Source organism: Rhopilema esculentum, chromosome 12 (genome assembly GCF_057945365.1).
Source record: "Rhopilema esculentum isolate cy_ngs chromosome 12, ASM5794536v1, whole genome shotgun sequence".
Lineage (NCBI taxonomy): Eukaryota > Metazoa > Cnidaria > Scyphozoa > Rhizostomeae > Rhizostomatidae > Rhopilema > Rhopilema esculentum.
This window is the reverse complement of record NC_142826.1, coordinates 9,397,345-9,541,523: the sequence shown is the minus strand read 5'-3', so window position 1 is coordinate 9,541,523 and position 144,179 is coordinate 9,397,345. Positions and strand designations below refer to the sequence as shown.

At 36.5% G+C, this 144,179-nt stretch overlaps 5 protein-coding genes and 1 long non-coding RNA gene across 8 annotated transcripts in view; 4 read left to right on the top strand and 2 right to left on the bottom strand.

The window, feature by feature from the left end:
- The window catches only part of LOC135681457 (uncharacterized), a 62,814-nt gene extending 13,578 nt beyond the window's left edge, over nt 1–49,236 (bottom strand). The window contains exons 1-16 of one of the 2 annotated variants that reach the window (XM_065195946.2): nt 48,791–49,235; nt 46,641–46,697; nt 46,172–46,262; nt 44,751–44,852; nt 42,849–42,871; nt 41,727–41,768; nt 41,350–41,440; nt 40,753–40,814; nt 37,613–37,673; nt 35,906–35,942; nt 34,873–34,925; nt 14,129–14,173; nt 6,701–6,755; nt 3,925–4,028; nt 2,942–3,013; nt 1,253–1,342 (exon numbers count right to left, since the gene is read on the bottom strand). In XM_065195946.2, coding sequence (XP_065052018.2) covers nt 1,253–1,342; nt 2,942–3,013; nt 3,925–4,028; nt 6,701–6,755; nt 14,129–14,173; nt 34,873–34,925; nt 35,906–35,942; nt 37,613–37,673; nt 40,753–40,814; nt 41,350–41,440; nt 41,727–41,768; nt 42,849–42,871; nt 44,751–44,852; nt 46,172–46,262; nt 46,641–46,697; nt 48,791–48,978 — 1,173 coding nt within the window. In that variant the 5' untranslated portion in view covers nt 48,979–49,235. Of the gene's footprint in view, nt 1–1,252; nt 1,343–2,941; nt 3,014–3,924; nt 4,029–6,700; nt 6,756–14,128; nt 14,174–34,872; nt 34,926–35,905; nt 35,943–37,612; nt 37,674–40,752; nt 40,815–41,349; nt 41,441–41,726; nt 41,769–42,848; nt 42,872–44,750; nt 44,853–46,171; nt 46,263–46,640; nt 46,698–48,790 lie in introns of both variants that reach the window. The other variant, XM_089111681.1, reaches the window with a different exon arrangement.
- Nucleotides 49,237–59,972: 10,736 nt separating this feature from the next.
- LOC135681217 (uncharacterized) lies at nt 59,973–78,548 on the top strand. Its single transcript, XM_065195555.2, has 8 exons — nt 59,973–60,104; nt 63,373–64,933; nt 65,535–72,909; nt 73,268–73,593; nt 74,165–74,489; nt 75,751–75,915; nt 76,313–76,610; nt 77,894–78,548. Exons 1-8 carry the CDS (start codon nt 60,067–60,069, stop codon nt 78,546–78,548), a joined length of 10,743 nt encoding a protein of 3,580 aa, XP_065051627.2. The 5' UTR covers nt 59,973–60,066.
- Nucleotides 78,549–82,694: 4,146 nt separating this feature from the next.
- Nucleotides 82,695–92,900, top strand: LOC135681218 (uncharacterized). The gene is made up of 2 exons (XM_065195556.2): nt 82,695–82,835; nt 89,427–92,900. Exon 2 carries the CDS (start codon nt 89,469–89,471, stop codon nt 90,891–90,893), a length of 1,425 nt encoding a protein of 474 aa, XP_065051628.2. The 5' UTR covers nt 82,695–82,835; nt 89,427–89,468; the 3' UTR covers nt 90,894–92,900.
- A 4,435-nt stretch (nt 92,901–97,335) lies between these two features.
- Nucleotides 97,336–110,893, top strand: LOC135681219 (uncharacterized). 2 transcript variants are annotated; one of them, XM_065195558.2, is made up of 3 exons: nt 97,336–97,522; nt 108,230–108,711; nt 110,241–110,893. In XM_065195558.2, the coding sequence occupies exons 2-3, from the start codon at nt 108,238–108,240 to the stop codon at nt 110,754–110,756; spliced, it is 990 nt and encodes a 329-aa protein (XP_065051630.2). In that variant the 5' UTR covers nt 97,336–97,522; nt 108,230–108,237; the 3' UTR covers nt 110,757–110,893. The 2 variants fall into 2 exon arrangements, with proteins under 2 accessions (XP_065051630.2, XP_065051629.2); XM_065195557.2 differs by lacking the exon at nt 97,336–97,522 and having other exon boundaries at nt 108,097–108,711.
- Nucleotides 110,894–123,615: 12,722 nt separating this feature from the next.
- Nucleotides 123,616–126,760, bottom strand: LOC148958749 (uncharacterized). Its single transcript, XR_016144462.1, has 4 exons — nt 126,657–126,760; nt 126,426–126,530; nt 126,038–126,074; nt 123,616–125,580 (listed from the first exon to the last, which is right to left on the bottom strand). It is a non-coding gene; the product is annotated as an uncharacterized LOC148958749 (long non-coding RNA).
- A 5,361-nt stretch (nt 126,761–132,121) lies between these two features.
- Nucleotides 132,122–141,011, top strand: LOC135681435 (uncharacterized). Its single transcript, XM_065195916.2, has 2 exons — nt 132,122–133,905; nt 138,984–141,011. Exon 1 carries the CDS (start codon nt 132,401–132,403, stop codon nt 133,889–133,891), a length of 1,491 nt encoding a protein of 496 aa, XP_065051988.1. The 5' UTR covers nt 132,122–132,400; the 3' UTR covers nt 133,892–133,905; nt 138,984–141,011.
- Nucleotides 141,012–144,179: the final 3,168 nt, after the last annotated feature.

Genomic DNA, 144,179 nt, shown 5'->3' with positions numbered 1-144,179 from the left:
TAGCCATTAGATCGCGATACCAGCTTGGAACTTGGTAGTAAAAGGCAGTTTGATACGCCAAAAAGTTAGGAAGCGAATAGACGCTGAAAAATACCACTTATGCTATTTATAGACTGGGGTACCAGGTCCCAGACCTCTAAGGAGTGATTGTCATAATTTAACTTTTAGATCGCGACATCAGCATGGAACTTTGTAGAGATGAGCAGTTTGATACGCTGAAAAGGATAGGATGCGAATAGACGCCGAAAAATTTCCCTTGTGCTATTTATAGACTGGGATACTAGATTCCAAACCTCTTGGCAGTAATTGTCACAATTTAACCATTAGATTGTGATACCAGCATGAAACTTGATGGAGATAGGCAGTTTGATACGCCAAAAAGATGGGGTGTGAATAGACGCTTAAAAATATCCCACCGTGCTACTTATGGACTTTTAATCAATTTCATTTAAAACGAACTTCTTTACTTTTTGAGGTCCCCTGACCACGAGGTTCTGGGGCAACTTATCCCATCTTGACGGCCCTGGCAATAACTGATGCTTTGACAGTGGCAACGCAAGTTGGAAAGTGGGAAAAGCGCCGAAAAATGTGCAATTTGTGTGGTTCTATAATAGATCAACTTTTCCCTTGATCAGTTTGCTCACTTGTATTCATAATTTATAAAGCTGTTCGTAAAAGCATTCTTATTCGATACGCTCAATAATTCACAAAAGGTAAATGATCGGCATGAAGTCTTGGTAAAAACTGCACGCAAAAAGTTTGCTCATTTCGTATGGGCTCGAAATTTTCGCAAGAAAATACCTTGCACGTGTCTTGTAGTTAGATAGCTAGTGATATTTAGAGCACAAGTATCGCACTATTTCCATCCACTTCACGTTTTTTTTGTTTTTTTATCGCACTCGAAATACAGTCTTCAGTACTGAAGCCCGCATCACTTCCGCGACTTATAAACGTTAATGCGTCACACATTCCTGAAATTCCTCACAGACCGCGCACAAACTTTCGCACAAAAAGTCTTGAAAATCGCAACTTTGAAGCGTTGTAGCTTCAAAACACTTCAAATTCCGAAAAGCGAACTTCAGCATCGGATTCAGGAGCACCGACTTGACTTAGAACATCAATAAAAAAAATTTTGATTTTTCCAGTTCAGTGGCACTTTAAGACCTAACTTAACTACACATCTTCTATGCATTCTGTATACAAAACTTATTTTGACGTGGTTAATTAAAAGAAAATGGTAATCAGCTCATACCACATCATGGAGCTCATTTGTTGCGGATCGGTGAAATTTTCTTGATTTTTCGAGGTCTCCCTTCATTTGCTCATTCTCTGATTTCACTTGCTAAAAAGCGAACATAAGAATTTCTTAAACTTATGACAATATAGATTTATGTTCAAACGTGTTTGAAGACATTCACTTTGACGCTTTCAACCGTCAAACTTTCAACTTTCAACTTTAACGATTATCAAAGCCATGTATCCTATGCAGAAAGTTTAGACGAGAAAACAATACAGTAACTCTGTTGAAATTAACAGAATCTTCTTCGTGCATTAAAAATAAATTAAGTAATGGTTAGGGCTAACGTGTATCTGGTGTCTAAAATGTAACGAATCTAAAAACATTGAAGGAAACAGTACATCAAGCTGTAAGAAAACAAGCTACGAATTGGTCACCAGAAAATGGTTGGGTTGTCAGGATGAAGGTCTTTTATAACATTTTGGCCATTCAACATGTTTCAATTTCATTTTATAGTCATTTTACAGTCATTTTACAGAAATATCTAACAGATAGATTTCTACCGAGGCTTATTCCAAATAATTTGGCAACTATTAATGGCAAGTTTATCTCTTCCAATGATAAAAATTTCGAAATATCTTCAATGAAACGCAATTTTGAACTGAAACTTTATAATTCATGACTTGCCTATATATGGCAATTTGCACAATATGCTGAATCAATGAAAAAACACTGTACTTATACAGTTCATCTACTGAAGCACCTGCTGTAGCTCAAATTCTATTCTTAATCGTTTCTACAAAAAATTCAGCAATGGTCTTTTCAACTTACTATGTGCTCACGATAAAAAGGTTTTAGATATCTTTTTTTCGCACGAGGGCTTTGAGCAATATTGGAAAAAAGGCCTATTCCATAACTTTTCGAGAATTATTGCTCATGCCAAAAGCAAGGTTCTAGAATGAAATTCTATGTGAATGTATGAGAGCTATTTACGCTCCAAAGTCTTATGCAATGTCGATTTTAGATAGGACCGTGATTCTGACAGCATGGGAACTTTAGACAAGCAGTCACTGATCAAAGTTTTTTTACGATCATAATGAACAAAATAATACGTAAAAAAAGCATGTGAAGCCCATTCTGAATGGCAGATCTAAAATTTCATGCGAGGAAATATCAAATAACCAAAACAAAGAACAAGAAAGTGAGTCATATTTAAAAATAGGTCTCTGAGTCTAAATTAATATTCACAAACTAAAAGAAATTATGAAGCACCTGTTAGGAAGAAGATCTTATCCACTTACTCAATATAACTACGTAATATTCATTGAAGAGCATACTTGATCAAATATCTAACGTTAATCCTATGTTTAGGCCAAAGAGATTGTTTTTTAAAGGAAGTAATCTATCACTAATGTAACAGCAGATTCTTTAATATTAAAAATGTAATAACTCTATGGAAACAAAACAAAAGTTTGCTTCGACAAAATCAAACCAGTGATTGTTCCCATTACCTGCTTTACTGCTAGGCAGATAAAAATGCATTTGTTGCTAATGCGGTTAGCTTGAACGGGTTGAAAGGCAGGCAATGTATTCAACTGGGTGCATCAGAATGTCATCCTAATTTTGACTGTGTAATGAACTAACATCATTGCATTATTAAGGAAAGAATGTCAACATTGAATAAAAACGATTAATGACACAAACCTCAAGTTCTGCCATGATTATCTTCAATCTTTCGGCATCAGCTACAGTTGCAGTAAACTTTCTAAGAAGAACCTGCGAAATGGCATCATCGTTAAAATTAATACATAATATACACTTGAATAATATATAAATATTTATAGAAAAAACACATATTGATATTATAAAAATAAACTTGCATTTTTCAAAACATGCACGAAATGAATTAGCAAAATTTCATATAAAGCTTGATTGAAAATACTTATTAACAATGCAACGATCGCTAGAATAACTACTTACTTGATAGACAACATGCTTTGGTGCCTAACAATTTGGGCAACCTTTGATTTTTTTTTAAAAAATTTCTTAGGAAACCCGTGTTTTTATAGAATTTGCAGAATTTTTGAAAACATTCAGCGCAATATATTACTACTTGGTAGCTTTTATCTTGCTTAAGTATTTGGTTCACAGATGATGGAAAAACAACAAGAATAAATTCTTTCACGTCACATTTTAATGGGAATGATTCCTTCCTGAGCTAAAACGGCACTGGGTCCCCAGTTCCTAACATGTTGATGCTGTCCAGACAGGCTTAGAGATTTGGTACGAGTCTACCGTGTTAGTCTCGTTGATTTTGTCGTTGCGGTAACATGGCCGCCTCACAAGCGTAAACTGTAAATTGTTGATTTGTCGACGTTAAGTATAAAACTTTTGAAAAAATAGAGTAAGGAAAATCACAAAAGGGTTTTAATGTGGGCATACAGGATAGGAAATTATGACGTCAATTGGAATCTAAAAACTGTTCTGTTCAAAAGTGTCAACTGGGATTAACGCGTCACATATAAATTAAGGCGTAACGGTGGTACGCTATCTAAAAGGCTTAATTGAGACAAAAAACTTTTGGCGTATAAACGCAAAGAAATAGTTTGGATACCTACAACTGCAAGCACTATTTTCTATGTAGATTAAAAGACAGTGCCAATACAAAATGAAAAAATAAAACCTACGTCCATTTCCTTTTTGTTTGACTCGACTATCAACGCTATTTGTCGCCGATGCTCTTTCGTCACCACATCCAGTTCCTTGTTTTTGTCAGCAATCAAGTCATTCCCTGCAATGGCAAAATGATAAAACCAAAATTCAAGAACATATGATTGTTATAAAGCTTTTTTCTCAGTATGTAAAGTTGTAAACCGATAATGGATATGTTTTAGCAAAATTTTTCAAGCAATGTTATTGAAACAGCAAACAAAGACACAGCATTGCTAACATCAAAAGATATCGCTAAGTTAAAAATAGGGTGAACTAAAATAGGAGATTCAGGATCTTTAGTTAGACATCAATGTTGATAGTATGTGAAGTATCATATGATAGCCATGCGTACTGGGCTTCAAAATATATAATCGATTAAAGTTTCAAAGATAATAATGGTATCACTTTTTCAGAACTTATTTCTGAAAATTTTTGAAGAGATTTGTTATTGCGATTTTGGCAAAAAAAAGTTTAACGTTGAGATTGGAGGTTGGTCAAATGGAACCAAAATAAAAATTAACCTTATTTTAATAAAAAGAAAATAACACTGCTACATTTGAAATTCCTAAAGAAAAATGTTTGCTTCAAAGGTGGAATAAACTTCGGGTAGATAAAAAAGCCAAAAGCAGCATAGCATAAGACGAAGTGATTTAATAATATTTCTGGCTTTATTTAATACGCATAGACGAACAAGCTGATATCTGGCTGTCTTACTAATACTATTCGCAGCGGAGGTTTAACATGTGCAATATTGCTTGCATGAAAGATTCCACAGAATAGCATCCGCAAGAATCTTATTCAACGGATATATAAACTCTACGCCGCAGTTTTGTTTGATCTAAAGTTTCCGCGCGGCAACCGTCTAGCGGTCTGGAGTGACAACTGTGCGGCATCAGCCCATAGGTTGCTACAGATTGTAGAATATCGCTTGTGAACAGATCCTGCTTGAAATAAACAATTGAGAATTTAGAATAATCTTAGCTGTGCTAAGCATATGCAACAAGGTGGTCTTTTCGGAAATAGTCTTGGGTTCGGCATCTTAGATTCGCTGGAGGCAAACAGGTTTCCTTAGCTAAGATGGGAACAAATCTTTTTCGCCGCAGAGAGATAAAAACAAGTTGTTTACCAAATGGTCATTCAAGAGCGTAGGAGTGAAACATGAGCATTTTCATGACCTTTGAGTATTTTAGAACTACAACGAACAAACAACCAGAAGGACTGCACAACATTTCTCCATCAAAAGGTGTGATGGGCGAAAATCTATTTATTCATCTTAAATATCTTCCATGACGTCAAAGACTGTGAAGTGCCCACAAAGCTATTCATAAACAACTAGAAAAACAGTGAGCAAACCTATCCTAAAAAGGACGTTTTTACAGCATGTATTTGTAAATCTTACAACAAGCTCCTTTTAGAAGTGTAAATAACAGTGTAGTAGATAGCTAGATATGAGCAAGCACGCGAAGTCACGCTAAAATGAGGCTCATCTATCTGAAATCTAAGTAAAGGCAGGGTTTCATGTTACGATGAATTAAAGGGTGTGGCAGGCTATTCGGAAGTCAGGATCGGGTTCTCAGCTTGAAATGACTAATCAATGCTTAACGCTCTAACCATGATGAAAGATGCATATAATAGCACGAATTTCATAAACTTTACATCGAAACTATCGCACCCAGGTCCAAAGCAAATGATTCACTTTGCAGAATCGCAAAACTGAAACATGGATTTTGGAATAACCATTTTTTTTCTTTTCAGCTGACTAACAACATTCAACCCCATCTGGCACCTTAACAAAGTATGGTATATTTTTGCATTAAATTGTTAAACAAGATTGCGATTTTGGCTAAAAATAGTTTAACGTTGAGATTGACATATGAGAAACATTAAAAAATTAAAGATTTCTTAGACAAGATATTTTGACTATGCACATTTCCATTTGGTAGATGTTTAATTTATCTTCACAGTTATTGGATATTTGAGGTATTCATGATAAAATCGGGTTTTTTCCATACGTCTTGCAGCATAGTATCGTTCGAAATGATGTTCCAGTTGATCTACGAATTTTACCGATGTGGATATTTTGACAGCAAAATGCAACAAGGAGAGGAAGAAGAACAAGAAGAAGAGAAAGGAAGGAAAGAAACATGATATTGTGTCTATTAAAGATTTCTAACTCCGACTAACACCGACAGCATAGATCGAAGATATGCAATGGCGTGACAGGAATAAAATGCAAGCAAGCTTTTCAAATTAACTGTTATTTCAACATCTTCCAGTTAATTTCAATAAATTTCAATAACAATGAAAGGAATATGACGAAACAATTTTAAGATTTAAGATTGCTGAAGATGAAAACATGGACAGACACGTCTCCAAAGGGACACTTCAAAACAATTTTAGGGCCTTGGAAAGTTAACTCTCGATTACTAATTAGTCTCTACAATGGGCTGCAGTTTTAACTTCAAAGGTTTGGTTTCATCAAGACTTTTTCTTAAAAGGAAACTGTATATGATCACAGAATTACGTATCGCAAAATTTCACACGAACCCAGTATGCTATTGACAAAACCAATCCACACCCAAAGAAAAGAAAACAAACCCTGCAGTTTTAGATATTTTAGAAGAATACAAACACATGAACCACTTTAACTACTGCTTTTGGCAGCTTTATCAAAGTGTATCTTAGAAATTAATCCATCTTTAGTTCTTGGAACAGGAAGAGCATGATTATAAGAGACAGGAAGATACTTACTTTGATCTAGCAACATCTTCTCGGTTTTACGCTCGTGCTCAATTTTCATTTCCAACTGAAAGAAAATAACTAGGATAAGAATCATCGTTCGAGAAATTGTAACTATTTTCAGAGGAGTTGAGGGGCAAATTGTATATTAACAAAAGCAATGCTAAAAAAGACAACACAACAAAAGAAAATGATTGTTTGCCTAACGGTATCTATAGTATTCTCTCCAATTAGCGGACACCGTCGGGGCACGAGCAAGGTGTCCGCTAATTGGAAATGTCCGCTATTTGGAAAGTTTTGCAACATTAGTCTCAAATTTGAAAATAGACCCGAGTTTTGTATTTAAAAGTTGTAAACAGTGGTGGCGCCAGGGGAGGGCTACAGCCCCCCATCGGAGGAAGTTATTGGAAAGAGTTTGAATCGTGGAGGTGGCTATGGTCTGGAGATTCCAGTAATTTACCACTTTCATGGACAAGAAAAATTAGTAAACTGGGCTGTAAAGAAGCTCAAAAATGTAAAAAATCAACTAGATTGTCAGAAGTCAAAGTGTTTGAAATAGATATTTGAACAAATATTCATTCATCTAAGTTTTGTTTGCTAGCTCTTAACTTTTTTGTAATGTCCGCTAATTGGAAAGAAAAAAAGCCAAATTGACTATTTTGTGCAAGAAATATTGTCCGTTAATTAGAGTGTCCGCTAATTAAGGGTCCGCTTTTTAGAAAGTTTTTTATGAGACTTTGATCAGAAAACGATCGGGGAAAAAAATTTGTCCGCTAATCAGAGGTGTCCGCTTTTTAGAGTGTCCGTTAATTGGAGTTGAATACTGTATCATTATGAGCTCATTAGCAATGTATAGTCCAAAAAGATTATTATTGCAGCTGTTTGTATCGCGATAAAATTTGAATTTGAAACAAAATTGTACTGAGAAAGAGCAAATTGTATTGATGACGTTTCGAGCATAGCCCGGTATCAAGATACATTACATTGTACGGCACGCATCTAGCATATTTATTGTTATTATCACGAAACTCCGAAGTAATGTGTCTCGGTTCCACCACAGTGAATGAAATAACGTACTTTCTATTCTTAAAAATAAAAAAGAACCCTCGAGACATTAAGTTTTCTAACTTAAAAAATCCGCGAATATGGCTGAGTAATATTCGCGGACAGGCTACTAAATTTTGTGTTAAGTTTTTCATTTGAAAAAAGCCTATTTTTTAATTCAAGATAAAGAAGAGGGCAACTTCAGCGTTATTTGAACTTGGCAAGCGAACAATGACGAGCTAAGCATCACCATTTGGACCCTGAAAACGGCGTGACTGATAACTTTTGATACAGCGCCCTTTAGAACGCCGGAAAACGCCCCTTTTAGAAAATAATTGCTTCTTTCTACTTATTTCTTATAAAAAGTCTGTTTCAGGGAAGATATCAATTGATATAAAAACAATATAAGTTAAAAGAAAACGAACAAAAAAGGTTTCAGTCAACTGCTACTACTTAAGATTAGCCTAGGGGTCTGGAACACAGTCTATTTAGGATCTGTTTGAGTAAACTTTAAAAAGTTGCGTTAGAGTGAGCTTCCTAGAAATTTTCTAACTTATTATTGCAAAAAATGAGGGGGGAGCTATAGCCCCTGCTAGCCCAATGGCTGCGCGTTGCCTGAATGAAAAATGAAACTTGAAGATGCAAAATGAAAGAAATTAAACGAAGTTCGCTTTGAAAGTTTTTACTTATGAGCAGAAAGAAGAAAGGAATCGTTTCTGCGAAGCTATTCAAAAATACGTGCCCTTTGCATTAAACCTCTAGCCAATTAACTGTCGAGAATGCACATCAAAAAATCTGCGAACTATGCTATCTTCCTTCAGATAACAGAAGACACGAAATTTCTTTCAACAGAAACTCTATTTTTATACAGAAACTGCAGGAAGCAGACATCTGTCTGCAAAAGGCTTGCATTCATTATCAACGATTACTTCAGTTGAAAAGCAAATATTTCTAAAATGCAAGTTTCAAAGTATTTCGGATAACAGCAGGAGTTTCGACGATAAGAGATGTTGGGCTAGAAATCATGTGTGGAATTGCAGAGCTTGAATAATTTTGGTTGAACAACGTAAAAGAAATAAATCAGTATAGAGACACCCTTCCCCGGACACTGTTTACACAAAACCTTCAACTCTCAACCAAGACGGAGAGAAGCGCCTTGTCTTAATTTGGTGTACAACTTCCAAATTTGGTGCACTCTTTTCAAAACTTTTAATTTTGATATATCCAAAAATGCATAAGTTTACCTGCTTTGCAAAATATTCAACAGAAATTCATTTATTTTTTATAAGTAATGGCCTTTTTCTGACAATAAAGAAACTCATCAGTATGGAATCAGAGATCAGTTTTGCTTCTTTAACATTATATTTCAAATGTGGTTTTAAAATATTTTCAAACAAAAATTCATTGAACAAATATGCAAAAAGTTCTACATGCAAAATATTCAAGATGATAACACTATATTCATTTTACATGAAGTACTACTGGGCAGACTTACAAATCTCTGCAAGAACGTTTAATACACCATTGTGCAAAAGTATAGGAAGGCTTCTAACCAATTTCAGACATATTCAAGGAAAATGAGTGTGAAAATTTTGTCTTGCTAAAAAGATTGTAGCCTTGCTAATTGAATTGACTGGCTTAAGTTGAGTACATTTCCAGCTTAATTTGCACTTAATCCGATATGTTTGGCAACGAAACAACACTACCAGAACCAACAGAACTGCAACCATAAAACCACTCTTTTCTCAGTATCTGAAAGTTTAAATACACCGCCTCTGGCCTTGAAGTTTTCTATAAAACCAAGGTAAAAATTGAGCGACATTGCAATACCACATAATCGCAGTATTCTACAGTTCACGCCTCAAAAAGCCATCTGCATTTAAATTGTAATATCATTACGTTCTAAATATTTCAACAAGTTTAGTTTTAGGTGCATTGAACAAGAAATCAGGGGCAAAATCACCTTTGCTTGGTATTAACCACGTGATTAAATATGTCAAGGCCGAGATAAAAGAACGTCTGGAACAGTAAGGAGATTTTTAGGGTTTGTCTAGTGATGTTCAATAGATATACTAGGTTGTGTATTGCACAATATCATGTAACAACATAGCTTCGAGCTAATAAATTAAGAGCTAAGTTTATTAACGACGTTTCGAGCATAGCCTGTTATCAAGTCAATTATGGCATGTATATATTCTCTGATATACAGAAAATGTCTCATTAAATTCGCTACCCTGGGTACCAGAGCCGCAAAAATAATGAGAGCTGCGGAGGCGAAGCAGAGAGAAAAGGGAAGAAGAAAAGCTTTTCTTTTGCGGCTCTGGTACGCCGGTATAAAAGTGCCAGCCGCTCCAATTTACTTCTCGAACTAAGTAGACCTAAATGAGATAGCCATGAACAAGTTAAGCATCCTTTTCGATAAACAATCCAAGGGTGATTTAACTGTAAAATATATGACACAATAATTAAAAAGCGGCGAGGGAAGCATTAACGTAGAGGTATACTAAATCATTTCCTTTTCCCCCGTATATTCCTACGAAAAGCAGATGATTCCACTTTCTGATAAAAATGTAAACCATCAAAAACCATCTTCTTACTGCCAGCCTCAATTAAAATAAGTTTCTGCCTAGGTTCTTTCACTGCAAGGACGGCAGAGGCGGTCAAGGGGACTGGGGAAAATCGGCAGTAATCACACGATAGACCAAAATGGTGCCGTGATCATGATCTGAATCATCCAACATCCAAGTAGCTTGTTTGTTCGGTTGCCTTAAATGAATTCGGATGCCTAAATTAATTCATCGTTAAGTTCGTAATAAGATTCAATATGAACACGAAGACCGTCAAGATAGTTTTCTTATGCAAAGGCTTTGCTGTTCTGTATGTATTCATGGGCTCCGACGCAGGTTGGAAAGTAGGTGGGCCAAATTTCACAATCACAATATTCACAACAATTGAAAAAACTCTTGTGTACAAAAGACTATTGTTTTGCAAAAAAACATGCTGCGACCCCTTCCCCCTCGTTGGAGGCCCTGGTATTAACTGCTCCACTCTTAGGTCCTTCTCGTCTGGTTAAGGGCAAGAAACGAAGCTAAGCCTGCTTTGCTTCATGTTACTTTATTCTGTTTTTGCAATGATCATCATAGTATCTACAAAGATATCTTTATTAAGGGAATTCAGAAAAAGGTGTACAATTCCAACCAAACTTGTTGAGTCCTGTGAACGTCCCTCAGTATAGGTACTCTCTAATGAGCGCTAAATCAATTTTTTATCAATTTTCAAACCACATAAGCTCCTATTTAACATACCTAATCTTATGGTTTGCCTGGCCAGTCGGTGTCTTTTGCACGCCATGCTGGTATACAGAGTTTCTTGCAATCTACAAAACACATTCCCAGCAAGGCAGTTGGATCAAGAATCGTCCCAGTTGGACACAAAGCTTCTGAATGCGCTCACCGCCAGCGCCAAGCTGCATGTTGATTTCAAACCAGTCTGTTTCTAAGAAATATCGACCTCCAAATATTCCTTGGTAAAAGCCAGTGCAGAGAAGAAAGGGGGGGGGTCAGAGGGGTCACTGACCCGGGGGCCTATGGAATTAGGGGCCTATAAATAATAACTCAATTAAAAAAACTTAATAAATGAATAAATAAATGTAAATAAATGAGCCTCTTCATTATCACAACCTGTCATTAATAGTAACAATAACAAAGTCTATAAAGGAATAAAGTAAAACAAAAACAGTAATAATCCGAATATATTATCTCACTGAAACAGAGCCTGTAGTTTTAGGTAATTTTTTAGGAAATTAAAAAAAGTTTTTAACAAAACTAGAAATCGCTATGTGCCTTTTCTTGGAGTTCCTTCTCAGATATTGATAAATTTTGATAATTTATCTTGGTCTTTGATTTTCTTAGGAAAGTTGTATTTCATCTAATAGGTTCTCAAGGTTTGGCTACTTAGCATTGATTTTTGTTGGTCTTAGATGCAATACTTTTATTCTAATGTCAATTTGCTTCAAAAATTCAAATCATTTTTTAATCAAAATCATTTCTTTGAACGACTTTAAGTATTTTGACAAGCTCTCAATTTTTGACTTTGGAAAGATATCAAGCTTTCTGTACTCGATCTGCTGCATTTAAGAACAGAAGGTTAAGGTGACTTAACTTCACACAAAAACTGTAGCACGCACATCTGGATCTGACTTGCTTGAATTTAGTAAATGAAAGTAAATTAGAATAAAAAGAATTGCCAAAAAAACTGATTGGTACCGAAAAACCATTATGGCATTAATATACTACATTTGTTAAAATTATATCAAAATAGCCAACAGAAGTAAAAGCCACCAGCGTAATTTTGCCACGATAACAATTTTCACAAGAATTGTCTTCAAACACTTTTGGGGGAGCACTTCCCGTAAACCCGGTGACCATAAATCCTCTCCTGGTAAGAGCTTCTAATTGCAAAAGGTCAGAGAGAATTGCATGGTCAAGAAGAAGGGGGTGTGGTATAGGTACTGCCAACATTATGAAAGCAGCGTGGGATTTTACTTCTAGGCAAGGCCCATCATGTGACACCTCTTTGAACAAATTCAGTTTCAAAAAGTGTCTTCTATGTAAGGATTTTTCATCGGCAAAATTTTAAACTTGTCGGCAAATAAAGGAGGGCCCTAACGGGGGCTTGAAAACCTTAGATGAGCAAAATATCTAGCGACAGCCCCGCTTCCAGGCACAAATGCATCAGAAGTGCCGTCCCTATCAGGAACGGGAACGTTTGGAATTGTTCTCTGGTTACCTTTTGGTTGCTCTCAACAACACGGGATATTTGGGACACAGCCTTCATCGTTTGGACGTTTGGTTGGTCTAGGCCGGCATCGGACACGGCACTCTAGAAGAAAAGACCTTTTGGTTCCCTAGCCTCTTTTGGTTCCATAGCCTCTTTTGGTTCCCTAGCCTCTTTTGGATTTGCATATAGTGTCTTTCTAGATGTTTTTCTCTTCGACCTTAGCATAAAGCGTATTTTAAAACCGACATTTCACGATTTTAGAAAGCTTGATAAAAATTATTTTATAACAGTTAAAGTTTGGAGAAATATCAATTGCCTCCAGTTGTTTTTACTGTTGAGATTGGCAATTAGTAGTTTAAAGCAATTTATTGCTCTTCATTTGGTACCTAATTAGCAAGACAGTTTCCTGTAAATATTATGTTTACAGGAAACAAGATGTTTGCGACAATGTTGTTTTAAGATTTAATTGCATTTTGTCATAAAAATGTAAATTTTCAGCAAAATGAATAGTTTTTGGGTAATATTACACAAAATTGTCATCTGCCTTTTGAAGATACCTGCTCTTCTATGACCAGTAAGAAGCGAGTACGTAAAATGGGGAAACCGATTCATGAGAAAATAACAATACCAAAGTACATGTAAGAAAAACAAGATATTGTAACGACCACAAGTTTCATACCCCCCCCCCCTTGGCAAAAGAAAAAATTTTGTAAGGATGAAAACGCAAGGGTTTTCCTGAGCGCACGATCAAATAGTCTTTGTAGAGAAAGGATGCCAAACTGGTATGATTTGGCGCTTATGCTTGCAACATCTTGAGGATTTTCTTGATTCTGGTTACCTCGTCCGAACAAAAAGAGATAAATTTGATCTAGTGGTCATGTGAAAATGCGAGACTTGGCAGAGGGTTTGTCTGACTATTATATAACATAAAGCTATCTTGCCTAGAAATGCCAGGCCAGCCCCAGCAAGAATCGTTATATTGCAACCGTGGTGGACATATAGTCAAATATTTGGGGGGGGGGGGTTGGTTGGGAGGCAAGCCTATTGTTTTGCCATGACACCACATTTTTCCATTGCTTTAGAACTAAAGACCATAGTCTTAAAAGATATTGGGGAGCGACGGCCCCCCTTCGCCCCCCCCCAGATGTCAACCACTGCTGTGTTTTTCTTCCTGAATTAAATGTTATACCGATGCAGGCATACAAAAAATAACTGATAAGTGGTATGTTCAACAAGGTCTAAATAGGCAGCTGCTATACCGACACATTGGTGGTACATCAGAGGAAGAACGGTATTGTGATATTCGACACGGGATAACATGATAAGGTATTGTCACACAAAGTGATATGGAAGACTCAACAACTCTGGAAGAAGCTGGCCTAAGGGTTTCCGAACGATCTTTGTCACTGACACCGTGAAAAGGTAGATAAAAAGATATCACTTTAAGGTTGATGATGACGATGAAATTACAAAGCCTTGGCAATCAAAAAATGCTTAAGGAATGGCTGAGAGTATTTATTGAGTATTGAACTACATAACAAATGGAATAACTAGAGATTAAACCTCTGGGCTGCAACTGAACCTCCTTAACGTACAAAAAGTGAAAGCCTAGTTTACCTCATTCTCTTTCCACTTGGCATTGACCTCCTTCATCATCGACTCCTGAAATGAAACAACAAGTCTTACAATTGATTGTTTATCAAGAGGACATTGATACCGCTACAAAATAATAGTATTCGTTGTACGACCAATAGTGATCGCAAACTTTCTATAAAAGGTATCTAAAATTACTTTTTGTGGCTTTAAAAATCATCAAGCGCTGAAAAGCTAAAAACGATTAGCAACACAATGGAAATAGATAGGGACAGAAACATAGCATATTGAAAATTTTTTCGTCCAGTTCTCCTCAGAGTATGAAGTCAGATAATGAGCAGAAATTTTATATCCAGGATCAAATGAAAAGCAATATGAGAGAAAGAACGGCACATTTGATTTATTCTTTGGTTTTGACCAATTGGCGGACACCAGTCTCTCAGCTAGCTGGCCTAAGGTATTCCCTTAAAGGGAAGTTATTGTAGCAATCATTTTCGTATAAGACAGTCGGTAAAAGTTACCAACTTTTCAAAAATTCTACCTGCCGAAATGTAATTTTTCACCGTACTTTGCCTACTCCTAACTTTAGTGCAATATAATTTGAGAGGCCTGTTGCGTATGTCAACCGTCGTAATGTATTGCATTGTAGTGTATTCTATTGTATTGCATTGCAGTGTATTGTATTGCATTGTATGTACTGTACTGTACTGTACTGTACTGTACTGTACTGTACTGTACTGTACTGTACTGTACTGTACTGTACTGTACTGTACTGTACTGTACTGTACTGTACTGTACTGTACTGTACTGTACTGTACTGTACTGTACTGTACTGTACTGTACTGTACTGTACTGTACTGTACTGTACTGTACTGTACTGTACTGTACTGTACTGTACTGTACTGTACTGTACTGTACTGTACTGTACTGTACTGTACTGTACTGTACTGTACTGTACTGTACTGTACTGTACTGTACTGTACTGTACTGTACTGTACTGTACTGTACTGTACTGTACTGTACTGTACTGTACTGTACTGTACTGTACTGTATCGTATTGTATTGTATTGTATTGTATTGTATTGTATTGCATTGTATCGTATTGTATTGTATCGTATTGTATCGCATTGTATCGCATTGTATAGTATGATTTATTTAATGTAAGTTGTTACAATAGTGGAAAAACACTAATTCAGACGGACATGGAAGAATACGTTATTTCAAGGAATGCATAAGATATATCAATTACTGTAGCTCCATGCATTTTTTTATGGAACCAAGTTTTTAGTCAAATTTTTGAATTTTTTAATTAGTCGGGCTGTTATCTGGAAGTGAATTCCAGTTCTCGAACTGAGCGATCTGATTCCATAATTTGCAGTTCTGGCCTTTCTATCAAATGGGGATTTTGTACACAGTTGCAGCTATTTATATTAACAATTTGCTAAATTACAAAAAGGAGATCGAAACTTTTGGTATCGAAATCACCACTGATTTTTACTTTTGAATCGATAAAAACAAAACAAATTTAGACAGAAAAACTCTGAAACAAAACCGAATACTTGCACTTTTGAATGGCCAAAAACTTTGGTACCATCTGATATATCTTAAAATACCTAAATTTTACAACCGTTACTAAACCTCTTGTTTAGAAGAAATTTTCCTATTTATATTTAAAAGAAAACAATATGCATGATAATGCCAGTGTATCAACGTACTGCTGGATTCTATTTTATTGACTAGAAGTTGAATTGAATCTGCATGCATAAAATTCTCGCACTCTTCTTTCTCGTCAAAAGAGAAGAGTGTAAACTTCTTCCATATGACGCTCACACATCTTTTAACAATATCTGAGTGCCACATCTTTCCATACTCGCTATTTTTCAGTGGTAAATATAAAAAGACGAGCAAATCTATACAGTATTTACAATATATAGATGCTTTTAGAAGATTAGTTAGGCCATATTTTACTACTCTCAGTACTGCTACAGAAAGTTCGACGTTTCTTGACGTAGACTATCAGTTCTCAGTTGGTCAGTAAAATCCATCCCTAGTTTGTTGGTGAAATTATCTACCGATAGGTGAAAAAGCACTGAAATTTTTCTTCATCTATCGCCACCCCCTAGTCTGGAAGATCAAACTACGTCACTATTCCCTGAGAATTAGCCATCAATAACAAGGAATCAACGTAGGATAATTGCACAACTGCAAGTTATTGCATAATACGAGCAACAGGGGAGAAACCGTGAATGAACAAGCTTCATATGAGCTGAATGGTACAGCATGCTGCTCTCGCGTGATTAGATTTGCGTCAACATTTCAAGACTTCGTACAATGTCTTTAGAATGAACAGTAGTAGAAATTGGAAACCAAATTTTTTCAAATATATACTAGGCTTAGGGGCGTAGCTAGCGGGAGGTGTAGGGGAATTAACACCCTCTCCCCCAATACTCCATGAATTCCTCAGTCTGTCTACAAAATCCTTAGTTTGTCGGTAAAATCATCCATCATTAGATGAAATAGCATCTAAATTCTTCTCCATCTATGTCTTCGTCGGTAAATTTGTCTATTTATGACCCTTCCACCCCCCCTGGTCCAGAAGGTCAAACGACGCCACTGACTGGTCGGCACTAGATCATAGTCAGCTAACGTACATGACGTCATACATCTTTACAACCGAGGACTAAGTGAAATAAGACGGAGGCTGCAAGCAAACTCGCTTGTGGTTTGCTGTGGCATTAACAAGACCCACGCATCCCTACAGAACAGTTGAATGTTTTAGGCGAATGCAAGAAAATGACGTCAGGAAATCATTCTGTAGTTTAATAAATATACAGGGGCGTGTTTGCCAGATTTTCTGCTTACTTCGGGGAATTTTCTGCTAAAGCTGGAATTTAGCTTTTTCTCCAGGGGTTTCAATTCATAGCACACACAAACAGAGAAAAACGGGGAAAAGTGTCTATTCTATTCTAAAGCATTAAATAGGCCCTGTTTTGAAGCACTTTCTTACAGTTGAATCTATAGAACTCGTTTAAGTGCGTGTGCAGCTACGAAAACTATCTCTTACGTTTTCGCCTGAGTCAGAGTAACTACCATTGATAATTATGTATGAAGCCGTTGCTAATTATGTATGACTGGTTTTGCCGCATAAGAACATTACCAAGCGTTTTAAAGAGAGTTCCCCGACAAAATTTGCTGTAATCAAGCCTAAAGTCCCTTTTAGAAGCATTGCGTCAGTCTTCATTTTCCATAGTTTAGTGTTTAGAACATTGACTGACCTGAGGTATTGGCAGTTGACATAGGAATTGAATTTCATGCCGCTTGCAATAAAGTTTTTCATCAAAAGGTTGGAATGCGATGACGTCATACTACCACTCATGCATTAGGTTGCCATAGTTTGTATGACGTCATGTACGTTAGCTGACTATGATCTAGTGCCGACCCCACTGACTGGGTTTCAGAAAACAGGACGAGAATGGAGCATTTAAGAGTAATTATAAATTGTGTCTTTATCGTTATGCATCATTTAAAACTAGGTTAATGTTTGCAATCTATCTTCAGGGCCACCGAGGGGTTTTGGGGGCCTGGGATACAACCGAAAGATGAAGCCACAACCACGGGCCTTGGATACAACATAAATTTTAGCGACCACCACACCCTCAAGACAAGCTTCAAATATATTTCCGAATATTTCTTTCAGTCGTTGGTCTATGACGAAGGCTTTCATTTTCTTGCAATCGTTCAAAAACCTTTTGCTTTTTTTCGGGCATACTTTAGTTACGATTTATTTATTTCATTCTTTTAATTTGGAGTTTATTACTTACAAGGCCCCTTAGATCTCAAGGCCTTGGGGTACTTTTTCCCCTTCCTGCCCCCTCTCGGCGGTCCTGTTTATCGTGATGGTATCTCCGTTTTAAAAAGGTCCAACTTCAGTTTACACAGGTTTGTTCACACAACTTACGTATAGAAATTGTAAGAAACGAAAATATTCCTGTTTTGAAGGTGAAAGACTGAGCTTTAGTTAAGCTAATTCTCAAGTTCATACGGAAGAAAAGGAAAACATTTACAAACGTAAGCAAATTGAATAGAAAAAACCAAAATATTTAGCTGATGAGTCAATGCTCACGGAACAAAGCGCATCGCTAAAACGGTTTACCTTCCTTTCTGTAAAGGTGATAAATTTCAGAACCATTTAAATATCATCAATTATTTCGACATTTCGTTGTGCATTTACAATTAAAGTGTAGTGTATTTACAATTGATCTGTATTCATGTTCTACTTAGATTAAGGCCCATTTCGGCCGATATCTATTTCGAAAAAAATAACTGAGACTGTAATGCGGAAAAATTGCTGATGAATGTATTTTGAATGTACGTCCGCCGAGAGTAGGGTCAAGTTTGACAGTACACGTACATGCATGTGGTGATTCGAATGGAACTCGAGAAAGGAACTCGAGAAAAACTCGTGATTTGAATTGTAGAAGAATGAAGAGAATTTGCTTCTATACTTTCTGTTTCATCACTCAATGAATCAGCAATAACCCAGTCAGTTTATATCCGAAAGACTTCCTTGTTTATCAATTGCAAAATATTACAAAATGCAGCCCGAATAAAACTCAGATGAATCGGAAGAAAACCCCCCAGCTGCTGATTTCCCCTATAGGGCTCAGATGGGATAATAGTGAACCTGGAATAAGCCCAAAATGGCACATGGAACAGGGCCTACGCCACGAATTTGAAAGTGGGGGGGGGGGGGGGGGTAAGGTTAGCAAAAGTAGGGGGCCAAGGCGTTTTCCATTTTTACTGCTGCTTAAAAACTACTTCTTTCGCAAAAAAGTGGGGGACATGGCCCCTCCGCCCCCCGGTGGCGTAGGCCCTTTGGAATTGAACATTGGATTTTGTGCATGGGTTTGATTAATGCCATAGCCTTTTCGAAGTGAAAATAGCTGTTGGGGGCAAGCCTTAATTTATATAAAGTGGAGGACAATAGCCAATAGTTTGAAACAATAGAAAGGACTGGGAATGGACTGGAAGGGAAACTGTCCCTTTAGTCGGACTGAAAGTACTTTCGGACAAACTGATAAGGAAAACGAGGCCAAGTAATGTAGTGCCATTTCTCTTTGGAGCAATGTAGTGTTTAGCACACCAGGGTCAGGATTAGCTCGAAACATCTTTTTTGCACTGCTCCTGGGTACAAGCGACAGGTACAAGCGTTTTCCTGTCAGGTAAGTAACCGTGACTCAACAGAGTGAAGATGGAAGAAAAAAAATTCCGGACACGAAACAACGTAAACATTTTCAAACAGAATTAATATCTCAACTCTCTTGACATCGGAAAATGGAACTGTGTGGTTACACTGCTTTAAAAAGAGAGATAATAACCCAAGACACATGACAATTCAACGTGCGATTCAACGATTAAGTTGAGGAAATACTTGGTAACGTGTGAACGAGTGCTCTCAGAAACGACGTGATATGGCGGTGTAGAATAGGAAAATTGATCTCGAATTTCACTTCTAAAAGTAGCACGAACTTTCTATCTATACGTAATAATGGGCAGTCACATAACGGGGAAGCCCTAAGCCTCTACACATTGTGTCTTTAACAAAGAGGTCCTCTCTACTGAAAGTTGAATTGAAAATTCTGTCACACTTTACACATTTTTATAAGAACACTCTATTTGAACACCGAGACTCAATTTGCAAATCAAATAAAAAAGTGAGAGCATGCCACCCCTCAGATGAAAGTAAGAAGATAGTTAGTGTCGCGAAAGATCCTACACCCTTCTTTTATAAGAACCAGATAATTTTTGCCGAGGCTCGATGTTCTTAACTTTTTGATAATTTTAGGCTCAAACATTCTTTAAAATTGTTTTTATTTTAAGAGTGATGTTTGAAATATTTGAGAAGTTTCTACGTCATACTGTATATAGTTTCTAAGACGTTTTACTGAGTAAAGTTTATAAATTGCATAGTTTGTTCTGTTGATATGACATAAATTTCAAAATGCGAATTTTTTCTTTTAAAATTTCTCATCTAGAGCTGAGCATGTTCTAGCCTTGTTCTTACTTTTTGGGCAAATCGAGCCTCAGTGTTCTTATAAAGTGTGTTCTTATAAAAAAGAATGTATTTCGCTTCCTTCGCCGAAGTTAATCAAAAAAATTTCGCGCTTTTCTCGATTAGCGCAACTTTCGTCCCGTAAAACTTTTCTCTACTAGCGTGAAAATAAAAGCGCACAAATCTATTTAGATTTTTTCTTCCAATTTAACGCTGTTATGCTAGACACAGGCAAATATTTTTCCAGCCGGCATGCTGTCCCTATGTTTCTTCTGGAACCACAATCGCGATGGGGTATCAACAAGAAAGTTCATCTTTGTCAACAAGGAGACAACAATGGACATAAATTTTGCGAGTTACGCTAGCTCATTCTTCATTTAACGATATAACGACACATGCTCAAGCTGAGTTCGGGACTGGAGTCAAATAAATCGAGTTGTCAAACACTTAAAACTTTAGATCTTTTTCTAGACCTATTTCATTCATTCGTAATCTTTTCCGCTATTGTTAAAGTTCTTTCAAAAACAAAATTTGTGTAATTATTTTGTTTACAGCCACCTTCGCATAGTCACCTGGTTTATAGCTTGTGTTTAATTTTTTCATTGTAAATTGGCTAAGTACATCTTTCAAGATCAAAAAGCTTTATCTAAAAAGATGGCAGGCTGAAAGTGACCTAAGGTCTATTGTTTCTTTAATCAAACTTGACGGCGTTGGAAGTAAACGATTATGAGATATGTTTCCAAACAAGTTTATTATCTTGAAAATTTTCCCTACAAAACTTTACAAAAAGAAAGAAGAAATTGCACAAAATTTTTAGATAACCATTGAATTATTAATTCTCCCTTCAGAGCGTTACAGCAATTTTTACGTGTTAACTCGAGACTGAGCTTTCAATTGCTCATTGTTACTACGGTTGCCAACCAACAATTAATTTGGTAGCTATGGTTTTGCTATGAGTGATTCTCTGAAGACCTCTATGGCAAGTTTGTTTTCAAAACTCCAGACCAATAGAACTTCATTTGTCAGCAACATTCGGGGCAAAGAAGCGTTGTCACTCGAGGCAACGGAAATAATTATTGTTTGATGTAATAATGTTACCCCCGTGCCTATTTAGCCTGGTCATTCAATGTAACTTGATTAGAGAAGATTGTAGGAGATTAACACGGCCGAGGACCTCCATATGTAATTTCTCACTCAAAAGGCCACTAGCGATGAATGGTGAATGACCCAAAAATAGCCATTGTGTACTTGGGGGAAATTGACGCCCTATGACAGCGATCTTCATGCTAGCGGCACACACTGTGGAGAACACGTCTTGGATTAGCGCTGCAGAATTCTATTTGTTTGCATTTCATGAAAACACGGAATTCCAAAGTAATACAAATAACACAGAGAGAGTTTGAACGAGGACGAAGAGTAACCTGCACAGAATCAATACGGATTAAAATCGATCATTTACGTACTCGCCTGAGGATTTGACAGTAGCCAGACATCCTAAAGCATTTGCTTGGTGAGAGGGAAACAGTGAAGTCGGCACAACTGGCTTTTATCTCAGTAAAGTATCATTATCTATTCAATGACTTTAGAGAGAGATTTCACCTAAAGAAGAAAACAAATATTCGCGAGTCAAATACAGCTTTTTCGAGCGCACACACATCATTAATTCATAAGTTTTTACGTCCTGGATATGTCATCAGGAATTGCACCTGTATCGTACAGAAGACTACTCACGACGATTTCACAAGATCTCCGCAAGGACCAGTGGCAGAAATCAAGCTCGAATCGCAGTCACACGGGAAAAATGAAAGACATTCAATCGCCTGTAGTTGACTTGGAAAACTACCTAGTAGAGCACTCTTATGAGTATGCTTCAAGCAAAACAAACTTTCTTGACCTGCTAGACGACGAAACACTGTTGCAGCTAGCTTACGAATTCGGCTTGGACAAAAAATCAGATCTACCTGAACTTCAAGATATCGAGATAACCATTGGCGACTGCGACGGTATTAACGAAGGAATTTGGGGAACGGCGACCATAGACGCCGAGAAGGTCGTGCAAAGGTGATGCGCATTCGACACATGTTCGTACTTTGGCAGATTTTCGAATGAAAGGAAATACAGTGTTGCATATTTGGTGTTTACCACCACTATGAAACGCTACACATCATCGTCGGTCAAAAGAATTCTTTAAGGGCAGCATGTGGATAAGAAGCTCCTTGGCCAAGATCTATGAACAACGTGTCTCCCATTCAAAAACATATGGCACAGGACAAACTTTTCACATAACTGTAAATTAATCATATTGCAATGTAAATTCTGGTAAGTCTCAGTAGTTTCTATACTGATGATTTTCAGTTCCCGTGCAATAATGTTTCCTTTAGTAAACTCATAGTGTCAAATTCAGTAGTAATAAGGATATGTAACATGATTTGAAAAAATAACTTTTTTAGCGGGTAGACGATTCCATAACATACTGGCATCAATAGAAAATCATGTAAAAACCGTGCAGATTGTGCAGCAGTGTTTAAATCCAAAACAATGTGTAACATACTTTAATTATGATCGATTCGCGGTGTATATATCTATAAATAGTTGATTGCGTTATAGATTTTCGTTGTTGCAGATTCACTGGCAATCCAGTTTTCCTCCTTTTCCCACACTTCCCTACCGATTTTAGTCGTATTGAACAATCAACCCCTTTCCTACCATCATATCATCAACACTTGGGATTTACTGAATACGTAGGCACTTTTGAATACCGAATGTCATAAGTAAATGGTTTTTCTGGGCTTTTTGGATAGGTAGGCCTAATGACGTAATTGTTTCGATTATCAGCCTTATCAACTTTAACCAATTACCCGGTTATCTACCCGACCTCTCTGACTCCGATACCCAATTGAGCCAAACACTAGCCAGCTTGATGACGTAACCTGCTAGTAGGAGGGTACACACAAAGCATTCCAGCTAATTTGAAGCTTATGTCGAGTTGTAAATAAACCATTTTCTTGTCATCAAACTATTGTTTTTACCAGGAAATCTTGCTTTGGTGGAAATCTGGTAAGCTTTTTTCCTAGAATGAGTTTCCCTTTGATCAAATCTTAAAGGGCAATCTGGTTTTAAAATCCACGATGATACGGGATACGAAAACATTTTTGTACAAAAATAGGGTTAACCATTTGAGTTTATTTACCATTAAACTTTCACGTGCCCCTTTTGTGTGACAGAGCGATATAATCCGAGAAGTGGATGAGATTTTGGAATGTCGTATTAAAAATTATGTTCCCACTGCTAAACCTTGATTTGATCTCTCAGTTCGTGGGTTCATTTATCAGCGAGATAAGCACCATCTCTTGTGTTACTTTCCCACACATTTTTCTTCCATTGTCTGACCTGTTCAATTTTAATTAAAAAATCTTCCTACTGTCTTATTGTAATCAAAATATGACCAAAACACATTTCATTTGCGTCACAGCCATGTTGCAGAAATTGGCTCTTGATTATTTCCACACGATAAAAATAGGTGGAGCACATTCGTTTCAAAGCCATCCGATTTAACGGATCTTTGATCTCAAAATCCCTCAATAAATTTTCAGCTAGCCTTGAGCAAATATTTAGAAATTGTAGCTGTTGTATTAACATCTTGGTTACGTTTCTTTGGGAAACATAAAAATTGAGTTTTAGAACAGAATTTTGATTCATTTCAATAGAGATGATTAATTAAAACTTAAGCTCGACAGTTGTTGAACGACTCTTCACCTGCGTTGTTGAATTAAATAATATCTTTGATAGAAAGCCATTGTGTAGCTATATTTCACCTTTCTTATTCTGGACAGAAGCTGCTTCAGGAGTGTAGTTCTCCTGACTCGATACGATGCCCCGTTTTACGGCTGTTACTTGCAATATTGAATTTGCAAACTTGCCTGAAATATGTATTACAAAATGTTCGATCATTGTGTTCTGGACATGCCTGGCCAGAGCAGTCGTGTTATTTCGTCATGTGAAAGGTCAGCCCCAGCGGAAATCCGTTTACACACACCATCTTAAGGGCAGACAAGACAACCGACCAGTCCACGCACCCCGTGGCTGGTATTATTGATGGTTTAATTGGTCGTGTCATGTCTAGCAGAGCTTCCCTTAGCAATTCATTATACTCTTGTATACCATTGTAATATCTTGGTAATACAGAATAACCAATGTATTTATTTGTTAACCAATTCAAATCAATATTCCATTTCATACCAATACACAAAAGAAAAAGAGCCCCTCTGTATGCGAAACTGTTACTCTGGGTACCAGAGCCACATTAACTCGAGCGCGGAAAAAGAAGATCGGAGTTGAGAGGTTTTCTACTTTTGCGCTCGAAATTTTTTGGCTCTGGTACCCAGGGTAGTGAAACTTTAATCCTGGAGCTACCCTGGGTACCACAGCCAATACATAAAATTTGGAGCGAGGCAAGGGATCTTCAAATTCCGTACACAAGAAGGCATAATGAACTAAAGAGACGAGATTACTTTATCTTCTGCTCTTGAATGGAGATCTTATGCTATAGATTTTATGTTAGTGTTGGTCTCTTTCTAGGCACTTATTTGGGAGGTTACTCAAATATAAAAGGCCTTTCTAATATTTGCCAGATATAAAAGGGCTATCGGAAACGTGACTTTAGCCCAAAAAACAAAGACGTCTCTTTCGCCTGGACGGGCTAGGCAAGAGGAGCCACGTGAATACGCACAAAGCCTAAAATGTCAATAACCTGATAATATTTCGATCCCATTGCAAATAGGAACAAAGATCTATGTATTTGGCATCAGATAAATGGGAGAAACAAGATCTGGCTTCCAGAGCGACACACATGTAAAGACGGGTTCCACTTTATTCGCTCTGGTCGCGCCACTTGGCGAAATCGAATTGACAAGTCAGCGAATCGGCGAACACGACCAGTCGCCCAATAGTTCAACTAAGTTGAACTACTAAGCAAATGGTCGCGCATTCGCAGCGAATGAGGAAGCTCACAATTGCACCTGCTCCAATGTACATTCGCTCAGTCGCGCGACCAAAGAGAATCAAGCGGAAACCGGCTTTAAAGGCCCCTACATCTCAATTTACGAAGTAGGGTTGATTCATCAGATTTGTTCGAAATAGCATTGTAGGCCTAGTACGAATGCATCAAATTCCAGTTTAATTGTGGAAAAATACATCGGTTTTCCGCATTAAGCTGCAGCTGGGAGCAACGGAAAGTTTACATCTGGGTAAAATGAAGAAATGCTAATACCAATCACAAAAATCATATTTTAAATTTACTGAATTTGATCATGAAATACCTCTAAATGTGCAAAGTCAGTTAAACGTGTTCTTGAATTTGCTGAGGTATGGCCACATGAGCACAGGCTCTTACCTAATCAGAACTCTTTTGTTCGTTCCTTTATGAACAGTGCAAAAGAAATCCGTTAGCAAACCTCAAACCTTTCATTGGCTACATCTAACCCGATTACTGACATATTTAACTGATTTTTCATATTTAGAAGTCTTTCATGACTTCTAATGACGTCACATTTAATAACACTTAATTACAGTTTTTAGGCGAGGGGTATTTAGGGGCTTCATTTTGGGACAATATTGTCCTATTTCTCTCCCCCTGTATCCCATTAAACTGGGATTAAAATGCCTCAAATCCATTACCATTTCAAATAATCAGAAAAATTGGTTTGGCGGTTAATGTGAAGATAAACCCCTTACTGAGTTACAACAAAAGCTATACAGAAAGAAAAGACAGGCTAGCATAAATATTGTGTATGCTAATTTGTTACATCTACTTCTGCTACGCCCGGTCAGGAAAGTCAAGATATCCTGTTCCTGATTCTTGATCCCATTTCTGTTTCTAGTTCCGACTTTATAAAAATGTAGCAGGCTCTCTGCGTACCAAAATACCAAACATTTGTCTTTTAATTTGTTGCGAAAATGACTGCTAATGCACTTTTAGTAATTGCAATGGCAAAAAATTGCAAGGGCTTGTCTTTGTTGTATCGAATTTACACTTAGTCCAGTGAAACAGAGGTCCTTGTTCTTTGTGAATTGTTCATTAATATTTCCTTGTAATCTTTTGGAATATCATTACGATTTCGTAGATGTTTCTATGCACACGACCGTTGAACGGTTACAAAGTTGAGATTTTGGTCGTGGTTTTATAACGAGAGCAAACATTGGCGCATAAGTGAAGTAGGGTAAACGGGGGGCACAGTGCACTTCAGCTATAAGAAGTTTGCTTTCGTAGAAGATTGCCACTGCGTGTAAGAATTTATTCATAATACTTTGAGAAAAACACAATGAAAAAAATTTATCTCTTTTAAAGAGGCAACTTCCCTGTAAAGGATATCTTAGATTCATAAAAAATGGAAGATCAAAATAAATCTTTTGATGCCAATCTTTGCTTACATTAAGTTTTAAAAAGCCTTGAAAATTCCATGTTTGGCACACTATTGCTTCTAACGGTTGAGCGTGGCAAGAAAAGACAAGCGGATTGTTTAACATTCACTTTTCAGAAATTAGAATAAATATAAGGACAAACATGGCGTTTGTGTTTACGAATTTAGGCCCTTATGAAAAAAGACTGCAGGAAACCTCCCTCTCAGACTAGATTCAAAGAAGCTTATTCACGTGGAAGTATTTTAATACTTTTCAGCGTTCATCTTTCATTTTCTGAATTTTCATGTGCACAAGCATTACCAAAGAAATCACTTACGACTGAGAGATTTGTATATATATGTGGAATCCGCTTAAATTTATTTTTGATACTCACTGGAGGACACGAGGTACATCTAACTATGTTGATTTAGACTTTAGGATTGAACAGGGTTTGCTTTCATCTTACAATCTACTCTTTCATAGGCCCACTCTTTCACTGAGTCTCTGGCACCCTCGGTAGCTTGGGGCCTGTTCTCTTAGAAAACATTCGTGTGGGCTTTGATTTACAAAGACCTGGCCATATTCCAAAAGTTACACTAAGTAACAGCTAGTCATTCATAAAATCAGGACTCAAAAGGCGGATGAACTTTTCTCTTCGAAAGAGCATTTTTCCATGAACATAACTCGCGCAAAACCTTTCTTTAACAGCAAAAAATGGACAAACAAGGGAGCACAATAAAATTATATTTGCAGATACTGCTTTGCTAGAAATACTGTAAATGCAAAAATAGAGTAGAGAAAAATTTCTCGTCATATCCCAGGCCCTGAATACATACATCATACGCCCAACACTTCTTTTATCGATAATGGTTCAGTTTTCGGTATAAAGGCAATATACCGAAACGTTAAAATTGGCAAGGTTGATGAAGACTGAGTCAAGAAACGATAAAAACTGGAGTTTAGTGACTCAACAGCAGGCAGCAGCCTAAAGCTGGTTTAGAGCTCTTACAAAAGGCCGGGTAATTCTATATAACTGTTTCAATGAGAAACAAAACATTGCGACATTCCTGAGGCACATTATTGTTATAAATCTAATAAAAAAAGAAAACAAAAATACATTCGAGCTAGTCAAAGGCAAATGCCAAAGAAAACAATTTAAACAAACAAAAAAGGACGCAAACTTTCAGTCTATAATGTCATTATACGAAACTCTATTTGAAAAATTAAATATAATTATCTTAAAACCCGAGAACAGCGGTTTGGAATAGAAGAGTTTATCGCACGCAATTGAACACATCCTTAATCTAATTACGCTTTCAGAGCATAATCTGAAGACAAAGCTAAATAGTTTTTTTACAAAGTTATGTCAAGCAAACCTTTTATTCCATCGCAAACTTTTAAACAGTTTCGTCACAAAAGAGCGTTACAAAAGAATAAATTGTTTTTGCAATTATTTGCCAAAAACAGGTCTTTGCTTTGCCTTGGCAAACAATGATCGAAATACTGTTAATATAATTAAACAATCTCTTCGTGGTACAAAAGTTAAAAATGGCTTTGAAAAAAGCAAACATTTTTTAGCAATACTGAAGCTTTTCGTCTAACACTCTTTTTGTCGGATATTGAAGAGTGAACGCAGATAGTACACCATTTTGTTGTCTGCCTCGTGTATCAACTTTAACCTTGTTTCCGGGGGGCCTGGGTCTTACATATATAATAATAATTATAACCATAAAACATTACACTTTTGAGTATAAAACGTCAGAACATAGATAAAAACACTAAGCTAGGAAATATATGTACCCAGTTGTGGATCGAAATAGAATTTTAAAAAAAGATAATAAAAACCTAATACAAAATACGGCAACAAAATTTTCATAGCGTAAAAATACCAAAGTTACAAATATATCAACCAAAACGACAACAACAGAAGCCAGAAAACTAACAACAGCAAAACATTAGAAACAACAGGAGCAAACAAATTAACAACAAAAATTGCAACATCACATAATTATCATTATCATCGTTAATTCCTGTGTCAATATATAGTCACATTCGTACATTGAAACTGAAATGCTAGCACCAAACCAATTCAATTTTTGCGAGTCTGTTTTCCCTATTGAACAAACAATCTGTAACTGATATTTAGTAGGGCTGCTACAGCTAATTAATGTTTTCCGAAATCGAAAACTATTGTTTCAATTGTCATCGAAAGTTTCCATAATTTTTTTTACCCAAAGTGTATTATAGGCCAATTGGGATATGTTATAGAGAAAAAAATTATACGTAAAATGTGTACGTTTTGCTTCTCTACTAATTGTTTCTTGGTTCATCACCTCAACGACCAATACGACTTTCGAGCTTCAGCTTTTCCGCATAGACGTCATCGATCAGATTTGGGGCCTGAGCAAATTTATTCCATTCCTCAGCCCAAAAACTTGCAGGTGGGATTTAAGCATCGAATATATGCAGATTTTATCCCACCATACGGGTGGCAGAACTGTAAGGTGGGATTACTTGCTCTATATAAACAGGCCTTTAGTCAATTTAGATTCGTCTACATATAGACTGACCGTTAAGAATGACGTCATTTATGCCACTTCTTTGAGCAATCACATTTGGCAACGAAGTTGATTTTTAAGAACATGATTTGTTTCCTGCTCTATTTGACTACCGTCAGAATATCAGGTCAGGTGAAATGTTGATGTTCCCCGCCCTAAAGCAAACAATTTACATTTGCTACACATACTGTGACATAAGACACAAGGAAATGTCGATCGACTTCATGTAATGTCATTTTATTTCAAATACTTTCGCAGGCTGGCCCTTCAGAAGTGCCGATTTTCAATAGGCTCTCCAATTAGATAAATACAACATTGAAAAATAAGTAATGAAATTGGAATATGTTAACTACAATTAAAAAATTAAAAATTTACAACCTAATTATCATTCACTTTTATCTACTGCCAAATATTCTAGCCCTACAAATTTTGTAAGCTATTTTTGCTTTTTTATAAAAATCCTTAAGGGCATTTATTGCAGTTGCTCATCATGGTATTGTACGAAAAAAGTATTGTGGCTCAAATACCGGGTACTTTAAATGCAAAAAGTTATTGTTTTTGAATGAGTTAGTTAGAGCAAATCATTGAAATACAAGTAATTAAATAGGTGGCATTTTTCTCGGAACATGTATTTTGCCGATCTTTACAATCTGACCATCCCTCGCTTATGGGCACAAAATGTAGAAAATCTTGTAACTGATAATCATATCTTTAACCACATGGAGACAATACGCGGGCCTGTTAATAATGTCCACACCCTAAAGAGTTGTAACGTATAGATCCGATCAGGGATCATCAGTTAATTGGGTTAGATACATAGTATTCTTTTCAAATCTCCTAGCCTCAAGATTGTATCAGCATTTTCACAAATGGCATTCCAGCTTTAGCATTGTTTGGGAACATATTTAGTATTCTCGCAATTTTTTAAAGATTTCACCAGCCACGGACATGGCTCTCAAGAGATTAGAAATATGATCTCAGGGCCACTGAGACATGTATGTAAACCAGACTTTCTTCCAATGCTCATCCTTTGCCAAATTAATGAACTCTCTCCCACAAGATATTCTTCCTCCCAAGATCTTGTAAACTTTGGCATGCTCTACAATCTTTCTGCTTCCCAGGATTTTATAACCTGTCTTTATACAAAACTAAATTCAACAAGCTTGATATTTCCTCCCTCTGATCAAGCCCCCCCCTCTTTTCCCTTGTTAGGGTTTCATTATAGGCTCCTGGGCCTTTCTCTAACATTACCGACTAACAAAATTCGCAACAGTATCTAGAAAATAGCAATATTTAGGTGTTCCTTGTTTAATACTACGTGGATTTATTCAAAGAATGTTTAAACAAGATCTAGTAAGCGCAAATTGAAAACTAGATGAGGATTTTGTCATTATCCAATTTCTACTTTAGGCTAACCTTATTTCGCGAACTCAAATTAGTGGATGTTGCCTTAATAAAGGCTTAATGTTTTTCAAACAACCATTCAAACTGTGAATATTAAATTATATAAAAAAGGTGAAAAAAGATTTATATTTCTTGCAAACTGCGATGGTGGCTCTTGCCTCGACAAAAGCTGAAAGTGCCACGCCTATAACATGCCACAATCTCTATCTTTATTGACATTTGATTTCAAGCTATAACAGTTCCTAAACCAGGAAAGTTTTCATCCTTCCTCCAGTCTATAAGCTGAGCTAAACTCTTACAATCCTCCACAACAGAACAAACAAAACAAGGCATGGTTCTGATATGCTAGCAGAAATTCTCATGCTTTCAAAAACCTTCCTCGCAGTCGTTCCTCCAGTTAAAACCGAATTTTCTGGACTCTGAATGAATTATACCTTTGTGGAAGGTCGCAATCATCTAGGTATACCAGAGGCGCTGTCCACAGCACCCTGTCACCACAAATATTCTCAAAAATGAATAAGACCTAGATTTTTAGGCAATGTGGTTTATTAACTTGATCTGTTTTCATCGGTCATTATCTTGTTGAATTCCCACACAATAACCGGATTCTCGTAATATCACACGAAGTTACAAGAAGCATGGCTACCTGTATCTAGCTTATCCCTGTACCAATTCCTTTCTCTAAGCGCATTAGAATTTCATTTCAAAATAGATGCCCAAAACCAAAGGCCCCAACTTCGTACCAAAGAACGGTAGGGCGACTTGCAAGCACTTTCTCATAAAAAATTCGAAACAATTAAAAAAGGTTGATTATGGGTATTCTGGTTAATGATCACATCAATTATAGCGGAGTCCACCTGCAATGAAAATCATGATCATCGCTTTATGATGCAGCCATTTGTCGAAATTTAATGACTTGGAGTGAGGAAGAAAAAATTTGGCGCCAGAAGAAAGTAATGCCGGCTGGAATCTGCTACGAGCCTCTGTGATTGAGAAATAGAAGAAAGCCGAACTTTAATGTAAAAAGATGAAGCACTTATTCACTCTTCACATCACATTAAACCTTATAAATCTAGACGTAGACATTCTAGAATCTTTGCTAATTGCAGTTTTTAGTTACAAAAAATTCGCTTAGTTAAAAAAAATTCAATTTCTAGACCCTGAAATTATTGTTTTTTAATTCTCAACCACAGACCTCGCATTTGCAATTTTACCCATTCCATTTTTGATCGCTCTTTGAAATTTGCCAAACAAATGATTCGGGTAATGCATATATCGTCAGAACTATGCTCAAAATTATTGCTTCAACCATGCAGTGGAATTGAAATACTTAGAAAAAGTCCTAGAAATCATTGTCGTTGATGCCACCAATTAATTGTGCAGAGGGTAAGAAAATTGACGAATAACTTGCTTCAAATTATGCAGAAAAGTTGTTATTGCTGTAAGATGCCAGGATCAACAGACAAAACCCGGAAAATGTATAAGTTGGCATTGCTCTCAGGCTAATTATAAAAGGTGAAAAAGTATGAGCGTCCTAGTACACAGTTGTACTATGTGTTATCAAACGCTTCAAGCTTAGAAATTTGGTTTATTTGCACATCATCGATAAACTTCTATGATAACAGACATTTTAAGCACATCAGGTGGAAAGCAGAAGAGTTTCTCGTGTAATGCTACTGAGATAACACGAAAGCGCGTGGGATGCACACTGGCCAAGAGCAATTTTAATTAGGTTCATTTTTCTTCATGTTTAGCCGCCAACAATTTAAAGAGATTTTCACTATTCTGATTACGTTTTTCGAGAGATTTGTGACCGAAAGCAGACTTTTAAATATGCATGCATTGCTAAGTGGGCTGGCCTGCCGTGGTTGGTCGGTTCCAGTCTTCTGCCGTGTCAGTAAGAGAATTTTTTAAATCTGGTTCTTAGTATTTGCGGTAAGGCAATTGTTGATGTGAATAACACTGGCAGATTCATATCGAATCTAGAGATCAGAGATTAATTTTCGGCTAGCGCTAATAAATTTTAAAATACAATTTCATTTATTCTGGCTCATTTCATAGTTATTTTTTGCTTGCTACTTCCATTTTAACAAACTATCAACCTATTCTCTAGAATTTGTTAAAACGCTGATTCTTTTCACAGAGACTCTGACAATTGTAATAGCCTATGGTTGTCCATAGCAGTTATGACAATAAAGTGCGTGACAATGGTGATAAGTTAGCCAAACAATGTGCCCACAAAAAAGTTACCACAACAGTCTTGCGAGAAACCACCAATCCCAAATTATTGCAACAACGCCCTTCGAGTAATTGAGATAAAATAACAAGTAACTCGATAAGATAATTTGATTTCAAATCTTTATCATTGTGATCGTCATAACACTAATGCAAGGAACGAAAGGAAAGTCGACATCTCCAGGATAGAGACGTGGAAAGCATTTGATAGTTGGGGGGGGGGGCACAGGTAGGAAGGAGCTCTACGCTATGTCATGTCAAAGAGGGCACTTCTAACACAAGGGGGAATTCCCTTTGAGTGTTGGTGGTATGTACCGCTTGTGCGTTGTGCCCCAGCTCCGACGTCCCTGAAGGGTCACCGAAAAATGACCATTCTTTCGTCATATGTTTTTGTTACAAAGTATAGTCGATAAACAAATTTGTAATTAACTTCACCTTCAGAGAATTACGCATCTCACCAGCAATTTTTGACTTGCTTGGTCATTTATAGCTCCAAAACCATGTTAAAACAACAAAGTTTGGTGAGAACCTTGTCTTGTGTGCAGTCGCGTAACAGAGCAGTCCGGGGCCTGTAAGAAATACCGCTAGAGCTTCTCGATTCAATCTTGCCCTTTAGGATCGGAGGCTAAGACTTCAAAGCCCTTAAGAGTTGCTTTAACCCCAAACTATATTATTATTCTGGGTACATAGTATATACTGGCTTAAGAAAGATATTTTTACACAGCTCTTAAAAAATTAAATTCACTTTCAGAAATTAAAGCCTCTTTGTAAATCCTGCTATATGATACCCTTCAAACAAGGTTCGTTTTTCACACACTACGTCACACATAAATCAGGTTTGGGTCTATTGGGAAGGGGCATTGGGTAGCTTAGTGGATTTATGGAAGAAGGTATGTGTCTTTTTTGGGAGAAGTTTATAATAATTAAATGAGATATTTTTACATGCAAAATGTAGTAAGATACAGGTAAAACCCAGCCCTTCCCCCAAAGTCTAGATAAAAATTTAAGACGCAGGATACAATATTCGGTAGTCAGATATTAAAAAAAACAAAAATAAAATATGCACTTTGGATTTCGTAAAATTATGACAAGTCCTGAGGTCTGGACCCCAGTCGGGACATTAATCACGTCACACCCTCGTTGTAAATAGGCCTAAGCAAGTTTTCACGCTCTCGCTTCGTTTGGAGTTCATCACTCAGCTGTAATTTAATACGATACTAATACGTTATCTTGGCTTTTGTTTTAGTAAATATATTTATCGTTTTTTATAATTTCAACACGTTTACCTCTTTCTGTACTTCACGAAAAAGTACGAAAACATAAATGTTCAGAAACAATCAGATTGAACATAAAGAGATTATCCTTGAAATAAAAGAAAACCATGCAACTGAAAAGAATTTTTTTCGAAACAAATTTGTTTATCATTTAGTATCAAACATTGGCTTTTGAAAATGTTTAAGATGTTTGTTTAGTGTCATAACAACATTGTAGACATACCGGGAAACATTTCAATTGAAAAAAAAACTGAAAAATTTTCTTCGTCTTAGAATCCTGACTTGCCACGATTGTTAGTAAACGGGCATGGCATTGTTAAGAGTAAAATAAAAGCAAGGTAACTTGCCACAAATCCCACTTTTAGCTATTTTCATATAAAAGATTTTGTAAACGACTAAATGCGGGAAAATGTACACAAAACAGCCAATGTCTATCGAATAGGAGTTTGTTCTGATAATATTTACTTCAAAACACAATAACCAATACGACTGTTTATGCTCAGTTATTCAAAACTTCAAAACATAATCACCCTGATGTGAACAAGAGAATGCTACAGTTTTTGGCATGGAGCATTTCTAGATGGATACACCTTCACGAGAGGGTGTTTGGTGTGAAAACAGTCCTAGTCTCTGCTACTGTGCTCGCCCGAAATAAACCAGTGAGCATACGCCTTCTGTATGTGGGAACTTTGAGATGAGGCACTGTGATATGGCTAAAAAATTCTCAGGCAGGTTTTGGCCATTTTTATACAGTAAGCGGATGTCTCTAGGGCAGCTTAGCACCTGCATACACGAGGCTTGCAAAATTTAAAGAAAGTCAAAAAATATAAACAAAAATGATGGTACCTTGTATGTTTCTAATGCAGCTTTTGCAACCTTTGCTTCTCTGGCCAACTCGTCTAAAATATCAAGACATGGAAAACCTTATTTACCGGTCTGTCATTAAGTGGACGATGCTCTTTAGGTAGACCTGTTTACGCTTTGGTGTATAGAACAGGACAGTTCGAAGCTTAATGCGATCATCAAGCAACTAAAATATCAAGACATTAAAATTATCGATAAAACCATTCAGGCGGGGATTTGCAGCCATTTATAATGAAGAAAGACTTAACATTTAAATCAACTCCTTTCATATTTAATATTGCGCTTATTAGTACATATTCACCTTTCTCTATCTTTCAAAACTTTCGAGACAAAAAATGTATGGTTTGTTTTGCCAACACTATTTTTAAAGGTATTTTCAATAAAACTATAGCAATCACAAAAGCTACATTCATCTAGCTAACCTTTTTTCTTTGGGCCACAAATCTCCGTTTCTCTAATAAGGTTTATTTTTGGAAAAGATTGATTTTTGCAGAAAAAGTAGCGATCAACCGATAAACCCTCGCGAGATAATAACCACTTGGCTTGATGGATTTTTTACGATATTGCTGATTCGTTTGTAAAAAGCTTTTAAGTGTTCCTTGGATCACGCGGGAGATGGATTTTGTATGCAATTTTTAAAGGCTTCGGGAGCTTTATTTCAAAGTGAATGTAGCCCGGTAGAACTGCCATTTATGTTAGGAATCGCCGTAATATAATCAACTTAATATTAAATATAAAAACATAAACTGAGATTACATTTTACAAGCTTGTACCCTGGTTACCATGGGTACCAGAGCCTCTGTGAAAGAGATGAGCCTCGAACAATGGTCTCCTTCCTCCCCACCCGTTATATTACCCATTCTTCGCAGATCCACTTTTTCACTAGCTCTGACACCTAGGGCAACAAGCTTGCAAATCGCAAATGACTCGTTCACGGTGTTTTTCAAGAAAGAAAAAATTCAAGGACAGTTTCACTAAACAAAAACCCGGGCAATCTATTTAGTTTGAAACTTACTGTTTTCTTTCAAGGCTTCAGCGAGGATCTCTTGAATCTAAGAAAAATGACAAATAGTAAAAGATATCACAATCTATAACGAACATTCTACGGTTTCTAAATACTAAAAATTCAGTTGATACGTTGGGGTTCATCTATCAAGCAGGTTACTTTGTTGTCAAAAAGCCTGGATCTGACAGGCAGGGATGTTGAGACGTTTCAAGGGCCTTGGGCAAAACCGCAAATTTTCACGACCATGCCCTACAGATAAGCTTAATATGCGTTTCAGGATATTTCTTGCAGTCGTTTTCCTGCAATCGTTTATAACTGTTCAACTTATTTTAGACTTTATAGGGCCTCCTAGGTCTTGAGGCTCAGGGGCAATTCTCCAACCCCGCTTGCCCCCTCTCACGGCCGACCTGCTGAGAGACGAAAGGCGAAAGACGGTGTAGTTTCACGCACATTGCCTCGGTATAAAAAAGATCCAAGCCGCAGTTGTTACCAAAGAAGGTTCGATAACAGAACAAAGCTCAGAAATTCAATCTTATGAGAGGTCAAACTACTTTTATCACGTATTACGTTATGGGAAACTCTCCATGAGTAAAAGATAAAATAACAGGTAAACAATTTGGCACAACGTGTCGGCAACCGCAGTTCAATCGCATATACACTGCAACTACAATTCTCAACTGAAATTTCCTTCAAGTGAAAAATTATAAACTGCTAGCGTTTTAAGGTGATTTCGAATCTGCTTAGCATTCGACCTTTTTCAAGGTGGTTAGGCTTTGCTTTGCACTGAAGGAAGCTTCGATTTCAGCCTGCATGGGTGTTGATTATGGAAGTTTTGGATATAAAGATCAAATGTGAAAATGCATTTTGCACCTCAGTGTATTTAACAGAAGGCTGATGAGCCTTAAATCGAGTGATTAGTGAAAATACAATTTTAGGCAATGCTTTAACAATTTTAAAGGACATGGTTTACAAAACACTTTGGGCGTGGATGTCCACTGGGACATCCATCTGTGCCAGAGCCCCGGCACAGTGGCGTAGATAGGGGGGTCAGAAGGGGCAAAAACCCTGTAACACTGAAATGTTACTTTGTCGGAAGGTTTCTGATCTTGTGTGAAATATAACGTGGTTGTCTACATATTTTTAAAGTGCTCCATTTTGAGGGAAAAGCTTAATATAACGATTTCCCCCGACTTAAATATGGTATGGAAACTAAAATGCCTTTTTAAGAGGTGAAGACCAGAAATCTTCAAGAAGAAAGATTGATGACACTTAGTTTGAATTGGGTGATAAGAGGTTTTGTTCAAATTCATGAAAAAGTAATAATCTAAAAATCACATCCGAACCTCGAGTCATGCTTTTTAATTAATGTGTACTTATAGCATCTTTTTAAGTTGCCATTTCACAACTGTTGTGAAATACATTACAATTCGATCTACACAACGCTGTATGTAGCAGTTACATGTCTCACCGTTGTTGCAAGACGAAAAATCCAATAAAAACCATTTAGAAGACTTTAGGCAAAGGGAAAATAACAACAGCAAGGTCAAACTGGCGAGAAATTATAAGAATATGTCGCTAAAGACTAAAAAGAGGCTTTTGGTGGGCCGGCCAAAGCACTTAAGCCAAATGTCTTTTCTCGTAAGCCAGATTAAAGCTGTTGACGGCGATTTCCAATTAAGTTTCTAGAGCTTTCATTCATAAAACATAGTTTCGTACCTTGCGTTTATGATCATCTTCAATTTGCTTCAATTCTTCAGCATTATCTAACTCAATAGCTCTGTAGATGAATATTAAATCGCTAAGTTAGATGTAAAGAACACTTCACCGTACTCTAAATGCTAAAGAAAACGACCATTTCTATCACATCGAGATTATAGTAAAAAACCGTCTGGAATGCTCGTTAAACATATTTCGAATACTTAAAAACCTGTGATAGAATATCGGACAAGTAACTTGAGGAAGAGGATTTTACAAACAAGCTATTAATTGCAAATACGAGAACTAACAAATGCTAAACTCACATCTGAAAAAGATTACAATGACTTTTTTAAGAAACCGTCCTTAATAAACTGACCTTCAAGATGACAAAACAGTCCAGCACAATAAAATATGGGATGGAGATGATCATTTCAGTGTGCGGCATCACATCTCCCAGGAGCCAGGGTCTATTAAAAACCCGTCTTAACATCGGCAAATCTAGCAAATCTCTCCATCAAGGAAAACTTAGCCATAACGCCCCTTCTACAGAACCAGTCACGCCACGCCCATCAAAGAAATTCTATTGTAAACCCTTTCTAGCAAAATCTAGCCAGCCTTGATGATAAAAGTGCATTATCGCAGTCGTTTCTCGTGCTCTTCGTCGTAAATTGGCATCTAAATCGACCTGTATAATTTAGTTGAGGAACGTCCTGTGAAAGTGCGAACCAAAAGCAATCTCTAGATCTTTTCCCTGCGTATAACTATAACTTAAAAGCAGCTTCAACTTTGGGTAATCAGGAATCAACAAGAGCCCAAAACGCAAGTAAGCATGATCAAATATACTATAGTTAGCTTAATGTTCATGAAAATAAAAGGGCAATACTCAGGGCATTTCTTAAGGAATTTTGAGTGGTGTGGCATTTTTCAGAGGGGCCCTTGCTCACCTAAAGAAATTTTACGGGGTTTATGGACAGGGGCTTCAGATTGTAATATGTTTCTGCTTACGCTAAAAAACCCCGGTTTGTCGCAAAGGCTAGAAGGGTTGTTTCCCACATATATTAACATAGGAAATTTGCTAAGAAAAGTTAGCAATTTAGCATGGAATGCTCAATTCAAATCTTTGCCTTATTTGTAATTTATCACATTTACCAAAACGTCAATGACATTATGTTGTTTCCATACTTACTTTCTTAAGAATGAGTCTCGAGGCTTCAAGATTTGACATTTATTGCTAGTACAAAGCCTATTTAAAACGTTCCAACATATTTTTTATAAACAAAATTGGAACCTTTTTCTGTGAGATGTTTTAGATCAGAAACCATACAAGCAAATATACTATATTAAAAAGTTTGCAGCGATGAATCTGGATATCTTGCAAACTGAGGGCATAGCTTCTCCTACAGTATGGACTAGAGGAGAGGAGCGATTTCACCAGAACACCATGATGATAGAAAACAAAATATTCTGTTTCTATTTGCCAGCACTTACATTATGTTCATTTTTTTGAAAGTGGCTTGGCATCTGAGTGAAAGGAGCGATTTGCTCCTCATTGGTAGAGGAACTCGTCGGGCCCAGTTGGGCAATTCCCCCAACGCTGATTATGTCAAAAATTGCCCTGAAAAACTACGTTTTCTAAAATCTTAAATATAGCTGCAAAATTAAACCTTTATAATTGTGCAAAATGGCATCTTATAAGCACCGTACATAGGAGCCTCGTTTCAATTTTTTTAGGACCCCACCGCTGCATATGCTCTTGACAAACGAGCATCTTTTGTCGGTTTTTATCAGATATCATTAACTGCTGCCATAGTCTTTCCTGCTTTTCTACCCAGCTATTGTGCAATTACGTGAAATAGCTGGAAATTTCCCATAAATGACGTCAACTATAGAAGGATTCTTCAGGAAGAAAGACTTATACAAACAAAATGATGACATTTTAAGGCTACAGTTTAAGTCATGCTGAAACTGAGACCAGATCTGTGTAACGCCAGAACTATTATAAAGTTCCCGAATAGAGTTAGTCCCCCCCCCCTCTTTTCCTCCCCTATTCCATTACACGCTCTCGAATGTAAACCCTCCCGAACATTATCCCGGGGTATATATTTGGAATTGAACACAAAAGCACTGTTCTCCCCCATCAACATGAATACCCTCTATTACTAATACAGAGCATAAGAACAACCAATCCTATTCTTTAAGTGTTCTTTAGTGCATTTCTTACATTTAATTGGTAAATGCTTGTTACCTAAAATGTTTTATATACAGGGTATCTCGATGCCTTGTCCTTCAGTTCATGTGCCTTCTAGGGTCTTTCTAGCTTCACTAGCTTCACTTAACCTTCCTGTGAGTTTTGAAAAATATCCATCTTTGGACAATTGTTACAGCTTTTATTGTAAAGGTCTCGCAAACATCACCGATCCTTTAATTCTGATTGGAATTTTCTCTTGACATTTAACGAATTCCGTCTATAGCCCCTAAATACAGTCCCCCGAAATATAAGCACCCCCCCCCCCCCAGAATGGTCTTTGAACTGTTATAAGCACTGGACTCATATTCTGAATTCTATGGTATTGCAACAGACACCATGTGCGTTGTTCCAGTTACAACAACTTGGTGAGATTATGACAAGAAGAAGGAGAGTAATGAGAACTAGAAATTAAAACATCTGCATATTTGCTAACTAACAGCTAAAAGCTCCAGGGCTTTGAACACATTGGACAAAAGGACAGTCAGTCAGTTGTTAACATTCAACCATGTGAACATAAGAATGGCAAATGCAAGGGCAACGAGGTGAAATCCTCAACTCTTATGCAAGTAGCAGCCTGTTCCTTATTTCGAGTTTGCAATTGTGCAAGAAATATTTCTCTAACCAATTTTGCTGAGAAAAAAGAAATGTTCTTGCTTTGGATTTGTTACAAATCTCATTCTTTTTTTTCATGCTGGAAAATTTTGCGGATGAAACTCGAAAGTTAAATTTTGCTGCCACGTCCCATCACAAAATGTGCACTGACTTAAAAGAGATATTCCTGTATTGTGAACTTTGAATAAAATCAGGAAGAAATTTTTTAGACAAATAAACCCAATAACATTCAAGCCCAAGAAACTAAGTAAGGATTTGATGCAGAATTGTTTACACTGTGATTAACTAATGCACTTACTTTATATGTTCCTCGTGTTCTTTTTTGATTTCTTCGCAATCTTTAGCATGGAGATCGTAGACCTTAACAATATAACGGTACGCATAAGAAAAGCAGGTCTTGCATTGACTCCATAGCAAAAATAACAGCGATTGTAGACATGTAGATGTAAAACATTTAAGTGAGAGACGTATTCATTTTTGCTTTGTATGATAGAAACATAGGTAGCGGCAATCATCATTTTAGTTTTGATTTTTGGCTTAGTTACACGGATGCAGTAATTAATAAAGTAACGGCTGACAAGATGAATGTATCTCTTTAAAAATAACCTCAATTCACAGTGTCATTTCAAACTGCAAAGAGAAAAAGCCTAAATATAACCCTGCACAATCTAACGAAATACTGACAGAATATTCCCTGAAACAAATTAGCTGATATCCACATTTTCAGAGATTTGAGAGAGTCAACCTTCAATGAAAAAAATACCGCATTCTCAACTACTAATTGTTGGAAGGCATAATTCGGAAATGTAGTTCTCAGGCTCAAAAATGCTTCACGCAGCTGGTTGGGCAATTAGAGCTAAAGGAAAATCCATGGTAATATGATGTGGTGACATACTTGCTTCATCTCTAGTCGGTGACATACTTTTGTATCTTCAAGAGCAGCTGACAAATCATCGATTCTCGTTCTCAAGTCTTCTATAATCTGTCTACAGAAGAGACAAATATTTATAATTGCTACGTTTGTCGAGGCTTTTACAATTTATAAAGGCAAGATCTATTCACTACCTTGATATACTCGTATATTACTAGGCAGATCTTCTTGATATGAAAACTGCCGTTATAAAAATGAATCAAGCTTCTAAAAACCCGAAATTTTCCAAATAAACCACTTACAAAAACGAAGTAGCAAATTCCTTAAATTAAATATTTTCGAGACAGAATAGCGTTTTTTCTTTGAAAGTTGGTTGAAATACGTTTTCTCTATAAGCTTACCGATCGGTTGATAACTTTTCATTTCCGGATTTGAAGCTTGTTCTGAAATAAAGAAAATAACTAATTAAAAATTATATCTATTTTCAATGGATAATCAAACACTAAGATATAGATGACCAAGTCAAGAATGACTTTAGAATTCAGCAAGAGAAATCTCTAACGTGTGATTGGTCTTGACTATAACAAGAATGGCTTCAAAAAACAAACATTTCGAAAAATACTCAAGCTTTTCCTCAGACATTCTTCAGAATATAAAACTTCAGAACATAGATCGAAAACTCTGCGCTATGAAATATATATACCCAGTTGTGGATCGAATTAGGCCAATCAGAGACGTTAGCCCAATCAGTGGCGCTTACCTATTGGAAACATGATATGACCAAAATATGAATTTTTACGGAAATGAAAACTTTTGAGCTAGTTTTTCGTATCTCAAGATTCATCGCAGTTCCAACAGTCTTGACATTTATCCGCCAAACCAAAACTCATTTCCAAAGCTTAAAGAACATAATTTTTTATCCTTTCCAAGCCAAAATTAAAAATCTTCTCTAGCCTTAATCTCTTCGAATAATCCCAACAACAAACATTACCAAAAATACAGACACCAGCCTTATCGTCTGCCAGTAAAATCTTCTTTCGTAAAATTACCATTTTTACTTCTGTTATTCGTAAAATCAGGGATATTTAAAGATCAGTGATATGAGCTTTATAATTTCGAAAAAGAATCTCTATTTGGTTTAATACCTCGAATGATGTACCTTCGTTGTAACTACAGTGATGTATCAGAAAAAGATCACAAAATTCATACATCTTTACAACTTAATAGAGAAATGCATCGAAACTAAAGCTACTCGTTTGAATTCTTTTAACGCAAAGACGCTTGAACATATCAAACCCAAAAATAATTATTTAGTGACTTACAATGTGGTGTAGACCAAAATTCCAAATCTTAATGTTTTGGTTTAAAAACACACAAAGTGCAAATGAGATTTTGCGATGGCTTCAAGAAAATCTTAGAGTAAAAGATGGAATATTAAAAAGACAGTGTTTCGGTGAAAATCACAAGTTGGATAATGCAAATAATCTCAAGAATTTAGGAAAACAACAGTGTCTGCATATTACCTCCGCTCTCCTAGATTAGTCACCTGGAAAAAATAATTCAGTGTTAATGAAAGTAAAAATCTCCACAACAGACTTTATATTCTTTGATAGCATAGCATTTAGCAGCGTGCAAAATGTTTTTAATCCAGGTTGTTCTGTAGAGGATTTGAAACCATTGAAATTGTTGTATGGAGATGTTTAGGTGCGTTGAAGGTGAAGATGTTTAGGTGCTGTTTCTTCTTACAAGACTACTTAACAGATTTTCAAGATTAGAGTTGACTGCAAATAGATAAAACAGTAACGTAGAAAATGGGAAACACTAAGGTGTTGTAATCATTTAAAGCCTGATTACATGGTAAGATTTTGAAAACTCTAGCTACTTTCATGGGAGAGCAGAATCTCGCAACATCGGATTTGCTGGACTGATTTTAGGGAGTGGAGAGGGGTGTGGCATGTTTTCTGGAAATTTTTGCTCATCACATAGACTTTGTAAGATTCTGGATATTACACAAATCTGGTGCAACTAAACAACATTATCAGCATAATATGGAATGAAAGCAGTATTCAAAAGTAAAATTATATTTCATATTGTGCACAAAAAGATAAAATGAGTTTTGGATAACATAAGCAGCTAAATATGTAAGGCTTTCTCAAGACAAACGAAAAGCTCTTAGCACAAATGAGCTAGGTTTGTAGATATAGCATGTAGCGAAAGTGCCTCAACATTTTGCATAGCGTTGTATATCTATCGCAAGGTTTATTATCATTATCAAAAACTTATTTACAGAAGGCTGCTAAAAAGTAACTTATTTACAGCTAATTGAAGCCTAGGTTGCACGTATCCCCTCGCCCTAATCCAGCAAACTCTATCGCATGCCAGCTTCATTCGGATAGTTATACCACAATAACATTCAGGAAAGACCTAAACTACGATGCCTGCCAAAAGTCTTGGAACACTGACGTAAATTTCCAAGGTCAAAATCAATCATCCCCCTCTCCCCTACAGAACAATGTTGGTTTACTATCAAACAGGTTAGGATTTTAGGAAGCACTTTTTTGCGCTTCTTTTTTAATATTTCTCTAAATTATCAACATTGTTTTAGGGGGAAGGGGGCGGAAGTAGTAATTTTTTTCATGAAAGGAATGAAAGATATCAAATGCAGCGTAAATAGCCGGGTGTTCCAAGTACTTTTGACAGGCATTGTAAGCCCCTCTAAATGTGTAGCATTCGTTATATCCGTGGTAGTAGCAGTTCAATTTCCTACTCCAAAATTAATGTTGACCTCATCTTGCTTTTTGGAAATTGCTGTCAAGATAGATCCTTTTTGCTAGAAAAGTGGCACAAAAGGCGTGTTGCTATCTTGCAGCAAGCAATATTATTATCCTTGATTTTTCAAAAAAGTTTACAGAAGCAAGGTCCTTCGTTTTAAAGAAAATAACGTAAACATAGAACTTGCTTTCACGTTAAATCGGTATTTTGAAATGAACAAAGATTTTGAATTAATAAGCTGTCTTTTACAAACTGAAAGAAGTATTACGAGGAAAATTTTGGAATAAATTCTAGCTGTTTTTTATGCAGTGGATTTGACAACTAATTTCAAAACATTGATTTGTAAAACTTCCAGAAAAAGAAACTTCTAAATCCAAGAACAAATAATCATGTCACAAATCTTCCTCGGTGAAAACGTTTTAGCAGTTTTCTCTAAACAAGGTACACTACCGTTGGCCTGACAATGGACAGTACAGAAAATCTGACAGTGACAGGTCCGTTCTGTGGAGATTTCATGCTGAATATATGTATACATATGTATCTCTACTTGGCAACATGAAAAGTAAACGATTGGAAAATGGAACGTTCCATAGCTGTTATCAATATTTAACGGTAATAACATCGTGTGTACTATTTTGTAAAATTTTCCTTACTCGTTTAGGGGGTTCCGTAAGCTGTGAAGTGTCAATCTTTGCCAAAACACCATGACTTGTCTGTGAGATGACATACCCTGGACCAATCGTGACATTTTTTGTCTAAGAATGTAAAATTCACAAATTCGGTTAATCAGCTAGGTAATTGATAATTCGTATTACGTCAAAAGGACGTTATCCGGGAAGGAACTTTTCCAGGAGGAGCGTTTCCAGGAAAAACTTCTAAAGGAACTCTCAATATTGAAAAACTCTGCATCTTGCTTTATCCTTGTTTTCAATCTATGTTCAGACGTTTAACAGTAAATTTTCAGATAAATAAATTTCCTAGCAAAATATCTAGTACTTCATTCGATAAATTTGTTCACCTCCTAATTTGAAAAATTTGATTGTTTTAGCCATAAAAGCAGCTTAACTCTTTAAAAAAGCGTTCTTCTTTGATACATTTTTGCATGGTGGCGGTGGAATGACAGAGCCGTGTGGGGCTTAAACACATAAAATCCTTGATGTTCCTTTGGTAGTAAAATCTTGAAGAAATAAGAACTAAGCAGCACAATTTGTCTCAGTAATAATAAAATAATATAAAATAAGAAATAAGATAACAGATCTCTAGCATTTCAGATTTCGGTAACTTTTTTTAACAAGGTTTTGTGTCTGAAAATCATTAAAAAATAATTTTGATATTTGAAAATGTTTGAAAATGTTTTGAAATGTTTGAAGTCATCAAAGTGTTTGGAAATTATGTTATACAAAAATAAAGTTATTTTTCAAAGCTATAGATTGCTTCTTTCTTCTACTAGTTGATCATTTTACTTATACATTTCAAGATAACTAGCTTTTCAAATATTTTGGGGCTCTCTGGCATTGGGCTATTGGCCACTTATATCTGTAGCACAGTGGCTAGGGGGCAAGAAAGCAACTGTCTCCAAACAAGCACCCAATTTGCTGGCAAATTTAAGAAATTTCGCTATTTTATCAGGATTTTGTAGAGACAATTTAGCTGTAGCCTACCAAAAATACAGCTCCTACTGCACCCCTGAGTGCTACTAAAGTACCTAACATAATTATACTGTGAGTCTGTCACAGAACAACTCTTTCAGCCAAACTTCAATGACTAGAAAAAATGAGCAATGGTAAACAGACAACTTAATATCACATAAAATAGTTGTTTGAAGTCTTTGGTATTGAAGCAAGATTTTTAGACATGCCCATAAGTTACAGAATATTTAGCAATTGAAGGAAAACTATTGATTACTGTTCTGTCATAAAGTGCCATATGCCACATAGGCAAAGCTATGCCCAATTTGTGTATAGAATGGGATGGTTCTAAGTGGCTAATTCAAGATTTATGTTGATGTGATCATTAGGCAAATATTTAGCAATTTAAGTCAGCTTCTAATGATATAAGGTCATTAAAAACAAACCTTTGGTGGCTGAAACCTTTGCAGAACTTTTTTCATGTTCTCCTCTTTAAGATTTTTTTCAGTCAGAATTTTTCCTTTTCTGCTTCTAGACCTGGGAATTTCAAAAGCAAGGGAATGTTTACTGGGATGTACAATAAAAATACAAGCTGGCTTTTCAGAGAATCTAAAAAAATTTAATTAAGAAAATTACCATTTTAACAGTCTGTCATATAGTATTTGATGCCATATAGGCAGAGATCTACACTGTAATGCAATCATCATACAAATGAAAGCATGTATACCTCTGCCTATATGGCGACCAGGGCTTTTATGACAGTGTCCATTAAGAAGTATAGAGGCAAAACATCTGCAATGGGGATGCTTCTCCGCCTCAAACATAATTTCTTTACAGGTACAATAAGGAAGTTGCTCAGTATCATTAAACCAAGCAAAATTGTTCATTTGGCTAAAAATAATATCAAATACATACCCCATCTGTTTCCCTCTTCTACGAATTTGTCCATCCATTGGTATCCCAGCAGTTGAGCTGACAAAGAGAAATGCACATATCAGGCAGACCAAACCAGAACTTTTCAAATGACACAACCTCTTGAATCTTATTTGGCTATTTTGTGCAGAAATGCAGCCATGCTGTGCATTATTTCTCAGCATTGTTGTTATCCTTTATATTATGTCACTAATAAATGCAAAGATTTTAATGACAAACTAAATACAAAAATTAGATTATTCAATCAATTTCTCTTTGATGTGGTGAAGACACAGACAATATTCATGAAGTATTGAGCAAACAGATTAAGTAGCTCAGCTTTGCAGAATGCAAATTATTGAAGAAAGTAGCAACCTATAGTCAGATGTTTTACTGAAACCTTATATTCTATTGTCAGTGGTGTAGCTAGGGGGAGAGGCTGTAGGAGGGTGTGACAGCTACAAATACACTTACTGAGCAAAAGTATTGCACAGGCTGATACAGAAATGGTGGCACTGAAGCAAAATGTTTTAGCTAACTAAAATTCAAATGGCCACAGAAAGTTTAAAAAAGTCAGAAGATGACTTTATAGTTGGGAAATAATGGAAAATGTATTAAGGTTTGGTACTGGAAATAGCAAATGCATGAATATTCTTGTTTCTTGCCTATTTCTAAACAAAATCAGCATTTGCAAAAACATGTAAATTGAGCAATGATTATTGAAGTACCTGTAAAAAATTTGTAATAAAAAAGTTCATCTTTGCATCAATGTGCAAGATCTTATGCAAATTAACTCAGGGATACTTAGTTTATGCTTTGCTGTCTAGAACTGTTCATTCTCCTCACTGTTGTTGGAGAATATGCTAAACTTTTTGGTAGGAAAGTTTTGGGCCTAATGGCAGTGGCAGTTTTGTGATTTATTGCATCAGGATTCACTCAATTAAATGTGTCACGAATCGTCAAGCCCAACTTTCCTAACCATTTGCGGTGTTGGTAAGGGAACAAATAATGCTGCAAATTGTTTCAAACAACATTTCGCCTTCTCATTGATTGAAAAGACCAAAATTCCAGTGATAAAAAGTGCCTCAAAGACTGTGAAAAAGTGGGCATAATAAAATGATTTAAAATATGACACTTTTGACCAAACACAAGGTCAATAATGTCCAACTTGGCACTCCAATGACTAAATTTGATCATGCAAATGTTTTTCTGAATCTATCATGTCATGATTAACAGAACCTGTTAAAAAACCTTTTAATAAAGCTTTAGCTAGTCTTACAAAGGTTTCAAAGCAGTGAGACTGTCAGATAAAAAGTTCACTTTTTTACTTTTTAAAAAGTGAATTTCTTCAATATTCAAACCAAAAGTGTTACCAACAAAGTTGAAGTTTGGCTTGATTTGGTTTATAACTATAGAAAGACGTCCAATGGCTTCACAAAATTGGTTTTATTTTCGATCACCAATTATTTTAAATTTTTTGCTCACAAAAGTGTACTTTATGAGTTGGTCTGTAAATCTCTAGTTGTTCCAAAAAATCCTTGGTTTGTTGATAAACATCTTTGTTCGGTTGGTGAGATAGCACCAACAATTTTCCTTTATTGAGGTCTTTGTCTGTAAATTTTACAATTGATAATCCCCTATCACCCTATTTAGGTGGGCAAAGTTACACCATTGTATATTGGTTGACATGACTGGACAGACAATACAATCATATTTCTATCTGTTTTTTCTTAGTTAACCTAGCTAACCATACTTCAATACCAAAAAATCTTTCTTAACCATCTCAAATTTTGTTTTGATCTTCTGTCGGTATCTTAAAAATTGGCTAACTTTTGACATAAAAAAATTTCTTCACAAGTTTTGAAAAATGTTGTCATAAGTAAGGCACTACAGTCAGGATTTTATATGAATCTCTTTGATTTTCTAGAAAAGGCCGGCGTTAAGAGCACTTCTATGAAAAAGGCAGCAGGGGCGGTTGACCCCCACACCCCCACTCTCCGGCGTCCCTATTTTATTCCATTGCATTTGTCAATGTAACATCTATTATTCAGAAATAAAAAACAATGTTCAGAGCATGTAGTTTGTTGATATGCCAAGTTGCATCTCAAATCAGTTTCTTAGTAAATGACAGATATAATATTTGAAAAACTTACTGAGGTCTCTTTTCATAATACAATTCTTGCTTCAAGGCATTTGGAGACACTGTCCTGCACCTTCTTGCCAGCAATTCGACTACACCAGATAACGATTTTACTCCTGCTCCATCAAATAGCCAAAACGGTTGCACGGATTCTGGTCGAAGGCTCACTATTTGAAGGTCGTCCACATCGCTCACTGCCATTTTGTAATTTATGGTGTCAGCTTGTCTTTGTTGCTATGGCATTATCTCACATTCCAGTTCGATCTACGCTACGGTTCCATTTAATGGCCCTTTCCTTGTTTAAACTGGTCCAGAGCGACTATCTTTATCGGCAAAAACATTCTGAATTGACTATTAATCAAATCATACCCATGCAGGCGCGAAAAGTCATAAACAAACATCTAGGTTATCCAAAATGTTCACACTGAATGTTTCTGATTTGTGAAACGGCCTCTTTGTCATAGTGAGGCTGGTGGTTTATAACAAAAATTTGCCCAGAGCATAGTGCCCAGAGAAATGGGGAAGGTGGAAACGTAGTAGGTACACTCGTTTTTTTCGTGAGTGTGGGTTATCGTTTCAGTAGGTACACTCGTTTTTTTAATAAGAAACAAAGGTCGATGTTGAATACTCCAGTTTCTTAATGTTCTGGAAATTTCAATACACGATACTTAATTATGATATCATGAATGATGTTATGAAATGTTCGTGACCTTTTTCTTCACGTCAAGAGATTTTCTTCTGTTCTGACGCTGTATTTAGACGTGGGAAGTATATTTTTAGCCCTTGTGTCTTAATTTCTAGGCCATCAGGGTAATCATGTTCTTGGATTTTACAAAATTTTGTTGTTCTCAGTTTTACCACGTTAAGTAGTTTCTGCTTCGCATACTGAAGTGTTTTAATTTTTTCTGACTGTCCAGTACTCGTTTCGTATAGCCAGTTTCTTATAAGAAAAATGAGTGTAGTCAAGTAATATTTAGTGATATGTCATTAAAAAATTCCATTTAAAGGTATAAAAATCTGCGTTCTTGTCTATTTCAAACAGATTCATATAGCTGTTTATTCACGCTTCAAGGCTAAAATTTAACATAATCAAGCCTTACTTTTTAATCTTACTATCCATTTAGTTTACATAAACTAACTCCCGATGTCGATTTTTCTAATATAATGTAGATTGATTTTGCTCTTTTGATAACCTTGAATAAATAATACGTTTTGAATCCCTCTTTCGTTTAAAACAAAGATTGTAGAAATAAAAACTCTCATAATCGTTATATGAATTTCAATCTTAATAAGTAGGTATAACCCTTTTTATATGAATAAATGCATACAGTGTAACTAGCAGCAGTGTAACTAACAAGGCCTGCATATATTTGCATAAACATTTTGAGAGTTCTAATTATGATTATTTATACATAATAATTCTAATTCATCGAAGCAGAGAAGATACACGGATTAAAAATGACCTTAAATGTTCAAATATACAACTTGTGATAACAATGATTGAAAATTTTTGAAGATTTTTTTCAGTGCAAGTTCGCCAATGATAATTTTCAATCCAAAATCGCTTATTGCTGCATTTGGTAAGTGGCATCTACATTTTAGAAGTTGTGGCATTTTAAAGAAAGGATAAAGCTTTACCGACACAATAAATGATTTCGCACAAGCCATTTTCTATGGAGTAACTATGAATTAATTGTTCACAAAAAAACCGTGAGAAGCTATAAACTTTAAGTACTGTGCTTATTCGAATGGTAAAATGTCTTTAAATATGATTAATTGTATGTGAACACTTTGATATTGTAAACAACCAACACCATCACTTGATCATAAATAACGTCTTCATACTTGTGTCATTTTCATTGTGAATCCAGGCAGTGGCTACCACAAGATTCTGAAGGGACCAAATGGGAACGGTTAACCCCTTTAATAAGGCATTCAGCAGCAATTTGGCGACGGTTTTTTAATGCTGCATTGGCCAAGCTTCACACAACGATCGTTTACACTTGCAGTTCTTGAAGATGGTGACAAACTTGTACCTGTATCGCAGCCCAGCCGATTTTGTCGAATCACAATCCAACTTGATGACTCTGTATTCCTTTAAAAGTGGGGCGCAGAAAGAACACACTGCCGTTGTCTTTAAACTGTACCTGCGTCGTTTGGGATAGAAAAGAGATCGGCATAATCCATAACAGAAATTATTTTCAATCACCTTTGGTTGACATCCAGGAAGGTGGACGGTATAGTTGAAAGGTTTTGTGAAACACAAGTCGATTCCTCCACTTTGATCGGCAGTCGAAACATACATTGTAAACCATGTTAGGAATGTTATCAAACAAAAATCAATTTTCATGATGCAAGAAATTGATAACAGTCTCCACTTGCCAAAGTTTTGTATACCGATTTCTTGTTTGCCAATGTCTTATATGCGCTAGCTCTGAATGTACAAGCCTTAAATGCCTTGTATAACAACTAAGTATGATAACTAGATCCCGAAGTCCAGCCCAGGATTTGACCACTGCTAAAATTATCCACTTAACAGCCTTAATAGAGTTGACCAGTGAGCATTTTGCGAAGTCAAATGCTTTCTAATTACTTTGTGGGCAGACAAGCAATATAATTGCTACATTTTATTGCGTGCTTGCCATTACATTCCACATTGATTGCGCTGGGAAATCCAGTCTATTAGCCTGAAATTATTCTGATATGGCCTTTGAAATTACACTACGAGTAAGCTAATACATTTGATGCAGGGAAAAGGTCGAGTCATTAAGATACCTTGAAAGTGAGTAAGAGTGTAAAGTTTTTGGAATTTCGCTCATTGATGTAATCAAAAGCCTTTACACCTGCTTTTATTTAAATTTGAAGCCTCTTTCGAGTGAATTGGAAGCTTTGCCTACAGTTTCAACATTTTAACAAATGTATCATACAACTTATTATGCACATCTGCACGAGCTGGAGCCCCCCCCCCCAAAAAAACTATACTATAGTTCCTTTATAATGGTGTACCGAATGGGAAGCAGTGTAATGGGCAGCCCCCTCCCCTCTAATATGATTTTTGTTTTGACAACACTGGTTAAAATAAAAAATAGATGCCTAACTGAATTGTTGCTGCATATTGAGTCGATTCAATCAATATAGACACATTTTCTTCAAAGCCAATTCTAATCAACATTTCTTTCTGTGCCCTGAATATCAAGCAAAATATTTGATCATCCCTACCAACCGACTATATTTTCCCTGACTTGTGCAACTCTACTGAACTATTTTTATTTTAAGTGAAATATCAAAATAAACATTTTACTAAATTGAGAGTTATTTGTATAGAAATCGTCACATTAAACGCAAGCATTCCATGATTTGGTGTTGCAAGTCTCAAGTACTGTAGCAAAAGCTTCAATTATGAATGCTGAATCAAGCAGCCATCCCTATCTTTAGATAAATATTTGTCTTCTATTTTCAGGTGGAGCGCAAAAGGGTGCAAGGGAGCCATGGCTCCCGCACTTTAAGGTAAATTATAGAGTACCGAAGTGTGACATCATCAAAAATCTATTTTTAGAATTTTTTTTAAATTTGGCCCTATAATCTGAAAGAACGGCACAAAATGCCTCTAAATGTGCAAAATTAGCTAGATGTGTTATTCCAAATTGGGCGACATATGGCCAACAGAAGATTTGAAGTTTGCTAACCGATTTCTGTTATTCTGGCCTGGTTCATAAAGTTATGAACCAAGACCAAATTACAGAGGTTTGGTGGGGCAAGAGCCTGTGCTAATGTGGCCATATCTCAGCCAATTCGTAATGCCTTTAACTGATTTTGCATATTTAGAGGTATTTCATGACGCTCTTTTAGGTTCTGTGATAAAAATTCTAAAAATAGATATTTATGACGTCATCACTCCGGTACTCTATACTACTAACAATGGAATATCAATTCCACTCTTTGGCAATCCATCTTTTTAGCAAAAGGTACAAATTGTTTGCTTACAATCAGTGGTAACAATCAATGGTACCAGATAATTTAACGTTTTCATTGTGCTATTTGCCTCTGAGGAATGATTGTCTACATTAATAGTACGCCAGGGTGAAGCCTGCGTCGACGGGACGACGACTTTTGTTCTTCTACTTCCTCCAATTTTGCTTTTAAAATGCTGTTAACCTACTCTGGTGTATAGGACGGAACAATTCTAAATTGAACCTCTGGGATCCACATCGATAACTATGACTAAATTTAACTTGAATATTCAGTAAATGTTCAGGAAGCATAGGGCCTGATTGCCTTGTTAATGGCAGAATGTAAATGTTTTTGATACTCTGTTTTCACAAACATTTTGTAAGAAACTACAAAACAGGACGGACGTGCGTTACCATATAACTCAAATAAATCTTCAGAAGCAAAATCTATGGGTATTGATGTCATTGAGTTCGATGTTGAAAATCAATAATTTCTTATAAATCCCTGAACTTTGTTGACTTAGCTTCAGCAGAAATAACCTTTTAAAGATGGATTTAAGTGGATATGCTATAGTTTCTAAGCCCAATATCTATGCTGTTTGAAGAATTCCTAGAAATATTAGTAATTTCGGATAATTAGTATCAGATAAAGCAGCCAATTAGTACATGGGCGGATTAATTACATTTTTCTTAAACAACTCAATACAGCAAATACGGCACATACTGATGTGGGAAATATCTTCAGATGTTTGTCGAGTGAGTATTATAGGTTACAACCCCCCTGAATTAACGCTAAGCACATTAAATAGTGGTGCAAAATCTTTACTACCCGGGTGTGAACAGCTATTTCATGCACTCAGATGTATCTTAAATTTATTTAGGTAAAATGCAGGATCAAATGCAGGTTTCCGCATTTGAGCACTGGATCTTGTGGTTTCAATTGAGAATTTCCATTGCATAGATAAGTTTATTTCAAGTATAGCGAAAAGTTAGATACAAAAGATCCCGATATATACAAAAAACCCGATATAGAAACAATAGATAAGAGATTCGCACATTGTAGATATGTTTCAGATTTAATTATCAGACAAAAACCTTAAGATCTCTTTATCTTCCGGCTGCAGCTAAACTGTTGGATGAAACTTTGCAATAAAACTTTTCACGAAGACATGAAATAAAAAGTTATGACAGAAAAGCTTTATGTTGTAGCATTATGGATTCTAGCAACTTTAACGATTATAACAAGTCCCAATGAATGGCCATGAATCTATATACAAGCATTAATTTTCTTGAAATTTATCAACCATGCCTTGGTTCTAAATAATAAACATTTCAAGTCAAACAGAGATTTCCAAAACAGAATATTAAGGAAAGGAAAGGAAAAGAAAGAAAAGGAAAGGAAAAGAAAGTAAAAGAAAGGAAAAGAACGGAAAAAGAAATATTTATGAATCAGATGTAAAAGTATCAACAAATGATTTCATATTGCCATTAACGCATCTTCTTTTCGATTTATATGTTTATAACTCATGAATGCACGGTGCTTTTTGACTGCTTGGCAAATATCAGTGAATCAAATTCACTCGTCAAACCTGGCATTTCAACGCTATTGTGAACATCTTTTTTCCCTAAGGCATATATTTACAATCATCATTTAAGCTTTAAGGGCTAGAACCATGAGAATGAAGATTCAGTCCTTACAGAGGCTATACGGCGAAAGCAACGTCTACCAAAAGCAGTTTTGGGCATTTTGATTAATATAGTTTGGAACAGCATGATATTGTAAGGAGCAAGTTGTTGGATTCATCGAGTGGTTACTTATTAGCTTTAAACAAAGAGACATTGTTTATAAACTAAGTCGGAATTACTGTCATGCTGGTAATCTTTTCATCATTTGTCCTAACTTGGATTCAATTGTAATTATACTATTCTTATTTGAGGTTTTAGCCTTTGCATAATGTTTTATAATATATGTAGAACCTGCTGTGAACAGCTACTTCATGCACTCAGATGTATCTTAAATTTATTTAGGATAAAATGAAGGTTTCCGCACTTTCTTACACGCACTGGATCTTGTGGTTTCAATTAAGAATTTCCATTGCATAGATAAGTTTATTTCAAGTATAGCGAATAGTTAGACACAAAAGATCCCGATATATACAAAAAATCCGATATAGAAACAATAGATAAGAGATTCGCACATTGTAGATATGTTTCAGATTTAATTGTCAGACAAAAACCTTAAGATATCTTTAATTTACTAGCTCGTGAATAAAATACCAACAAAATGAAGGGCAAAAAGCTCCCTCAGAAATCATGCCCTAGACATCAGAAAATCAGTCATGAGGCTACGTTCCCACATCATCGAGAGCGAGTTGAGCCGTTGGTGCATCGGCGCAAATCGCTAAACCTACCACTGATTTAAACAGGAAGCGGTTACTTTGGTATTTTCCATAATAACCCCAAAATTTAATTGATAAAGGGAAGGGAATGGACAAGAAAAGACTCTTTTCCCCACTAAACAGCCGATGCACCAGTCCTACCTAATAGCATCCAAATAAATGCTAACAGCATAAAGGAATGCCTAAAGGTACGAGAAATTTTATTGAAGGTATCAAGAGAAAAGAGAAGGGGAGGGGGGCCGGGAAAATAAACATCACATAAAATCATCATTTATCTTCTGGCTGCAGCTAAACTGTTGGATGAAACTTTGCAATAAAACTTTTCACGAAAACATGAAATAAAAAGTTATGACAGAAAAGCTTTATGTTGTAGGATTATGGATTCTAGCAACTTTAACGATTATAACAAGTCTCAATGAATGGCCATGAATCTACTTACAAGCATTGATTCTCTTGAAATTTATCATCCATGCCTTGATAAATTTCAAGTCAATAAACATTTCAAGTCAAACAGAGATTTCCAGAAGAAAATATTAAGAAAAAGAAAAAAAAAGGAAAAGAAAGGAAAAGAAAGGAAAAGAAAGAAAAGGAAAGGAAAAGCAAACATTTAGTAAACTAAAGCTTTTCGTCTGACACTCTTCAGAGTTTAAAACGTCAGAACATAGATCTATGTTCTGACGTTTTAAACTCTGAAGAGTGTCAGACGAAAAGCTTTAGTTTACTAAATGTTTGCTTTTTTCAAAGCTATTTGAAAGGAAAAGAAAGTAAAAGAAAGGAAAAGAACGGAAAAAGAAATATTTATGAATCAGATGTAAAAGTATCAACAAATGATTTCATATTGCCATTAACGCATCTTCTTTTCGATTTATATGTTTATAACTCATGAATGCACGGTGCTTTTTGACTGCTTGGCAAATATCAGTGAATCAAATTCACTTGTCAAACCTGGCATTTCAATGCTATTGTGAACATCTTCTTTCCCTAAGGCATATATTTACAATCATCATTTAAGCTTTAAGGGCTAGAACCATGAGAATGAAGATTCAGTCCTTACAGAGGCTATACGGCGAAAGCAACGTCTACCAAAAGCAGTTTTGGGCATTTTGATTAATATCGTTTAGAACAGCATGATATTTTAAGGAGCAAGTTGTTGGATTCATCGAGTGGTTACTTATTAGCTTCAAACAAAGAGACATTGTTTATAAACTAAGTCGGAATTACTGTCATGCTGGTAATCTTTTCGTCATTTGTCCTAACTTGGATTCAAATGTAATTATACTGTTCTTATTTGAGGTTTTAGCCTTTGAATAATGTTTTATAATATATGTAGAAATCCACACAGCAGCATGGCTTTCATTAAAGTCATCATTTCATATGAAACCAACAAGCCACCTGTCCATTCAATATTAATGTGCCTGAGGGAAATTACGATGATGAACGTGGTTTGAGCATAAAAATTGATCTGCGAATAATTCAGCAACTTATCAACAGTCATCAGATAATTTATTTCAAATTCTTCATGTTCTTGTGCAGTATTTTTTTCAACTAAAGCAGCATGAATCTTTTTCTAGATTGGTGGTTTCTTCATCATAATCTACATTCATTGTAAAAAGTACTTGGAACACCCAGCTACATGCGTTGTGTTTTCTGAATACTTCTGCTTCCACATCCCATTCTCCCCTAAACAGTGTTGATGATTTAATTTAGAAAAATATCATAGAAGTCGCAGAAAAAATCGTACTTCCTAATCCTCTACGTCATTTTGTAGTAAACCAACATTGTTCAAAGGGGGGAAGGGAGATGATGGAATTTGCCCTTGAAAACTAATATTAGTTTACAAAGACTTTAGGCAGGCATTGTACTCAGTTAAAGATGTTGTTACACAGGGCTCATTCATCTCTCTTATTTTATTCGTCGTTTGTAATAACGATCTATGTGAGTTTACTTCTGTTAGTATCAACCCCTTTTCAAACTCTTCTTATTATCCTACGTAAAAATCAACAGCTTTGACTTTCTTTTCAGTGATTACTAAAAAAATACCATGTACCCGTATAGAATATAAGATTATTTTATCTTGGATGATTACTGGAATACGAACGGTGCACAATGCTGCAAAACATGAGCAAAATTTTCAATCTTATTTACCAGACAAGAGTGACAACTTTCATCCTGAATTTTACAATGCTAAATAAGAAACCTTGTAGAAATTATTCCATAACCAATACGACACCTATAATGTGTGCATTTGATAATCATAACTTTAATGAAATTTACTAATTCAAGCAATTGATAATGAACATCTTTCGATGTAAGAGATGTAAAAAGCACCCCATCTAAAAAGCAATATAAGCATAGCGATGGGATGTTTTTTTAACATTTGATATTAGTTTTATTATATTTTATGAATAACATAATTCTTTATCGATTTTAAAATCAATTATGTGGACCATATTTTAACAAAAATGGGGGGATTACCCTGCCCTTATACCATCTCTTGATGCCATCAATGACTGTTGAGTCTCGAAATGGCCTGTGTCGTTTAGGCTACGTTCACACTGCTCCGTATTCGTTTCGCTCCGTTTTCGTTGATGAAAACGCTGTCCGTTCACATTTATCCGTTTTCAAATGAATACTACTTGAGTACAGCATGGTCAAAAGAAATATTTTCTATTGACTATGAATACAGTAAGTGTTCACACTGCTCCATTAAAAACGCTGTTGGTGGCCTCATTTTTGAAAAGAGGCGTTCACAAATCCTCAACAAATTGGGGTCATTATGAATGAAATTAAATAAAAGCAAATTGTGAAAAAGTTTGTTGTAACAGCTACCAGTCCATTGCGAATTCAAGTTAGGTATTTTATTATTGATGATCGTATCAAGCTGAAGAGCTGGTTGTGAGTTACGAGTTTTTGCCTATTCAAGTTGTCTGTAACAACAAGCAGAATCTAACCATTGCCACTATTTTCAATCAATTTCTTTTTTGTTTTACAGTATATTTTTAGGACATAAAGGGACTATGTTTCAATGTAAACGCTTCATTGTCAAAGACTTGCTGACGTATTAATTAAACATTAAGGAAAAAGGCCGTGCAATTATCCCTTCATTTTACCTTTTAATAAAAAAGCTGCAAGGAAACTGCAGTCAATTAGCAATATCTTACGACGAGCAAATGTCTTTTCCAACTGAAGTTTCTCTTGAGAGTATCCGAACTACAGTGCTATTTCATCATAAATGCCAACCAGATTTAAAAATAATGCATTGTGAGTCAATTCTAGATTATTTATGATAAGATAATATCCTGCAGCATTATTTCCAAATGTTAAAATATCCCATGGTTTTACAGGAAAAATGGTTTTAAATAAAAACTTTTCTAACGGAGATACAAAGATACACCAGGAAAAGCATGAACATTTTTTGACCTACAATCCGTGCTAAAGTTATTTGAATCACCCTTTCACTATTTGAACCTCCCCAAAAATGTGGGTGGTAGAGTAAAATATCATACTGATCTGACAAGAATTTATTTAAGAATAGCAAAGCCCTTTACGCTGATCAAAACGAATTTGTTCAGAGTTGGGAAAGGGGTGCTGCTGCTGACAATGTGCACAAATTCAGTGTAGTGTAGCAAGGCTTTTTGCAGTGATTGTTTCTCAACACTAGGAAGAATTTTGACGCCAGAAAACAGATTATATCAGACAAAGCTCACGAATTTTATTCGGAGTGAATCTTGCCAACTCTGCCCCACAGGTATCTTGTTTCGAGCGATTTTTCATAAATCGAATCTAAGATTGAAATAAAAGACAGACCAAAATACTTTGAGTGTAGAACAACTGATGGCTGTAAAAAGTTTTTTGTACTCATTTCATAAGATATAGGCACTATTCAAATCATGAAAATATTAGGTCATGTACCTATTAATAAGATGTTTTAATATAGATACAGTGAGCAGCATGTTAAAAGTCACAAGCTTTAAGTAACGGCTATTGCATTTCTTAATCTTGAAAATAAACGGGCAATATCCGTCTACCTTGTATATTCAGACAAAGCCTTGGGATATGTGTAATAAAATATTGGAAGAGGCGTTGCATGTCCTCTTGAAACTTCTCGCTTCTACGAAATTGGAAACCACTGGTTTCGACGGCTTAGTTTCAATGTTTTGATGTTCCCTTATTTCAAACATCAGCTGATTATAGTTTTCTTAAGTAGAAATCATGATACATCTTTTATGATTCATCATCATAATTTATGGCTATAGATAGCTTGCACTGTGATCTGCATGAAGATACTCTTTGAGAATCCGCTGGGTCAGGTCAGTGTCTAGGATAGTGGTGAATGACTTAGCCTACTGCTGATAGAGCCAATGAAATGAATAATGTATCGAGATAAAGCAATGAATAAAGTGTGTCAGAGGAGGGTTTATCTTTGAGCTGCAGTTTGATGTATACGAGCACCAGCTTAACAAAGCAAATTAAAAATATATGAAGCATATCTTTTAAATAAATCCCGATACCTAGGGATGGCTTCATTATAAATTTCTCAACATCGCGTTGGCAATCAAAATTGCTCCAAATTTCACGCTTATTATGATTGTCGAGTGCGAGGTCAGATCCTGCTGCAGACTCCTTATACACGCTAATATCAATGCTCCCTTCTACTGGTGACCAGACAGACACTAGATTTAACTGGGAAATCAAACGAGCTGCAGCCGACAAATCAGTGCTCATTTGTGCTACATAAAAGCATTCAATAGCCTATCTTAATGGATGATAACAACTTCAATCAACGAAGAAGATATCACAATCCAAATATCGTCATTAGAAAAACACATTGCTAAAAGCACTTCTTGGTTGATGCGCCTGGAAGCATTATTCGTGTTCGATTTTGCTTTCGTAAGAAGCCAAGAATTTTTTGCAAGAGTATTTTGCAAGTCAAGGTCAAAATGTCAGCAAGAATTGAACTTATTCTGTTTACATTGAGGTATTTATTTCAAGTTTTTACTATATAGTGGACATGTATTTCTGCTATGATTTTCAGAAAATTATTTATATGATTGTAAGAATTTGGAATCAACTGCTGATCTGCCGGTATCTGCTTACCTTAAGTTGTTGCAAAATAAATACCTGTTTCTCAAAGCAATGAATTTGCATTGCTTAGCGATTTGCTTAGAGAGAAGCTTACCTGCCACCTAACAGCACTCAGAAACTATGTTTTTTATGAAAAACGACTGTACCTTCTTCCATTGTAATGAAACTATAGAAAAATATTTCATAAGTTTATCTTACAACTTTAACTGAAACATCAAAAATAAACAAAAATTACACCAAAAAAGGTTGAGTACAATGGCATTCACAAAACTCAGTAAAAAAAAGATGAGATACTTGTGTCAATTATTAAAAATATTTTTCTGGTGAGGAAAAGCATTGCAAAAAATTCTTACTGCAATTATAATTGGACAATATCTTAGACTTTAACATCGTCATAATTCTTTTATAACTTTGGAAAATGAGCCAGCTTGGAAAATGAGCTTATTGCCACTGCCTTTCGAGGGCATCCTTTTTAAAGTAATGCAATTGAGAAAGGTCTTTAGAAAACGACAAACTTTGTACGACAACATACAAAGTTTCAGTACCTTAATCATTGAATTTCGATTAACAACTGCAAGTATTTTCGAAAACAAATAGCTTTGTTGAAATATTTAATTTAATAAATGACCTTGACAAATCAGTCGTTAAGCATACAATGGGTCTCTAGGAGAAAAAATACCTGTGCCAAACTTTCAAGATCAATCTATCCCAACTTTGAAGACGAAGGCCGGCAAAATTCTAATGGAACTGAAATCGAAAACTGAAAGTCAGAAATTCTGTGCAACTTTATTGTTATGCTTGTTTTAGAGAAACAATTTTGCAGTTATTCATAGGTCGCAACACCTTGTGTCAGGATTTGGAAAGGAAAAACCCTCCCAATTGTCTGCAAAATAAACACAGTTAAAAGTTTCATACTAAGCTAGGACACAAAACTTGATCCTTGATTGTTACAAAGGAATATGTGGTAACAGCTTTGCTTTTAATCATCAACAGAAGCAAAGTTCACCAAAATTCTGCTTTGTCAAAGTACAAAGGTCCTAAGACAATCTTTTGAGCCCTAAGACAACAGGTAGAAGTATGTACTACATTAAAAAGTGGATTGAGGAACTGGGACGAGAGAAAAAATCATTGCTTTAATTTAAAATACATGAACCTTTTCAGCCACGGTTATATTGTTGCAACTCATCTACTTTGAGCCTCTGAAGCAACTTTTTCGATCGACATCCAAGAATCAGTGCAAATATGAATTAGTTAGCATGTGTACGCCACAGAAATAGACAGGTTGTCATCTTCAAATGCTTTTTCGTACTCTGTTGAAAAACGCTTTAACGTCACAATTGAAAGTTTGTTAATAAATGTTGTCTGGTGTCCATTTGAAGGGTTATCAATTCAAAAAGAGTAAAGGTAAGGCAGATCATTGTTTAGTCTCTTCACTCAACATCACGCTACATGTTACAGTCACAAAATAGATTGACCCAAACAAGTCAAACTATTCAATTTTGCTACGTTTAAAGTCAAACATGCCTTATGCCATTTGAGGCGATTATAGCCGGAATCTTTTAGATTGAAATTAAGGGAAAATGGAACCTTGTTGTGAGCAATTGAGACTTTCTTGTTCCATTTTCCTTCTGATGCGTGTTTTTGCTTATTTTCTGAGTTTGTTTACGCTTTCACTTCTGTTGATCCTCCTGTTTACATCGACGTAGTAGTAGTATCCGACCCCCATTGAATTGTTTGGATGCGTAATTCTAACTCCAGTCAATTGACAACAAGTACCTGTTGCGTAACATCTAGGGTTCTATGAATGATTCATCAAGCCAACTGTGTTTTCCTATAAGCCAACCAGAATCAAATAGTATCATAGTGTTGTAAAGCGAATGCATCAAGACATGTGACAAGAAATTGAGTAGTATGAGTAAGAATCACTGCTGGAAATAATACAATCACCCGTGAGATTCAAGTTTGTACAGAATGAAAAACAGAAATGAAAAAATGCAAAGATACTGATTACCTTACTGCTTTCTGTGGCAATGAATCACTCTGTCTGGCATTTGGTTTCAAAAATAATACCAACATACAAGCAAGCCAACAATCCGAAAAATGATACCTTTAAATAAATTGAAATTACAATAAATTACAATAAATTGAAAAAAAAGTTTTTAGCCTCTTATCAAATCGATCAGACACTCAATAGAGAATTTCTGGAGATATTCCTAACATCAAATATAACGTCGTCTAGGGGCCGGACAAAGCCCCCAATTTGGTTTGATTCTACCGCACAAAAAGGTCCTTTATTGATCTTATGTAGCTTCAGGAAAGTTCTGGTGTTTCGATCTGGCCCTGTTTCAGAAACCGTCCTAATGCCACAGCAGCTATGACACTAATCTTAATCTGGCCCTGGTCCATCATAGAGACAAAAGTCTCCAGCTTTTGAATTAAGCGGTGTCCAGCTTTATGAATCCCAACTGTCCCAACTGATTTCCTGAATCCTAGAGCTATGCCACCTGGATTTGCATTGCAAAGTTAACCAAATGAAATTAAGTCAAATTATCATCCAAATTTTTAGGGTACTGTGAAAACTTTCGGCACAGTTAGTCACTCTAGGAAAAATGAATAGAAAAGCAACGTGAGGTTGCTTCTGTTGCGAGGACCCTTTGCAAGCCTGTATGAAATTGTGAAAATTACATATGTAGGCAGTGGTAGTGGTAATAAGTCATTAGGAAAAGATACTAAATTATGTCATTACAGTAGCTTCATCCTTCGAGAGTGGAAAAAGCATAAGCTTCTTAAGTTGAGATTAGATGCGGAGCTCCTTTAAAAGTGGGGCCTATGGTTTTTTCAAAAAGACTAAAAATCGCTCGCAAAAAATATGAAGACGTGTTGAGATACTAAATATACTCTTTTAAATTAATTATTCACACCGTTTTCGCAAAAAAAACATTAAAAAATGGAGGGGTTTGACATTCGGTGTTCATACATTGTGTGTTGTTATGAAGGAACAAAAGCGTTGCAAGATAACGCAATACACCTTGATAGGTTGGTCATTTTTGCTAAGCGTAAAAGTGTATACCAGATGTGTTGAACTATCTTGCTGCGCAAGGGCTGGGTTCACAGCCATGTTTCATGTTAATTCTATCAATATTTTGTTTTTTTGTTTTTAGCATACTTTTCAGAGTATCTAAAGCGGTTTATGTTGCAAACCCGATACCTCCCCTGGAACTGAAGAGGTGTGGATACTTGACATACACAATCCCAGCAAATACTTTCAACGATCAGACTGATGGTGACACACGTCACCTTACCCTGACCATGAGGAATTTAACAGGGGAAGTTCTCAATGTTAACTGGTTGTCATTTTCTTCTGAGAATCAAACACTGACTGCCGTATTAACCAACAGTCACTTTCGTGGAGCGAGGCAGTCCCAAAAGTTCTATTTTCACCTTTATGCAACAACAAGAAGGGGTGAATCAGCTTTTGCTACAATTGAGCTGAATTTAATGGAGCCTTCGCAGAACACTACTGTTGCATTTCTTGTGAACTTTGCATGGATAGGTGAAAATAAACCGCCCATCCCAGTTATTCTTCGTATCTTTGCCGACAAATTTACAGCCTATGTGCAGGAAAGTGTAAACAATATACGTTTCACGCATGTTGTCCAAGACAGCGTTGGAGTAAGCATTGGGATTTCGAACTGCACAACAGGTAAAGAGGCATGCAATAGTGAAAGTGTTCAGGCCATCAAGAGTAAGCTTTACGACGATAAGGGTACCCAACCCCAATTTCGACAAGCTATGGCGCCAGAAATGTACATCTCGTACATTCAGCTATCACTGTCTGCCGTATGTCAGCCTCCCGAGCCACCAAGAGTTCTCAAGCCGTATCCAGTTATAACTCTAAATCCGTGTTCCGTGATCTTTCACAAAATTCCCTACGATGTATTCTATGATGAAGTAGATGGATACAATCTACAATTAGTCATTCAGACTATCGATGGGAAGGCAACAGATATAGCGAAGAGTTGGCTGGCCGTAAACGGTGGAGAAAATGTTCTTTATGGTGTTGTGACCGATAAAGCAATAAGGGAAGAGCCAGAAAGAGGGTACAACGTTACAATCAGAGCCTACGACTCACATTATCTGTGGGCAGAAACTTCTATGATTGTCAAGATAGCTAAGAGATCTATCCAACGGTACTATCAGTACACACTGCACCTTTCTCTGATTGGAAACGAGTATCTTGCGCCCATCATAGAACTAAACACTATCGTTCATTCTATGAATCTGTTCCTTAAGGCAAACGCTTCAAACCTGATGTCGTACAATGTCATTAACAGCAAAGACTTTACGTTGCGTTCCAGTATATGCACACTGCCATTAAAATGTGACAACTCCTCTTTCACCGCATTCTGGAAGCAGTTGGTAACACCTGAAGGCACGCCGAAGTCTGAATTAAAAGCAATGCTATCCGCACGCTATACTATTCGGGCTGTTACAGCTTTTATCGACCCGATTTGTCTGCAAGAACTTGATCCACCTGCACCTTCAATAAATCCGTGGATAGTTCCGATCACACAATGTGGAGGGTTCCAAACAAAGGTTCCTGCCGATATGTTCTACGATAAGCAAGATGGAAACACGCGAAATTTAAAGCTACAGTTATTTACTAGCGACAACAAACACATATCGGAAAACAGTTGGGTACAATTGAATGTGTCTGCTCAGGTAAGATTCATGATTATTGTTGCAGAAATCATCTTCATACGCAAACCTATTCTTTAAATTAGCTTGAAGTTTAATTTCTGGTGCCCTACGAAGAGTCGGCAATCTGTTAGCTCATCAGAAGATGTTAGGTTAAAAGTTAACTCCCTAGAGTCCGATTGAAGCTAATCGCTCATGCCTTGTCTTAGATCAAGAGGAAACTAAAAGGCATTTAGTCAAGGAATATAGACCTTCTCTCTAGGGGTCATTTGCTTTCGGCGTGATCGTTGTAGTTTCATGTGATATCGGCATCTGTTGTTGATAACTTGCTGGGAAGCTTTTTGTTAATCAGTACGAGGCAACATCATGTGACCAGTGTCAGGCCCACCATTAGCATTGCAGCAGGAACATCATGACTCAGCCTATTTGGGTATACCCTCTTCTTTTATCATGTCTATATACCTCTACAATATACAATGACTTCTAAACCTCAGTCATTAACATTTAACAACTTTTATGTTGATGAGATACTTACACTTTTCCGACAAAATCTTACTGAAATTCGTAGCTATCAAGATTACTCCAAATTTTATAGCACACGATTGCTGTTTTGTTCTTATTTTAGACGCTGTACGGCCTACCGACGCAAGAGGATATTGATGCGTACAAAAGTGCAAGTCAGCAGTTTTACAAGTTAGTTGCTACCGACAGAAGCGGAATGAACGCATCTTTGCAGCTTCGGTTTGCCTTTCAAGAAGCACCACCATCTACATACACTTACAAAATAGCATACATGCAATCAGGATTCCAAAACAACTTAGCAGAATTATACTTATTCAGATCCAAGCTGTTGAACTATCTTGGGTATGGTTTGCGCTCAAGTGTGGGCGTGAAGAAAATTGTGTGGCAAGGCTCAACAAGTCGACGCATTGATTACATAAACTGTTCTAGTTTGTTTGATCCATGCAACGTAAGTCAAGTTGAGCGAGTTAACTCGCGACTTTTCACTGGTTCATTTGCGTCGAGTGATTTTAAAAGGGCAATGCAGCCAGAATTCTCGATACTATTTCTTGGGGTGGAAAACACAAGTGACTGCCATGCTAACACGCCACCAAGAGTACTTCATCCTGTTCAAACAATTATGGTATCCGTTTGTGGAATCTTAAAATACATATTGCCGGCACACGTGTTTTATGATAAAGAAGATGGTTATACTAAAGATCTAGCACTGAGTATTGCAGACAGCACCAACAAAACGTTGAGCAAAACCTCATGGCTGCAACTGAATCGTACTGCACTTGCAATAACATTTGCAGCAACAGTTTTACTCGCCGAAACCAAGGAAAGACAAAGATTCATACTTACTGCTACAGATAGGCATGGTCTGAGAGCATCAACGCATATCTATACAAGCATCAATGGCCCTCTTCAAGTGTTAAAAGACTGTCAGATCAAGGTTAAATTTCAAACTGAAGGATCTCTCAGTGGGATGGACGATGTATATCTAACAGAACGAATCGTATTTTCGATGCAGTCCTATTTTCAGTTGAAGTCTGCAAGTGAGATAGGCCTCGTTTCTGTTGTAAGGGAGAGTGCATCCTTGATAACAATAGCGTGGAGCTACTGCTCGTCTACATATATGCCTTACACAAAATCTTATCTGCAACATCAGGTGGTGAATAATAATGTAGACTTTAAAGGACTTTCATTTATCCTTTTAAAAGTGTTCGTGCCGGGCACTTTCCTTATCCATCCTGGTTTCAAATCAGCATTTCAGGGATTAACTGTCCTTTCTGTTATGAGGATTTTCACAGGAAAATGCTCCAGTTTTCCACCGATAATCGGCCTCAATAGAAGTGGCTTGGTTTTCAACGTAACGGACTGCGGAAATACCAAGATTCCAGTTGGCAAGAACTGGTTTTACGACCTTGAAGATGGCGATGCTCACCAACTTACTTTAAAGTTTCTTAACAAAAACCATAAAGAAATAACGGATCCTGAGAATTGGATAAATCTCGACAAGAGTTCAAACAACATCTTGCTATCGATCACGGATAAAGAGCGGAAGCAGGGAATCTCGAAAGAAACATTTTACCTGGTAGCCACTGATTCCTCTGGGCTATCAACAACACAAACACTAACTATAAACATCAAGAAGGCGATGCAACAAGAACCAAAGTTTGAAATTCATTTTTATTTCATAAACAACGGCTTTAAAAGTTATCTGAATGACTCTGTATATCTATCGGAAAAAATCGCCGAAGCTTTCTCTTTAAGCAGCGGCCAAGATGTGCTTATCAAGTCTTATCGAGAAGACAATGGTTATGTGCACTCGTCCATACTCACATGGTCCTCTTGCTACCAAACCTCTTGCTCCTCAAGCACTCTCCAGCAGATGAAGAATTATCTACAATCAGGAACACTTTTCAATAACTTAAAAAGTCGATTCTTGCCCAGTTTTGATCTTCAGAGAGCCTCATTTTATCAAAGCTGTAGTGGCACAACTACCCCTCCGACATCACAGACCACTAAACTTACCTTCAATGTAAATATGTGTGGTGTGTCTGTTTTAAAATTGCCATCTACGCTCTTCTCTGACTCATCGGAGGGACTCATAAGAAACTTGAATGTCTATCTGTTGGACGAGTCAAAGAAATACGTCACAGCATCTTCCTGGATACAGCTTAATGTTGCAACACTTCAGTTGTATGCGATACCAACTTTTGAGGCACAGCTTCACAACAAAGTCGCAAAGCTTCATATATCAGGTGTAAATAGTCAGAATTTAAGTAGAACAGTGCCAGTTGATGTTAAAGTTTCTGAGGAGCCATACACAAACGACTGCCCCATTACAATCGTATTTAAGCGAAAATACGGGAAAATCAATTTTGTCGATTTGGGTATCCTCTATCATTTAATGCGCGTCATAAGCAACTTCTACAATGATAATCAAGTCAAAATTAAAGTACTTCAGTACAAAAAACTTACATCTGAAACATACTCTTTGAAATACAGCAACTGCTCGTTTACATTCTCGTCTAAAGAGGAGGCAAAGAAAGGTTACAGTGCGTCATTCCGGAGTACAATCAATAACATATTCTCCAAGATAGTTAACAGAGATGGATCTGTAAACAGTGCCTTCTCAAAGTTTATGTCCACTTTCTTCGAAATCATTAACATCAAGATAAGCTACGAATGCATCGAACACCCACCATATCCTACAATTGGGGTTTTGCATAGAACCTACGCTCAGACGTGCAGAGAGTTCAGGGATTTCCATACAAAAGCAATGTTCAACGATGCTAGAGATGGAACAAATCTCAAATATTCTCTAACGTATTCCTCTGGTGAGCCAATATCTCCAAACGAATGGATAACATTTGACGAGAAGCAAATGCAGGTTTATGGTATGGTGACAGAGGAAGTAAAAAAGCGTGCTCCTTTTTTAGGATATGAGTATCGCATTGTTGCCACTGATTCATCTGGGAGGTCTGCAAACATAACGTATCTGATTAAGATTGCATCGGCTTTACCTCATCTGCCAATCAAGCTTGATATGGCATATGAATCAAATTTTAATGAAACTACTCCTACTGCTACCGTTCTGACTAGCATGTCCAGAAAAATCGCAGGGTATCTTTACGGGACAACGAGAGGAGATGACGTCATGATTACATCGCATACGGCAGGCAAAAGCATTACTTTTGGCTTGTGCAGCCTTGGATGCAGTCAACTGCACTATGTCAAGGTGGCAACAAAACTGCAAGCAATTATTTATAGTTCAGAACCAGCAACCCAGTTCATATCTGCTGCGTCTGGGACATTTGTTCCAAAGAACATTTACATGGATGGTGTTTCATGCCTGCCATCTTCCAGCGTGACAATCGTAACAACGCGCGTCGTCGTACTTAACTGGCAGAATGTCTGCGGTTTTGTTGACTACAAAATACCAGACGATACGTTCAATGACAACGCTGGGCGGACAACCAAGGACTTCTTTCTCTCGATGTACTATCAAGGTGACACTCTATCATCTTCATCTGCCTATCACTTTGATGCTGGCTATCACTCATTCTACGGACTGGTGGTTGCATCAACAACCATAGGCAAACGCATTTATGATTTACATGCAAAGCATCCCGAGTCTGGACATACAGCCTTTACATCATTCACGCTAAACATTCAGGATTTTGACAAGTTTCGAACGTCATCAAAAAGCCTCTGTGTAGTTACTGCTACTTTTACGACGCACTTCAATCCTGTGTACAGTGATTTCTACATCATTAAAAAATTCATGAGCAAACTGGCAGGATATTTGAAATCAACTGTGCAAGAAATCCAGATCATCTCGTACAGTCGTGAACAGCAATATCCGGTTAAAATGTCCGTTTCCTTTGCAAACTGCCAGTGGTATTCATGGATCAGCGCTGCCTCTAATTCAGAAATGCTGCAGCGATATACCAACTCGAGAAGTGAAACACTACAAAAATGTTTTGAAAGCATCAACCAACAAACTGCTTTCAGCGCTTCCTTCTTGCAAGCAATGATGCCTGATTTTCAACTAATTAAAGTGTCATCAAACGAATGGTGCAAAAGATCTCCAAATAAACCACCAACTGTTAACATGACAGTAATAAGGATAATTGTTCGACCATGTACGACGTTTTTAAAGCAAATTCCTGAAAATGCCTTCGTCGATGAAGATGGGAATACAAAAAGCCTCTCCTTGAAACTGTATCATGAGGATGGCACTTTTCTCACAGCATCTGATTGGGTATCCTTCAACACTGTCACACAAGCTGTTTATGGGACACCTGGCAGACAAGCACAGTCCTCCAACAATGGTGTTTATCAATACACACTCCAAGCCACTGACAAGTATGGCCTAAGTGCGAACAGTACAGTTTCGATTCAAATATCCGGTTCTGCCCCGGGAAATGAAAATCCTAAGATACTTTTAGAAAACTACAAGGTGACGCTAGGCAAGTGTGGCATCTACCGCCGAGCCTTGCCGGTGAATTTTGCAACTGACAAGGAGGATGGAACGATGCAGAATTTACGTGTTGAGTTAAAGATGATGGATGGTAGCAGTTTGCCACGCAATTCTTGGGTACAGTTTGATAGAAAAACCTTTGAAATATATTCATTAGCCGAAAGTGGATCAAGCAAAAGCGCATACTACAATGTGATTGTAAGTGATAGTTGTGGCGGAACTGCAACAACGCAGATCCAGATTTCAACCGAATCGACGCAAGGGTCGTACTACAGCCATCTTTTCGAATTCCAAAGCTTGTTGGGAAGCAACGCTACATACTTGGACATCCAAATTAAATTCTTGGAGCTACTTTCGAAGTATTTCGGTCAGCATTCAGAACAATACAGGAGAACAGTATTTGTCAAGAAAAGTAGCTCTGAAGTTTATGAATTCGGGTTTTCTAACTGCTCAACTGGTGAACTTGTATGTCAAATCACTGACAGACAATACAATACGAAGCAAACGATCTTTAAGGGATCGGTTGGCAATACGAACAGCTTTGCAACATTCATCTCAAGCTCATTTCGCATCACATCATATCAGAACAGCAGCAAATATAAAATAGACTTGCCACCTAACAACAGCTCGTCAGCCATGACTGACATTGTGGTTGAGTCGTGTGGAGGCTATTCACGTGATATTTCCCGCAATTACTTCGAAGATAGAGAATCTCCAGGAAATGTTCGTTATGCAATGACGTTGACAAATGGAGCAGCTGTGCCATTAGATAACCCGTTCCAGATTCAAGGCAATTTCCTTCAAATCATTCCAATGGGATCAACGAGCAACGGACAGTATCAAGTTAGAATCACTGCATTTGATCGATGCAATCAAACGTCCTACAGGGATTTCAAAATTACAATTAGCATCCCAAATAGTGTACCAGGCTATCAGATTCAATTCGAGGCAACTGTGAATACAAATTTGCCGGCTGTGTATTACATTTCACAATTCAAAGGAAGCCTGTACAGTCAGATAGCAAACCAAAATTACCGTATCGCCATTTCAAGCTATTCAAAGGTTGGGAGTAGCTTGAAAATCAAATGGTCGAGTTGTAATGAAATTCATTACAGATGCAATAAGACAGATATCACTTACCTTCATTTAAAGCTGTTCACATCAACAAATATCACAGATCAAAACTTGGTTTCAAGGCTGCAAACCAATTTCAGCAATCCACGATTGACAGAATATTATAAGAATTGCAACTTTTCTTCTCCTGAGCCACCCGTCAGTCGCCAGCCAGTTGAGATTTCTGTCGACTTATGCAGGAGATTCGAATTCAGGATTCCAGTTGATACTTTTCACGATCCGGAGGACGGAAGCACGAGGAACTTGCACCTCTCAATGCTAACTACAAATAATTTACGTATACCTGAAGATCACTGGCTACAGTTTAATAGAACAATGCAACAGGTCTATGGCTACCCCCGGTATCCTTCTAAATCAGCGTTTCAAAGTACATATGAGTATATTCTTGTTGCGAAGGACATTCAAGGAAATCAAGCCTCAAGCCCAGTTACTGCTTCAATAAGAGGCAGCACTGAAATCACATACAAACTCACAATGAATGGACGTTTAGCTGCAAACTACCATAAGTCGAACATTGATATTGAAATCATGCTTATCCAAAGAATTGCTCAATTTTTCAGTGACTCTGCAATCAACGACATCTCATTTATACAAGCAGGAAACACTTTCACTTTCTCTTGGAGTTTCTGTAGAATGCAAACAACCATTTGCAACTGCTTCTACATAAAACATGTAGAAAATCGTTTGGCCAATATCCAGGAGTTTAGACAAACTATAGGGCTAGGATTCACAGTCGAGAAAGTTATGTACATGAGATATGGTGTATGTAACAAGACGAGCACACCGCAAATTTTAATGAAAAGAGGGAACATGAATTTACAGGGTGGTCAGTTTTTCAGCAGCTACATCCACAATAACCAATACTATGACCTTGAAGATGGGTATACAAAGAATCTAACAGTATTCATCACAGACAGTCAAAATAGAGTTGTAACATCCAGCCATTGGATCCGAGTTGAGCAACAATATATTTGCGGCCTAGTCCTTCTGTCCCAACTTCAAGATTCCGAGTGGACAAATTCAAACAAGAGGTATGATATTGTTGTTCGTGATGCCTGCGGAAAGACAGTAAGAGATTCATTCTCCGTAGTAATGAGTTCTCATCAGGAATATCTCAGCTATACAATACGAATGTACCTTGCAAATTCATATCAGTCCATAAAAGCCAATTGTACGAAAATTCAACGATTTGTAGCGCTTGTTTCCAGCTACCTCAATATCAATACTTCTGATGTTTTCATTCAGAACATGTATGTTTATAACACGACTGCAAATTATACATCTTCTCTCAACAATTACAACAATTACACTGTTATCGTTTGGGGAACGAGAAATCTCACAGTTAAGAACTGCAAAAATGAAACTGTCCAATCATTTCGTGAAAGTTTCATCTACCAAAATGGCAGCATAAACAAAGCATTTTACCAGTATATGAAGAGCGATTTCGATGTAGTAAAAGTCGATGAAGATTATTCCTCTTGCTCAAATGGCACATTTGTTCCTCTTATTGTATTTCCAAAGTCTTCTGATTTTGATTTCCCTTTCTGGATTCTCATCCTGCTTTTGATCCTTGCAATTCTGATCTTGCTCTGCTGGTGTTGTTGGATATGCATACCTCGGTGCTGTGCAGGGTGCTGCGTTGGATGTGTAGAGAAACACTGTGTTTGCTGCAGAACGTTATGTGGAAAGTGCTGCATTCCTGGTGGGAAGTACGCATCACTTGACGAAGAAGTGTTGGTACCCGATGATGTTGAGCAAGGTGTTCTTAGCAATGCCAGGACAGTCCCTGAAGCTACTGAAGATAAGTTTGGAATGGAAGCTGCACCTGATGACGGAGACAGTGGTGTAATGGCTAATTCTGGATCAGAACCAGGTATGTATGCTATGGAATGGATATGACAGCATTCTTGATTGGCGGTACATTTCAAGAGAGATATAAGTACATGGAAACAGTAAATGCTGGTTTTATAGCTTGCAATGTGAAACTACTCAAAACAGTCAAACAACTAGGGGAAAATGTTATTCACAAAGCTTTTAGCCATTATTAAGGTTGAAAAGAGCCAATCATTCATAACATGGCTTAAAATGTATGACAGATAGATACATTTTTTTCATCTAGTGCTGGGATAAAATGCCTAAGGTCTCCCGTGAAAATGATCTCTGTCATTCCCGAGTGCGTTGTTTCTTCAGAGAGTTCATGAGCTTTTCTAACATTGATTATTTGTATATAGACTCTCTTCCATCAAAAATCGAAGAAGATGAGGCAAAAATGGAGCAGGAAGCAATGCCGATTTATTACACTGCACCAGACTACTTTACTACGCAAGGAGCATCCACCAACAGCATAGATGACAGTTTTGAGGAGGAGGCACAAGCACAAGGAAGTGCCCCTCTTCCAGCTGATGAAGAGCCAGTAAGCAGTGGATTGGCTCCAATGACAAATGACATTGATGACAATCTTGACGAGGAGGCACCAGCACAAGGAAGTGCCCCTCTCCCAGCTGATGAAGAGCCAGTAAGCAGCGGAGTGGCGCCAATGCCTTTTGAAGAGCCTCGGGTCAGTATGAAAGGCGTCAAGTTTCTGGATAGAGCAAGAGAATCACAATAACCTAGCTAATTGATGTCAATTAAGCACAGATTAGGTGCATTGCCCCTTGAAAACCATGCCAATAATGAACTCGTATAATGAAAAAAGTACTTAGCAGTACTTATTTCAATTTTTGCCAAGGGGCTCAAGCCAGCCCTTGACGATATTTAATGAGAAACTCTATGATTTCCTCCAATGTGCAGACAAAATAGATCAAATTTGTGTCCATTAACTGAGCAGAAAGCAGGCGTGCTAGAAAATTTACCCTCACACACGTTCGTAAAAATGAAAACTAACCAGATAACTAATTATCTGTCTGTTTAGTGAATTGATTGCTAAAATGTCATCCATGTAAGTTATCAATGTGGCATATGAATCTACATGCAGTCGTTTATTGACTAATTAGGCCTTCAAAATGGATTTCACTGTCACAAATACCTCGCCATTCCTGCGTCTTTTGGTCCAGGGATCCTTAGGCACAAGCTGGCATTTTCTTTTGACATATCTGTAAACTTAACCGAATGACCAATTTTATTTACAGGAAGAGCCAACAACTATGCCATCAGAAGACGAGTCGAGTATATCATCAACAAGGAATTTGATCAGTGAAGAAATTATGTCTGCAAGTGACTTGCCGAGCACACAACAAAGCTCGCTATCAGAGGAATCTTATAGTAGATTTTCTGAATCAGGAAACGAGGCAACTTTTGCTAGAGAGAATGGCCTGTCTTTACCTACAGTACCAAATGTATATTCAGAACCCAATGCAGAGGCACGAGAGGTTAGAAGATCCTCAGTTATGACAAGCCATTCAGAAAACTCTGCAGAGAGAAGATTTTCTGAGGGTGCAAGGGAGGCAGCAGAAGGTAAGAAAATTTTGTGTGAACTCGCTACAACTTTTACCAGGGCTGTCCGGAGCCGGGTGATGTAGTCCCTTCTCCCAGCCAGAAATTGCTACAGGAATTATGTTTCCTTAACAACAGTGTATGGATCTTTTTTCATTGTTACATGCACCATCATAGGATTCCCCTCGAAGAGTTGAAACACAGAATGAAGACGTTCTTGTCACGTTTTTTCTATCTCGGAAAAACTCGCTTTTTTACTAAAATATCAGTTTACTAGATAAAGATTAAAAACTAAGAAAGATTAAGAGTTCATACATTCAATTATACTTTAAAAGAAAACTACGGAAAATAAATTGTCAAATTACATTAATAGAGGTTATTTCTGTTACAGTATGAATTTCTTTCCGATGACACTATTAACAAAGGAAGATGTCGCGAATATAGGTACCTGATGGCTCAAACACTGATTTCATGAATATTCTTGCGCAATTATAGCACTCGTTTCAACAGAACACGAATAAACCATATAATTACACAAAGAGAAAAGAAGGAGAAGCATGTAGCAATTTTCCATTTGACCTTTTGGCTATCAATCTCCTGCTTTCACCAATGCTAGTTCTGCAAGAGCCAACTTTTGATTAACTGGCACACCTCTGTAAACAACAAGACGTATACTCTAGTGTCTCTAATAGAAGGGGGAAAGTAATAGAAGGGGGGTTTTCATTCTGGCCAAGTTTCAATAGAAGGGGGTGCTAATAGAAGGGGGATGTTCATGTCAACCAGTTTTCATTAGAAGGGGGTGCTAATAGAAGGGAGTGTTAATGTCGGTAATCCTTTTTTAAAATTGAGGTACCTTTTAGAACATACTGTCAAAATTTGGTTTCAGTTTCTTGCATAGTTTTAGAGAAAATTGCAATCATACAAAGATAAATCATATTAACAGCTTTTAACTTCCAAGCCAAAAATCATTGGTTTCCTTTCTACGGTTGAGATTTTGCAAAAAACTATGAAAAACAACGAATAATGAAAATGAAATGACTTGATCTGTAAAATTTAATAGAAGGGGGGTGCTAATAAGCGACGAGGGAGTACAAATTTTTCTGAAATTAATACACGGGGGGGGGCGGCTGGTAGAGACACTAGAGTATTGCATCAAGATTGTCTATAGGGAATATTTGTTTACCTTGCTGCATTAACCCAATCTAGTTTTCAAAGTATAAGCAAGCTATAACTACTGCTTTGATGAAGCGATGAGCGTTAAAATTCCAGTCTTCAATTTTAGGTCGACGAGTGAGCGTCACACGGCCTGTGCGCCTGGTTTTACCAAGACAATCAGTCACATCCGTGGGCGACATTGGATTGCATGAAATCAATAATAATAATAATTTCATGTCGAGTGAAATTAGGCGTGGTAGTCAAGTGATGCTTTTAGACAACGATGAAATGGGCAAGTTACTTTGCTTTCTCTTCTAAAGCTGGAAACGTTGCTCTGTTACCTACTGACAATTTCATTCATTTTTACTAAAGGTTCAAAGAAGAAGAATTTCAAACAGAGGACAAGATTGGAATCTTTTTTAAGACTGAACCTTTAATCTTGTAGGACTCGATTGTCGACAGTCAAATATAATCATAAATTCATGTAAATAACTCTTCCTTACATGAAGATATAGCATTTTTCTTGGGTCAAGTATACAGGTCTTCCATCAATAATACATTCGTTCTATGTGCTACACTGATACTCTGAAGAAATGAACAGTTGATGTCATGGAGTAAAATTTGAAATTTCCAAGCAACCTTGATCAATGCCAACTAGTATATAAAATTGGCCTCCTTGCTTTCTCTAGATGAAAACAGCTATCAAGGAAGAAGAGAGAGTCGCGTCATAATAAGAAACTCTCGAAGTAATGGAAATATGAGACGTGCATCTGCTGTGCAAATCGTTTCTAGTGATGGTTCATTGGTTGACGAGGCGCCCATTCGACTGAAAATGACAGAAGATGGTACCATTCGGGATCTACCACCTTGGCAAAGAGCTGCGCAAGAGACGCAAACAATCCGAAGAGTGTCGCGTGTCTCCAATGGGCATTCAAGTACTGCACACAGAGACGTCATGGATGACACCGATATTGTTATCGGTCGCAGGTATGTGCTTGAATTGAGGGTTTAAATAACAGTTGACATCCGCTATCAAGAATTCTTGAGGGAAATCGAAATTTGTTCGAGATCTTGAGGGAAATCGAAATATTCGAAATAACAGACGCTAAGTAAAAATCCGAAGTTTTACAGATTTCAGGTTAAAAATCAATAAAAAAACCTAATTAGAACACAAAACAGGTTTCAAGGACCAGCTTCTTAATATCATTAAGTTTAAGATAATGTAGATTCAATATATTACATGCTTTAAAGCAGTTCTTGGAAATCACCTCTTCCTTCACCGCCAAGCTATTTTTATAATCTTTCGCAGCTGGCTTTGCTTACATCACCTTCTTCTTGGCTCACATCACTTACAACTAATCCACCTAGAATTTCAACCAGCATTTTTTTCTTTGTTTGCAAAGCTGCGATTGCAATTTATTCTTTATCAACATTGAGGATGTCTTTTGCATTTGTGCAGAATCTAGAAATTGTTTAGCCTTTCCTAGAAGCTTCTCCCTATCTTCCATAAGACTTTTAAAGGGCTCTAAAAGTACCTTGGTACATTTCTCTTCCCATTTCAAACCGAAAATCGTTAAGTTCGAGATAAGGTGTATTTTCTTGAAGAGAAATGTTCGAAATAACGGTCAATCGTGACAGCAAATATCAAGTTTTTGTCACAGATTTCAACTTCTAACAAACCTTTTCCTTTAAATGATTCTGTCGTTTAGGGCATATATTCAATTAATAACCTATTTTTAATCCTCTCTTACATTCAAAAATTCCTTGAGCAGATTTGTCATGTAAGGCATTCGACCATGAACAATCACTTATCATGTAACTCGACCTTAATTCAAGTTTTCGCCTTATAGCTTTCAGTCCAGCATACTTAATGTCTTATATAGTCAACTTCAGATTTCTTAGCTATATGAAGACTTTTAGGAAAGCTAATTCTTGAGAAACCAGATTTCACACCTGTTGTGTTCCTATAATAGGGTTTAAAATAAAAATTCATTCCAATCAACGCCCATGCTAATGCGGAAGATCACCAGATACTTTCAGTTATCTAACTTTTTATTTAACGCCAGAGGCATTCTCGTTAGTTAAATCAAATTTTCTTGGGATAAATAATGCAAATTGTTTTTCATGATTTATGAAGCAAATGTGACTTTGTAAGTAACAAACTTCAATCCAGGTGATAAATCAATCCTACCTTTTTAAAGAGCAGTATTTAAGTCCTTCCTTCTTAATGTCTTACTTATTGCCATGCTGAAACTTTGAGCAACTTTTAGGGCAAGTGTTGCTAATCACGACAGTGGACAAGCATATCGTGACATTCAGTCTGATGTTCCTACTCAAAGAAGGATCAGTAGAGTATCAGTGTCATCGAAAAGAGCTTCTACGGCCTTCCACCCAGACGCACACAGTTATAGCGATTACAGTCTGAATGGCGACATTGGGGGCTCACGTAGGGTTTCTGTTTCCAACAGGAGAGCGTCAACCGCACTACAGCAGAGTCCGCAACGGAGGGTTTCAAGAACAGCACGTCGAAAATCGCTGCAACAACCTTTCACATCAATTTTCGCAGACAGCAATACAGACAACCATGAATATGGTGACGTCACACCTTCAAGACGAAGCTCCACTCACTTTCTTGGCTATGAGTCGGACTCGACAGATTCAGGTTACGCAGTAACGCGGCAAAGTAAACGGTATCGCAGACCTAGCCGCGACATATCTCGGAGTCAAGATTACCTTGATCAAGGAGGTGACCAGAGAAAGAGCAGCATTCAAGTAAGGCGAAAGAGCGTCACCAGAGTCTCAAACGGTGGAACGCAGAATAGACGAACTTCAAGAGGACATGTCATGTCACGTGATGTTGAGATGTGGTCACGTGATCACCAAGGGAATATGAACGTTGGTTACGAAAGTGACTCTTACGTATAAAAGTTAGCGTTCGTGAATCACAGTGGCTTTTGTATGCCACTTAATATTTCCGCATTCTTCGTTTCGAGTAAAACATGTGCTGCCTGGAAGCAAAAAACCATTCAAAGCTTGTATATAGTAATGCTTATGTAAATAGTTCTTTGGATGCAATATGTTCTCAAGATGACAATACATTGCAGTGTAATAATTACATTAGCTTGTGTAGTATTGTAAATAATATTAGTTTGCAGATTTTGGAAGTTGCTGAGCAGCTTAACTTTTGGTTCTTGGTAAGAGCCTATGTCACAAAGGCTCTGAAATAATTTCATTTTTCTCTATTAATCATAAGACACAAGCAAAACGATAAAGACTAAAATAGATGCTTTTATTTTCCATAATTGTGTCTTAAATATCTGTTTATAAAAAATATTGATTGAACTTTTTATCAGCTAAATGTTGGTTTGTAGATATTCGACAAAATATCGCAGGAGTAACTTTACAGTACAACAGTTGTAGAATTCACGTTTTTATTATGTTTACTTATTATGTACATTTTTATTACATTTATTACATATCGCTTTTATAAATGCATATTAATGATAACAGAATATTGTCATCGGGTCATTTTACTGACTTTATATGTCTGGTTATCACAAATTTTAGCAAATCATAATTATATCTTTGTTGTGGAGAATACAAACAATTAATAACGATGTAATTCATGAGGTCAACGGGCTTATGCAATGAAATGAAATTACGATTGCGCTAGCAAAGCATGAAAACGGGAGACCAATTTGGAGATGTGATTGCTTCTCGAGCAAAGGCATGACATCTAATTGAGATGTGGGAAATTTGAAACAGGGATGCAAAAACAGTTTATGGCAAAAAATTCTCGAACAATCGTAGCTAGGTTCGACCGTATTGGGGAAGTTTGAATTGGGAATGCAAAAACAGTTTATGGCAAAAAATTCTCGAACAATCGTAGCTAGGTTCGACCGTATTGGGGAAGTTTGAATTGGGAATGCAAAAACAGTTTATGGCAAATAATTCTCGAACAATCGTAGCTAGGTTCGACCGTATTGGGGAAGTTTGAATTGGGAATGCAAAAACAGTTTATGGCAAATAATTCTCGAACAATCGTAGCTAGGTTCGCACGTATTGGAGAAGTTTGAATTGGAGATGCAAAAACAGTTCGAGATAGTGAAATTCGAGTTATCAGGAGCGCATGTACTGTTCTTTCCTGCAGTCCACTCAATTGTTTGCACATTTAAAAATTGGACATTGAGCAATACTTTAAAGCACTGACTAGATTATGAGCTTTTACAAGTGAAATGTAAATTTGTAGAGGTGCTCAAACATCAGACAGGTGTTTATACATTTTTGGCTTCCTTTTTTCAGTACTCTACAGGTTTCAAATTCAACAGTAAGTGCAAAGAAATCGTCTATTGTCAATCCCTTGACTTATCCGGGCTTCATTTGAATACCAAAGAGACAAACAATGTAATAAGGTGCTAGCTGAACTCTTCTAGTAATACGCGATTTATTAAAGCTTGTGCATAGTCCCATGTGTGCAGTCACGTCGTTATTTTAAATCAAGTGGCCTGGAGTCACCATGACATCAAACATGAGTTCTTGGGTCAAAATTCAAATTCATTTAATGCAAATTAGCAAGTTGTAACATCTTAATTTGAGAAAATAGATTACATTATTTTCAATCAAAACCTTATCTGAAAATGCCAATATCTCGCATTTTATTAGGAGCAGATAAATTATTTTCAAGAAATATCGATTAAAGTTTCATCAAGTTACGTCAGACCCGTTAAACTCAATGCCAATCAGCTAGATCTTTTCAAAATTTTCTTTTAAAATCACTAGAGTTACTGAAGTTGTACCTGAAGGCGTATTGTGTTTATGGATAAATAGCTGAAGGAGTTTTGTGTATTATACTAAATGGATAAAATGAAAGCTGATGTTATTTGAAATTGCATGGTTCTTTTTAGCGTAGAAAACTTAAAGATACGATAAGGCCTATTTTTGTTATCAGGCCAATGTCCTCCTAATCGGGGTCATGCATAAAGAGAACTTTAAGGAAGGATATCATTAGCACGGCAGTGAAGCAATGAAGTATGCATTACCTGGTGAGCAAAAGGACTAGCATTTGATAATAAAGGAGGCCTTACTTAGCTTACTTAAACGATCTTCTTCTTCTATTGTTCCACGACTAAGGATGAGTAACAAATGCTTTATAAAATATTAACGATAGAGACTTAGGATCACAGACCTTAGTGCTTTTTATTGAAAAGGATAAAACATTACTTATTGATGAAAAAATAGCTCTCGTGGGTTGTAGGAAACGACGTTGGAACATGCCGTCTCTGCTTGAACAATGCGAGATGAGTGATATTTGATAGGAAAGCATAGTATCACTTTCCCAAAAGCAAAAGCAGTGCGAAAGTAGCCTTCTGCACAAATATTGGCATCGAGATATTAAGATGTAAGAGATATAAATTTAAACTTTAATCAAATAAATTATATTTAAAAGCAGGAAAATTGCAATAGTATACAGGAATTATCCTTCGGAGACGTTTGCCTGTTAAAAAGTCGTCGACATACAAAATAACATATTTCGAAAAACTAGCAGTGTTTCAAGTCTACTTTTTCTGGACTGTTGCGTTTGAATAAATCTTTATTTTCTTGGAATTTTTCCTAGCTAAACTCTTTAACAATATGTTTGCTGATATACATCAAGAGGCATAAGAAAATTTCTGTAACAACATATTATGTATCAGATCCAATAAATAGCAAATTGACAGGATTAAAGTGTCTCAGACAGTTAAGTACTGTAATTGAAAGAAAGAAAGATTGGTGACCGTTTCTGATTGAAAGACATGTGGGTTTACAGGTAAAATCCCGTCTTCACGCCTACAAGTTGCGTTCGTCGCTCAACAAAGATTGTTTTGATCAATTCACACACGTGGTCACAGCCAGTGGCCTAAAAGAATGGCAGAGATAACGAACTGCAGGTGAAAATGCTGTAGCATGGTCCTCGTTCATTCATTCAACGTGTAAGGAATAGAACAATAGAAACTCTCGTTTGGAGCAGGTCTTTTGCCAACAGAAATAATGAATTGTGTACAAACTCAGAGATCAGCGTTTGAAGCTTCATCTGCTGTACACATAACCACCAGGCAATGAGTGGCGGCGCTAGCCCGTTAGCTGCTCTGATCACGGCCCCTGCTTTTAAGAATCCTAATCAAGGGAGACTGAGGTCAGACAATAACAAAAACATCGCATACAGTGTAACATGCTAATGAAACATGCAGAAAATCTGTAAAGCAAAAATTTAGAAAAAGTTCCATGAAAACTTATAAGCAAAAAGCAAAATTAGATGAAAGACATGTTAGTATGTATAATGTTTATTAAGAAAAAAGCAATGACATTTTTTGGGATGTGGGAACTTCATAAATGCCACCAAAGATTATGCTTATATGCAAGGACTTGGTATGAATGAAAAAACATCCAATGTGGGATTTTTGACTGCGCCTTAACGTAAAATCAAGTACCGTACATCGCGGGTATCTCTTGAATCAAATGCATTTTTATGGAAAAAGTTCTTGATGTAACGCTATTATCAAGGAAATCTGCAATCCCCACTCTAGAAGAGCTTGTAAGTGAAAACCGATTATCAAATAAAGTATCACAACAGTTTGCTTACACCGTATGTCTGACTTGGAACAAAATGGCAATTTCCAAAGCATAGTTCCCAATGCAAATACTACAAATAAAATCTTATCTTTACAAAATACACTTGAAAAGACAGGCAAAAGACACCGTTGATCTGGGCTACTGCAACATCAACTGTGCATACAGTATCGTTAGAAGTGGCCGCGTAAGGATTTCCGGGCTGGTGGCCGCAAAAATATACGCAAAACAGCCCTAAGAGCATAGACCACAATACCACCTGTCCAGAAGATAAACAGCATGTTGAAAAGCTCTTTGTTTAATTTGATAAGACCATTGTTTTGAGTTGATCGCTAACAATGAATCGCTTTTTAGACAGCCAATTGTTGTATGGGAATGAAAGCATGCCAGTACGCGTGGTTATGATCGAATCGAGTTGTTTCGCTCTAGTCACATAGAAAGTGATGCTTTAACAAACACAGGTGCAGAAGGCTTGCTAATTTTCCACAACAACTTTAGTTGTAGAACTACCTCAACAGAGCACTCAAGTGCAGGTAGAATCTCAAAAGACCTCAAGATATTTTCGGACAAGCAACCAAAAAACATCTGCATTTTGTGCAGCCTGAGGTATGCCATCTATCTTTCCTTGCTTGATGATTACAATCTATGGCAAACACATGCCAGATACAAATTTTACGAAGAATAGTTTTACCGATATCAACTGCTTTTTTTGAATGGAAATACAAAAGTGATTCATTTTTCAACAAGAATGATAAAGAGCAATGTATTTTTCTTCACCTTCTTTGCAGCTAGTTTGCCATCAGAGCAATATCAGAGCTCATTAAGAAAGAACAGCATAGTTTATAGGATAAAGGTGGTTGTAGGAAAGTTCTATCAACATTTAAAATTTACTTTTTGGCAAATTTGATCTTCTGTTTATCTATAAATAAACAAACTGTCAACTTTTGCAAGAACATCGTTTTCAAGAATTCCTGTGTATTCTTGACGAAAAATCTGGCACAAAGATAAACAGTCAAACAAATCTTGTAAGAAAGTATAACACCTGTAGTAAGAAGTTCTTTTAATAAAATAACTGCAAATGAGTAGACAAAAAAGCAAAATTGAAGAAATTGATTACTGTTTGTAAAAAGGAATCATCAATATCACGTTACGTCTTGTAAATCTTATAGAAACTTTGCAACAACATGCAAGCACCAAATAGAATCTCTCTTGCGCACAATTCATCATATGTCATTTTTGCAGCTTAATCTGCAGCTTAGGTATGAGAAAGAAGGTTCTATTCTCTATGTTCCTTCACCTGAAAAGTTAATCTGTCAAGTATCACACGAAATATAAAGAGAAAGCTTTAAAACGATTTCACGTAGCCAATATTATCATTCGTATCAAACGCAAAGCGCTTGCTTTTCTTGACAACTATTGCGTTAATGCTTGCAATGGTACGGATGTTTACTTATGCAAATTTCTACAAATTGTGATCAACTGAGATTTCAAGACCTAGATTTGTCGGAAGAAGGACCCCTGCGAGTAAGCTTCCTAATCCTAGATTTCATAAACAGCTCGCTTAAGCATGATGTATAGTTCCAAAAAGATCCTTAAAGTGCCAAATTAATGACACCATGAAAACTGTACAGTGCCACGAGAAAAGCATGTCATTTTAGGTAATTCATTATCTATTATTTATGCCGTACGTGAAACCATTTCAACTTGACGAGTGTTTGGCGTGTAAAAAATCTGACATTAACGCTTTGATTACAACTACACTATAACAAGATTTGAACCGCAAGCTAAGTAAAACAACCAACAGATATACGTATTCAGATAATTTGGAAATTAAATTAAACTAAAAAGCAGCTACCTGATTACGCAATACTAATAATGTTTCAACAAAAATTGTGTTTTTTGATAATTATATAACATAATTTTCAAAATTACAGCAGACTCTTGCAATTCAATTACTATTATGATAACGATTCTTCTGAAGAGCTGAGCTGTACACTAAAGTAATACAGTGACTGCCGCCAAATTATTGACTTCACAACTGATGTCAGATCATTATAATTACCATAATTAAATGCTTTAGGACTAGCCGTTTTATTTGACATTGTACCAAGTTGATCAATGTAATAGCAATTAGCGTGGACAGTCTTGAAATTTATTAATCAATAGAAAAATTCAATTACATGTTAATTTGATAGAAACAGTCATTAACAGTAATGGGTAATACATCAGGAAAAAGGATCACCTGCTACTCTACAATGCTATCTTATCTAACGTTGAAAAGGAGCTATGAATTTGTCAATGATTTTATTTTGGATAAGAACAGGGCAGGTACACTTAAATGTCACGGACTTCAATGACGAGAATTTACAGGCTTAGAGTTACTTCGGACTTTTCAACACGATTTTCAAGAACATCAACATTTTGTTCGTTTTTGACCGTATCTAGTAAAAACGGTTTTAGATTTGTTCCAAAATCTAAAATGTTTTCAGCTATCCGACATTTATCATAAATTGCAAAAAGATGAAAAGTTTTGGTTTAGAAAATACCAATTTTTTTATAAGAATGGAAATAGTATTATACCCCCGGTCTACAGGGTCAATTAGTCAAAAATGGCACAATTCCATTATTTCGAAATTTCAAAAAATTTATCTAGCAGTGTTAAAGTTCCCTTTACCTGGAATGATCTTCAGTAATATTTCATTGTAGATAAAGAACGTTAACATGAATTAACAAATGTGTTGTAAAGAGACGTTTAATATTTTAGCATAGAGCTTAAAATCTTAGAGTTTAGTATAGAACAGTATAACAAACAAGATAGCAACGTTGTAAATTTTTTCGAGTTGAAATTTATGTTGGAAGTAGATTTTAAAGAATTACTTGAGAATCAAACCAGAGTAAGACAAAATACTTTGGTCATTAAATTTTCATGGACAGGAAGTCAAGCTCTGCTTTATATAAGGTATTTACTTATGAATTTTAGCAAACAGAGGTTTTAAGAAGAAATTGCACAAATACTTCCAACGGACCTGTGCCAACAGTGATATTGCGGTAAATTTTCTAACAAAAATAGCTATTCTTACGTAATGAATTTAAACAGGCTTCCAAACGACTTACAATATTGTCATAATGTGGAAAGCCATGGCAAAGTTTTTAAACTAATGGGCATTCAAAATTCGTTCAGAAGCAGATTTGATTACAAATAGAAAAGTCTTCGGATGTAAACCTGCATTTAAAAAATTTGTTTATTTATCAAAGCGAAAACATCAAATATGCATTGAAGCTGTGACTTCCAAACAATAATAATGTTTATAGAACGAAGTTGGAAATTAGAATCAATACAACAGTAAACATTTCATGAATTATAAGTAAGACAATAGTTTTTGTTCTACCAATAGTCTTTGTTCTACCAATAGTCTTTGTTCTAACAATTGGCCATTGCAAAAGGCAAGCACATTTAAAGGGTCGGTTTAATAATCAATGTGCTTTCGTGCATTGTACGTTGAAAGAGATAAATACCAATAAATATAACCAGAATTGCGACTTTGTACATGAAAAGTTGACTATTGTTACGACATTTCGAGCATAACTCTTCATCAGGTCTGAAGAAGGGCATCAAGGTCACTTGATGAAGAGTTATGCTGAAAACGTCATAACAATATTTACATTTTCAATGTAGAAAGACGCAATTTCAGAAAACTACTTTAATATTTAAACAATAAATTCAACTTTCGTATAGAAAAGCTGCAAAATAAGAGGGGTTGGTAAAGATTTTAGGATGCTTTTTCACGAAATTACATTAAATTGGTACTTGTCCATTTATTTGGTACTAACTTACACTTTCGCTTGTCAATTTTTCAAATAGTATTAGAGCAAACATTAAATACAACTTTGACGTAAATTCTATAAAAATACATCGTTTGTATGCTTTTTCCATAGATCTAATGGGAGAGTCTCATTTGGGCCTTATCTACCATCTACCTGTTTTATTATGAAAAATAGATTGAATTTGCTTTATTGAGGAAGGACTACTGATAACGCCCAGTAGTGAATGACATGATTTCAAATAAACTAGTGTTCAAGCTGACTGTTCTTTCACACGATCATTTTTTTCTTCTCCTCGAATTCTTGAAAATCGAAAATGTCTTAGGAAATAGGATAACGTCAGCATAAAATTGATTTTGGCGGACTTTGATAGAACTCGAATCAACTCCTTCAATGCAGAATTTAGTTTCGTTTAACATTTCTTATCCAGACAATTGTTCATTCGAGATATAAGAAAACCTTTTAAATAGATGACAAACGATAAATTTGGCTTTTATCAAAAAACATCTCTGATTTGTCTTTGAATGGCCCAATTTTTAAATGCTAATTAAAGCTAAGTTATTACAGCTGTATTGTCTCAATATTTGTACAGCAGATAGCTTGCACAACTTCTACTTTGTGTTGATATCTATGATATCGTTGATATCGGGCAGATATTTTCAGCATTCTCAACAAAGACAAAAGGTGTTGCACAGGTGATTAATTTTTAGGATCACAATAACGTGAATTCTGTTGCTTGCAATGAATCATTTACAAAATTCAATAGCCTACACGCATGTAAATTGATTCGTAAGCAATTTACTGAGCAACACGTTCTTGTACCCTAATCAACAGACTTTACGATGAAATGCTGTGCATTCAGAAAAAAGACTCTTTTCTATTGTATGGAAGAGATAGCTACTAGAATTTTAATAAGGGCACGAATCTCTGAATCCTAGACGAGGTAATATGCAGGTACCTTTGAAGTGTAAACTTTTAATTGATGGGCCGTGAAAAAAACAAAAGATGGTAACAAGATACAAATTGGCGTTACGTCACAGGAATCGTGCAATTTTGCAAATTCATAAAACAAAAAAAAATGATATCCGGGCTTTCAGACATTACTTAAAAGCAAATATTTTCCTAAACGTAAGTAAAAGTAAAAAAGAAACTCCATTTCCACTCCATTTACAGCAAATTAAGCTAACAGAAACAATAAATCAATAAGACGAAAAGAGAGAATTCCGACAACGATAATGGTTGATTGGATTATGTGTTCGGCAATACCATGATAAAAGGATACATAATATGATGTATTAGAGATAACCGCAATAAACTATCAAACTTGAGATCTATAGTACTCATAGACCAAAGGGATTGTCAAAATTACACACTTTTTGATAAAACCTAAAGATTTGCTCGAGTACTAAATTCCGTTGAAGTCCCTCCTTCATTAGTTCAGTCCCTACCTGATGTTTATTACCCAATATTTTTCCCAAATGATCCACCTATCTTTGCATTTGACCATTGGTTTACCTGCATGTGAGCTTTTTAACTTTCAGACAACGGTTTATAATACAGTGAAAACCCGCGTGTAAGAACCTAGGATTTAAGAATCTTGGTGCACAAATTTACTTTTTTAATGCTCCAAAACATTAGAACTTGTTTAGCCAAACATTTTTCAACAGGTTCTTATATGTGGGGTTTAGCCATATCTATAAACTTTGTTACCAAAAACCAATTATATGACAGAAAATTAAATTGTCAAAATAAAAATGCACAATTTATGTTAAATTTGAACTGTTATTAAGAAAAAATTATTTCTACTATTTTATAAACATCACTGTATCATTGATCTATTGATTGCTGGTGGGCTTTTGGCAATATTGGTACGCGAATAAATATTTAGAATAAATAAAAGACAAGATTTAATGCTATTTTCTGATAATAAACATCAATATCTACTCTGTAGAAATTAAGAACTTAACTAAGAACCCATTAAGCCTAGACTGTCAATAAATATCCAATAATACAAGAACCTGTTTTGCGATACTCTGGAAAAAGTCGGTTCTTACACGCGGGTTTTCACTGTTTACTTCGGAATTCCTCTGCAATTATTATCTTCGTGCATCTAAGTGAAGATGTCAAAAAAGATTGAAGGAGTAAAATTTGATCTCAGTTTTGCCTAAAACTAACGCAGTTGAGGAATCAGGGAAAAACAAGAAAAATAGCGAACTTAGCAACATTGCTTTGATAGTAAAAAGACTATGAAAGGAAACTGGAATAGAGAAATCTATGCAAGGTCGCTTTACTTCTGTTTGTAAAATCGTTGTATTTTTCTTGCAAATGAATAGAAATTAATAGGGACAATCAGCATTGCTTTACTTACTTGATTTTTTCAAAGAACTTTTTCTCAAATTTTAATCAGGCTTTCCTGATCCTTGCTTGTAGCTCCTTGGCAAGGGCAGTTTTGTAGCTTCTCTTCTTGCGAAAAGGACTGAAAACGGTTTTCCAGCAATATAGTCCAGCCTGCAAAATAACATGCCCAATTTTTGCAATTTGAGACTAGCGTAAAGATTGAATTCAACAAACCAGATAGATCCTACAACTTCTATTGATCAAACAATTTTTAAAGAAAGTTTAGTCAAACTGTGTCTGTTTACCAACCGCATTATTGAGCTCGGTTTAATTTCACATAGATAGTGGGTACTTTCCAAAACTCCAAACGCTGTTCCGTTAAATTGACTTAAATTTAGAGCCTAGTCCCAGAGACTTTAGAAGAGGTGTATATCCTCATTGAACACCACCGTAACTCCGCTCTATACCTGGGTTTGTCCACTTTTGAACTTTTCAATAAACGGCCCCTATCCCCCACCTCCCCCCCCCTTAGGGTTAACACCTTGCTCATACTAGTCGGAAGACCCATGACAGGATAGGTCAACGTGATGGAATGGTTTATGCAAAACTATTCAAAATTACAAAATGAAAAAGCAAAAACCATTTTAGAATGTAACCGGCTGATAGCATATTTCTGGGTGAAAAAACCAAACGATTTTATCAAATAGTATTTCTAGCGCATGATGATTATAATTCTGCCAAGTTTCTAATTCAGAGCAAGTTGCAGTTTCAGTAGCTTAAGCCATTATCTAAAAAAATCCCTTCACTTCTATCTAATAAAAATGCGTGCATTATTTCATAGCGCAATTCTTGAGAATAATTTATACATTTTAAAATTCATTGTAACCTAAAATGTTGAGCGTAATTCACTGATGAAAAATCTTTCGCATTGTTTGATATCCAGAACAGGCTGTCTTTTTCTCAAGGAGAAAGAAACTAGCCCTGGAAGAACACCCGTATTAATTTGCCTAACAATGCTGTATTTTTGTCATTGTTCAGGAGACAAGCAGTCGCGTGCTTCCTGCGTACGAAGAAAGAACAATGAGTTTGGCCAACGCTGAAAACATAAGCAAGCAGTTGCCATCTGTTCTTACACTACTAGATTCTGCCTTCTCGTCGAAGTCTGCGAAAAAATCTTCTATCCAACTAACAAAGGATTCTCACCTTAGCAAGGAAGCTTTCCGCAAGACATTTATGTTTACCAGTGACTTGATCTTCGGCCGTCTTGGCGACAATTTGAGCAGGAAGGAGAAATTTCACTTAGGCCCAGAACTAACGCCGGCTGTTCCCACGAAAGCGAAGCCTGAAAAAGGCTTAGGCCATCAAGTAAATAAGTTGGCAGATTTCGCTACTTCGCCAAAACCGAAGAAGGCCAGATTATCTGAACCAGATCCATCGGAAATGCGAAGATCGCCTGATGAAAAAATTGTGCAGAACATCCGCAGAGTTCCCGCCACTGGTACACATTTGTATAACGATCAACAACAAACCATTAACAAAATGCTTATCAAATCAGACAGCAGCGATGAGATCGACAATCGCTCGGACAATGCTAAAAACTTCACAATCGAGCGGATATTGGGAAAGGAAGAGGAAAACAATTTAATCGGAAATGATACTTTGAATTTAATGGTACATGATAACGGAACTGCTACATTTGATGAAGTAAAGGTAAAAATAGAGAGAAGTTCCCCAGAGCCTACTTCTTTCGACATCCCTGGCAAAAATGACCAAGAGGAAGCCGAGGGAGACAAAAGTAATAAGTTGCCAAACATCAGCCAGTTTTTTGAACCAGTTGATAGTATGGAGTTTCAGCGATCTACCGTATCCAAGTGTGACATTGGGTCAAAACGCGGGGGAACAAATTTTACCTGGTTGAACGGAGACAATACATTGTGTTCTTTACCCATTCCTTTGATGATCAAAGATTTTCCTCTGCTGCGAAACACTGGTAGAATTGAGTTCAACAGAAACACCCTGGGGGCCGTGCAAGCAGAAGATGTCCAACAACAGAATGTGGAACGAAAATTTCCTATAAAGCAAGAAGAGGAAACTATAGAAGAAGTTCCTGAGAAGCCCAAGGTAACCCCCCGTCCTGTGAAGAAAAAGGAACAACATAGCGACGGAGAGGAAACCCCCACACAACCCTTACAAACACGGCAGCAGCAACAAGTTTCAGGGAGCAAAGGCTTCAAATGCGAAAAATGTGGAAAAATTTATTGCAGGAAATACGTGCTGAAGATTCACATGAGGACACACTCAGGGGAAAAACCCCTAAAATGCCAGGTTTGTGGAAAATCCTTTAGTGATCCAAGCAACATGAAAAAACACGTAAAATTACACGAAACCGACCACGTCACTTACCCATGCAAATTTTGTGGTAGGAATTTTGTTAGGCGACGTGGCCTTTTAAACCACTTGCATTCAATGCACTCGCGCTTTCCTTTTGTCCACCCCCAGATATGAATAATGTATATATTTAATTTTATTGAAGGCTTGCTTTTTGTGCAAGGCTTTCTTCGTACAATCGTGTTGGGTCAAATTTCCTGCGGTATAAATTTTAACGATGCTTAAAAAGCAGCTTTTATGCAAGGTTTTACTTGTTCGTCTGTCTGTTCAAAAGAAGATTCCAAGAAAAGAACATTTTTAATGGCAGTTCTCTTATCAAACAATGTCAAAAATTCTTTATAAAGGCTTCACAGCCTGACAAAATGTGTTAATATTATTGCATATTCTGAGTTATATGTGTTAGGAAATATTTATAAGTGGTACTTATGTTAAAGAGGCTCTCAATGTGTATGAATCAAAACAACCTGCCTATGCACGTTGCTATACTACAATAACTCCATGTCTCGAACACCTGTGCCATGCCTAACAGCCCTCCGCTGAACAGGGCGGCCACGGCTGCTTTAGCGAGGTCTATTGTCACCAAACAAAAGAACTTGTACACAGACAACCAACTTGGAAAAACAATAAACGGCCCTTCACAACGGTTTGGATTATCGTTAGCAATAAGACTGACAAAAATAAACAGAGACCGCACGCTTCAAAGAATGGCAGTTTAGACTAGATAAATTTGCGAAATTTTGTTTAGAGACTTATCGTTTTGTCTTGTCTTCTGCATTCAATATGCATATCCCATTGTTTTGAACCACAACGTGCTTTCCCTCGTTTACACCCGCGAAACGCAGATTTACACGCAAATGACATATTGCATTGATCAGACTTGTCTGCTCAATCTGCCCTAATAGATACTAATTTTTTTTTTTTAAACGAAACCAACTTTATCATAGATATTGTTAATATAAATTATCTTCAGATGAATAAGCTGGAAATATCTAGCTGATGCCCTATACATTTCTGTATGATGTAGATCTGAAAATTCCCCACTTTTCAAATTTAAGAATCCACACTTTGTTATAAAACCCGAAACTCCCACAATTTCATTTTCATACTCTAAAAAGGCAAAATAACTTATTATAATTATTTATTTGCTCTAGAAAACCTTTGTTTTTATCTAGAAAGTTTGGCCTATATACTTTACTGACATTGTCTTGTGTGACAGAAGCCTGAAAGTCCTGTGTCCCATATGGCAAATATATTGTGCAATACTTTTACTAAAAAAACTTTCTCAAAACATAATATGGAAATATAGGTTAAGACAAATACATAACATACCAAAAAGCGTGCATTAAAGATACATCATTGAACTCCAGATCTTTGCTCAAAAGTACAGTATATGATGAATACTCAGAGTGTTATAATATTCCCCTGATAGTGGGTTTCAGTGACTGTCATATGAATTTGTTAGGAGCTTTTGAATTAATATTATAAGTGTTATGTCTTGATGTTCTTTGTTTGGCTCAAAAGTTGATATCATTACTTTGTTTGTGGTATTGTTCCGATTATTTATGTGATTAATTTATATTTAAGCAGAAACCTTAACATTCTATAGAATAGTTAAAAACCTGACTGTTAGAAGATTCTACCAAGTGTTATTTAAAAAGAGGACATGTTACGAACATTCCGATTTATATACATTTATGATGTATAGTTAACAATGTGGCCCAACATTTTATGTAAAGTGATGTTTAAACTGTGCTCCAAATTTTGGGATTCATTCATTGGGCTTGTTCAAAAGTCAGTATCCAAAAAATCAAACCTTGAAGCTGTTTTGCTTTATTAAAACACCTATATGTTATTTCGATGTGAACAACCTTTTGATATTTTAATCAAAATCATACTAGTACACCAAAATTTATTGAGCACAAAAGCATTACTTTTGCTATTAGTGACTTGAATAATGTAGGGCATTTGATGATGGATTAAAATAAGGTCATATTGTTGATTGATTATATAGCTGTTTATTTGACGTGTATAAATTATTGTGAATAATGAGAGTTATAAAAGTTTTATTTATATAAAATAGAAAGATTTAGAGGGAGATAATATATGATAAAATGGTATGATAAACATGTCTCTTTACTGACTCTTTAATTATTTCTGCTTATTTTTTTGAAAATTTATAATGAAAATACCAATAGAAAAATTACTTGGGGCTTTGGGTAATTTTTCCAATTTTTTGCTAGAATATCTTGCCTCCAACCTCGTTCATCTAGTTTTGGAGCTCATCGAGATAGGATCTCTGTGTGTAGTCTAGAGAACTACTGTTAGGATATTTCTTCATGATTTACAAAGTATCGACTATGACAGTTATATCTTGGCAATTTCAAGGGACCCCAGCGACTTGACATGAAATTTCTTCACAATTATCCTGTCAATTCTAAATGCAAAAAAACCCTATAAGCAAAATTAGGCATTGCATTGGCTACATGTATTCTGACCTGAATGCAGAAAATAAGCAATAAAGTAACAACTGAAAGTGCAAGCACCAGTTAAGACTTCTAAAATGCCTGCCAAAAGTCTAGGTACACTAATGTCAGTTTTCAAGGGCAAATTCAGCCATTCCCCTTCCCCCTTTTGAACAATGTTGGTTTTCTACAAAACGACGTAGGGGATTAGTAAGTAAGTTTTTTGCGACTTCTATGGCATTTTTCTAATCTATCAACATTGTTTTGGGGGAAGGGGTGCAGGAATGGGATTATTCGAGTAAGGAATTGCAAAATATAACAAAACAACGCAGAATATAATATAACAATATAACATAACAAACAACATAACAAAATAAGACCATGCACACCATGAGACCATCAGCAATCCTAAAGAAATTTTGAAGCCAATTAAGAAAGTCTTGAATAGCGTTGCTACTAAGAGAACCTTTCCCACATGTGTAACATACAATTGTGAAAACATTGCAGAAGTCTTCAATTATCATTTGGTTGCAATAGGTCCAAATAGCCAGCAAAAAGCAGATGATCCTCTGACTGTAGATGTACCAACCTTTTTATTCCAAATTGGTTGACCTAAAAAATTTTAAATTGCCATTTATATTTGGATTTTGGTCCTAGTGACTAAGTAAGCAATTTTGTGATTTTAGAAAGGGTTCTTTTAGGAATCCATATGTAATATCTTGAACTAATTCACTGGCACTAGTGTTTGTGTCATACACTGTCACAGGCGATTAGGAGTTGCCCCAGTTGCAACAATGGGTGGTAGCATGATGATCAATCTAATTTTATTGCTATTGCTGTCCTTACATTTCTTTCAAATTCTCGGTCACAAGCACAAGCAAATCACTGTTTTTCAGTCAATCTGTATTGAGATACATGCACACCGTAGTCGCTTGTCCACTGTCTGGTACAAATGACTGGTATATCAATTCATTGACCACTGGTCATATGATTGTGATGTCGTTGATCATGCGATCCTTGGTAGGAAACTTGTAGACAATAGGCAGGAACAACGCAAAAAGAAATGAACGATCGAATATAAATGAAATCTTCTTTTAATAACCAAAAATTCAAAAGTGTAATAAAAGTTATTTTATATTTTGCCCAAGCATACGATTTATCAGAGCAAAACCATAAGCCGTGTTATCGTGTTATCGAGGTTTTGTCTCGAGCTTTGATTTGTGTGAAGTTTTTTCCTCATAAGAAAGGGGATTGAAAAATTTATCACAGTACTTATGAGCATATTCAACAGTTTTTCAAAACTCTGAATTTGATCCTAACGAAAGTGGCTCATATCATGTCAAGACGTGCCAAGACACGAAGCCGGAGGAAATATAACTCTCTGTCATTGTCAAATTTTAGCCAAAATTTTTGGTTCTTTCTTTTTCCTTGTAGTGATTATGATGACAGACCTGTTAAAAGAAAACAAAAGCGATCCATAATACTAGATAGATGAATGACTTATTTCGAATTGAGGCTTCAATTATGTGGGCAGTCAAGCTAACTGATTTTACTAACTGAACCCACACTGGCCACCACTATGCCAGCAATCTTTTAACTCATGAAAGATATTACGATCAGAGACACCAGAAGAGCTGTAGGGCAAGGGAGCAAAGCGTCATTAAAAAGGCGAAACAATTGCAAAATAGAGAAAACTTGTGTCCCGTGCACCCCCCTTGTTCTGGTTTCCCTGTGGACATTACAAGTTTTAAGGCAAAATTATTGCCCCGTTCACATTGCTCCGGATTCCTATGAAAACGGATAAAAAAGTATGAACAGGTAAAGCGGGTCGATATGAAAACGGATATAACGAATACGGAGCAATGTGAACATAGCCTTAGAGAAAATGCCAAGAAATCAGTCAACAGGTCTTGAGGCTGTTCCACATCATTGAAAGCGTGTCAGGTCGTTGGTGCACCAGCGCTAATCGCTCAACCTACCCGTACATGAAGAGGAAAATTAAACATAACAAATTTTCATAATGATATCGAATGATCATTAAACTCTTTGAGTGTAACATCAAATTAGCTCCCTCGAACTACCCCTCTCCAAAAACGTAATCATTGTCAAATAGCCCCTAGTCTCGAAAAGCTCTTAACCTAATATGCCATTTTTTTAGTTCATTGCTGAAGTAAATTATAAAACACACATTGTTCAAAAAGTGAAAAAAACTGAAATGAACAAAGCATTTACATGATATTTTACATTACATGATAATATAACATGGATCTTCAGCATGTTTGAGTACTCAAACTGAGCTAACAAAATTTAAAAAGCTTCAGAAGCGATCTATTTGTATGATGACTTCCAAGAAATCTCTATAATTATCCCCCCCCCCCCCTTTAGGCTTCCTCGAATAAGGTCGCCTGCAAAACGATAGAGATTAATGGAGATTTTAGAATGGACGTTATTAACGAGGAAAAACCTTTGATTAACCTCAGAACGTTGCTCAGACAACATTGATGAAAACTTAAATGACTTGAAGATACCTAAACACGACCAAAATAATCTCACAGAAATGTAACAATCGTGAAACGTTTTCCAAACACTATATGCTAAGAGAGGGGCCTCGCCGTAATACCTTCACTTGTAGTCATTTCAACAGTCATTATCCTGTGTCATGCATGACCATCGACGAGGGGGGAGGGGGGAGAGAACTGCAGAGAAAGGAGGTAAGTAGCCTCCCCTCCCCGTATGATTTTCATTCCTAAGACAATGCAATATCGCAGAATAACGACTATAGTACTTAGTTTGGTTTGCTAAAACATATGACTTGTTAAATCATTGTTAAACATAGCATGTCAGAATATAACATAAAACAAAAATAACGAGAACGTACCCAACATGACAATATTTGATTACTTTTCAAATAGAATGCGTTTTTTGCCGAAAGATCTTCAAATATTGGTAGTGTTTTCATAGAAAAGTCAATTTTACTGCTCAAGCATGATCTTGAGTTTGAATGTATTGCTAATATTGGTTTAAGCACAACATTTTCTGTACAGTGTAAAATAATTGTCTTACATTTTTTGTTCGTTCAAAAGATCTCCAAAATTTTCAAATGAAAATGAAAAAGTTTAGCTAATCTTCATTCTTGGTATATGAAAAGGTTTATTTAATTGGTATACGTTTATTTAAAGTTCAGCATGTATATGAAAAAGCAAAGTTTGGATTTTAAAAACTCTTTTCATGATTGATAAGCAAAGACGAAACTTTTGAATGTGCTTCTGACGATGTTTTATGTGCCCATACCAGAGCGGACAAATCAGTGGCCAGAGATCTTAATCTCCGCCCCATAAATAATTTTCATGTGTCCGTTTTATAGAAATTTCATAATCAACGAGAAAGTTTAGAAGGTGGGAAATGTTTTAAATAATTCTGAATTCGTGTGTTTAGTTTTCAATGTCTAGCATACATTCTCGCGTACTAAAAATATTTAGCACAATTTATAAACAATCTGATTGCGCAGCCAGTCCCTCCCCCTAAACTCGGAGATTCCTTAACATAACCACCAGAAGCAGAATCTTAATGTTCTGGAACTTTCAATGCTCATTGTTTCTAAAGAGTTTTTTAATTATGATGTCATGAATGATTTTATGAAATGTTCGTGACCTTTTTTTATCACGTCAAGAGATTTGTTTCCGTTCTGTCTGATGCTGTATTTAGATGTGGGAAGCGAGGGGCAAATCACTCCAAGAAAATCTCGTACACCTTTTGTGAAAATCCTATTGTTTTATCTGAAAATCCTCGGAAATCCTTTTGTTTTAGAGAAAATCTCGTACGCTATTTGCAAGAGTGAATTGCAATTGCCCCTCGGTGGGAAGTATATTTTTAACCCTTGTGTCTCAAGTTCTAGGCCAATCATGTTCTTGGATTTTACAAAATTAAATTTCGTTGTTCTCGGTTTTATCACGATTTAATAGTTTCTTAATTTTTTTGCTTCGAGTACTTAAGTTTCTTAATTTTTTCTGACTGTCCAGTACTCGTCTCTTATAGCCAGTTTCTTATAAAAAAGATGTACTTATAAAGAATAACCCCTGAGGAAGCCATGCTGGTAATTTTAGCTGTCTGCTCCTGCACGGCTCTACTGTGAACAAGCAACAACGAAGCAGTGATGACAAGTGACAGGTGCCATAGGACACTGCGGCAGTCATGTAATACCTGTATTTCTCGTCTTTACAAGATTATTTGTTTGCACAAGGGCCTAGTCAGCATTTGAAGGCGTTAAAAACAGAATTGAACAAGGTTTGTACTTACATTTCTGTACCTATGCCTTTCTCTTCTAGTCGTGATTTGACAACTGGTAGCTTTGAAAGTAAAATACGAGTTTATCAGGCATTACCGAACAATGATGATTAATTTAATGCCTAATCATTTTCGAAAAAGAATGGAAGAATCAAAAGAAGGGAGTTGGATTCAGAAACCGTGGAAGCGCCCCTTAAACTTTTTATCCCCACCCCCATCTGTATGATGCTCCGCGCTCCCTGGTTGCATTTGGAAACAAAATGAAGGTCCATCTCAACATAAGAATGCAGTTTGCTAATGTTTTGATAAAGGGGGTGGGGCTACCTGCAAACAAAATTAACTGGTTTTTTCAAGGTTTGTGTTTAGTACTTTTGATGAAACCTGAGGCCACCAAGGTGAGTATGAGGGACATCAGGGACATACTTCAAAAATGGGGGGGGCAAGAAATAAATTTAAGATACCAACCAAGATTCTATAATGTTTGAACTGTCAGAAAAAAGTTAAAGTGAAGAATTATCTGAAATGTGTTTTGAAATACAGTAAAAGGCGTTGAAGTTTAAGAATAATTCATTTTTGAAAAAAATATTAAAATCTTGAGTCCAGTTTAACCTAATTTTTGCAGCACTTTTTTGAATATATTTCTAATACATGATGGCTTTGTTGTAATTTACTCAGGCCTGTTGTATTCAAGGGGGTTTTCAGGTCCCACTTGCCAACAAGTTTGAGTGTTTGCAAAATATGCACCCGTACATGACAAAAAAACTCTCTATTTTTCAACAAAAAGATTTTGCAAGGTGGGCGTCACAGCCCTTAGACTCCTCATTAGCGATGACACCAAGTTTACTTTAATAAATTCAATTACAAAGGAATGAAAATACATTCGCTTTTGAGTATCAAAATTCCTTCCATTACTTTGAATAAAAATATTTTTCTCAATACATGACAGCTAACTTACCAATGTCATAAATTTAAACAATCTTGTTTTTGTCCAAATGAGATTACTGCAGATACAATCTAATTTTCAAAAGAAGTGCAATCATATCATAACCCCATGGGCAGGTTCAATACAAGGTCATAAAACTTGACATGTGTAAAACTCATCTTTACTCCACTTCAAAAACATAAAACTAAATGATCACATGTTTTCTTAACAACAGCAATACTTGACTACTTATGTCAATAACTTTTAATAAAAGGTTAGAGGTCATGCCCTTACCCAAGGTATCTTAAAAACATACTTTTGTTAATCTATTTTGCTTTTCCTTTTAAATCTAGTTTGTTTTTTATTAATGTTAATATGTGTTTTAGAATTAACTACTCCCCAATGTATAAAAAATGTTGTCATACAAGAAAGTTAATCATTTCCCATTTATTGTTTAAAGCCAAATGATTTCAGTTAAGTGCAGGCAGTAATCCATTGCTCCTGGCTCCATCTGGTACTGGTCTTCTAAAGTTAATGTGCATTACTATCCATAGAAAGAGATTTTGAAATTTATTAGTGGTTCTAAAGTTTCGACAGGATGTGCAAGATTACTCAACTTTCATGTTTCAGCAATCGTGAATGAAATGGGAAAAGCATAAAGAATTATGCAACATTTTATTTGTGACATTGAAAATGATTAAGACATTATTTCAAGGCCTTAGTGCCTTCTTTAAAAAAATTAGTATAATAAAGAAGCTTTAGTGTTATCATAGTCAATAGAAAAAATTTTCTATTGACTATGGTGTTATTACACATTTCGTTCAGGTTAAAGGGTTCAGTTGTGCCAAGTTATTCATGAAGCACAAAAAAAGGTACTGGAATGACATTACTATGAGAATCAGCATAACAAGCTACTCTTTTGGCGAAGAATGATGTCATAGCTGAAGGCCTAGTGCCAGAAATTGTATGGTTTTAGGGGGGTTTCCCCATCTGAAATAGAAAAATTCACTTGGCTTACCCTGAAAAGACGAAAAACTTAATTTCCGCCAAACTGCCTGGTAAGAATTAGAGCTACCTGGTTATTCAATTGAACTTCTCCACAAATTGATGCTACAGCTCAGGGCTGCAGCTAGGGACTCAATGCCCAGAGCCTGCTAACCCCAGGGCCCATGTCATATATTTGAAAGTGGAGGGGGGGGCAGGGCTAACAAAAATGGGTGGCAGGGCTACTTTCACTTTTTATTGCAGCTTTGAAACTATTTGGATCGCAAAAAGGTGGGGGCATGGCCCCAGCTCCCAGTAACATGAGCCCTGAACCCTGAACCCTGAAAACTTTTGCTGATAATGCAAAATTTACCTCACAGTGATGTTTTATATGGGCCACTAGGAATTCTTAAATTTGTACCAAAATATATCTCAAATTTAAAAATTTTCAAGTGGCCTTCAAGAAGTAAGGACGGATTATGGCTGTAGATTAATTTAAAATGAACATGCTAGTTTTCAAAGTTTGCTTTATAAAGTTGCTACCTAAAAGCTCACAAAATAAGCCTTCCTCATTTTTTGTTCCTACAGTTCAGGAAACTAGAGAAGGCGATAACCGCAATCCACAATAGAAAGCTGCGGCTGTAGGGGCACAAGCAGACCCCATTAATCTACGCGAGCTCCCCAGCAGCACTCGCAGGCACAAAAGTTCATGCTCCGAATTTCTGCAGGCAATTTTCTGAATCGAATTTTATTCACCTTTTTTAATTTACAATCATGCTTTATCTTTCTTGGTATCAATTGAAAGGTCAAATATAGTTTCGAAGGATAAAGTCTTTTTAACCTAAAATCATTGCTCTAATTGCGCGAGTTTGCATATCACATTGTCTATCAGTCACTTTCTTTCTATTTCTTCTTGCTAAAAAAGAGACCACTCACAATTATTTCCGAACATAACATATGCCTTTGAGGGGCATATCACTTCACGAAAATCTCGTACACCTTTGGCAAAAACCATTTTGTTTTCGAGAAAAATCTTTGAAAAATTCTGCAAAAAATCCTAGAAACCTCTTGAAAAAAGTGACACACCACTCGCGCTCCTTTAAGTGTCGAGTATTGTGTCTAGCAACTAATGCGTTTGTGGGAGTAAGGGAAAGAAATTAAAATGCAGAGTTGGCATGTAGGGCAAAATTACAAGGTACACCTCTAAAGAATTCACCCTGATAAAAATTCATACGATATGCATCAACACAAATTTTCAGAGGAACCTGATTGGAATAGAATCTTTTACAGCTAACATTTTTACCTTGAAAAATGAGAAAAAGCCCTTGTAATGTAGAGATTTTACAACTCTTGTTGACGAGATGAAAATAAAAAGCTAAAGCTAGCCACCTAGAAAAGACATTTTGTAGATAGAACCAATGTTTAAAGTGAAGTGTTTAAAGTATTGAAAAGCCTCCTTTACTTAAGATGACTTTATTTGATAAAATCGATAATACCAATACCGTAAATCCTCGAATAAGCCCCACGCTCGAATAACCCCCCCTTCTCGAATAAGCCCCCATTTAAAAATAATTTTTGCAATTATTATTTTGCAAAACTCCACTCCGCGTATTTTACCATTGATCACTTCATTTTCTATCTTGTGTACTGATCAGTTTATATCGCTCACAGCAATTACAAGTTTTACATCCAGTTAAGGGCGTAGCTTGTGAGGGCGTGAGCTTGTGACACCCCAAATACATCATTAGGTGGTTGTGGGTCAGTTGGTTCACAAAATCCTTCGTAAAATCGCTGGTCGGTAGGTAAAATGTCACCTAAATTTTTTATCTAGATGTCTTATTCGGGAGATTTGCTTATAAAAAGTGAAATAAAAAAGACATGCAGATAAGAGTCGTGTGCTCAGGGTCTAAAATAAGAAATTTTTACAGATCCACATTTTCTTATAAAAATAGGGCGTGGTACCTTGCTGGGATTGGCACAATGGACGTGGCAAATATTGGGCAAAATCTTAAATGAACGATATATAAGAAGCTGATTCTTTACAATATATTGATTAGGTTAATAAGAAAATTATCAACATATAGTTATGTCTTAACTTGTCAGCAAAAAGTTATCTAAAGGAAACCCTTTAACATTGTTTGTTCGGATCTCTGTCAAAGTTATTTTTTCTTTCCTTTAACCTTCAAAAACCCTCTCAAGTCAGTCTTGCTTCACAGACTTTAGTGTTTTTGGTTTCTTGAAGCCAAATCTTTGCAGCTGTTCATGGAACTTGAAACTTGCGAGATCAAGCATATTCATTGCAATATTCGTATATTTGAAAAGTGTAGATGGAAATCAGCCTCTCTACATCGGCAGAATTAGGATTTGCTGCCAGAATCCGTGCCATTGTCTCGCCTGGTAGAATTCCTCTGAGAACAAGTTTGAGATCTCTGTGATCTTAGTCATTTATTTCTCAAATTTCAATGCATGATTGAATGAAATCTTGCTAAATTTTTATCGGGGGCAAAAGCTGGGTGAGGCTTTCAAAAGTCGTTTTTTGCTTATGGAAAGTTTTTATTTGCATTCAGCCCATCAAATTCTTTGTCATTCAAATTTTTTCTTAAAAATTTTTTGATACTAAAAACGAGGTGGCAAACGTTAGGGATGGCAAATAATATCTTCTCTCTGATGTAAAAATTGTGCTTGTCTCTTCTTATTCTCTTTTCGCGTAGTATGAAAGGATCATATTTGCCCCAATCTTGTTTGTACCGCAGACACCATGCACAAGTCCACCATTGCAAAAAAGTTGGGAAGGACAATATACCCTGTAATTCAATATGCCTAATTGAATGTTCCTCCCAGCTACCACCGAGAAGCCTATCATCGTTCAGCTGCTGTAGCCTTGAGAGGAATCTTTCCTATGCTTCTCCAATTGAAAACACCTTAGTTTAATTGCTTTGCAAATTTTTCTTAAATCTACTGAAAGATATCACATACACCCCAAAATTCATTACGGACAGGAAATCATAATCTCGGTCTTGGTCTTCAGGCTCGGTGTCTTTTTTTTAAGTAAGTCATAAAGCAAAAAAATTTGAGATGATGTCGTGAAGTTGAAGCTGTACACCGAGTCCATCTTATTTCAAAACAGCATGACAACCAATGGCGTCCCCACGGGTGGACTGGGGTGGAAATGTCCACCCCAGTTTTCCCAGAAGCCGATTTTCTAATTTCCCGAAATCCGTCGACGAACCTTTGGGTAGGGGGAGGAGTTGGACTGATAAGATCGATAGCCACCGTTACGAAAAAAGCTGCTTGAGAAAGTTGCTTGCCCAAAGATTTCGAAATAGATAAAGAAAAGACTTTTCCAAGTGTCTGAATGGCGTGGCCAAGAAAACTTGTTTTTGTCCACCCCAGTTTTTTCGACCTGGCGACGCCACTGACGACAATATTGTAAAGCACAATTGGTTTTTCTTCACATGTACTGAATCTTACAGTTTTGAAGTTTCTTAATTCTTTTTATTGACCATTTTTCATTTCTTGTAGCAATTTACACAAGGCTGGGATTGGGTATTCACAGGCGTTTTGATTAGTATTTTATGCAGCACTTTTAAGAAAATGCACAATCTAAAAATTCACACTTTCTACAATTACAGCTCCACAGTTTTAATTTACAACTCCACAAAGTGAGTCAGATCCACGCTTATTTTAGACCCTGCGTGTGCTATTTACACGTCTTTTTATTTCTTTTCTTAAAACTCATGGATGAATATTTACTGAAAGCGTTTACGGTTCGCAATATTTTTGATCGGCAATCACAATGAGGGGGGATTAGAAATTCTGATCGAGCGTGAGTTGAAAATTGAGGTGTCCAATTGGAGCCGCTGGAACGTTAGAAAGAAATAATTGGTGGAAATTATAAAGAGCAAGCAGAAGCATTATTTCAGCCCATATGGATGTAAACTTTCTTGGATGTAGAGGGCGAAAGGGAAAAAAGTAAAGATGTGCTAGATATCTTATTTGTTGATGACGAAGGAAAACCATAAACTGGAAATTGATATTAATTGGATGTAAAGTAAAACTAAAATAATATCAAGAAAAATGTTGTTTGTTTTTTTGAAATTCCATTGGTGAAAAACAAGAATTTTAAAGCGTTTGAAAATTTGGGTAAGAAAAAACTTGGTGGCATTAATTTAAATTGGTGTAACAGTACTGAATGGAACTCAGTAGAAAGGAAGATTCGCAATTTATCAATATCTGGCGATATTTTGCACCCTATTTTACTTGCAGGCGCATTTTTTACTCAGCTTTCCGCTCGCAGGCACAAAATATTTTTAATGAGCCCTGACCACAAGAAATAACACCTAAGGCAAATTGAAGCCTGTTTAAATTTCTGTTAAATATTTTGCTGGTCCATCTTAACGTCAGAAAAGATTGTTGAATTTTCAGATATTTTAGGGGCATTTATTTAATGTATTTTATGTTATTCATGCTTGGCGTGAACTATAACATATGAAACATAATGCATAATATTGTTTGCGTGCTATCAAGCCTATATAATAAAGAGATTGTTAGCCTTGATATTAGATAACGAACTGATACACAGGAGACAATGTTTAGACAAAATTGCCTATTTATAGAGAAAATATCGTTTATTTCATTTATTGTCACCTTTATGGGAGGTTTTGTGTTAAAATTCATCCCAAACCCTACCCACGTAACCCTATGACCGAAACATTGTGTCAAAAATCGATTTTGTACTTCAGTATGTCCCAGTACACAAAATGTGGCCCTATAGCTGTATCTTCATTTAGTGTCTCTCGTATCGGACATCTTCCATTGAACATCGCTCCCTTTATCGTGAAGCAAATTATCTGTTTCCTGGTAGCAAATTTTTGACTTAATCACATCTACTCAGCAGGGCCTCCGACGAAGGGGGGCCGGTGGGGCCATGTCCCCCCACTCTTTTGCATACGATAGAGCTTTTTTCAAGATTTTTTGTTATGGATGTTAAATTTTCCCTTGCCCTCCTCTTTCCAAATTTTTATCGGAGGCCGGGCAGGCGATCCGACTTAAAGATGGAGCTATCTTACGAGAAATTACAGCTGCAAGTACGATTTCGATATAACGATCAATACAATCAAACGAAATAACGGAGATAAAAACAATTATCTGGAGAAAAACTCCGCGTATTTTACCACTCCGCGTATTTTTCCACTCCGCGTATTTTTCCACTCCGCGTATTTTTCCACTCCGCGTATTTTTCCACTCCGCGTATTTTTCCACTCCGCGTATTTTTCCACTCCGCGTATTTTTCCACTCAGCGTACCTTTCAGCAACTTGCAAACTGTAAAAAATTGACAGCTTCTCGCCACATAGCTTCCAGAAACATAGCCATCCTGGAAAAAACAAGACCCTAAGACCGCAAAAGGATTTTTGGTTATGAAATGTTTTTGCTTTAGTTTTGATGAAACTAAAGCTCATCAAATATTTTTCCGGTTAAAATCTCCAAATTTTACCCACTGGGAAAACATATAAGCTTGCAAAATTTTGATGTAAAAGACGGTATTTTCAAAATTTGCCATGCTTAAAGGTAGTTTTTTTAATAATTTTAAAAAATTTCTATTTTGACTATATAACCCAAAAAATTACTTTGAAATACTTCTGAATGTGCAAAACCAGTTGCTTGTATTGCAAATTGCTTTAGATATGGCAACATAGGCTCTTTTCCCACCAAATCACTGTTGTTCGGTCTTGGTGCACAACTTGATGGAGTAGGCCAGAATAATAGTAATCCATGTTTGGTCATATCATTCTTTGGCCATATCAAACCCAATTTTGAACATGTCTAAGCGATTTTGCATACTGATAGGTATTTTATGCTATTCTTTCAGATTATATGGTCAAAATAATTAAATTCTAAATTTGGAACTTTGATGACGTCACACTTCGGAAGTCTATGGTTTGAAATTTTTGTACCGCACGTACACTCTTTTTTATGAGAACAATTTTATAAGAACACGAGCCTCAAAACTGGTCAAAAGTTAAGAACAAATTAAGAACAAGCTCAGGCTGAGCTTCTGCAAAATGCAATTTTGAACAACTTTTTTCTCAAAATCAAGGATTTTTTGCAATGTTTGGGTGCCTTTTTGGTGAATATTCAGAAGGCTGTTTCACTCACTTTGTTGGCAAATGAGGGCTGAACACCACCCTAGAGCGAAAAAGCTAGCAATAGCACTGCTTACACCCTCTTAGTTTAAGAACAAATTAAGAACAATCCAGCCTCAGATTTTCGAAAAAATTAAGAACAGTCAGCCTGAACTTAAATTTACTGGTTCTTACAAAAAAGAGTGTACACAGTCTTTTCGGGATGCATACGACATTGTACCAAAAATCTCTTTATGCCCTGCTACATTACTCATCTACTTCTAACGCGGGCACTTAAAGTAATAAAAAAGGGAAGTCGTTGCATGTCTAAAATAAAACAGAGTGTTAATTGTTAACAACCCTATATCCCTTTAGGGTTTTTCATGTTGTGATAAAGTTTTCGCTCTTCGGGTTTGCTTGGTGTTTCATGCTGCCAGGTTTTGTTTTATCCGATAAGAGAGCAGGGCCGTCGCGAGGCAAGCCTTGTTGGGGGGGGGGGTTTGTGGACTACAAATTTACCTGATCAAAATAATTTTGCCTGAAATCCTTTAGTTGCTGTCACAAACCTCTGCAATGTATTTTGTCAATCTAACTCTGTATATAATAACGGAATTTTCCTAGTAGTTTTGTCAAATCTTTATATCGGAACGGGCAAAGGATGTAGTTAACACCCGAGGCGGCACCATGGTTGCCGCCGAAGGAGGAGGAAATTTTCGAATTTTGATGCTTCTAGCTCCCTGGAAAATACACTATTTTAAGCAAATTTCACTAAAGCAATCCTCCTACTCCTATTGAAAATAATTTTTTTTGCAAACAAATTGAACAGCAGATAAAAACAATTGGTACAATTTCGCCGTGGTCTTGAGAAATACCATGGTGTCAGTTACTTCTGAAGCTAGGTAACAAGCAGCACTGGTTGTCAATTTAGATCCCACTTTCCATCTTAGCATCCCTTTTGAATGTTGAAAAAAATCTGGAGCTCTTAGTGAATTGCAGTTGACGCTTCTACCGAGAAACTTTAGGTACCTAAAGAGGGCCTGGATTTTTCGATTTAGTGCCAAGAAGAAATCTTCAAATATTCAAATCATTAGTTTGTTTACCTTCATTCATATCAAGGAATATCATATTTAACCAACGGAGCAACTACCTTTGCTTGATCCTTAATTGATTTTATGACATGAAGATCTCTAAAATACCTAAAGCGTTTCTTCAACCGAGCGGATTTTACCTCAAAATTCCTATTGAGATACTATTGGGGGGGGGGTGTGACACACACCCCCGGTCGCGACGCCCTTGTAACAGAGTATTTAAATTACCCCTATTTTGTAACTGCCCTTCACATTGTTGGCCCCACCAGTTTAGGCCCTGGAAACAATACCGTGTTTTCATAAACTACACCCTTATACCTGACGTATGCTGCCTTGTGATTCTGATATTTAAAAATGATCGTAATTCAGTTAAAGTATTACATACAAAGTTTTTCCTATCCCTAGAAAAAAGGACATCCAAGAAAGTAGTTCATATTTTTGCTAATCTCTCTTTCGGTCTGTTTTTGAATGGTTTTCACTTAGGTGTTATTTTCATATGAGATGTAAAACGTGTTGTGCATGTCTTTGCTCGACGATAGGGACGTGGTTTTTTGAAAATTTTGATAAGCATCGGGGGTCATTGAGAGATATCAGTTATCTCGTTTCGTACCCTCTTAAATGAGGGGCAATTCACTCTTGCAAATAGCGTACGAGATTTTCCCTAAAATTTTCCCTAAGGGATTTCTAGGGGTTTTCAGTTAAAACTATAGGATTTCCACCAAAGGTGTACGAGATTTTCTTGGAGTGATTTGCCCCTCGCCCACAATAGTGTTGTGTTGATTGTGATTTCAAGCTTTTTTAAACCTAGAGATTTTTATATCATCAATGTAGTGATGTTTCCATCTTATGAAGGGATGAAATAAATTCAAGAACTACCCCATAACCCCATCGTTTTTAGAAAGGTTTTGATATAGATTGGCTGCATTGGCCGGTGAGCACGTTTCAAGACGAGTTGTATTTTGAACATAGCTTCGGTAGAGCGTAGACGTGAATGAAACTCCATATCGTTGATTTTATCTTTAAATATATACAAAACGTGACTATAAACAACTATAACGTAAACGTAACTTGTTAGCCCATCATAAGTTTGTAGCGTGACTTTATCGTAACTTCACTACTTCAAAACTTAACCTTACAATATAGGGCGTGAATATATAACGTAAGAAGACTGGGACGAGTAGGAATCCCCCATGATGGCTTGGGCTGCGAAATATATTGACTTCACAACAAGTTGTTATTACTAACTCGTTTTTAATTTACCTTTATACCGAAGCTGCAGCTTTTCAAACAGGCACGTTGGTATACGACAAAAGCATATTTTAGGGTAGAAATTTTCCCTTGGCATATTGGACCCTGAATAAATCTTTTTCGAGCTATAGGCAATACTTACGAGCAACATTCGTTGACTAGGTAACACATTGTAACCCAACCCAATATAAGTGTGATGACCTTCTCAGCAGGACTTCCCACGAGTGTATCTTGAATGATAGCCGCAAATCCTGTTTCCTGTTGATACAACGCCAGTTGCAGCTACCATGTTTCAGCCTTTGCAAATTCTGATCTGCTTCGCCCTAATATCATGTTTTGTAGTCCATGAAATGGCAGCCGAGAAGCAGCTCATTGTAGTGTCACTTCCAGAAGACAAATATTACAAGAAGAGCCGTGACGACATTGCACAATTCGTAAAAGATTTGGCAGCAGCTGCTTCTGATAAAGACGACGTTTTGGTACTGTTTCCGTCAAAGTTCATGTCTAGCGATGGATCATATGGTGGCTTTGATTTTGGTGATGCATATGTGCTGCCAGTTGATGAGTCAATCGATCTCTGGATGAGGGATTTCGGACTTGTTTCGCCATACAAGCCAGTCAAGTTTATTTATGGGTCTGATTACCTTAGTCGGTCTGATGCACGCTATGTTGACAACTCGTTCAGAAAATTGCTGTCACGGTACGGGGGATTTCCCAAAGAGAGCAGGCTCATTTTAGACGGTGGAAATGTCGTTGACAATGGTGTGGATAAAGCCATAATTACAGATAGATTCTACTATGATAATCCAAAACGGGACGAAACGGTATGTTTTTAAGATTTAGCGGCAGTTTTTATGAACCATCTTTAAACATGTGTAGAATATTTTACTCAGAACATGATTTTAATTTCTCAAGGTATTTGATCAGGTGCTCCAGCAGTTATGCCTTGTTTCCATTTTCCCGTGTTATTTGTTGCATTAACTACCACCCCCCCCCCCCCCCCTCCTCCCGTTTGGGACTGTATGTTGAATCTCTAGCAAGGTATTTCACGTTAGAATATCTATATATATATCAGCATATCAGGGATGTAAGTATAGAGTATATCGTACTTTACTTTTTTGATTATTATTTATTGTTATTATTATTATTATTATTAATTTATTGCAGTGACTTTGTATTTAGCACACTATACTTATTGGGGACACATTCATTACTACTAATAAAATATAATTGCTTCGCTGAAAAAATATTTTCCTCCATAACTCAAACAAGTTTACCCACATCAATTAAAATAATGTTATATACTCAAAGACTTTTTTATAAATAGTTGGATATAGATTTTTCTGTGAAAATAGGGAAAAGACTGAAACATCTAAAAACCTTACACCTCAAAAATAATTCCATTTGTAATGAATTTTTATTTGATGGTTATATTATAAATCAAGATCAGGTTAACTTTGAATATGGTTTAAGCAGGGGAGTTGTGGCTAGGCGGGACACCGGGAAATTTGCCGGTGGGCCCCTGTTAAAGTGATGCGTGGAATATGAATAGGGCCACCGAGAGGGGACAAGGAGGGGCAAACCGCCCCAGGGCCTCGAGTTCTATGGGGCCTCTTAAAGCAAGGATTTTCAATTTAAGGAATTAATTTTAACCAAATGCAACAAAGTATGCCTAAAAAGTTGTAAAACGTTGTAAACGACTGCAAAAACCTTCTGAAATGTATTTCAAGCTAATTCAAAGGGCGTGGCCGCAAAAATTTTCTGCTCGCTTCGCTCGCAGTGCACGTAAGTGCTCTTTCGTGTTTATGTTTGTATCAAGTGTGCACTACAGCATTGGATTTGTTCCACATTTCTAGCAGTTTTAAGGAGATTATGGTTAAAGAAAAGGGGATACACCTCAAACAAATATAGCAAATGAACCTGTAATATTATAAAAATTGGCATCTTTTTAATTTTTCATAGCTTCATGGTTTCCAGGTACATATGTACCATTTTTGGCGACTTGTGGTTTGTGATTGGAGATGTCCAAACAAAAGAGCGGGCCCCCTTATGATAATTTTCTCCCGGCCCTTTTCTAGGAGCCACGACGCCCCTGGGTTTAAAATACTTTGCCGTATCGTGTCCCTATTTTGATAACCGATGCAATTTCCAGTTTCTTTTTTTAATACTGTTTTTCTCTTTTATGGAAATTTTCTAAATGAAAATTGTTTTGCTTATATTCATTTTTTCATCTTATTTTTTTACAAAATCATGATAGATATCTTTAAATACCTTTAAGTGGTTTCACCTTCATTTTACATTGGACCCTTAAAAGACAAGTTCGTTATTTGCTGACTGAGTTTCTATCTTCAAGGTTTTAAGGAAGGAGGTTGAGGCTGCTTTGGACATGACAGTAGCTATCATCCCAGACCCACGTGACACAACAGGTCACGCAGATGGAGTAGTTTCGTTCATTGACACGAATGTTTTGGCCATTGGTGACTACTGCGATGCAAAGTATTATAAGTTGGTGAAAGAAGCAGTGGAGGAGATTTTCCCAGATCTTACAATAGTCAAGGTACCTTGCATGGATGATGGAAAATCAAAACCAACAAAGAGTCCTAATTGGCGAGGGTTTTCATCCTCTGTAGGGTCTTATGTTAATAGCCTGCTCACAGATAGCACTGTGTACGTTCCTCAATTCAACAAGGCGGATAACGACCAGATAGCCCTTGACATTGTGCAAAAGAACACACACAGGCGTGTTGTCACAGTGGATACATCAAGACTTTCGCATATGGGTGGCAGTGTCAGATGCATGTCTTGGCAAATCAGCTCCTCAGATCCGCTTGCAAAAGCTTTGCTCAAGGCAGCTAAGCAGTCCATGTAGGCTGCTGCACAATCTGCTTGAAACTAGCAGCTTAATTGATTAAAATGATTGATGCTATTGTCAATGTTTTTAAAACATTAGAAGCTTTTATCTCTCTATTGCTGCAAAGGAAATGATTAACACATTAAAATTTATATTCGCATGCATGTTGACTCCAACGCTCTTTAATTTTTTCTTGGATCGAAGTAAAGCTGTCCAGGAACGTTTCGTTCATACTATTGAGTTTTTTTTTCAATTTTTTGTCATTAATTGCCGTCTCAAATTTTTTGCCTCAATGGTGAAGGTTATATGAATTTGAAAGGAAAAAGACTCAAAAAGGAGTCTTGTGGCACATTGTTTAAAGTTCATCTTCAGAATGAGCGGCTCGGTTGTAAAATATTATTTGGCCTCCTATGCTAAAAAGAGCTTCCAATGTAATATCTTGAATTCCTAATATACTTTCTAGTAATATCAAGATTTAAAACTTCAAAAGGAAACGTTTTTCAAGTATCTATTGCGAAGATTTCATGCTTTCGGCAATTTATACGATATATAAATTGCATCTAAAAGCCCAATTCATTTTTGTTCTGGTGAAGTACTTCAGTCCCTGACATAGTAAGCCTAAAGTAAGAAGAGGCTCGTCCAAACACACGTGGTTTAACTATTGATTGTAAGATATTCTTTTTCCCTCCATCCAATATTATTCTCTGATAGAAAATTTCTTAGAAAATCAAAATTTTCTTGATCTTGTTTAGTATAAGACACCATATTTCCAAGTATGATTTTCCTTAGTAACATGGATTACGTTAATTGATTACTCAAATTCTCATTTAAGTTTCTCTATGTGCCGAAATTGAGCCGATCATATAGCAGCGCGGCATATTTGTTTGCTTGGAAACTATTTGTTGTTCCATTAGTTATCCGCTTCTCTGCCAAGCCTAAAGTTCTTCTGATGCTTGTTTTTAATTTGCTCGTGGCATTGTGGGTGCTAAACATTGCATGCGTGTGCCGGAATATAACTGCCTAGTTGGTATCATCCATAAAGCACTATACTGATGACGTCAATGAATATTGCCTTTGCAATACGTTTATGCATTCGTACAGATAACTGATACCCATGCAAAAATATCATTAATTTGTATAGATACAGTTTGGAAATTATCTTGTTCCGTTAAGCGTGGCGATGATACGAAAACTTCGACAGTTCCGGGGAATTTCTCTCCAATAAACACAGTTGCGATGACCTTCTTCTGGTTACCAGTCAGTCTTCTAATTTTGAGCACTAGACCTTCAGTAATTCGTTTTGACCACCTAGCAACATGTTTTGAATGAAATAGTTTGCCTTGAAGCACCCTCCCTAACTCCGTATACGCTAACGCGCGAATGTCCGCGTTGGTTAAATTGATGCTCGGCGAACGCGGTGACGGTGGCGATAAGGTATCTCTGGATGATTTATCCCCATTATCTTCATAACCAGAGTCGAAACGAAATCTTCGGGGGTGGCGGCCAGGCGATAGATTATAGCGGTTCGCTTGAGTTGGGTTTGGGCTTGGAGGCTCAGAATTAGATTTTACCTGATTTTTCTGGCGTCCGGAATTCCTTTGAAACCGAGGACTTCGTGGCCGCTGCACATCACTCAGCAGAATGTTCTCAGACGCGTGTATTATCGAACCTGATCGCGGCTTTTCAACCTCCTCGATCACCAAATCATTATATCCCAGTTCACTTGGTATGGGTGGTATAAAGGAAACAACGTTTTCGTTGCAAACTTCTTCAGTTATATTCTTGTTGTTATTATTGTTGTTTTGTCTAGAGCGCAGATTAAAAATCCCCCGTTTCAAATGTTTGTTATTGTTGGCTGATTCGCGTTTCTGCAGTTTTCTTTCCTTTAGCTCTTCCTTGTTTTCGTCTGACTTCTTTTCGAGTTTGCGCATAACAGAAGCAAGACTATACTTTCTTCTTCGTAACTCGGGTGACTTCGGCTTCCATATTGGAGATCGCAAGGGGCCTGTGTCCTCATGATTTGACAAGCTGACATCTGCTTGATTAGCTGTAGAGTCTTTTCGCTGGAAAATACTGTGCATTGACATGCCATTCTGTTCTGACATTCTAAATCAAAATGACTGTCCAACCGTTGCATTTATTCTCTGAATCCGTATCGATCCTTGCACTGAAGGAGACCTCAATGTAATGAATTTGAAGCTACGTCGATCGCCGAGGATGCTGTGGGCTTTTCTCCACCAGAACAACGATTTTCACATAAAAAGATGAATTTCAAATATCTACACAAGATAAAAGCCTTGGCATTAATGTCATCTGCATATTTGCTTTCGATAATTATATGCTCCGCTCAGTATTGTGATGCAGCTTGGGTAATCCGTCAATGTTCTTAAGCCACAATCTGCCTGCAATCCACTTCCTCAACTTCGAATAACCGAACAGCTAAATTCTAATAACAACTGTGCGACTTTTCTTGCCAGAATTGCTGAAATACTTTCTCTTTCAAATGTGTGCAAGGCCTTCTGCAGACTTATTTTTAATAGCTTTGCAATGATAACAAATGTAAGCCACAACATGGTGTCGGGATATTTCTCTGCCCCGTAGTGATAATCAACAAACTATCGCAGTTTATTTTTGTTATCAGCTGTTTTGGTTAACCATTGCATTGTTCTTAGCCAATGGGGTTCGTGTTTGCTCTAGATTCTCCACATCCACGATTGACCATCAACTTTTGCGACGCTGATGTTAGAAAGGCGTAGTGAGCTATGATTCCAATCGCTCTTGCTCGCAACACACTGGGTTTTGCAATTAGCGGAAAATCTCCGATTTAGTTCTGCAGACAATTCTCCTGTATTTACCAAGCAGGCTTATCCTTGAAACATTTCAAAGTATCTGTCTTATGAATTTGAAAGCTAATTAATTACCTATTCGTAACTAGCTTTTTTGACCTTTCATTCTATATAAAACCTCTAGTCGCTCAAAAGTTGATTAAGGAATTTGCGGTTAGCAGCCGTACTAAAGCGTCTCAAAGGTAGATCACTGCTGACAAACGTGAGTTCTTTTAACGTAAAACTAACTGTTAAATTTGATATTTTAGGCCACCTAAACCAGTTTGTTGTTAATTATAGGTCTGCGCCCCTCCTCTTTTTTCTGGGTAATTCTAAAATATCATGGCTAATTTCTGCCAGGATCAAATAATGGAACCGATACTACTTTTTGACATTTGTATTCATGTGTGACCTTTTGATAACTGAAAATTCAATAAATGCCATAAACTCGAAATTTTGCTACTTTAAGTTCTTTGTTTTAAGATTTTTCTACTCAAGTGGCAATTAGACATTGAAAAATGATTTACCCCTAGAAAAAATGAAAAGGTAAATAAATTGATATTGAGGAGCCATGCGAACGAAAACAACTGAGACGTACATTTTGTATACAATATAGGGAAAGCCACACAGCCACCCTACTCTCCTCCGCAGAGACTATTTTGGAGGGAGATTTGGGAGGGAAAAAGAATAGGATGATAGGAACTGGGAAGGAAAGGGAAAAGTGGAGGAACTGCGAGGGAGAGGGAGGAAGAAAATAGCGGCAGATTTTTCTTTTTTTCTTCTTCTCCGCCCCCTCCAATGCTCCGCAGCTTCACCATTTTTCCCTCCCGCAGCCTCACCATTTCTCCCTCCCAAATAGCCTCTGTGGCGGAAAGTACAGCCACCAACCCTCTTTTTGGCTCTACACTACTGGGCATATTGTATAACGGCGAGGAGAGAATGTTTGAAGCTTGAACCGAAGGAGCCATGGTTATGCCGCAGACTATCTCTACAACAGTCGTTAAGAAAAGCGAATGCCCACCTTTGCCAATTCATCAAGTGCTTCCTCTGATTTTGTAATGTATTTGTGGCAAGATTGAAATGAATCATTTCTCATCTGAAGCGTTAAGGCATGAATCTTAGATAGATAAGAAGCTTGCTATTATTAGCAACGACTCAATGAAATCTTGAAAGCTGCAACAAATGTTTACTTGCCTCGGATTTGAATGTAGAAACCTTGAACAAATATTAGTTATTGTATAACATTTTAGGGCTTAGAAAATACTACCAAAATGTAGATTAAATTGTCTCTTTAAGACTCGGCAGGCTCTCCTTGACAAATGTTAGGTAGAATCAGGAGTTTATAAAAGTAAGATCGGACTTTTCCGTAATCAACAAGTCTTTCTTCCTAAGTAAACAAAATGCATTAAAGCTATGCTGTTGTTAAATCTATCATCAACTTGAAAAAAAAAAATTTTCAATACAAACTTTTGACAGTTGTAGCAAATTGATGCAGTACTTGAGAGGCAATGTGCAGTTACCAAATTTTGCAGCGATAAGACATGCAACAAGTTCATTATAAAAGAAGTTAGAAGATTTAAAAAGTTGTAGCGAGAGTCAAATGAGAACTTTGTTAACATTTAGAAGAGACAGCTCGATTTTCTTATAATACCATAAATCCTCAAATAAGCCCACACTTTGAATAAGCTTTCTCCCCTCGAATACACCCTTAACATAAAAACATTTTTATGAAAAAAGCCCCCAACCTCGAATAAGCCCCCATGAAATGATGTAAGGTATGTCTTAAAATCAGGTATGATAGTGAAGCAGTCTTGTCATGTTTCTTATCTGTGTCGTTTGTCATGTTACATTGGTAGACCAGAAGGCTTATTACATAATACATGGTTCATTTATCTAATACATCTAAGTGAAAATTTATTGACTCCATTGCCATCTCGAGGTTACACCTTTGTTAAAAAAAGTTGATAGGTGAACCTGAAGAGATTACATTCAAGGTAAGACAGATTTCTGCAAAGTCATGCACGCGATGTTCGATTTTAAGCTTTTAGGAAATAACTATCTACTTTTGTCGATTATTTCATTATGTTACCCTGAAAATAAAAATCAACAAAAGTACATCACGATCTTTTGACTTGGTAAATATAGACAAGTTGATAACATTTATTTTACGTAAATGGCAAACCAATAAATAGCAGTGTGAGGCATTGAAAACTCAATAATTGAATTTGTGCATAAGCACAAATCTGCGAAACGGCCGCCGTACAAAGAGTCAGTCTTGCCGCACGGATTCGTAGTCTTATTCGAAGCGCTGCTCCTCCGTTCTCCATGAGCCTAGGTGCAGTGCCGTAGCGTTGTTTATGGAAAGCAAGCGCATGGAAATATGTAAATGTGCTTTGGTAGAATGTTCTCTTAATCAAAAGATATAGTTCAGGGCCGCCGGAGCCAGAGGGGGGCACGGGGGGGTACTGGCCCTCCCTGACTAGAAAAAGTGTAAAAAGTATCTACCATTTTCATTGCCAGATATTTTGCCTTTAGATGCTAAGTGAAACAATCAAAATCTAGGCGTTGCTGCAGAAAGCGCAAACCCCCGTGATTCTCAATTTCTATCAACATCTACTGCGAAAGAGACTGTCTTTTTGGCGGGAAACGTCTCCTCAGTACGTCGTCAGGTGTTTCTCAGCCGGTTAGGTATGTCAACCAGCGTAATACTGCGCAGTGTATGAAATCTCGGAAATTCAATTGTTCTGGAGAAAACAGTTTAGCTGTTTATTTTGTGTCTGGCTAAATTTGGAAGAGATAGACTAAGAACTTGCTTTGAAATAGGTTAAGACTGAAAATTCGCTTTGAAAGAGGTAGAGACTGAAAATTTGCTTCGTAAAGACTGAAAATTGTTTTGAAAGGGATAAAGACTGAAAATTTGCTTCGCAAAGACTGAAAATTGTTTTGAAAGGGATAAAGACTGAAAATTTGCTTTGTAAAGACTGAAATTTGTTTCGAAAGGGATAAAGACTGAAAATTTGCTTGAAAAAAAGAGTATATGAAACATACATAGACGGGAGATTTATACAAGCAAAAAATTAAGTATCCCCAAGAGTGCATGACCCCAGAATGGAGCACATAGCCATGTTTACCCTCTACCCTCTACGTGCACTGTGTAACTGTTTTCAACATTTCTAAATTACCATGAAAGCTATATCATTTTTTCAATAACCAATGTGTATGGAAAGACTAGATGTTTGTGCCCTTTTTCTTCCCATTGCTCCTTCCGCCACCCTGTTCGAGCCTGCGCCCGGCAGCCTTGTAGTTTAGTTTCATTTTTCTTCCATCTGCTTTATAGTTATTCACAAAAAACTAGTCTTCAATATACTTTCCATGGAAAAATGATATAATACAAAGTAAGCATTTTTCATTTCACAACCCCTGTAATAATACTTTCCCTAATATTAAATTATCTGAAAATTAATAAAAAGCGAGATGAAGCCGAAATGCAAAGTTTCAAGTTCTTCTAAAAGTTTCTTCAGTAAAACTACAATGTTTGCCAAAAGCCTTGTTTCACTGCGTTAAAACTTTGCATATGGGGTCGCCAAAGACGTACGACTACTTACAGAGGTAGGGGGTTGAAGATGTTAAGTGTTTGTAAAAAATCCCTTGTGATCATTGAAAACCCTAATTTCCCCGGAAATCTTGTCACATACATTGCAATGTATTTTTCAAACTTGAGTTAACTGCAAATATATTGATATATTTCAAATATTTGAAAAATTAAGTTGAATGTTAACAGCATTACATATGCACCTTATTGTATCACCTTTTATGCCATGAAATCCTCCGTAAAGGACTCGTTTCTGCTTGTTTTTTTGCACAAATTCTACGAAAAAATTAAATTTACACAACCAAAGTAACTTGAAACGTTATAAAACTACAAGATAGTGACAGACATCCGGTCGAAAATTGGAGGGCAAGCCTTTTGATTTGATAAGGATGTCTCTGGAAAAAATCGTGGGAGGGGGGCACTGCTCCCTTTGGCACCCATCCCACCCCACTTTTGCTATAAAACAACTGAAAGACTCGAGTATTCTTGTTTGTTTAAATACAGTTCTTCACACAAAAATGAGCCTTTACTTTTTCTGTCGTTTAAGTTACCATGTTTTAAATCAAATTTTCTATTTTCAACAAGGGCTTTTGCTTATCAAAATTAACAAGGATGTAATGTCAAGGAATTAAGAAATATTTACTCAACAAACATTAGTTAAGAGATATGTAAATAACTCGCGAAATGCTTACGAGACCCATGTTGCTTACGCGATTGTTTTTTGAAGTAGATTTTTTGATGATTTTTAACAACAAAAGCAAAGCCAGTCGGATGATAGACTGGATAGTTCTTGCAAGACAACTGTTTTGCAAGAATTTTTTTACTTTACTGGGGCTAGACTCATGAAAATTTTTATCTCAAATGTATTTTGGAATTATTCTTAAACAGGACCATGGGTAAATTCTGTTAGGGAAACTAGAACTCCGATGCCCCAAGTGAAGAAAAGTAGATTCAAAACAGAAGGCTCCGCTTTTGAATTACTCTCAGTTTAAAAGATTACTTAAGTTTACAAGTTGTGGGAAAAATCGAATATATAATATTGATAAAGTTTGAGTCCAGCTACTTCAAGCCTTAATATTCTTATCTTATCATATCATTTTATACAAAATGTATGCAATGTCCAAGCAGGATGACCTGTTTAAAAGATTTAAATTGCCTTGTTAGTTCAATCTTAGGTGAAGTTCGCTATGATTTTCCGCTTCACCAAAATACCACCAAAATCACCAATAAGGTAAAGTCTTGTTTGTTTACAAGGATTCTTCCAAGTATATTTTTTTCGTTAAGAGCTAAAGCATACTCTATAAAAAAACATGTTTACATTCAATCTTACCATTAGTTCCAAATTTTGATTTGAAACTCAAATTCAAGTAAGATATATTTTGCAGTCCTGATCGTAAGGAAAAGTTCGGTTAATGCGCCTTGAAGTTGGACAGGACAGTTGTTCATTGGAATATGATGCGAACCAAACGATTAACATGTATAAGAAACTAATGATTGAGCTTCTCGATACGAGCCATTTGGTTTCCACATTAATATCAGATTGATTTTTATCAGAAAAAGCATCTGCTTCTTTGAATTCCATTAACAGAGATAATAGTGAAAATTTTTGCATTTCTATCGAAACTAGTACAAAAAGAATTCTAGTGATTCAAAGCATTTTGTTGTAGTTTAAGATAATTCTCATAAGTAAGAATTCTTCGACTCCTGACAACATCTCTCTGATCTCATGCAAACTGAATTGTACTATTATTCTTGACATGATATGAACTTTAACTCTATTTTTTATAGCAAAATTTGTACCTACAAAAGAACAGCACATAAACACGTTGTATGACATGTAAAATTGCAAGGAGACAGCAAATAGCAGCGTAATTATAGGTTCAGAAAATCAAATCAATCATTGTCAATGCCCAAGAACACGCTTTCAGTCTTCTTCAAATTCAGGTTTGATTACTTGAATGGTCATGCAAAAGTCTTAATTCCATTCTTCTCTCTCTGTTCTATCCCAAATTGTCTATTAAATTAGCATCCCTCAGAACATGGCAATTTCGTAACTTAGGCCGTTGTTTTCAATTAATGAATATCTTGTGTGATTTTCATGCACTCTCTCGTGGTTCTTAATAATTCAAGAAGATTTTCAAAGTTAATTTTGTTAGAAGTTTACGTCCATTTCATGCTTCGTATCAAACAGTTTTAGTTACATTGTGTTGATCTCAGCAACTTTAGGTTAGATTAGATACTTTTTTGGGCAAAACAAAATATTGGTTGAAAATGTACTAATAATTGAAAATTTTCGTGAAAATCTTCAAAATTTTCGTGAAAGATATTTTAGAGTGGGGTCATGACCATCTACGCTTATTATTGCCTTACCAAATATAGGAATGGATTGGTAATTTTTAAAACTCCACATGAAATCGAGGCTCAATACATTGAGAGAAGTCAAAGGCATCTTTTTCGATAAAGCAACATTCGAGAAGGCTTACATGAGGAAATATAACAGCTACCCATCGTATGGTACCTGGACGATTCTCGGTTGCATATATGGTCGATTAATTGTTGAATTTTTTTATTGTTGTGAGGCTCGGGTGCAAAGTGATGAGACTGCTAAGGCTGTAAATTGACTCACTATGCAAAAGTCTTGGTTTATAATTCAAAAGTTTCTACATTAAATGTGAAACCCTTGATTATGCGCTGCGATTCAATTCTAAAAAAGAAATAGGTTCGCCTTTGGAAGGCTATACTGCCCCCTGTATATAAAATCCAAAGAAAATAGCCAATCGTCACATGAGATTCTTGTAGACTTTAGTAACCTTTTAGGAAAATAAAAATTTCATACCCAAAATTACGGGTACTTGTCCTTATGGTTTATGCATCTACAGGATTTGTATATAAGGATCCTAGCTTGAGCCCTAGTTCCAGGGGCGTAACTTGGCCAATAGGTTTGGGGGGGGGGGGTGAAAAGGGTTTCTGCCCTGCAAAACTGACTGGTGCCCTGCAGACCTCGTAGCAACGGTTTGTCTATAGGTTACTAGTGAAAGCTTTACCAGTGTACACTGGTCTTTACCAAGGACAAACTTCTAAGCAATAAAAACAAACTTGAAACTTCATTGCCTATGAAATTTCTATTTCTCTACGTGAGCGTAATTTTTTTTTATATTCACTTCATTTAATGTTGGTTTGCAAAATACTAGCTAATAAACAGCTACTGGGGGGGATACATGATGCAGACAGCGCAACGAAATTTAGTTCAGGGGGACTAAGAATCAAGTTTAGTGAGGTAGGAGGACCCACCATGGTTGGGTCCGACGTGAAGAAAATTTTTGAAATTATACCTTCTAAAAGGGCTAAAAAGCATCTTTCAGACAAAAATTTAGCAAAATACTATTGTGCTAAAAGAACTGATTGTTTATTGAAAATATTATTGTTTATTGGAAAAAATAGGGAGGGGGAATATCATGCTAAAACTCTATTGTTAAACGTTGGGGAAGGAAAGAAACGGCAACCTTTCGTTTCAGATTGCACGTAGTTGTGAATGACAGAGGAAGATGTTGTTTTGATTTGAGGAATATTCTTCCTTAACAGAAATGTGCAGTTTCTTGTATCGAGAAGGTCATGTTTACACATCCAAAATAAAAACATTGCAATGATACAGAAAATGATTTACTGAGTTAATGCAAATAAAAGAAAAATGATAAAAATATACTTAGAAAAGTTAGCAATTAGATGAAACAAAATTGGTATCTCAACGATTTATTATGTTTTTTAGTTCATGCACTGTTAAAAAGTAATAGAAAAAATGATAAAAAATTCTTATCTTGATCAAAGTGAGGGCCTTCAGCCCCCTATTCCCCCCAGTGACGCCGTGCCTGTCATGAAAATAATTTACAACTTAAATTAATTTGCATGGACTCAATTTTGCCCTCATAAACATATGCATCCATCATTGCATCCATTGGCTATGACTTTTGGTAAGAAATGCTTTTGCCTTGCAAATAACAGAGCTTTTATTTACATACCTGTTCCGTTCTCTAAAATACAATGTCAGGAAGGGAGGTTCATAAAAAATACGATATTTCCATTTAAAAATTCCTAAACGGCCCTTTACGAACTTCAGAGGTGGCATTTCTGCGTGGCAATAAAGCTCTTCTTGGCGCCCTGCGAAATCTTCGATTGCCCTGCGAAATCGACTATTTTTTGGATTGGGGGGGTGTCACACCCCCCACACCCCCCCCGGTATTTTCGCCCCTGCCTAGTTCTTGAAGTTCCTTATTCGTTAACCACTTTTGATCCAATTTTTGTAGTAAAGTTACTTAATAGCCCTTGGTTTTATTGCACATGTTCAAAGAAAATACAAGGTTGCTTTTCTGCGTGCAAACTATATCGCTATGGTTTTAAGATCAGCTGCATGCAAATTATATCACTTGAATTAGATCATAGTTGAGATGAATGAGGATTCTTTCGTGAGAATGATGCTTGTTACCAAAACATACCTGACAACTTTCGCTAAGCCAAGCTGAAGTAAAAAAAAGCTATACTTGGAGTGTCGTGTGCAGTGACTCAGAGGACGATCTTGAGGAACTTTGAGACGATTAAACTATGTTTAGATGATCCGGTTGTTTTTCCATTAGTGCTATTTATCAGTTAGTAATTAATAGCGCTGCATAGTTCCTATGGACAACGATTCAAAAGTTAGTCCCGTCAAAAGAGGTATTAAACTTTCTATATGTCCATTTAAGGACAAACATTTTAAGACTATGCAATTTCCTCATGAAAACAAGGCTTTTGCCCCCCGCCCCCCCCCCCCCTTAACAGAACAAAATTAAATTTTAAGCATTTATGTGCAATAGATACGCTTAGTCAACTTTCTCATTTATACTGTTTTCTCATCGATTACCTTAATATGCGCAAAAGCGAGCCTTTAAAAACGAAAAAGAAGCTGATGGCCCTCCAAAATCCCCGAATAACATCGATATTCGAAATCAGCACACCCTCAACTTGACCAAAAGCACTTGGTCCCATTAATTTCGCTCTCGGGTGACCATTCCCCTATTGTTGTGCACCAAATCGAACGAACCATTGTAGGCTATAATTTAAATATTTGGCAAACACTTTATCTATGTTTATTATCTTATAACTTCGCTGTTAATTATGTATGTTTATTTTGGTTATAGGTCTTACGTGTTTTTAGCTGATTGGTTGTTATTAATACTTGTAAAATGCTTGTATCTATAAATACGCTGTAGTAGTTTTAAGAGGTAGGCTTTTTGGGAGAAGCATCTTGCTGTTGGTTCAAAGTGCTGACGAAAGAAGTCGTTGTCTCTCTGCTCCTCTGTGCCACAAGCAGCCAAAAATTGGCTACTTTTCGGCATTAGCAAGGAGGGCTTAGCCCCCCTACCACTACACCATTGTTTGTAATATAATGTGCTGAATACTGAAATAAGCTGGATGGTTCGATAAAATAGAGTTGATGCCAAGATCAAACGCTAATTGTAACAATTTCCGCACGGATGGAGACGAGTTCCAAATTTTGTTTCTTTGAAATTACAGTGCTACCTTCCAGAAAGTCAGACTTTTTTTCTAATAAATTACTAGCTATTACTTAAGTATATTTCTACTTTTATGCCAAATATTCTTTGTTTCTTTTCAATTTGAACTGTAAATTTCAGTATTGATTCATTCTTTGGCTAGGAGTAACTTTAGACGATCATGAATTTTGTATATTCTAATCTTGATAAAAGGAATTAAATATTACTTTACAGCATTTAAAGCAATTGCTAGATAGAAAGCATCGTGTTATAACTCAGTCGACAAAATGAACGTTAAGTCTATATAGGTAATCGATTTTCTCTTAATAGGAGCTCAAACATTATTCTGCTTACATTGAATTCTTACATTATTACTTACTTCCTCAAAGATTTCTTCTTCTTGAAACTTGGATCGATACTTTTTCTAGAACTCCAGTGCATAACATTTAGCTAGCATTCCAGGGCCTAAAATCAGAAATGTTTACAGATCCACATTTTTTATAAAAATTGGGCGTGGTACATTGCTGGGATTGGTATCATGGGGGTGGCAAATATAGAATCTGCCATTATAGTGCAAATAGCATGTCCTAATTGGGCAAATTCTTAAATGAATGAAGTATAAGTAGCAAAAGGTGATTCTTTACATTATATGGATTGGGTTAATAAGAAGATTAGCTATATACTAGCTCCCCTACGAAGCCCGCTACGCGGGCTTGCCAGTGACCCTACGGTAGAGTACATAGATTAGCCTCGGAAAAGACAAGAATTTTCTTAAAACCCCCTGTGAATGATAGTAAAATTAGCCTCGGTAAAGACAAGAATTCTTTCGAAGCCCCCAATGAGTATGCAGATTAGCCACGGAAAAGACAAGAGGTGTATCAAACTCGATTTGAAAAAAATTGGCTCCGCACAGGTCACGTGATAAAAAAATTACTCGCACTCCTGTGACTATCGCTAGTCAGGGGGTCGCCTGAAATAGAGAAGGGGTAGAGGCTCCCCCCTTCCTAGCGATAGTCACAGGAGTGCGAGTAATTTTTTTATCACGTGACCTGTGCGGAGCCAATTTTTTTCAAATCGAGTTTGATACACCTCTTGTCTTTTCCGTGGCTAATCTGCATACTCATTGGGGGCTTCGAAAGAATTCTTGTCTTTACCGAGGCTAATTTTACTATCATTCACAGGGGGTTTTAAGAAAATTCTTGTCTTTTCCGAGGCTAATCTATGTACTCTACCGTAGGGTCACTGGCAAGCCCGCGTAGCGGGCTTCGTAGGGGAGCTAGTCTTCCGTTAATTGAAAGTTGCTTCAAAACATTTGCAGCCCAGGTCTATTCGTGTTCCTCGTTTAAATATTTTAATGTGTTACCCCCTAAGTCTCCTGTTTTAATTTTCCATAAAATTTCATGTTAAGACTTCCCAACCTTACTTATCTGTTTACTCCTCTGACAAATCAAATTAAAGTTGAATCTATCTTGAAAATCAGAATAAAAAAACAATGTCCTCCTACATTCTTTCAATTCAATAAGGAATGCAAGCAAAAAGTGTAATATCATACAGCAAGCAGGCAAGGATACTTTAAACGTGACAAAAGGCAAACATAATTAATCTAATCCATAGTCACGCCTACTGTGAGTAGCATATACTATTGGCAAGAGCAGGAAATAATTGCTCAAGGACAAAGTATTATTTACTTGCAGCAACAACCCTATTGAGATAAGAGCTATTTTCGTGTAGGAAGATAATGCTTTATTACCTTGATTGTAATTCAGTAAATCCTTTTAGAAAATTAAACCCAAACTTAATTACTTGCTGGCTCCAGATACCCATACTTGCGAAATTCCTAATAGAATCAATCCAATAAGTAGTTCCTTGATTATTATGATTACCAATTAGCAATATCATAGCTTTCATCACCATCTGAACCCCTTTGAAATCGAGGTTAATAGCACTCTTGACTTTCAGAGGCTAATCTTACTATTCCATTCCGGGGTCCATAGGGTGCCCGCAGAGCGGGATTTACTGGGAGCTACTCTTCCGTTTATTAAAATGTACACACCAATTTGATACATAAACGGTTGCAATATCGAGGCAAGGCAGAAAAGTTCTTCAATATATTTTGTAAGCCACGATCTAATTGGGGTCCTCGTTTAAATACTTTCACGGGTTACCCTCTTTAATTCTCCTGCTTATTCTAATTGCAATTTTCAAAGTTTCCATCTTCTTTTATCACTCGGTGTATCGTGGTGGTCGTTTAAATATCTTGCAGGCTTATCTAAAAGCTTTGTTAATTATTCTGAATTCTACTTTAAACTTGACAGCAACATGCTTCTGCCAGTCCCACCAATTCCTTATGCTCGTTGGCACATTTTCATGGGTTACTCCTAGAGGTTCTCCTATTTAGTCAGAATCAAATTTTTAAGTTTTCTAATCATACACTCTTAGCCCTCGTCGACTTATGGGGCGTTTTTAAATATTTTCTAAAGTCATTCTTAGAGCTGTAATGTTCATTTTAAAGCACTTCGTTCAATCTTTGTTCACTTGTGATGCTGTTTTTAGACATAATTGCGGGCCACCCTCAAAGCTCCCTGTTTATTCTGAATCAAACACCTCTTCTAAACCCCAAAGAGTTATAAAGTTATTACGCAGTTCTATACATTTGAGGTCCACATATCATATCTTCGTCACAATTAGCTTTTGAAACACTGCAGCAACAAAGCATTTAGGAAATGGAAAGATAGATAAAAGCCAAGTTTCGTGCATCAGAGAGGAATCTTACTCTAACAACAAATTAACAAAATACAATTTACGGACAACAGCTAATCTATATTATATAACTTTAGTCCTTTTCTCCACAGTCAAGAATCACGTCTGGGTCATAATTATTGCTTGAAACGATCTTTGATCTAGATGAAGAACATCACAAATAATTAAGATGTTATTGCATGGTTAATGAAAGCACTTTTTAAGGAAATCCATAGTCATAATGCTTTGTAAAAATTTCAGAAAAAAAGGTTTGCCCCGAGGGTTTAGCCACCCCTTTATGCGGCCTGTTTTTAGTGAAATTTCATCAAACTAAGCATAAAATCATTTGAACTTGTTCTTGTGAAGCGAGCAATACAGCAAATCCATCTTCCTTGAAGGACAAAACTACGAAGAGGTAAAACATTAAGAGAAAGGCGTTCGTGGCGGGTCTAGCGACTCCTTTTAGCAACCGGTTTTTAGTGTAATTTCACCCAAATAAGCATAAAGTCATTTGAAATGGTTTCTAGAATAATTGTCACTCAAGAGGCAGGCAAATCCCATCTCATTCTCAGTGGGAAAATCTCACAAAAAGTGAAATTTTAATAGAAAAATACTCACTTGTTGAACCAAAAAGTCAGCGAATCCGATCGTTTATCTACAAAAAAGGAAGGCGGTTAGGAAAAGTTGCTGCAAAGGATTCTCGATAGGCATAAAAAGTTGGGGGCTGGCGGGATTACATAATTCGCATTACAACGGGTTTTCCTATGAAAATCAAATCTTCTTGCATCAAGAATAAACAGCAGGAATAATCTACCACAATTCTTCATACTTTGATTGCAATAAAGCCAATCCAGTTTCCTTTAAGCACAAAACCACGAGAAGAGGTAAAAAGTTTTCGTTCGCAGCGGGGGTCTAGCAGCCGGTTTTTAGTGTAATTTCATCGAAATGAGCACAAAATCATTTGAAAAAAGTAATATCGAAAACATGTAAGAACAACAACGCTTACTTGTATTCGCATGCCATCGATTCTGATGCCAATGAAGAACAGGAACAGCCAGCAGCAATGGAAAAACCAAATATCAGGTAGCAGCGCGTGTACCGTACGTAGCTACTAAAACGAAGAAAAGGAAGATTGTCAAAAGCACGAATCACATGGCTCTTGCAAACAAAATAGGAAACGGGGTTCAATCGTCGATCGATAAAAAATCAGTTGATAAAAAAAGCTAGCAAGACTCACCTGAGGTCTGTCGCGAGCACCCAGCACGATTGACTACTGGAGCTGTAGCTGTAGCACACGACACCGACCGTCGACGACCGCTTCGAGTTCGAAAAGGAATGCCAACCAGCAGTGCACGTAGATTTATTATCATCCAATTCCAAATCACCTAAATTATCGGCACACAGTAGATTCTTTGTAGAAAGCGAAACGAATTTGAAAAGCCTCCGTTCAAATTGAAGGGTTGCTGTTGGAAGGAGTTTTGAAATCTTTTGTAGAGAGCAAGAGAAAAGAGAGAGAAAGAACCTATAGAAACACGGGACAAAGACCACGGAGAGCACTAATCGTGATCGCGAGATTTTGGAACGAACCCGGGAGAAAACCGTTAATATCTCAAAAACGGAAGCGAAAATACGAAAAAGCGGACCTTATGTTTGAGCCTCGAGGATCTAGGATTCAGATGAAAAAATAATTTTGAAAATCTGCCGAGCGGTTTTGGCTGAAAACCGTTTGAATCGCGGGGCGGTGTGGATCTTTTGTTCGGGGTTGATTTGCATATCCGAATTTTAGTTATAGTGATAGCGATGTCTTAATATGTGAGCAAAAAGTTATCGAAAAGAAACTCTTTTACATGGTTTGTTCGGATCTCTGTCAAAGTTATTTTTCCTTTCACCATCAAAAACTCTCTTGAATCAGCCTTGCTTCCCAGACTTTGGTATTTTTTGGTTTTTTGGAATAATGTCTTTGCCGCTTTTCTTGGAACTCGAAACTTGCAAGATCAAGCATATTTATTGTAATATTCATCTGTTTTTTAAGTTTTTCTGGAGCTGTGGTGCTTTCCCCACCTGCTTCTATCTTGTTGTCAGTGGGAATCAGTCTCTCTACATCGACAGAATTAGGGTTTGCTGCGAGAATCCGAGCCATTGTCTCATCTGGTAGAATTCCTCTGAGAACAAGTCTCAGACCTCTGCGATCTTAGTCGTTTATTTCTCAAAATTTAATGCATGATTGAATGAAATATTTTGTCCGGGACAAAAGCTGGGTGAAGCTTTCTCAAGTCTCTTTTACTTATGGAAAGTTCTTAACTGCATTCAGGCCATCAAATTCTTTGCTATCAAATCTGTTCTTCAAAATGCTTTGATACTATAAACGAAAACCTCGTTTCAGATGGCAAATAAACTCTTTTCTCACTGATGTACAAATTGTGCTTGTTTCTTCTTATTCTCTTTTCGTGCAGTTTGAAAGCATGATTTTTACCCACCATCTTGTTTGTAATGAAGACACCACGCACCAGATCTCAATTTTGGATTTACGAATTGTGCTAGATTTGCAAAAATTATGCTAGATTTCAAATCAAAGCAACCCTGCTTGAGAAAGAGGCTAATACATGCTCAGAATATCAAAAATGGCCAAAATCAGCAATTTGGCCTTTTTTGACAACCCAGTGTACTCATTCTTCATAAACAAAAAGGCAATTTAGATCCATGGATTGATGGCCAAATTTCTCCATTTTGGCAGTTTCTCAAAACCCCTTTGGCCGTCATAAATTGATTTGGCCTAGGAAGCAAAATTTGGCTGAATTCTGGCAGCATGTTGCAAAAAACAAAGAAAATGCAAAAGAAACAAAAATGTTTGCACGGATAATATTCAAAAATATTTAAAATAATTTCAAAATTGCAAGCGATGAATGATGAAACAAAGTAAAAGACAGCAGAAAGTTTAAGATGAAAGCAAGTGAAAACTTTTGTAACCTACAAAGAAATTTTGATAACGGTATCACTCCCAATAATTAGCAAAAATTTAGCTTTTTGTATACTGCGTTTAGCTGGCTGCATTTGGCTGCCAACCATTCAAAACAACTGGCAAAATCCTGAAGGTGGAAAGTCACAATTTACTCTTAAAATGAAACAACAGTTGCTGGTGTAAAGTGTTGGTGTAATGTAAAGTGTAAAGTGGTCTGGAGTTTCTTAATTCGTCTTTATTGTTCATTGCTTATTTCTTATCGTAGTTTTCTTATAAAAAATGAGTGCAATACATAAGGCTGGGATTGGGCATTCCCTTCGAATTGAAAAAAATGTTCCCATTTCTTTCTTAGGCGTTTCGATTGTTATTTTATGCTGCACGTTTACGAACATGCATTATTTACAAATCAACACTTTCTACAATTACAGGGCCACAACTTTAATTTACAACTCCACAAAGTGAGTTAGCTCCACGCTTATTTTAGGCCCTGTAGCATTCAGTTATAACTACAAAAATACGTTAATGTAGAGAATGATAAAAGAGAGGAAAATTAAGTAAAAGTCTGAAATAAGCTCTAAATGGGGGCTGATAGGTTTTTTAAATGCACAAGCTTTCACTTTCTAAGCCATAGCTTTAGGCACAGCGGTCCGGGAGGCTAGGGGCTTTGAAGCATGTACCCCCCCCCCAACTTAAGCCCCTTTCTTGATGACAACTACACTTCACTTTTAAAAACGTTTCCACGCCCCTGTCATGGCATAAACAATTCAAGGCAGATATGTTTGTGAATAGAGACAATATTTACTTGAATACGATACTGTTTAAATGTTGGATAGCTTAGAAAAGTCTCTCCAACAAGCAATATTCGGGCTTTTGAGCGTAGTGCTTCAACGATTTTCGCATGGTTTTATAGATACAGCTGCTAATTTTTTTCAATCCTGCATGAATTTATGTTAAAATGCAAATGCATAAGACAAAATCAAACAGTGACAGCAGTGTTTTCTTCGATTTTGAATTATCAAACAAGGTAGGTTATAAGGAAATTGTTTCCTTGACAATGTAAGCTACCAGCAACTGGTTGCAAGCCTCGAATGCAAGTATGCAACCCTGTACGCATAATGTTTTTCTAAGAAGTTATCATCAAATTTTACAAGGGGAAGTTTATATTTGAAGTTTTTCATAGAAGTAGATGGTTTGCACATGTTTTATTATTCCAGACGATCGGGAATTTCATGAGACCCAATAAGTCGTCTCTCTCTCTCTCTCTATCTCTATCTCTCTCTCATCTCTCAGCACTACCAGAAACTTATAAAGCCAATTTTCACAAGATGTCTACATTGGGTGCGCCTACGGACCCACGCCTAGATATTCGTATTCGGTGTATCAGTGACCCAAAGGATTATCTTGTTTTGTCTTACTCGAAAGGAACTTTTTGCAAGTTTTCTAGAAATGAAAAGGCTTGTGACTCAGTGGCGGAGCTACGGGGGGGGGGGGAATGGGGGGGACTAGTCTTGCAATTCTTGCAAACATGATGAGAAAACTTCAGGTGGGGGGGGGGGGGTATGTACGTTATCTAGAATCGTCACATGTAAATGACATTTCTTGGGAGAAAACAGGTGTTTCTTCCGGAAGAAAAAGTTTAAAACAGGGGGATAGGGCTTTATCCAAATGGGCGTTGTCCCTGACACACCTTTTTTCCCCCCCACTTATCCCAGGCTGGAGCCGCCACTGTTGTGACCCCGTGTTCCCTTGTTCCTGCGTCACTGTAGATGAGTGGGAGAGCCCTCTGGTACTCTTTTAAGCATGATTCCTGCAACCCTATGAACATAAGCAGGGGGACAACGGGGGCTTTATGTAATAGGGTTATTTTGCCAAATGAATGTATCCACCCTATCATTATCTTCGAAACTAAATGGTTCTTCCATCAATGATAAAAGAAACAAATAGACACAATGATAATGTTGAAACGTCTTTCTTCAGATCAAACGATCTTTCCGCGATAAAAGGTTCTATAAATATAATGTTTCTCTACGGTCGTCCCGTAACGTCGATTTGTTCTCTTAATAACAGGCACAGTCTTTCTCAAGCACTGTCCTCTCAAATATGTCAAATAATCCACAATAATCGTCACGCGCAATGTCTCAAATAGCTATACGTGTCCTATAAATCCATAATTTATGCCGACAAGATCTTTCACAAGCATCTTGCCACATAAGTGAAACGTCAAGAACCTAAATATACAAAATATCAAAACTTAACCCTATCGCTCTTAACCGAATTCCATTTCCAACTTCAACTCCAACTCCAACTCAAAAACTAACTCTAAAATGTAACACGCCCAAAATATAACTAAACAAGAACTTATTGTAATGCTACATAGCTACGTAAATTTACATAATAATAGTGAATACAAAATATATTAGTCCCAAGATTAATTACATAAACTGAATAATGATCCTTAATATCCCAAAAGAAATAGTTAATGAATCTAAAGGTGCAATTAGAAAACAAAAGGAATTATAAACAATCGAATGTGCGAACGGTGATAAAATTACTAAGGTTACAGGATGTAAAACAAACGAAATCCAAACTAGCACTATTACATTTATCCCCCTCAACAAGCTCCAAAATGTATTTAAAACCAGACAAAAATCGCCTTGTTCCCGGTTTTTTGCATTTTTGGCCTCCCTAAAGCGTTTTTGCCCCCTCAATCTGTGATATACTCCGCTGTTATTAGACTGCGTTCGTGCCATTAAATCTGATGATGATGATGATGATGATGATGATGATGATGATGATGATGATGATGATGATGATGATGATGATGATGATGATGATGATGATGATGATGATGATGATGATGATGATGATGATGATGATGATGATGATGATGATGATGATGATAATGATGATGATGATGATGATGATGATATGATGATATGATGATGATGATGATGATGATGATGATGATGATGATGATGATGATGATGATGATGATGATGATGATGATGATGATGATGATGATGATGATGATGATGATGATGATGATGATGATGATGATAATAATGTTGATGATGACAACTTTTTTCTTACCCATAAAAGTTTGGAGCGTTGAGAATGAGAATATTGAAAGATCACGGAAAAAAAGTGGAAAAACTTTTTTAACGTCTTTTTTCTTTTAGGGACATTTTGTCAAAAAAGCGAGTCCCCCACAAAAAGTAATATCCCCGCTCTAAAGAGCTGCTCTTTCTTGTTTGTTGAATTCATGTTCTGTCATAATCTCAATGTTTGAGCGTCTGGGATTCCATGTTTTCTCTCCGGTTGCCTAGCCCCTCTGTCGAAAGGTCAAGCCCCTCCCTGTCGGAGAATTTCTAGCGCCACTACTGAAAGAATCATGTTTAAATGTAGATAACATTAAGAACACACGAGCCTCAAATTATCCAACAGAGCTCATTCAGTACTTATAATTTAGAGGTAAATGTTGGGGGTGGGGGCTCAGTCACTGAAGTATACAATTTCTATTTTTGTCACTTTTTTGCGACATTTAGTGCTGCACCCTTGTCAAAGTTCAATTCAATTGATCACGAGAAATTTTGGATTCCTTATTTAACCGTTAGATTGGTTTTCATTTTCGCTAAATTATCAGCTTCTGTAAAATAATATTTTATGTATTCAAGCGCAAGTGATACAACCTGCTCACAACCTGTATAACTTGCCTAGTTGAACAAAAGGACAATCGAACCCGCACAGCGTGGGGTTTCACTCGTGTGCTAGAACTATGCTATAACAGGTCGAAAGGAAGTGTTTTTGAGTATGATAAAAAATGGACCCGGCAAGGATGGTTGGAGGCTCTCTTGTTAAGCCAACGATTTGAAAACTACATCACTAATCTGTTTAAATATTTATGACCCATTAGAGACGCAACAAGACATCGCACACAGAACCTGGCGGCACAAAGATTCTTGAAAAACAACTAGATCAGTATTTGCAGGGATTCGTCAAAAAGACAGTCAATCAGCGACAGAATGGGCCTAGACGAGATTTTAGCCAACCTCGAAAGGAAAAACATGTCATTTGTATGGAAACGCCGACTAACAGTGACAGCTTTTTGCATAAGGATGTTTCTTGTTGGAGTGGAATATGCCATAATTTTACCATCGGTTTGGTTATACTTGAAAACCTTCCAGGTTCAAACTTGGTACCTTGGTCTTGTCGTGGCAATGTACACAATAGCTGGCATGATAAGCCTCCCAGTGATTGGGCGTTTGTTTGACAAGACAAAACGAACGAAAGAAATCTTACTCGTTATGAATGCATTTGAAATTGTTGGGAGCTTGATTTATGCTTTGCCGTTTTCACCTTATTTGCTGCTTGCGGGAAGATTTATTGCTGGAATGGGTGACGGTTTTTTTGCAGCTGCGAGTGGAGAAATCACGCTGATCTACCCAGCTTCGAAGAGGATTGGTATATTTGCATTGCTTGAAGTAGGCAGAGTTGTTGGTATTACTTTAGGTCCCTCCCTCAATTTTTTCCTGCAAGGTGTAGACTTTCATATAGGAAAATGGCATATTTTTTATGGACCAGCCCCTGGCTTGTTCATGGCATTTGTTTGGTTGGTAATGGAAGTGCTAACATGCTTCATGGTTTTCGATCTATCAAAGCACGAGGTTGGTGAAGAAGTTGAGAGTTATACCGAAATTAAACTTCAAACCAAGAAAAAGCCGGAAGAGCCAGATAGATATGAAATCATAGAAACAACAGTTGATGACTTGGCTGACAAGGGTCATCCAGTAAGCAATACAGCCCAAGATGATAAAAGTCCACTTCTTGAATCTCCAAAAAAGCCATGGAGGAGTCGTAGTGAATCTGAAGAGAGTAATTTGGATGCAAGCCTTCAAACTGCAATTACGGATCTGTTGTCTGTAGAAATTTTAGCAATATTTTATGCTGATCTTGTTCTGTGGCTGGCCCAAACAGAATTTGAAGTTCTAGCACCACTTGTTACTCAAGAAGACTTCAAATGGAAAGAGGGGTACCTGAGCGTTATATATATGGTTGGGGGTTGTGAATTAATCATCATATTTCTTGTGATCTGGTATTTTGGCAGCAGATTCCATCTTGAGGATTCATTTTTGCTGCTGTTTTCTCTTGGTCTTACAACCTGTTCTCTACTGATGATGATTGTCTATCAATCCAAACGCACAAACCATACAGCTATTGTTATATTGTTCTTGCTAATTTGCTTTCTTGTGTTTTTCTCTGTTCCACTGAATCTGGTTGCATCGAAATCGTTGCTGACCAAAATCACCAAGCCGGAGACTCAAGGCTTTACTCAAGGAGTCTATTCATCTGTGAGCAGAATTGCCTTAATTCTTGGCCCTGTACTTGGCAGCTCTGCGTTCCACAGTCTCGCCCTCTTTGGTGCTCTCATGGCACTGGCAAATGTAGTTGCTTTTGTGTGGCTACTTCTTTGCTTGAACCGGATCAAACAACGTGTAGATGCAATGCAATCATGAAATTATCTCTATTGGTATGTATTTTTTATTTTTAAGTATTTCTCGATATTTCGATCAGCCCAATAGAGAGTATTAGAATGAAACAGTTTTTCTTGCCTAAGACAGCTCCATAACCACTTTTACGGTACAAAAAAGTTTTAATCTGCCAAATGCAAATCTGACACACCATTTTTTAAAGGGAAGTCCTGACCTGAACAATCCCTAGTGCTTACACCTCTGGTTTAAACAATGCTCTAAAGGAAATTGAATGTCAATGCAACCATCTGTATGTATCTAGAGAATAATTGCTTGTAAATTAAATGGTAGTCCCTAGAAACATAATGCAAACAAACCTAAACAATCCACCTGTAAAAGTAAATCAACCCAAACTGTCTATCTAGCTTGAAGTTATTTCTCATTGACACATATATATACTTAATGTAGCAGCTGAATTAAGATTTAAGATGGGAAATTAAGGTAAAAGTCTCCTTCTTAGTAGCTATATAGCTCAATGTAGCTATAAATACCGTCTGGTGTGGCTACTGAAAGAGTCTTGCATGCTAATATTTTGAGAAAGATGATTGTTACTGTTCATCTGAAAATAGGAGAAGTGGCACAAAATGTAATTTTGCACAAGCTGAATAGCAAGAAAATATTTTTTGAGGTTTCTTTCTATCTACTAGAGAAACAATGCATGGTTGATGGGAAAAACCTTTCAATTGCACTTGAAATCACCCATTTGAGCTATTTGGCTGCTTTGGTTTATTGACTAGGAATGGAAAATCACTTTCGGGAGAATGATTCCTACAAACGATTTATGTCAAAAGACACAAAAGAACAGTTCTATATGTACTGATACACATTTGAAATGCAGCTGTCAAATATTTTATCTACATAGTCATGTAAAACTGAAAGCATACAGCCTTTAGATTAGCTTAAAAACATTTTCAAATATTTCTTGAAGTTATTTCTTGCTCTCCTTTTAAGACCTTTTACTATTTTTAGGCAAACTTTTGTTATGTTTGTTTCAATCCATTCTTAAAATGGATTCCATTATTCTATGAGGACCCCTATAACCCCTCTTGGTAGCCCTGTAACTGTCTAATGTTGCACATTAGTCTGGATGTCATTAAAAAGCATTTTTCAAACCACTCTCAATTTGGCCCTTATAATAAAAAAGGACCTTAAATATAATAAGAGTGCACTTCTAGTAAGTGTGCAAAAATCAGTTTAAACTGTTGCATATTGGCTAATATGGGGTTTTCTGATGTTTTTGTTTTCAGCTTTCAGATCATTTTATAAAAATTTCGAAATTTTGATTGCATATTTCTATGGCATCATACAACTCTAATTAAACATTTAAAATTTGGAATCAAACTCTTAGAACTAAACATTTAGAATTGAACAAAAAGAATCTCAGTACTTGCAAAAACTGTGAACAGTTAATGTAATTGTGATTATGGTGATGGGCAAGCAATTTGGAAAGAACAATATTATTTGGTTAGGAATTCTATTTCAAGCTGAATAAGAAATTGTCAATTTAAGCTTTATTTCCTAAACTTTAGTTTTTTATTGCAAACCAGACATGTTCCCAGTTTAAAAAACGCATGTTTTATAGCTGCTCAAATCAATATTTGTGTTCCAGGGCGTTTTCCATTAATATTTGGCTATTTGCTATGCTATTTGCCAAACTTTAATGAATATTGGTTTGCAGGTTTTGTCTTATGAATTATAGATAGATATAGAGATCAATTTTAATCACAGCAGATGTCTAGCTACTCTTATTCTCTGTTTATCTTCAGAGAGACAGCCTTTCCCCACCGAAATCACTTTGCCATTCAAAAACTTATGAATTATGAATGAATTCATTAAAAATTCTCCTTGGGAGTTTTTAGAATGAATTTGTGAAAGCAACAAAACTGTTTTCGTTATATATCCAACTTTCTTCAGTCCCTGACAGCTGTTTTGCATTACAATTCAAGGCGTTGTCTTCTAATCCTAATTAATATCGCTATTCAATATCAAGGATAATTGCATTTGTTGTTGTATAGGAGTGATCGGGGAAGCGAGTGGATAATAGGTATCCTTTTTAGATATAATCCCGGTGTATATGTTTCTAAATGTTGAAGGCCTAGCCAAACATTTTAGACCTTCTTTGAAAAATAAGAGGGAAATGTAGCGAGACAAGAAAATACGACCACAAATTATAAGGAACAATCGCTGCGCAAGGCTTTGATTGCAGAGAATAGATTTTTGAACAAAATTGAGGTTGTAGAAGGAGAGACATACTTGTCATCAGCCAGGCGATAAAAGGTCCTGTTGGTCACTAGGCAAGACATTTGCCTTCAGATAGGCAAACAAATTTAAGTCAAAACTCCTGGTTCGACCAAACGCAAGACGCCTGGGAGTTCGTTATTGAATTGCAAAGGAAAATAGCCTGCCACAGGACATCTACGTAGAGTGGATTTCGCTTTTAAGGGATGTTTATTTGCCCATGTAGAAATCATTTTCATTCAAAATAGCCAACTTAGGGGATAAGCACAAACGCAATTATAACATTAAATCAACACACAGGCAAACATTATAGACCTTTGCTGAAAACACAAGAAAAAAACGTAGCAAAAGTATGCGATTATACACTATAGGAAACAATTGCTACACAAGGTTTTGACTGCAGAAAATATATTTAGAACAAATTTATTTGCCCTTTCATTTGAAGTTTCCGTTATTGGAAGGTGACCGTTAATGGAGGATTGTATTGGGGGAAAACTGTCACACCTGTGACTAAAATGGAATTATTTCGCAAGAGACATGGAAGAACTGATAAAAAACTTAAATATAGCAAATTTGGTAAGCATTTGTGGGATCTTAATTCGGTTATAGCAGTCGTGAAATTCCGTTGCTTGTTTCTCTATAATTTATAATATTTGCTAATATTAACAGTGGCCTTATGATTAGAACTGTGTTTATCGACTTGCGAGAGGCTTTTGTCGCGGTTCACCATGCCGCTTCTATCTATGGTATAAAAACAGCAAAAACGAGTGAACACTGTCAGAGATGCATTCTATCAGGTGTTGGGTACCACAATGGTCGATATTAGGTACATTGCTGTTTACCTTGTTTGTAAATGACGTTGACCAACATTGATAGCAATATGAAAATATTATTCTGTTTTTACGTTGCTGTGGAAATGTGCGAGAAGATTAAAATAAACAAATAGTGATCTAAACAGATTTCCAATTGTTTTGTGAAAATAGTATTGTTTTTTATATGAAACAGACCAATACAGAATGTTTTCTTTGCAGTACACTCCACAGAATCTCGCACTTTCAGCATCGCTTTTAAAAGCTTTTAAAATTAGCCACACAAAGGTCACGAAATCCATTGTATATGAACACCTGGGAGTGACGACCGAGAAACCTGCTCTTTTCATTCAGTCTTGAAAAACCAGAGTAAAATCTCTTTCACAAATATGACAAAATGCAGAGAAGGATTTAGCGGGGGTTTAGGGGTGCGGCACCCCCCCCCTCCCTCCCAAACAAAATTTCTGTTTCTTTCGGTAAACATTGTTTTATTCGGCAAAAATCATTTGTTGGTAGTCAGTAGTAACAAAGTAACGCCAAGATTTTTACTTTATTTTTTTCTTATACGTAGCGGGGGGTAGGAATATTCTGAAATGTATTTCAAGCTAATTTCAAGGGCGTCGTCGCAAAAATTTTCTGCTCGCTTCGCTCGCAGGAGACCCTCCTTTCTATCTCTGCAGAATGTTCAACACTTTCCCCTCGTTTTGGGATTTGTATAGAAAAATCCTTCACGTTCTTGAGACATTCCCGATAAAATAGAAACTAAAATGCTAAAGCAATCCAATCCTAGAAAAACTGGATTCTGAAATGCTTCTCGTGAATTTTGTTCCAAAGAGAACGGACTTGGTTTAAAACTTTTGAATACTGTTTACTATTTTTAGATATTTGATTACAACTTTGGAAAATCACTTTTTTACACGTAGTTTTTCCTCGCCTTAAACACATCAGGATATAAACGTTAGTGGAATGGTGAAGGAAATAGACAGTTGTAGAATATAGTCAGCCATAAAACGCTACATGTGAGATTGTATAAAGGGAAATTGCCACGTAAAAATGCCATAGCTTTTCCGAACGCATTTCTAAGATGGGTGTTTTCCCAAATTCTTAAGGGTCTGGTCAGCAAAAATTTTCTCCTCTTTGCCCCACCAATCTTCCAACCCTAGCTACGCCACTGCTTTTTATCATCTTTACCTTAAAGTTGAAAACCAAATTTAAAAAAAAGCGTTTCCATCATTTACCAGTGTCCTGAAGGGTATGGCACCAAAACAAGTGTCTATTACCTTGCCAGTCATTGTTGCTTAAATCCGCTCCTGTATGAATGTCAAGCGTCATACTTAACAAACTTAATTTTCAAACGTAGTTATCCTGTTCATGTACTAGGCACCATCAAAGCAAACCTTTTTGAGAATATCCACAATAGAACAACACCTAATAAAATCGAATACAACTGAGCATAGGTGGTAATAGGCACGATATCAAGTTTAAAAGACTCATTCGCAAACGGAATATAACGTACACTTTTGATAGCACCAAAATTTTGAATGACATAAAATCAGGCGCCATCAGAATTACACTGTTTGGACCAATCATATGCATCATATTAGCGCCAATCCTAAAGGGAATTCTGAAGCCAGAAAGAAGACATTCCATTTTCAAAGAGCAAGGGTTTTTGATAAACTAACAATTTAACATGACATGAAGACCTGGCTTTTCAACATATGTGTAAAGTTTGCAACTATCACTCTCAACTTTTTATTCCTTTATTTAGGACACTAAATATTTTTATTAGAATTTATCCTTTTTAGCCTTTGCCTTCCAACTTTCTATTCTCGAAATGTGTGCCACTTACAACTTTTGATTTACTTTTGTCTACTTGAACAAGCTCTTGACTGATAACATTGATTGTTGGTGACAAACGTAGTTATCCTGTACCAATGTATTCTAAATTCTAAACATATTTAAATATTGTCTTTTTGTTAGTATAAAGTGGAGAAGCTATAGTTCTTTGACATATTTCATTCTGATTTCAGGCGGATTCATAGAATTTGGTCAATAGAAATTGGTTTTGGGCTTTTCAACAACGAAAAGACTGAATATTATATACTGAGGTTTGCTGGTTGCAAGTCACAAGGAAGATTGCTTCTGGGGAGTTTTCGCATGGCAGGACTTAGATTTGAGATATTCCGATGAAGATGAAATAGTGTTTATCGCTTTCTTCCGTTTCGAGAACCATGTCGTAGCATCGAGAACCCTCTCGCTTGTTTGATATCGCAAACTACGAGCTGATATCATTGTAACATGCCCGATCTCTTTACTTATCCCGTTTTTTCTCTTCTAAGTTATTTAAGAATCTGCTTTTCGGTGACTTCATTGAAGTACCTGCCCATATACCAACCCAATGAATGTACATAATTTTTTTGTCCCGTATCCTGTCCAGTGGACAAAATTTCGTTACGATTTAAACAGGAAGCTACGAAGAATGAATTTATTTGTTTGGCTGAAACCAATATTTAGTTGTTCCATTAAGAATTGGATTTCTTTGTTCGCTAATGAGCCCTGTGGCATAAAGTTGAGAAAAATTATACAGCTCTTATCACGTGAAATATAAAATATCTTCTAGAGAATTCTACGTTGGGTGCCATTAACTGTGCCAATAAAGATATTTCAGAAATATATAGGACAGGTTTTAAAAGAAACTATTGAAAATTATATTTATAAACTGTGTTATATTCTGCCTTTTTTGCTTTATATTACAATAATTTCTGATAGCTTTGGTAAAAAGGACGAGATTGAGAGGAATATTTATTTTTGCTTTGATATAACTGAAGATTATATCAAGATTTAATTTAAGATTAGTTTGCCTTTTTGTTTAATTTTCACCGAGTGTTTGGGTTTTCTTCGTAACGTTTATTGCAGATTTTATTTTCGTTAAAACTGTTCTCCTTGGTGAACATCTAAGTAACTACCGGCTGTAAGGGTTCTTGGTGGCATTAGTTGTAAGAACGTCGATAGCATATTAACTTAAGGCGTGTTAAACTTTAAATATCGTTATAAATCTCAGATTGCCAGTCTCCTAATCCCGAGATGACGAGATGGATGATGATGCATCTGTAACAATCCTGTTTCAATAATCTAACAATCCTGTAACAATCTAACCATTCACTAAAATCGTATCTGGTATTCACCATCTCATTTTTTCAAAAGTCATCCTTTGGAGACCCAGGCATCCAAATATTCGTGAAAGCCTCCACCTTGACCGTTTCTCGTAATTCTTGGAAAAGATCAGCTTTATCTTTGCTCTATTCCATCCTAAAGCTGAAAGACGTTAAATTTGCAGTATTTATAAATTTATATTTGTTACGCCCATACTATCTTGTATTTATGATTATTCGTTTCTTAGTATAACGTAAAAATGTGTATGTAACATTCTCTTGAAATAGGAACTTTTTGCGGGAACTGGGCACTAGGTTCCTCTATTATGATTCTAATTGCAGTGGAACTTCTACTGAAGGACTCCTCCCTATAGTTTACACTTCCAAAATAAGACTGAAAATTTCTTCCGTAAACTAAACTTTGTTCTTCACTGTCAAATCTATGTAAAAGAGACGTTGGGAAAACAAACAATGGATTTGGTGGTAGCGATTACCAGGGGCCGTGGAGGCTACTGCCTCTCTTTTCCCTCCCAGTTTGATATGATTCTTAAGATTGATCCTTAAAATGAGATATATTTAATTGAAATCGCGAATGAAAATGCGACTACAAAAACTCATTGGACTTGCCACACTGTTAAAAATAAACAATTTCCTCCACTGTACCTTATCACAACGCATGAGTACCCCCTGCTCCATTGGTCCTTGTTATATCGATGCTTAAAAGCTTTGAACAGGATTAAATACTGGGAATAGCCGTATCTATAGTAGAAATTGCATAAACTTTATTCGCTTGTATAATTTTTTGTTCAGATAGATATTTTTCCGGGAATCTTTAGTGTTATTATTTCATTAGATTTGAGAGCTGGGGAAAGGCGGTATTAGATTGATGATAACACACGTTAACAAGCGTTTTTCATGTATTTACTCTAATTGCGCGCAACATAGATGACAGCGCATATTTTCTGTTACCGCAGACCAATTGATTGGATTGATGCGCGCACGAATGGTCTTTTTTCAGGTCTTATACCTCAGGATAACGAACTTAGTTGCAATGACTTGAAGTAATATTTAACAAACCAGTATATGCTAAATAGTTCGTAGTGAATGCGGGAAAATAACCGACCCGAGCGAGGTACGAACTTACGACCCCTGGCTTTGTACGTCAAGTGCTCTACCACTGAGCTATCGGGCCACACAAAGTCAGGTGTCGCGAGTTCGTGCCTCGCTCGGGTCGGTTATTTTCCTGCATTCACTATGAACTATCTTCAGAAATCATGTTGCCTATGACATGTATGCTAAATGTGGGACCATTAGCCTATCCCTTTTGTTTCTTTCCTCTCTCGCTTCTCCGCTCCGCTCCCACATTGCCGCGCTTAAATTTTTGCGGGTCTCGTACCCAGGATAATCCAGCTATGACAATATTGTTTCAAAAAGCGTTAATCCAAGAATAAAACGGAGGCTTTTTCATTCCTGGAATTTACTGTACCATTCTTTGATTGTCATGTCAACAACATACTTAAAGGAGAAGCAAGGGGGCGTTCACCCCAAATGTTCAACCAAATGTTTTGTTGAACTGGCGAAAACAAATGGGGGAAAGTAAGTTCACTTTGTCGTGGCAGCACGAAAGCCTGGGTTGAACATTTGGGGGTGAACACTCAAAATTTACTCAAGACTTTCTATTTTTATACCCATATATTTTCAATGACCTTATGTATGTTTACAAACTTTTATTATGACAGCATTCAATACAGTACCTGTACCCGGCTTATGATAAAGAAAATAAAGTTGCCAGAAGGACTAGATTCTGCGACCATCTTGTTAGATTTTAGGACTGTATCTATATTTTTTCTGATATTGAAAAAAGGGTAGGAATAGAAAAGGAAAGGTATTGTTGTGTCAAAACAGCAAGGGGTCTATGGCTAAAATTGCATCAATTGTTAACAAATATGGATACAAAATTCATAAGAAGATTATCAAAATTTATCTGAGATTCAATTTTTCCACTTTAATTACTTTCTCTGTTATCATTGAATGTAGTAATCTAGCCAATACCTCTGCGCAAAAGAGTTTATTGCCAAAAAGTGAAATATTTAGGGGTTTTTCTAAAGACAAATAATGAAAACCTAGATTACCGGTTAAACATGATGTTACAGCTACGGGGGTCGGCAGTCAGTTTTCAAGCGTGCATGAGAGCACCCTGGGTATCAGACTCACTCTAGCTTTATTAAGCCCATTTCCAGTGACCTGACGAATCAATTTGGATCATATGTATTCAAGTTTTTTCAAGCCGGGCATTCATTAGATCTTTAAAAATTGGTATTTATTGCATAATGGATTCAAAATTGAAATTCACATCTTGTGCATGGGATTCTTTATTTTATTCTACAGAGAAAAGCGTTGTGAACAATATTTGCAAATCGAAATCATTTAGTGGTTTTATTTTGAATGAACGTATTGAAACATTAAACAGCAAAATGATCACCTTGCTCATTATTTTATCAGCATTAAAGGCAGAGATGTCCTCCTAAAAAATTAAGAAGCGGGCTGTGCTATAGCATAATAAAAGGTTTTCCAACACAGAAATTGTCCAGCCAAGCATGTGCCCCCCTGTTATAAGCTTGTTGCTGTGAGCACCCCAACATTTCCTTGAATTTTAACAAGGCACTCTTGATATAAGGATCTTCTCGTATATTCCTTTGAATGAAAAGGAAGGCATTGTAAATTTTCATTAACAGTGAACAAAGTTTGTTTCAATTTATTTCCGGATACCTGATCGCTATAGTGCCAATATCTTGACGTCATAAAGCCTGCTTTCAAAATTTTTGAATTTTGGACATGTAACCTGAAAAGTAAAATTAAATACCTCAAAATCTACAAAATCAGTAAGTTTTGCTACAGATTTCCCGAGATATTGCCTTGTGAGTACAGGCTCTTTCCCTATTAAATCACTGCAATTTGATCCTGGTTCTAAACCTCAAGAACCAGGCCAAAGTAGTAGTAATCTTTTGGTAAAACACGGGTCTTTCCTTGAACATATCTCAAGAAATCTGCAACAGACCTGATTGATTTTGCACATTTTTAGGTATCACCGCTCTACGTGTTTGGTGAATATTAAACAAATACAGAAATAGATGTTATGGTGTCATAACTTTTCCACTCTTACGTAATCATTTTCTATATTTTTCAATATGGATAAGATGGACTCGAGGCATGTTTTCGTAAACACTATATCTCATTTTCTGTAGAAAATTTGGAGGAGCAACTACGTCTTAGCAATGCTGACAATTTTCCAAATTTTATAGAAGATTGTCTAAAATGGGGACGACATTTCTTCACGAGTTGAAGGGTATGCTCCCTTAGTGGCTTCTCCCTAACCCCCCTCTCCCCCCCCCCGTTCTGACGCCCATGCTCCCCAGACTATTTCGTTAGTATTTTGACTGTTTATTCTTGTTATTTAACAACAGTTCCTCAGTTAATCTGCTGGCCTTATGGCAAAGCAATTTTAACAAAGTCCTTTTTGCCAAAGGTGCATGGTACATGATATGCTTTTCCCATTATAGATATTTATTTAATGACCACAATTGAAGGTCGATCGACGATATAAAGATTACATCACCATTAGCAAAATGTTCGGGTTAATGTTAGGTTAAATATTTGTCACTTTTCCTTTCAGTTACAGCCAAAAAGAATAAATCTACCCTTGAGATTGCGGTTTTTTAAAGTAAAACAGCCCTTCAAGGACGGATTAAATAAGAACTGTTTCTAATGAAGCAATCCGATGCTTAAAATGGAACAAAAGAGACTCGTCATGATCGGTCTTTTTGCCCTTCCAATTAATTACTTTGCAAGATTGGGCATCTGTCAGTTTCAGAAAATTTTCAGAAGCCAAAAGAATACCCTCATCTGTTGATACTGGAAAAACGTATTTGGTTTTGTGTTCAAACTGACAATATACATAACAGGTTAGCATGATTTCAGTCAGCCTTTAGGCCGCACCAAGCTACTCAGTGACTTGCACCGGATTCATGTCAAAATTGGACGAAGTGTGGGAACTAGATTGCGTATAAAGTGGAT

Excerpts from the sequence above, each read along its gene's own strand:
- LOC135681217 (XM_065195555.2), top strand. The coding sequence starts at position 60,067 with ATGTCAGCAAGAATTGAACTTATTCTGTTTACATTGAG. Across the intron at positions 73,594-74,164 it reads TGCCTTTTGAAGAGCCTCGG|GAAGAGCCAACAACTATGCC; the intron begins GTCAGTATGAAA and ends TTTTATTTACAG. Across the intron at positions 75,916-76,312 it reads TTTAGACAACGATGAAATGG|ATGAAAACAGCTATCAAGGA; the intron begins GCAAGTTACTTT and ends TGCTTTCTCTAG.
- LOC135681218 (XM_065195556.2), top strand. The coding sequence starts at position 89,469 with ATGAGTTTGGCCAACGCTGAAAACATAAGCAAGCAGTTGCCATCTGTT.
- LOC135681219 (XM_065195557.2), top strand. The coding sequence starts at position 108,175 with ATGTTTCAGCCTTTGCAAATTCTGATCTGCTTCGCCCTAATATCATGT. Across the intron at positions 108,712-110,240 it reads ATCCAAAACGGGACGAAACG|GTTTTAAGGAAGGAGGTTGA; the intron begins GTATGTTTTTAA and ends TCTATCTTCAAG.
- LOC135681435 (XM_065195916.2), top strand. The coding sequence starts at position 132,401 with ATGGGCCTAGACGAGATTTTAGCCAACCTCGAAAGGAAAAACATGTCA.